This window comes from Myotis nattereri (assembly GCF_964212035.1).
Source record: "Myotis nattereri genome assembly, chromosome: 5".
Lineage (NCBI taxonomy): Eukaryota > Metazoa > Chordata > Mammalia > Chiroptera > Vespertilionidae > Myotis > Myotis nattereri.
Genome location: NC_138080.1, coordinates 34,547,049 through 34,668,944, shown reverse-complemented (window position 1 = coordinate 34,668,944; position 121,896 = coordinate 34,547,049). Strand labels below are relative to the sequence as shown.

General features: G+C 48.1%; 2 protein-coding genes across 5 annotated transcripts; one reads left to right on the top strand and one right to left on the bottom strand.

The window, feature by feature from the left end:
- Positions 1-20,589: 20,589 nt before the first annotated feature.
- On the top strand, positions 20,590-61,027 carry ZNF395 (zinc finger protein 395). Of its 2 annotated transcripts, XM_081091092.1 has the most exons (11): positions 20,590-20,787; positions 33,182-33,272; positions 47,302-47,548; positions 49,479-49,711; positions 51,872-51,981; positions 55,725-55,960; positions 56,352-56,452; positions 57,447-57,726; positions 59,254-59,346; positions 60,147-60,250; positions 60,482-61,027. In XM_081091092.1, the coding sequence occupies exons 3-11, from the start codon at positions 47,315-47,317 to the stop codon at positions 60,591-60,593; spliced, it is 1,503 nt and encodes a 500-aa protein (XP_080947218.1). In that variant the 5' UTR covers positions 20,590-20,787; positions 33,182-33,272; positions 47,302-47,314; the 3' UTR covers positions 60,594-61,027. The 2 variants fall into 2 exon arrangements, with proteins under 2 accessions (XP_080947218.1, XP_080947217.1); XM_081091091.1 differs by lacking the exon at positions 33,182-33,272 and having other exon boundaries at positions 20,630-20,787.
- A 5,083-nt stretch (positions 61,028-66,110) lies between these two features.
- PNOC (prepronociceptin) lies at positions 66,111-93,354 on the bottom strand. 3 transcript variants are annotated; one of them, XM_081093001.1, is made up of 4 exons: positions 93,284-93,354; positions 81,662-81,811; positions 69,619-70,006; positions 66,111-66,555 (listed from the first exon to the last, which is right to left on the bottom strand). In XM_081093001.1, exons 2-4 carry the CDS (start codon positions 81,785-81,787, stop codon positions 66,470-66,472), a joined length of 600 nt encoding a protein of 199 aa, XP_080949127.1. In that variant the 5' UTR covers positions 81,788-81,811; positions 93,284-93,354; the 3' UTR covers positions 66,111-66,469. The 3 variants fall into 3 exon arrangements, with proteins under 3 accessions (XP_080949127.1, XP_080949128.1, XP_080949126.1); XM_081093002.1 differs by lacking the exon at positions 93,284-93,354 and adding an exon at positions 93,007-93,276 and having other exon boundaries at positions 69,561-70,006; XM_081093000.1 differs by lacking the exon at positions 93,284-93,354 and adding an exon at positions 93,007-93,095.
- Between the last annotated feature and the right edge of the window lie 28,542 nt (positions 93,355-121,896).

Here is a 121,896-nt window from a genome sequence, read left to right as displayed (position 1 = left end):
CCACAGTTGCAGCATTAGATTGCATCACGTTGCTTTTGATGACATCCTTCCTACCTTCATGGAGTTGGCTTTTTGGTGGATGCTGTGTTAAAAAGAAATTGGTTGGGGAAAAGGAAATGAGTGAGTGTGCAATCTGATTCCAAGGGTTGAGAAGTTGTGCGGTGCCCCACACGTGCACAAATTGCATGAGAAAGTGATTGTAGTCATTTAAGAATAAAAAATATCAGCCTTTTTCAATTTAGGCGTATATTATTTTTGCAAGCAACCACTAAATTGTTAGGACATAAATACTAATTAAATTGTTTGGATGTAACTACTTGATAAATGGACTCTTTAGGTATTTCTTTTGGTCTAGGGTTTCTGTGAAACTTTGCCTTGGGCATAAAGTTAGGGCAGATCAGGTTCTTCAAGTTAATTCAGCATCTTTAGTACCATTTGTTCAACTGGAGGCTGCTGGTAGACCAGAATGACTTTTTTTGAAAATCAGTCTAGAATGATTTCTTTTTTTTAAAGAGAGCCCTTTGCATTCTTTTTTTTAAAAAAATATATTTTATTGATTTTTTACAGAGAGAAAGGGAGAGAGATAGAGAGTTAGAAACATCGATGAGAGAGAAACATCGATCAGCCGCCTCCTGCACACCCCCTACTGGGGATGTGCCCACAACCCAGGTACATGCCCTTGACCGGAATCGAACCTGGGACCTTTCAGTCCGCAGGCCGACGCTCTATCCACTGAGCCAAACTGGTTTTGGCCAGTCTAGAATGATTTTATTTTTAATTTTAAAAAATCTATAATAATAAAAGGATAATATGCTAATTAGACCAGACAGCTCAACAGCCTTCCAGACATCATTTCAGATGTCCTTCCTGATGAAGCCGCCGTAGTGGGGGCCGAAGCATGGGCAGTTAGGGGTAATCAGGCAGGCAGGTGAATGGTTAGGGGCGATGAGGCAGGCAGTCAGAGTGGTTAGGGGTGATGAGGCAGGCAGGCAGGCGAGCGGTTAGGAGCCAGCAGTACCAGATTGCGAGAGTGATGTCTGACTAATCTGGAAGTCGGACATACCCCAAGGGGTCCTGGATTGCGAGAGGGTGCAGGCCGGGCTGAGGGACCCCCCCGCCCCCCCCCCACATGAATTTCATGTACTGGGCCTCTAGTTTCAAATAAAATCATTGATGTTAGAGAGGAGGAAAGGAGAGAGAGAAAAACATCAATTTGTTGTCCCACTTATTTATTCATTCATTGGGTGATTCTTGTGTGTGCCCTGACCGGGGATAGAACCCACAACTGTACTATCGGGCTAATCTTAGAGAATGATTTTATTTAGATGAGGAAACTAGTCCAGGGGTGGGCAACCCCTGGCACACGTGCCAAACATGGCATGCCAGTAACTTTGGCTGGCACTCGAAACCCTCTCTTATAATCTTCCATTTACAATTTTTTTCTTAATATCGACTTTTTTATTTTTCAGATAAATTCAGTGTAGGTGTATCTTAGATAAATAAAAAATTTTACATAACAAGTTATCTTAAAGACCATAGACATGGATTGACGAGAGAGGGGAAGAGCAATTTCTATGCCTCTGCCTTAACTCTCCCTGCCTTCCTAGATCCGACCAGTGTTTTGGTTTCATCCACATACGCTTGTGAATCTTTGTTCTCAGTGATGAATTTTGTTAAGTCTCGTAATAGGAGTAGCCTGATGGATGAAAGTAGTAGCTCGTGCATATCTCTGAAGGTCACGAAATATAAACCTGATGTAAAATCTCTGTCATCAGTGATGCAGCAGCAAAAGTCCCACTGATAATATCAAACAGTCATAAAGTTTTCTGTCGGACTATCAGTGTACATGTATACATTAAGAAATAAATGTATTTTTTATCATCAGATACTGTGTTTTTGTCGCTCGAATGAATTTTATTATTTCTCCAAAGTTCTTCACATACGTACACCTTAAGAGATATCAAGTAGGCGTAACATGTTCTCAAAAAATTAGGGTTGGCATGCAGAATTTTGAGTCAGAGATTTTGCTGGTTTTGGCACGCACTCACAAAAAGGTTGCCCACCCCTGAACTAGTCTTAGAAAGTAACTTGATGGAGATTATCCAGTCTGGGCAGATCCAGGTTTTATGGGGGCCCGAAGCTCCTGCAATTGTTGGAGCCCTCTTTAAGAACAATAATGCACAATCAGGATTCAAAACTGGGCTGAGGGCTTGCCAGGGGCCCATGCAGGTAAGGGGTTGTGAAGCTTAAGGTTCATCCCCTTCAGGGAAATCCGCCCGCAGGGGCCACCAGCTAGTAAGAGGTGGAAATGGAATTCAGACACAGCTCTGTCTGCCTCTAAAGACACAAAATGGGAATCTCCTTTCCTAAGGACAAGAATAGAAAACCAGGGGTGTGAAAGCACTTCTAGAAATGTGAGCCTCTCTGGGTCATGGGTCCCTCCCTAAGAAGGAATCTGAGAGTGGGAACACAATGCCTGTATCTTCGCATTAGAGTTGTGACAGGTGACTGGAGGTTAGTGCTTTGGCAGCAAAGCTGAGTTTGAATTCTGGCGCCACCTCTGCCTAGCTCCCTGATCCGTGAAAGTTACTGACCATCTCTGGGTGTTACTGGAGCAACAGTGTCCACACTCCACACGGCAGTGAGATTAAAAGAGAGATCACAGGTGCAAATGCCGGGTCTACAGCAGGCACAGGCCTCCCTCTCCTTCCTCTGCTCCCACACAGATATCATGGGCACTGAGTCCAACGCAGATATAGACGAACACTGGTAGAGGTTTCCTTCCTGTGGGGGTAGTTAATGAAATGCACATCTATGGCAAGCAACTGTCTAAAAAAATGCAAATCAGGCCAAGTTGGCAGATAGTTGCCTGGGATCTTATCTTGGTTCAGTGCCTAGCTCAGTGTCTGTTTTCAGGGGTTCCCCGTTATCCACAGACTAAGTTGAAAACTCCTTACCCTGGTATTTAAATTTTTCCCCAATCTGACCTCAACTTAACCTTCTAACATCTCCCCCCACGATGATCCAGCCCTACCTCTCTTCTCACCCGACTGGTTTCCCCACTGACCTTTTAATGTTCGCCACGCCACGGCTTTAGCAGAAAGCCACGTCCCCTGCCAGGAATTCTTTCTCCATTTCCACAGTCCCTGAGTCCTACCCAACTTTCAGGACCAGTGCAAGCCCCCTCTGGGCAGAGAGCATTTTCTCAGTGACCCCAGCCCTGGGGGGTTCCCCTGCTCTCAATTCCTACCACTAGTCCCACTTGTACCATGCATCCAGGTCTTACCACACACCGCCTCATTTTGTTTTATGGCTTTTAGGGAGTTTGCTTTTCCTTTCAATTGCATTGTAAGTTCAGTGTGGTGTCATGGAAATAACATCAGACCGTAGGCAGAGACTTGGCTTCTGTTTCTAACTCGCAGTACAACCCCAGGCAAATAGTTTCCTTTAACTTAGAAGTGAGGGGCTTGGATATGGAAACTCTAAGGTTCCGTTCCTTAAAATTAGGACCTTCTTTCCAACGCCCAGCTCAGTGACATGCATATATCATTTCTTTTAAAGAACATTAAAAACATTTGCTGATCTCTTATTCCCAAAGCACTGAGCTAGATGCTAATAGGTGCGTAAAGGTAAACAAAAACGCAGGGCTTACTCTCATGGAACTTGCAAGGCAAAACTAGATAGATATACATAATCACTTGTGGGATTTATTGAATGGGGGGCAGGAGGTGAGAGGCGAGGAGCTGGTGGAGTATCTCTCTGGCACTCTGGTGGATGCCTCTGTCACCCCACTCCACTGTTTGGCCCCGTGGCCGACTTCATCCTCTGAGTCCCATACGTCCTCCTTTCCCAGCACCCCACCACCCACATCTTACAAGGGCAAAACTCAGAACCTCCCAGCCTCTGTCCTCACTACGCCATACATCCTCTTCCCCTGGGCTGAGACTTCCGCCCTACTGCTCTCAACTTGGGGGCCCTACTGCTCTCAACTTGGGGACGACCCAGTCAACATGACTGCTCTGCCCTCTGCCCTTCCTTCCACTATCTGCGGGCACCTGAACGCCGTCCTCCAGAGCCCAGCCTGGCCTGGTAGATGAATCTGGCTGAATACATAGTGGGAGGCCTCAGGGAAGAGGGACAGAACACGCAGTGGCCGGCCCAGAGCGACTGCGTGGAGGGCTTTATTAACATGTCAAGTGCTGTGCTGAACCCCACCTGTGTTCACGCATTTAATCCTCCCAGCATCTCTAAGAGATGGTGACTATCATGCCCCTCCATGTACAGATAAGGGACTGGAGGCAGGGAGCAATCGAAAGGCTTGCCCAAGATAGCCAGCCAGTGGAGATAGGCCTGGCATTCAGTCTGGCTCCACAGCCCCCGCTCCCAGCCTCTAGCTGGAACGGCCTCTTTTCCGTTTGGAAACTGGAAAGCGTTTCTGCCAGCTATGACCTTGAGGCGGACGGCAGGTACCGGGCAGGTACCCGATCCCCGGGGGAGAGGGGGATGTGCACGGCGCGCACAGGACGAGAGAGACCGGAGGTCGGGGTGGTGCCTCCGGCCCCAAAGGCAGGCGCCGGTGCACAGAGAGAAGGGCCCGGCCACAGGCGGTCCGCGCTCCGCTCCTGGCTCTGAGCGAGGAGATCTTCCCACCTTTCTGAACCCCAAGTCTCCCCACCTCTAAAGGAGCAACAAGGTTAGGGGAGCTGGGCCGCGGAGCTCCCCGGGGACCGCCAGCATTCCGGCAGCGGAGGTCAGGCAGAGGTGGGAGGGCCGGACAATATGGGTCTGTGTGCGCAGGACGCCCGGGGGCGGGGGCAGGAAGGGGTGTGTTTACGCAGCGGGGGCGGGGGGCCGTGCGGTTCCGTGCAGCGGGGCAGGAAACTTGAGGAAGGAGTCTCAGCCCAGAGGGACTTGGAGGAGTTGGGGGCGAGCCCGCGGCGCGCGGAGGCTGCGTGGGGAGGCGCAGCCACGGTGACTAAGTCATCGGGAGGCCGGGTGCAGCGCGCCCGGGCGACGGGCCAGAGCGGGGCCCCTGCCGGGCCGGAGGAGGAGGGAGGGCGGGCCGGGCGAGCTCCGGGGAGTGGGGAGGCGAGGTCGGGCCCGCCCTCCCCGCCACCGCTGCCGCCGCCGCCAGGCCCGCTGGGCCCCGCCCACAACACGAGTCACGTGTGCTCCGCGAACCCTCCCTTGGCGCGGGCTCGGGGCGCGCGGGCGGTGGGGAGCGGTGTCCGGAGGGAGAAGGCTCGGTGGGGCGGGCTGGGGAATGGGCACCGGGCCCGGGCAAGGCCGGGGCAGGCGGATGCCTCGAGGGCGACGGCGGGCAGCCGGGCGGCGCGGGGCGGGGCCTGTCGCGAGGGGCGGGGCCTGTTGCTGGGGCTGGCGCAGGAAACGGGGAGGAGAGGCGGGCCTAAGGCTGCCTGTTTGGGCTGCTTGTTTACTCCTGGCGGGGGAGCTTTAACCCGGAGGGCGGGAGGGCGAGAGGGAAAACGTGGAATGGATTCCCGGGCCGCTGCAAGGGGAGGGGCGGAGGAGGGGGGAAGGAGGGGACTGCAGCGGGGTGCCAAGGCCGCTGCGTTTCTGGAAGGAGCCAGCTAAAGACGCCCTGGATAGTTGTTTTTGTGGGATGTTTTGTGTGTGTTTTTAATTTCCTAGCCTGTTCTAGCGCTCCCTCCTACCCGCTCCCACCCTGCGGGGGCGCGCGCGCGCGCGCGCACACACACACACACACACACACACACACTCACACACTCACACACACACATGCACACACGTTAGGGTGTGCATGAACGCAAGCCTTTTGGCCTTGACTTAGCCCAAGTGGTTCTCAACCTTCTGGCCCTTTAAATACAGTTCCTCATGTTGTGACCCAACCATACAATTATTTTCGTTGCTACTTCATAACTGTCATGTTGCTACTATTATGAATCAGTAATGTAAATATCTGATATGCAGGATGGTCTTAGGCGACCCCTGTGAAAGGGTCCTTCGACCGCCAAAGGGGTCGCGACCCACAGGTTGAGAACCGCTGATAGCCCTAGAGTGGGCTCCCCAGAGGAGAGGCTGGGCATACGTGCTCACAGGGATCCCTGCCTGTGAGGTGGGTGTCTGTGTGCGTGTTATCCTTCAGTGGGGCTCTGCCACTTTTCTTAATCCAGGAAATGATTCAGTTGCAGTATCGTCATATATTTTGTGTGCCTGCGTGTGGCTGCAGTTACACAAATAAGTTAATTTTAGTCAAGAGGCATTGCAGCTTCGTGAGCTTCATTTTTCTAACTTGTATGGTAGATGGCAAAGCTCTTCCTAAAGTGGAGAGTCTCATAAATGCATTGGCATAAAAATAGAGGACGTGGGCACTGTGGCAATGCCTTCCTCAGCTGAGGCAGTTTTTCAGGATCTGAAAAATCATCTGGTATCTAAAAAGATGCAATGTGACATATAATTTAGTATCGTACTTGTAATGACCATGTAACCGTTTTATTCGGGAAGAATTGAGGCTCCAGAAGACACAGGCGACTTGTCAGAAGTCACATGGCTAGTCAAAGGGCACAGGAACACAAGTGCTTCGAACCCCAAACTGTCCTCTTCCTCTTTCCCGCTGTGCAGTAGACATATGTAATTTTCTCTGTCCATTCATTCCTTTGGGACATCAGTCCTAGTCCCTGTGATGTAATAACGATTCAGAATTATAGAATCCCATCCCTCTGGCAATCGTGGTCCAAAAGGGTGAACATTTTGATGAAAAATAACCAATTAAAGTCTTTCTCTGGAACTAATAGATGCATATGAGAGAGAAAAATGTGTTTTCTGCTGGTGTTACTAAATTGGGGTGTCATAGTTGGTAGCTGTCAGCAAACGTCTTCCCAAGTATTGAAGAAAGCTCTTTTGGGGGGATTGTGGGGAGCTCTTTTGAAGTAGAAAAGAATGGGATGCATACGAAGGGGCAAACAGAAATGGGAGTTTAGAGCACAAACTCTGATATCTTTCTTTAAACCTGAGATCCGACTGTGTCTGTGGCCAGTACAAACTCCTCGATTTCCCAGTTAAGTGAGCCAACACATCCATTTTTGTTGCTTAAGCTAGCATGAATTGAGTTCCTGTCACTTGTCTCCAAAGAGAGGTCTGACTAATAAGTTTGGCACCATGCTATTTATTTACCCTTCAGAAAATAATGGAAGTTGGGTGCTGGCCACAACTATCACTTCTTAAGTGTTCTAGTTCCCATGAGTCATACCAAGTGTGAGTTCCACGAATCTGAGTAGACAGAAGAACACATAATTTTTCCTCGATACTATTGTATGATAAACAGGACACAATTCACCAAACCCAAATTAGAAGTTGGATAGATAACATTTCACTCTGGGATACTGTGATGGTCTGAATCATGGCGAGGATGAGATTGAGGTTTTTTTTAAATATGTATATATATATATTTTTTATTGATTTCAGAGAGGGAGAGAGAGACAAACATCAATGATGAGCGAGAATCATTGATTGGCTGCCCCCTGCATGTCCCTCCTGTCCTGGGGATCAAGCCCCCAACCCCAGGCATGTGCCCTGATTGGTCATTGAACTGTGACCTCCTGGTTCATAGGTTGACACTGAGCCACACTGGCCTGGCGAGATTGAGGTTTTTGAGATGAGGTTTTTAGTGAAATGATAAAGAAAGAGGGGCTGAGAATTCTCTCAGTTGGTTAAAGCTGAAGATTGAGAAGGGGAGTGGTCAGTTTTAAAAGAAACAATTAGAAGGACAGGACGTTGAACTGCAAGGAGCAGAGGCATTAGGAGTCACAGAATTTTAGAGATAGAGGGAGTCCCTGACAGATCATTCCTCTTCCTCCTAAACACTTCTGGTGATGGACAGCTAGGTAGGTCAGTGGTCCAAGGAGAAACAGGGAGGGATGATCCTTCACATCCTCTAGCAGCTACCTAAGAATCTAGGGATGAAATGGTAGAGGCCCTGTGTGTGTTCCACGGGAACTCACCAGAAAGACTGGAACCGGTCTGGTACCGTTGTCATGAGAAGAAAAAAATTTTTAATGTATACAATGCCAATCCCTTGCCACTCCCTGACTTCCAGGAGGAGGATCTTGGCTGGCTCAGTCAGCTGCCTGCCAGGTCTTTGACAAAGTTAAGAGACATAGTCAGGAGCAGGCCATATTTTTCCACTTGAGCAAAGAGGAGAGAGGGGAAAGGGGGAGTAAGAAAGCAAGGTTAAGGACAGTGGAAGAGAGAGGAGGAGAAAGGGAAAGAAACAGCTGTTGGTGGGAATTAGGATTTGGGAGACAGAAATATGAAAAGAGGATTTGGAGGAGCTTGATTGTGTGTGGGGTGAGATGTAATTCCTCCTTGGCTTCCTTCTAAAGAGAATGGCATCAAAGACTTACATTATTTTAAAGGCTCTTTTAAAAAATTGATTTTTAGACCCAGCTGGCATGGCTCACTGGTTGAGCATGGATCTATAAACCAGGAAGTCATGATTCAATTCCCGATCAGGGCACATTCCTGGGTTGCAGGCTCCATCCCCCCGAGGGGTGTGTGTGTGTGTGTGTGTGGGGGGGGGGGTCAGGGAGGAGTGAAGCGTGCAGGAGGCAGCAGATCAATGATTCTCTCTCATTGATGTTTCCCTCTCTCTTCCTCTCTGAAATCAGTAAAAATATATTTAAAATAAATAAAAATTGATTTTTAGAAAGAGAGGAAGGGAGAGGGATAGAAAGATAGAAACATGGATGAGAGAGAAACATCATCGATTGGCTGCGTCCTGCACGCCCCATTCTGGGAATTGAGCCCACAATCTGGGCATGTGCCCTGACTGAGAATCGAACTCCCATCCCTTGGTTCCTTGGTTGACGTTCAGCCACTGAGCCATACCAGCCAGGCTTAAAGGCTTTTTGTGAATTGAGTTTGTTTTTCTCCTGGCTGTGTCACCCAGATTTCACAGGCCTGCCTTCAGCAGTTTGTAACCCCTCTAGCCAACTGACGGTGCTGTAGCATCTCACCTTCAGCACCTGTCCCCAGTACACAGAAGAAATCATAGCGACAACAATAACTTCCGCTTATCAAATGGTGGGTGGGCGTGTTGGCCATGGGCCAGTGGATGCTAAAATACACAGAGCCAGTTTGGCTGTTAGTGATCCTGGCAAAGAAACCTGGCAGGGTGTTGGCCGACGAATTGTGAAGATTTCCTTTGGGGTGATTAGTTTGACTTAGGAGGGAAGAAGAGAACTATCAGAGGAATAACAACCTAGAATGGTCTGGGAGTAGAAAGAAATCTGGTTCCTAAATACAGCATATCTCACGCCCACATTTGGGCACGAACTTGACTGAAAACCCAGGGAGTTGCCAGCCATTTCTGCCCACCCTCAGGAATCAACGAAAGCTTCTCGGGGGTGATCTGATAGGCAATCAATTATACTGTCAGATGGGAAAGTTTGGGTTTTGGCGATTCACAGTTTATAAGTGAGAAGATGGTGAGATCGGCCATGTTTAGAACAAGTATTGGAAAATCAGAGTGTTCTCAGGTGGAGAATGCAAAAGGGTAATTGAACAGGATTTGATTAATTCACGTGATTTCTACTCCAGTGTATTATAAGGATTATTGAGGCAGTATGTGGCCTAAAGATGGATGAATTGTAGGTTAAGAGAATAGTATGGTAACTGGATATGTTTTCAAGGTAAGATGATGGGTTTCATGGGCAAGTGCTTGATTGGCTCTCTTCAGAAAACCAGGAACAAGTAAGGTTCAGTCTTCTCATCTAAATTAATGTAGGCAGGTCTACGAAAAGAGGAGAAACTTTTTGTCAGTAAGTAAGTTAAACTTGGAAAGATCAAATTTGAAGGGGAACCTACATTTCAGACCTTACTGTCTATACCAGCGGTTCTCAACCTGTGGGTCGCAACCCGTTTGGCGGTCGAATGACCCTTTCACAGGGGTCGCCTAAGACCATCCTGCATATCAGATATGTACATGACGATTCATAACAGTAGCAACATTACAGTGATGAAGTAGCAACGAAAATAATTGTATGGTTGGGTCACAACATGAGGAACTGTATTTAAAGGGCCAGAAGGTTGAGAACCCCTGGAGGGAATTCCATAGTATATGTCAATGATTTTCAGCCTTTTTCATCTCATGGCACATGTAAACTAATTACTAAAGTTCAGAGGCACACCAAAAATATATCTTTGCCGATCTGACCAAAAAAAAAAAAGGTGTAATTTTGATTCATTTACACTGGACAGCTATTGTTGTGTTGGCTGTTGTCATTTTTTTAAATTTGACAATCTAAGGCAGTGATTCTCAACCTTCTGGCCCTTTAAATACAGTTCCTCATGTTGTGACCCCAACCATAAATTATTGTCGTTGCTACTTCATAACTGTAACGTTGCTACTGTTATGAATTGTAATGTAAATATCTGATATGCAGGATGGTCTTAGGCGACCCCTGTGAAAGGGTCGTTCAACCACCAAAGGGGTCGCGACCCACAGGTTGAGAACCACTGATCTAAGGGAAAAGAGGTCAATGCCCCTGACTAAACAGTCAGGTAGTGCATGTTTAAAAAATTCCAGCAGCACATTGGTTGAAAATCGCTGGTATATGTCAATCCCCTTGCACCTTTAGTGTCTCATAAACTGGTATTCAGTGTGAAGTTGGTTATCCTACTGGGTAGTGATGGAGGCCAGCCTATGATGGGTGTAAGAAAGTGGGCTGATGTCTGGCACTACGATGTCTGGCACAAGTAGGGAGCAGTACCTGCTATTCAATTCAGAAGAGCCAGGAATTGTCATAAAATGATTGGCAGCATTTAAAATGCTTTTAGAAATAGGCTTTTGTATTTGGGGTTTTGTTTGGTTTATGGGCTTATGAACTTCATTTTTTTTTTTAAATATATTTTATTGATTTTTTTACAGAGAGGAAGAGAGAGATAGAGAGTTAGAAACATCGATGAGAGAGAAACATCGATCAGCTGCCTCCTGCACATCTCCCACTGGGGATATGCCCGCAACCCAGGTACATGCCCCTGACCAGAATTGAACCCGGGACCCTTCAGTCCGCAGGCCGACGCTCTATCCACTGAGCCAAACCGGTTTCAGCTGAACTTCATTTTTAAAAAAAATTTTTTTTTATTGATTTCAGAGAGGAAGGGCAAGGAAGAGAAATAGAAGCATCAATGATGAGAGAGAATCATTGATCAGCTGCCTCCTGCACGCCCCCTACTGGGGATCGAGACCACAACCCTTGACCTGGAATCAAACCTGAAACTGTTCAGTCCGCAGGCCAACACTCTATCCACTGAGCCAGACTGGCTAGGGCTGGACTTTATTTTTTTAAAAAATTATCTTTATTGTTGAAAGCATTACAGATGTCCCCTTTGGTTTTTTCCCATTGAACCCCTCCTCCCCGCCCCCGCCCCTCCCAAGCCTTCGCCACACTATTGTTTGTGTCCATGGGCTATGCGTATATGCATGGAAGTTCCCTGGTTAGTCTCTCCCCTCCACCCCCCACCCCCACCTTCCCTTTGGAAATTCATGTCTCTTCCACCGTTCTATGTCTCTGGATCTATTTTGTTCATTGGATTCCACGTATGAATGAGATCCTGTGATACTTACCTTTCTCTAACTGGCTTATTTCACTTAGCATAATACTCTCCAGATCCATCCAAGCTGTTGCAAATGGGAAGAGTTTGTTCTTTTTTACCGCCACATAGTATTCCATTGTGGAAATGTACCACAGCTTTCTTATCCACTCATCTGCTGATGGGCACTTGGGCTTAAAGAAAAATCTTTTCATTTTGTTTGTCAAAAGCCATTCAGCTGATCAACCCCAATCCTGGGCAATGGTTAGTGGGCACATCCCTGGTGTGGCCCTATGGAAGTTGTTGGTAGTTGCCAGTGCTTTACGGCGTTGCCATTCCACGGTATGTGTAGTGGGTGCAGGTCAACCTGTGCCCTTTGTTTCATTTGTCAAGAACTGCAGTATTCTCCCATGACCGTTCCCTCTGCTAGGAGCTCCCATCTAGGGGTTAACCAGGGTCTGGGTTATTCTTAAGGATCTGGGTCGTCTGGATTGTGGCAGGCACAGCTGCCTTGGGTAGGAGGTTAGTCCTGCAGAAGAATGAGGAAGAATGGCAGAATGCTTATGTGGCCTAGCGAACTAAATGGAATGTGTCGGGGATGAAGTTGAACCGCTGGACAAAAATGAAACTGGTAAGTTCACTGCGGAAAAGGCCAGCAGCCCCTTCTCTGGGGGCCTCAGGGGTGCCACTGGGATGGGAAGGAAAGTAAGAATAGAAGCTGTAAGGGCAAAATCAAGTGACACAAAACACAGGGCAGAGAAGTAATAATTATGTGTTGATTGGAACCCAAGAAACTAAAATAGGGGGTGGTACGGGTGGGCATTCACAAGGTACACTTTTCTGCCAATTTTTGCTTCTTAATGGTTGTTTTTGCCTTTGCTTGATCACTCCCCTCTCTCTCTTTAAATTTATTTTAGAGAGGCAGGAAGAGGGAGAGAGACATAGAAACATCAGTGATGAGAGAGAATCATTGATCAGCTGCTTCCTGCATGCCCCCACACTGGAGATTGAACCATGACCTCCTGGTTCATAGGTCAATGCTCAACCACTGAGCCACGCTGGCCGGCCAGGCTCCTCTTTCTCTCTGGATAGCTCTCAATCTGTTTTCTAGTAACACTTGTATCTAGTAGGTGAAATGACTTCAGGCTCCCCACACCCATTCTGGGGAGGGAGGGAGGATGGGGCTGGGTAACCCGGTTCTCTCTTTACTTTCATTGTCTAAAGTGTCCTGTCCTGTTCCATCTTATTTAATCATGCTGTTCTCTTAAACAGTTCTGTGTCATCTCCCTTGTGGGCAGGAAAAGCTGGCTGCTTCAACCCATTTTAAGGACTTCTTAAGAGAAGACTATGTTTACAGAGACCGTAATGTGGAAACCTAACGCAGAAGGGCTCCCAGCAAGACTGGGAGCTGCTCCCATAGCATTTGTTGAGCTGAGCGGAACGGATAATTTTTCCCACGTGGTATTTTCTGTGCCTGGTCTGCTGCAGGGTGAGAGTCATGTCTAGATAGTCTTAAGTCCGTGCAGAAAAATTCCCCTTGGCCTCCATTCCTCTGGTCTCAGTTACTAGCACCTCCCCTGGGGCACCCTGGAGGGTGAAGCTGGAGTTGGTCCATCGTCAAATGGTACTGTTCTGGATTTTATCTTCCTGCCTTGCACAGTGAGATAAACATACTTTTAATCCCCATTTTTTATGCACTCACTAGAAAGCAGACAGGGTTGTTCCAGAGTGGATTTCCTGTGTCATAGAAATCACAGATGCATAAAAGGAAAAACCAGATGTGCAGAGAGCCTGTCTGGGCTTACACATTCTTTCATTCCCAGAGTCACAGGGCTTTATGGTCTATGTTCCCCAAGCCAGCTCATGTTTTCCTCCTTTGGCTATGTACTACTCTCGTTCATACTCAGAGTTTCAAGCTAGGAGGAAGTCTGTACGGATCTGGGTGTTTATGCACCGGGGCCTATCTCTGGATCTCTTCACGCATGTGGTGGCTTGTTTGCTTGAAAGTGTGGCTGTGCAGATCTAAGCAAGCTACTCCAGGGATACCCTTGAGCTTTGAACAACCTACTTGCAACCTATCACTTCTTTTTCATCCAGGAAATGCAAAGCCTACCTTCTCCAGGAAAGCCCTACAGCTTGAGTAGATCAGAAAGAGATGCCATTTGCCCCAGGCATATCTGCAAATTACTTACTCTGAGAATTGCTGAGGCTGGTGCCTTCTGGCGTGAAAATGCGTAACATTGGTGCTGGATCTATGTTTGCCCACTAGAATACATTTTTTTTTTCTCAATCAAAAGAAAAAGTCTGCTACACATGCAAAATTAGCAGCACTATCCTTTTCATTGGAAACTCGTTGCCTGTTTGGGGGTTGTGGTGTAGAAGCTGTGTTTAGAACTGTATCATGGAGGTTACACAAATCCCTCATCTAAGGGGATGAGAAGCAGAGCAGCAAACAATTAGTCAGCTGGTGTCTTGATGTCCCACTGTAGGACAGCTAAATTCTGGAGGGATTAGTTGGGACAAAAGCAGTGGATAGATAGATACCTAGTTCAGGGGTAATTTTTTGGTAGTCTAACTAGACCCTTGATTCATGATTATTTTTTGAATGCCTACTATATGCTAGAATGCCTACTTCTGTTCTAGAAGCTATAGAGACAGCAGTAAAAAATATAGACTCACCCTGGCCGGTTTGGCTCAATAGATAGAGCGTTGGCCTGCGGATTGAAGGGGCCTGGGTTCAATTCTGGTCAAGGCACATGCCTGGGTTGCGGACTCGATCCCCAGGAGGGTGTGTGCAGGAGGCAGCCGATCAATGATTCTCTCTCATCATTGATGTTTCTATCTCTCTCCCCCTCTCCCTTCCTCTCTGAAATCAATAAAAAATATATATTAAAAAAATATAGACTCTGCTATCCTTGAAAGTATAGTCAAGTGGATGGAGACAGGCATAAAAAATGTCAGTGGTAATAAGTGCTATGAAGAAAAATAAAGTAAGGCCACGGGTGGTGTGTTTTAGGTTAGCGAGGGAATTTCTTTCTTATAAGGATGCCTTTGAGCAGGGGCCTGAATCAAGCAATGGAGCCAATCATATCTGAAGGAAGATCATTCCAGTCCAAAGGAAGAGCTTGGAAAGGCTGAGTTGGAAGTTGATCTGAGAACCAGCAAGGGGGGCGGTGTGGCTAGTGCTGGGGGAGCCAGGGAAGAGTGGTGGGCAGTGGGGCCGGAGAGTTGACTGGGGGCAAGACTGTGTAGGGCCTTGTCCGGAGGGAAGTGGGAGGTGATGGAAGGCTTTGAGCAGAACAGTGATCTGATGTGACTTAGGCTTTAAAAGGATCACTCTGGCTGCCATGGTGTTCATAGGGTATAGGAAGGCACCAGACAAAGCAGGCGGACCGATTAGGAACCTATTGCGGAAGTCCAGGTCAGGGAGATGGTGGTCCAGGTGGGGAAGTAGTGCTGGAAAAGGGGGGGCGTAACTGGATTCTGGATATATTTCATAGGTAGAGCCAACAGCACTTTCTGGTGGATTGGGTGTAGAGAATGAGAAAAAGGAGTTGAGGATGACTCCATGTTTTTGTTTGTCAGTCTGTGTGTTTGCTTTCCAAGCAACTAGAAAAAATGGAATTGGCACTTATTGTGACGGGGAGCAGCAGAGTTTGGAGGGAAATCAAACCCTGGACTTGGCACATTTGAGATCTGATTAGATGCTCAAGTGGGGATGTCAAGTAGGTAATTGTTGACAAGAATCTGGAGTTCAGGAAGCCAGGTTAGGTATAAAATGAGGCTCTGATAGAAGCCGAGGGCTCTGCTCATCCCATTCTAAATAAATGCTTAAAAAGTCTTCACCAGCTCTAACCGGTTTGGCTCAGTGGATAGAGCGTCAGCCTGCGAACTGAAGGGTCCCGGGTTCGATTTCGGCCAAGGGCATGTACCTTGGTTGCGGGCACATCCCCAGTGGGAAGTGTGCAGGAGGCAGCTGATCGATGTTTCTCTCTCATCGATGTTTCTAACTCTCTATCCCTCTCCCTTCCTCTCTGTGAAAAAGCAATAAAATATATTTTTTAAAAAAGACTTTAAAAAGTCTTCACCAGCCCTAGAACCCACTGAGCATACAAGACATGCTATGAACTGGAGATTAAATTGCCTGGACCATGGATAGAATAGCTCTAGTCTATCAACTTACAATTTATTATTAACCAATGTTTACCAACTCCACGCCAGGCACTGTGCCAAATGTTGGGAATTCAATGGAGAACAAGACATGCTCCTCGTCTTCATAGACTCTTTAGTCTTGTAGGGGAATGGCGATTTCAGTTCAATGCAACGGAGGTAAGTGTAGGGTGCTATTGGACACAAAGGAGAAGCACCTAATCCAGGGGCAGAGAGAGGGCCATTTTAGCTGACGCCTGAAGAATGAGTACGGTAGCCAGGCAAAGAGGTGAGAGAGCCCAAGCCGGTTTGGTTCAGTGGATAGAGCCTCAGCCTGCAGACCAAAGGGTCCCAGGTTCGATTCTGGTCAGGGGCAACACATACCTTGGTTGCAGGCTCCTCTCCAGCCCTGGTCGGGCGCATGCAGGAGGCAACCAATAGATGTGTTTCTCTCACATTGATGTTTTTCTCTGTCTTTCCCACTCTCTTAAAAAAAAAAAAATCAATGGAAAAATATCTTCGGGTGAAGATTAACAGGAAAAAAAAAAGTGAGAGGGGGTGGAGAATGTTCTAGGGAGAGAGAGAGCATGCATCAAACAAAGGGAAAGTCTGTGCAGGCAAAGGACAAAAGTTCCGGTTGGCATGTCTGGAGTGCAGAGTGAACGGGGTAGAGACAGAGGGGCAAGTAGTGACTGGAGGAGTGATCAGGAGCCACACCATGAAGGATCTTAATGAGCAATGCTGGGACTTGGTTATAAAAGCTCCAGGAAGCCTTTGAGTTGTAAGCAAAGGAGAAGGGCTAGTCACTAGCCGCTAGTGTAAAGAGTGGATTGGAGGGAGACAAACCTGGAAGCAGTTACTGTCAGAGGATTGGAGATGGTGGCAATCTGACACTCATATGCCCCTGAAAATGTGTCCATATAATACAACATAGGGCCTGGGTTTGCTTTGCTTACCCTCAAGCGAATGGGAGCTGCTCTCCAAGAAGCTAATTACTTTGATGGAAAAGAGACACAGGATGCCTATATTTTAATAGGGGGCCAGGGTGTGGGAGGAAGCAAGGGAAAGCACAGTTCCAGATGGGACAGCTTCCAAGAAGAGTAACCTCTAGTTATCGGGAGCCAAGATCGGAAATAAACACCTTATAGTCTTTCTAAGCACCTCTTGCTTTGTGCAACGTGTGTGCGTGGTGCAGTGTGTGGTTAGGACAGGGCCTGGATTCTGTGTGAAGGTGCTAAGTGCTGGGTGTGTATTTGGGAATGGAAGTTTGTGGTGGGAAGTTTGACCTGAGTCTGTGTTAATGTGCAGAACTCTGGAATGCATCCTGTGCAAGTACATACCTGCAGCAAAAAGGGAGATGCGTGCAGTATACGCTGTGAGAGAACACAGGCCTTTTGATGGCCTGCGTCTCAGACAGAACGAGCTACGGGTTCTGTTCCAATCCAGATATTCTTTTGGTTTTTGCACACAGAAGGCACGCACATATTTGTCGAGTGAATGATTGTTTCACTTTTATTCAGATTCAGTTATTTGTTGGAAATATATAGGTTTGGTTACAAGTTTGAACTGGACGTTTTAAGAGAAATAAACTCACAGCCAGCCAGGCACCAACATCCATTTACAAAATCTAGCGGTTCAAATCCTGTAATGAAGTTTATCGGCTAGCTCGAGCCCTAGCTCGTGGGAAAAAACTGTCCCTGTTTCATTTTATCCCGCAGACATTCACTGGACACCTCAGCCACACAGGCCGTCGTGGACTGTTGCTGGTGGAACGCATTGCCCTCTCCTCTGAGCCACGTTAGCCTGGGCGCTGCAATTAAGCTTAATTACATGCTCTCTTGTATTGCTCCTTAATTGTTGCATGTGCATTCATCCATTTCCTACTAGGTTGTATGTTCCTTGGGGGCAGAGACTATATTATAAACCTCAGGATAGGCGAGGGGCTTAGCAGCGAATATGCAGAAGTGAGTAAGCACACAGTTTGAGGCCAAAGGGAAACAAGCACATTTAGCTGTTTATGAACTGTAGGGATACATGATATCTAAGACACCTTAAGGAAAAGGGAGCATACATTGTTGCTAATTATGGAAAATGTTCCTGTAATGATGGAATGTACAATTCCAGTCTGCATTTTCATGTTAAGGGAAGGACTTGTGGCCCTAGCCAGTTTGGCTCAGTGGATAGAGTGTCGGCTCACAGACTGAAGGGTCCAGGGTTCAATTCCAGTCAAGGGCATGTACCTCAGGTTGCAGGCTGGATTCCCAGACCTGGTCAGGGTGCGTGTGGGAGGCAACCAATGGGTGTCTTTCTCACATTGATGTTTCTCTCTCTCTCCCTTCCTTCTACTCTCTCTTAAAAAAAAAAAAAAAGTCAAAGGAAAAAATATCCTCAGGTGAGGATTAACAACAACAACAAAAAAGGGAAGGGTTTGTGTATTAACATAATTACCATGATCCTCAAAATGCCTTCATTTTTTTTTTTTTAATATTCTTTTCAATGCAAAACCAGAATGTTTCCTTGAGGGTGAGAGTTAAGAGGTAGAACCAGTATTTGGTTAATTATTCCATAGCAGAATTATCTTATAACTGGATTTCTCAACAATGGCACTATTGATATTTTAGGTAATCTTTTGTTGTGTGTGTGTGTGTGTGTGTGTGTGTGTGTGTGTGTGTGGCTGTCCTGTGCGTTGCAGGGTATTAAGGAGCATTGTGAGCCCCTACATATAGATGCTAGTAGCACCCCCCTTTTATAACTATCAGACAGTTTCCTCAAAAAAATTAAAAACAGAACTACCGTATGACCCAGCAATTCCACTTCTGGATACATATCCAAAGAAATCCATACAAGGAATTTGAAAAGATATATGCACCCCTATGTTCATTGCAGCATTATTTACAATAGCCAAGATATGGAAACAACCCAAGTGCCCATCAATAGGCAATTGGATAAAGAAGATGTGGTACATATATACAATGGAATGTAACTTGGCCATGAAAATAATGCCACCTTGCCATTTGTGCCTGCCTAGAGGGTATGATGCTGAGTGAAATGAGTCAGACAGAGAAAGACAAACACCAATATGATTTGACTTATATGTGGAAACTAAAGAACAAAGTAAACACACCAACAAAACAGAAACAGACTTAGATACAGAAGGTTGCCAGATGGGAGAGGGTTTGGGGGGGCTGAGTGGAAAAAAAATGAAGGGATTAAGAAGTGCAAATTTGTAGTTACAAAATAGTCAAGGGGATGTAAAGTTCAGAATAGGGAATATAGTCAATATTGTAATAACTATGCATGGTGCTAAATTAGTACTAGAATTATGGGCAGGGTCACTTCATAAATTATACAGTTGTCTAATCACTATGCTGTACACCTGAAACTAATTAAAATAATATTGAATGTCAACCGTAATTGAAAAAAAATTGGATATATACTAGTACAAGTTAAAATATTTTCAAAATAGTGAAAAAAAAAGAGTTTCTAGACATTGTCCCCAGTTAAGAACCAATGTCCTATAGGAATTTTGATTCTATTTAGATATTTTTTAACCAATGGTGGGAAATAGGGGAAAGGAGATAATACTTATTGCTTCTTTGTTCCAAGCTAGGAATTATACCCATGTTTTTAAAAAGTTTTATCTAACAGATGAAGTTGAGGTTCAGCGAGATAAAAGAACCTGCTGAAGACCATAAAGCTTGCTCAGCAGTTAAATCAGGATTGAACGCCAGGCTTGTCTGCTGGCAAAGCCTTCACTCCTTTCCAGCACCCTCCCCACTGCCTCTCTGCAAGAAAAACAGCATGCCTCACATTGAAGGCTAACTGTGCATTCAACAAGTGTGCCCCCCAAATATTTAAAAACTTTTTGAAGGGAAATTATTCCTCTTCTATTCGTTACACTTATTTAAACATGAATATACAGGCCCACACATATAGACACTGGGACCCTTCATTTCGTGGTGCCTCTGGTCTTATCTCTGAAAAACAGAGCAACACAATGGAACAGCTTAATTCTCCTTGTTACAACTTATACAAAAGCCAGAGCCTAACGGTGCCAAAAGCAACCGGTCTTGTTTACATAAGGGCTGAAAGCTAATAGTTAACTTTCTCCCCTTCCAGAAAAAGTAAATAACGCCTCATTTTACAACTACAAACGCGTAAAATCGTGTAAAATGTCATAAAATGGAGAAGGAAACATCAAATCAAAAGAAAAATGGAAAGGTTGATTCCAACGCTCCCGCTCGGGTTCCCGGCGGGTCCGGGCTGCGCAGCCTGGGTCCCTATCGCCCCCGCCCAACTCCCGTCGGTGGCGCCTGGGGCGTTCTGGCTTCCTCTCCCGCCCGGGGCAGCGCGGCTCCTCTCGGAGAAGCCCGTCCCAGAGCCAGGCCTGGAAAAACAACAGCAAGAAACTTTGGCTAGATTGGCGGTTCAGTGAAAAAAAAAAAAAAGCACCCAGTTTGGTTCAGGGCTGTAGCCGCCGGTTCCGATTTTGTGGTGGGAGTTGGGGGGGGTGGGGGGGGTCACAACTCGGTCAGGTTCAATGGCGTACGTGCGCGAGGAGCCGCGGGGCAACTTATTGAGCGCCCACGGTCTGCAAGGGGGTGTGCGCCCAGGCGCGCGGTGGGTGTGTGGGGAGGGCGCGGGCGCGCGGAGCCAGCGAGAGGCGCGCGGGCCGCGTGCGCGCGCGGAGCCTGGGGCTGGGGGCGGGGAAAAAGGGGTGGGGGGTAGGGGGTGGGGTGGGGAGGGCGGTGCGGGGGGGTGTGTCCCCTGGTCTCGCTCGTTCACTCGCTGGCGGGCGCGCTCTTCCGCTCCCTTCCCGGGCGGGAATCCGGGCCGGGTTGTGGCCGCGGCCGCGTACGTGAGCGCAGTGTCCCGGAGAGGGAGGGCAGGCCGGCCAGGTGGGCGCGAACGGAGCCTGGGCGGGCGAGAGGGCGGCCGGAGCGGAGCCGGGTCGTGGGCCGCGCCGGTGGGTGTGCAGGGGCGACGGCAGCTGCAGCCCGGAGCCGAGCCGAGCTGTCCACGCCGGAGCTGCCCGGCCCGCGCTGCTGCTGGTGGCGAGGCGAGGTGAGCTGCGCGGGGACCTCGCAGCGCTGCAGCCCGGAGACGGGGGCGGCCTGAGAACTTCCCACGCTCCGCACGCCCTCGGGGGCCAGGTCGGGGCCCGAGGGCCCGGGAGGCCGGAGCGCTGGGGCAGTGGCGGGTCGGGGCGCGGGGACGCTGCGGCAGTGCCCGCGCTGGCTGGGTGGGGGTGGCCGTCCGCTCTCCCGTGTGCCGCCTTGTTTATTTCGCTCGCGGCCGGCGCTCGCCAAGGCACCCCCTCCCCAACTTTGAACGGTTGTCCAGAGTCGCTTCTCCGACGGAGATGGACCTGCCCCCTCCCTGACCCTTTCCGGCTGGGCCGCCAGCCCAGCCCTCCGGCGCCCCGCGCGTTCCTGCCCACTCTACCGAGCGAGCGAGTGCTGGGCTCCGGGACGCGCGGCGCGACACACCCTCTACCTCGGGAGCGGGCCCCCACCCTTTCTGTCCTCTTCTGTCCACCCCCACTTCCTTCCGTGCCGTTTAACTCTGCCTCTCCTCACTGGTGGCCCCTGACCCTCCTAGGAGCTGGCACTGTGGGCATGTGGGGTGCCCGCTGGGGGCCTGGGTGGGGAGTTGGTCATGTGCAAAAGGCAGCGTTTTCTTCCCTGCCTTGGAGTTCAGGGCGCCGCTCCTTCGCTTTAGGATTGGCTCAGAAACCTAGAGAAGCCCACCTGCCGGGCGGTGAGAGGGTGCTGCTGCCGGCCCCTGTGATTTCTGGCAGCCCCGGCCAATTCCTGGTGTCTTTGGAGCACTTCCACCGGTGGGCATGGTGCCAGGCTGCCAGGCGCGAGGGCTGCCTATAGACCACCACTAAGTTCTTTACACGCCTCTCTCCAGAAAAGTGTATCCGGTCTAGTTTGCCTGCAAGCGGGTGATCAACAGATACTGAAGGCCTTTTTGACACCCTCGTAAGGTGTTGTGTAAACAGAGGTTTGGGTCCCAGGGAACTTGAAACGCAAGGAAACATAGCAATTAAGTTCAACTCTACAGGTACTTTTGAGGAACTGCTGCTCTCAGCGCCATGCCAGGCTCTCTGGGAGATGGTAAGAGGCACACACATCTAAGGCCCTCGAAAGCCTGTTGACCAGGTGAAGTGATTTCTGAGTTCGCGTTCAAGTTAATGTGTTATGGCTGCCTAAACTCTGTAAATGCTGGGGGCAGGGGGCATATCAGAGGAAAGGTTAGAGTTGGGGGGTGGATTTACAGTACTCGGCTCTGAAATGAATTATGCACTGGAGATGACTCACTGGCAAAGGCCCAGAGGCAGGAGGGGAAGAAGTAACAGGTGCAAGAGGTTGCAGAGGGACGACCAGCAGAGAAGAGGTTCAAACAGGGGTCTCAGTGAGGGAGGATACACATGACACATGAGACCATGCCTGCTAGGGTTTATAATCCCATGAAGGAGACGGGAAGGCCGGAGCAGGTAAAGTAAACCTCAAGACAGTGCACAATTACTTTAAAAATGCAACATATAGAATAGGTGCTGTTGGAGTTCAGAGACGCGAGCTATGGGTGGGAATCGCCAGGTCTCTATTCCTGGAAGATGAGACCCTTGAGATGGGCCCTGAGGTGTGAACGAACATGGCTTTTCCGAGAGGAGACAAGGAGACCGCCTTGGCCTGGCCAGAGAACATTTCCTGAACAGCAGGAGATAAAGAAGGAGAGGAACAATGGTTGAGATTGTAAAAGTGCTAGAAAGCCAGACTGGGGAATTACCCTTTACCCTGTGTACTGTGGAGATATTCAAGTTTTTGAGCCAGGGAGTGACATAATGAAAGGGTAGCTGGAAAGGTTTTAGTAATATTAGGAGCTGCATCCGTTAGGCAGTCACCGTTGTGGAGTGCCCAGGGTTTGGACTGGGATAACTGGAAATGGAAAAGAGGATGCGCTTTAGAAACAGTAACATTGAAGCAATCTGTTCGACAGGGGCGGGATGAAGGAAAGAGATGAGTGGAAATGAATACCTTGTGGAAATCCATGACATGCCAAGGTCTTGGAGTCGCGATAGTGGGTAACTCGAGAAATCGAGAAGTTGGAAATGTGTGTTTTGGAGAGAAGTCATTGACACTCAGGCTGCAGAGAAGTTTTGTGTTTGCCAAGACATCCAAATATAGGTGTCCTGCAAGTGACTGTGACTCTGAGATCGGGGGGAAACCAGGGTGTATGGTGTGGAAAAGGCTGCCAAGGCTGGGAGAAGGAAGGCACCCCAGAGATAAATGGCCTGTCTTCTTGGTCATAGGGAGGGAGTAGAGGATGCTAGTGAGGGTCCAAATTGGAAGACCCTGTTCTGTATTGCCATGCAAATGACATCTCCTGGTCCTGACCCTGCAGTTGCCAAAACAACTCTGGGACGTTGGGGGTCCAAGGAAGAAGGGGCTGCTTATTCTTCTAACCATGAGGGTGATTGAAGGGGAGTAGAATGGAATTTGCTAAAGACATAAATTGCTGGGTTTTGAAACGAGCTGAACTTGTTCTCCACTGAGAAACTCCGGCTAGTCCTGGTGTCCCTTTCATGGGTGGAGGTGGGAAGCAGCTAGATAATCTAAAGGAGCGAGGAGGAAATTTTGGGCTTAGGGATACTGCCTTTCCCAGAGCCAGGCCAATCCCAACCTGAACCATTACCAGTTCCCAGGAATCCAGCGACCTGCCTGCTGGAGGTCTTTCCCGAGCTCTGAATTCTGCTTTCTTGTTGCAAGGGTGACTCCGGGTGATTTGCTGAACAAATTCCCCAAGCCTCAACTTGCAACATCTGAGGGCTGGTGAATTTGGAGGATGATTGCAAGAAGTTGCAGAACGAGTGGAGAATGTAATTGCATTTCCTTAGCCTCTCTGTTTCTTTGCGACGTGTAGGATCGGTGATCTAGCAGGGGAAGTGACTTGCATAGGGAGAGGTGTCCATCAGCTTTTTTTTCTTTTTTTAAAAATAATATATTGATCTCAGAGAGGGAGGGAGAGGGAGAGATAGAAACATCGATGATGAGAGAGAATCATTGATTGGCCGCTTCCTGCATGCCCTACACAGGGGATCGAGCCTGCAACCCAGGCATGTGCACTTGACTGGAATCGAACCTGGGACCCTTCGGTCCACAGGCTGTTGCTCTATTCACTGAGCCAAACCGGCTAGGGCTATTTTTTGTTTTTCTTTATAGGGAATATATGATGGTAAAAAAAATTGCATGGAGCAATAGTTGTGCTAATTCACTCTTTATAGAGCAGTGTTTTCTGCTCTCTCGTGGCCTAGTCCACTCAGTCATGTATGTTAAAATCTAATTCAGGTTCATAAAGTACTACTTTCCTTGGCTTGGTACAGTCTCCTCTGCTACTTTTATTTTCTATTCCATTATTTCTCATTTAAAAATGCTTGTTGTCTCCCACTAAATTGATTTAACTGCTCTGTAATGGCTCCTGCCCCACAGTTTGAAAAACACAGTTACAGAGAATTTTCACCTCCTGTAAGTATTTGTTAAGCGGCTCATGTGCAGAGCTATCCTTATTAGTGCTGTGGGTGGAAGGAAGCAGGAGGAAGAGACAAAGTTGACAGGCTAGCTGGAGTGTTAAGATAGACCTATGATTAGGGATCAGGGCAAAATGATTAAATGCCAAAATGAAAAATAATTACCCAGAGAGTTCAGAGGAAGGGGTGAGCAGCCTGTGCTGGAGTGGCTTGGAAAAACTGTTTGGAATAGGGAAGGAAGTCTGGGGTGAACCTTTTCAGCGGGTCTCATGGGCTGCACAGGTGGGAGGTGTAGCATGGGCAAAGACTTGGAGTTGGGGGTGTACACGGTGTGTGCGAGAGTGATGAGCGGAGCGTGGGCAGAATCAGGTTGGCGAGGGGGGTTAGGATTAAAACACAGTGTAGGGATTATAAGTAGGTGGCCCGAAGAATATGTTCAGTCTTCAGACGCGTTGTAATTTGGACTACCCAAAGGTTTTTATAAACTTGGGAGCGATCCAGAAAACCTCTGGATTTGGGATTGTCTTAAAGAATCCCATCAGGCAGGCTTCCAGAGCTGAGAGGCAGCTGCCCCTGGGTGTGGGAGACCGGTCTGTGGCCTTCATTTGTCATCGTCCCACTGATACCTGTTGCCTCAGTCCATTCTCTTTACATTCCCTACTTAGTCCTGCAGGTGTTTGGGTTTGTGACCTGGGTCTTCAAGAGGATTCAGGTAGGAGTCTGACCTTACGGAACCTCAGATGTTTGTGTGCAAATGATTTATTTTAGGCAAGTCCACAGCACTTTCTGAGTTGCTATTGGCTGGGACTTGGCAACCTTTTTTTAATTGGTTGGAATGGTACTTATTGGAGGGCTTTGTGACCTATTCTCTATGGTGAGGCAAATTTCTAGTGACCCCAAGATCTCCCAAGCATCCCCCTTTTCCACTACTGGCGGCCATGGTTAGATCGAGGCTCCTGGCATGTATCCTCTAAGAAGAAGTCGAGGTAGTAACTTGGTGAGATGTGAGTCATGACTGCCAAATGCCGTATGACATTAGACTCTCAGGAGCTTTGGTTCTCTGAGTCAATAATAAAGGAACAGCAAGGAGAGGAGCTGTGCCATTTCTTTTGGTACATCCTTACTCCTAGGACAGTGCTTCTCAACCTTCCTAATGCCGTGACCCTTTAATACAGCTCCTCATGTTGTGGTGACCCCCAACCATAAAATTATTTTCATTGCTACTTCATAACTGTAATTTTGCTACTGTTATGAATCGTAATGTAAATATCTGATGTGCAGGGTGTATTTTCATTGTTACAAATTGAACATAAAGCATAGTGATTAATCACAAAACAATATGTAATTATATATGTGTTTTCCGATGGTCTTAGGCGACCCCTGTGAAAGGGTCGTTCGACCCCCAAAGGGGTTGTGACCCACAGGTTGAGAACCGCTGTCCTAGGACATCCCCAGGAGGTAGGCCTCCAGGATCCAGAGGTTCATAATGAATATGGAATAACTGGTCCAAGGCCAGGTGTTAATGCAAACGATTTCTGGAAAACTAGGCTGCTTTTAGGACCAGCTGAAGTGAGTTCAGGTCTCTGTGGTCCTGAGACAGTTTGGTTTACCCTGGGAGTCCATAGCCACTTGCTACAGGTAAGGGGAACTGAGCAAAAGCCACCTTTTGTTGTTGTTTGTTTTTTACAGGTTGCACAATCTGATTATTTTAAAATCAACCTTAAAACAGAGTTGAAACGGAAGTGCTTTTTGCTTAAAATGTGTGGCCTGAGGATGCTAGGATAATCAGGAGTCCGCCGAATCGGACGAAATGAAACCCATTGCCTGTTTTGTATGATGGTTCGGTTACTAGATCAGAGAAATGACGTAGCAGCTTTGGTACACTTTGGCTTTGTAGGAAAATATTTAACAGTTTCTTAAAATATGATGGTAGAATGTGAGCTGGATGGTGTTATTAATTTATTTTGATCATGTTATTAATAGGCAAAAACCGTTAATTAGTGGCACCGAGTCAGTCTGGAAGGGGGTCTGAAAGCAAGTGCCATAGGGTTCTATTCTTGGTCTTGAGCTGCTCCCCATTTTTCCAGTGCGTGGATGAAGACACAGAGGTGGGAGGGATTGCTTAGTAGTAAGTCCACGTTCAAAATCACCCAGAATGAGGCCCAAATTTAAAAAAGAAATTCAGTAAGAGATACATGAAAAGTCTGATTCAGTTTTTAAAATTTGAATGGTAATGTGTCGAGATGTTCATACGTTCTGGTCAGATAATCCTAGAGAGATACCTGAGACCATATCCAAAATGTAGATGCTGTTTTATGCACAGAGATTATGCAGAGTTTTTTTTTTTTTTTAATAAACTATTGTGAAAAATTGGAAATAACCTAAATAGCCAATGGTATGAGTGGGTTGGAAGCAATCTATAAGTGAATGTGTCTTTATAATAGAACTGGAGACTCGGCCGGTGCACAAGATTTGTGCACTCGGCGGTGGGGGGGGGGGGGTCCCTTCAGCCCTCAGGGGATGGGACTAAGTCGTCAGTTGGACATCCTTAGTGCTGCTGTGGAGGTGGGAGAGGCTCCTGCCACCACCGCTGCACTTGCCAGCCGTGAGCCTGGCTTCAGGGCTTCTGGCTGAGCCGCACTCCCCCTATGGGAGCATACTGACCACCAGGGGGCAGCTCCTGCGTTGAGCATCTTCCCCCTGGTGGTCAGTGCACATCATAGTGACTGGTCATTTCACTGTTCGGTCGATTTACATATTACTTTTTTATTATATGGGATATAATATATAGGATATTATGGGCATTAAAAATAATGGTTAGGAAAAATTTTAAAATAACATGGACAAGTTTCTGTTAAAACTTAAAGTGCATCTGCACTATGATTTCAAATATTAAAGAAACAAAAGTATATAGAAAATGACTGGGAGGAAATTACTAATTTTAATACTGAAAGAATACTGGTTGCTTCTTGAAGGATCAAGTTGAGTGACACTCTTTCTTGACATTTAAAATTTATTATTTGTGTTTTTATAATGTATGTGTATCACAGTGGAAGAAACAGTACCATATATATACTTTATTTAAATACACTTTGCCCTAACCGGTTTGGCTCAGTGGATAGAGCGTTGGCCTGCGGACTCAAGGGTCCCAGGTTCGATTCTGGTCAAGGGCATGTACCTTGGTTGCGGACACATACCCAGTAGGGAGTGTGCAGGAAGCAGCTGATCGATGTTTCTCTCTCATTGATGTTTCTAACTCTCTATCCCTCTCCCTTCCTCTCTGTAAAAAAATCAATAAAATATATTAAATAAATAAATAAATAAATACACTTTATTTTTTAGAGCAATTTTAGATTCACAGCAAAATTAAAAGGAAGGCTTCCATAAAACCCCCTGCCCCCGCACATGCATAGGAAGCTTCCCACAGTACCAAATCCCCCACCAGAGTGACATTTGTTACAATCGATGAACCAACATTGACACATCACTATCACTTTACCTTCATAGTTTACATTAGGGTTCACCCTTGGTGTTATATATTCTGAGTTTGGACAAATATCTATATATATAAAAGCCTAAGCGACCCTTACGACCAGAACGACCGGTCAACCAGTCACAATGACGTTCATTGACCACCAGGGGGCAGGCGCTCAATGCAGGAGCTGCCCCCTGGTGGTCAGTGTGCTCCCACAGCCAACCTCCCACGGCGCCTCCCCCGGGCCTTGATGGGGGGGAGGCTGGCCAGCCAACCTCCTGCGGTCCCACCCCCTGGCCTGCTGACCCCCTGATAGGCCTCAATTGCCGGCCAGGCCGAGGGATCCCACCCATGCACGAATTCGTGCACCAGGCCTCTAGTATGAAATAAAATGTATCCACCATTTTAGTATCCTACTAGAGGCCCCTGTGCACCGGTGGGGTCCCTTGGCCTGGCCTTCGCCCTCTCACAATCTGGGACCCCTTGGGGGATGTCAGATAGCTGTTTTTGGCCCAATCCCCGCAGGCCCGATCCCTGCAGGCCTATCCAGACAGGAGGGAGCCTGATCCCTGCAGGCTCCATCTAGACAGGAGGGAGCCTGATCCTGTGTGTTGAGCGTCTGTCCCCTGGTGGTCAGTGTGCGTCATAGCGACCAGTCAACCGGTCGTTCGGTTGCTTAGGCTTTTAGATATATAGATGGAATGCTTTCACTGCCCTAAAAACCTCTGTGCTCTGCCTGTTCATGCCAACATCACCCCAAACCCCCAGAAACCACTGACCTTTTTTACTGTCTGGACAGTTTTGCTTTTCCACAGTGTTACATAGTTGGGATTACAGAGTATGCAGCCTTTCAGTTTGGCTTCTTTCACTTAGTAATATGCATTTAAGCTTCCTTTGTTGCTTCTCGTGGCTTTTTTAGTGCTGAGTAATATTCCGTTGCCTGAATGTACCACAGTTTATCCTAAATTTACCTACTAAAGGACATCTTGGTTACTTCCAAGTTTTCACAGTTATTATGAATAAAGCTACTATGAACATCTGGGTGCAGGTTTTTGCGTGGACATAAGTTTCCAAATTTTCGAGTAAGTACCAGCACGTGCTGTTGCTGGATTATATGGTAAGAGTATGTCTAGTTTTATAAGAAACTGCCCAACTGTCTTCCGAAGAGGCTTACCATTTTGTGTTCCTACCAACAGTGAATGAGTTTCTGTTGCTTCACATCCTCACCAGCATTTGTTGGTGTCAGTGTTCTGGATTTCGGTCATCCTAACAGGTGTTTAGTGGTATCTTCTTTTAATTTGCATTTCCCTAATGACATGTGATGACATCTTTTCATGTACTTTTTTTTTTTGCCATCTGTAGGTCTTCTTTGGTGAGGTGTCTGCTAAGGTCTTTGGCCAATTTTTTAATCAAGTTGTTTGTTTTCTTATTATCGTTCTAAGAGTTCTTTGTGTATTATGGCTAATAGTCCTTCACCAGCTGTATCTTTTGCACATATTTTCTCCTAGTCTGGTTTGTCTTTTCTTTCTCTTGAACACTGCTATTTTAAAAACATTTTGTTGTTCAAGGACAGGATGGGGAAAAGTAGATGGTTCATTCAGTGACATACCTTGAGTACCTACCTGCTTTGTTTTTTTTGTTTTTAAATGATTTCAGAGAGGAAGGGAGAGGGAGAGAGAGAGAAACATCAGTGATGAGAGAGAAACACTGATCGGCTGCCTCCTGCACGCCCAACACTGGGGATCAAGGTTGCAATGCAGGCATGTGCCTTGACTGAGAATCAAACAGTGACCTCCTGGTTCATAAGTTAATTCTCAGCCACTGAGCCACAGCTGCTGGGCTGTCCCTACCTGCTTTGTGTCACACACAGGATGAGGCACTGGAGTCACAAAATAAGACAGTTCTTGATCTGAAATTGATAATCAAATTGAAAGGGGCAGACCCACAGATGAACAGACAGGCACAGTGTAACCCTGGTAGCACTCCACACATGCTGAGAAGGGGCAGATCATGTGGGAAAAAAGTGTTGAGATAGTTTTATGTTTGTGAGATTAATGTGAGCCCTAAGTGGGATGAGGTGTTTACAAGTTGAATCCAGTTCTCAACTGGATCAGGAATTCATCCATCCATCCAATCAAGGGATCTAGTTTTAATAACCTCTGCTGGTCATGTGACATTTGGACCCCCTGGGGGCCATGATTTAAAAGAAACACGAACCAGCAAGACTATCCACAGGAAGGCGACCGGGCTGGTGTAGAATCAGGAATGACTGGAGTGTACTCATGGGGTGGGCATGTGATCGAGCTTTCAAGTATTTCCATGGTCATCAAGCATAGGAAAGGGTAGACTTGCTCCTGTCTGCTCCTGCTGTTGGAATTTGACCGATGGATAGAACAATGGCTTGATCCTCTCTAGCTTCAGATTCCTCATCTGTAGAATGATGACACTGAAGTTGATGAGCTTTAAGGTTCCTTTGAACCCCAACGACTAGGAGGGCAGGTTTCAGTTCAATGTGAAACAGGGTTTTCAGCTGACAGAGCTGCCCAGCAATGGAAATGTTTGCCCATAGAAGAGTGAACTTCTCATTATTGGAGGAATCCAAGTTGGGTTGAATGCTGTTGAGTAAATATACTGTAGAAGAGAAGGACACGAATTAGGCCGACCTCCAAAATCCTTTCCAATCTTTAGGGTCAGGTCATTAGGTGATTTGTCACAGCTGAATGGGAATGTGGATGCGGGGCTCTAGCTGTAGTTGCATAGTATCTGAGTCAGTAGCATCATGTCAGTTCTTTTAAAAATGCTTATAAATGGGGCCCAGCATTCTCGAGAGACCCTTCTACAGTCACTTTCGAGAACTATTCCAAGACGGGGCAGGACTCAGTTTGTGGGCACAGGGCTGCTGAAAATGGAATTTGGTCTTTAGGAAAGCGAAAAGGTTGGGGCTTGGGTAGAAATGGAAAATAATAATAAATAAAATAGATGGATACATAAAAGACTAATATTGTGTGTATCGGCCAGTTCTGGCAGGAAAATGAATGAACCAAGGTGGGGCCCTTCAATTGAATGATGGGTGCTCTGCTTGGCTTTTGGGGGCCTGGGAGTGCCCTTGACCATCTCCTTTCAATGTCCAACACCACAGATTTATATCACCAGGCATAGCCCTGTAAATGCCATCCTGATACCTGGGAAGAGACCGAGCCTTAGGATTGCTCTGTGGGTTTAGTGACAAAGAGGAAAAGAGATGGATACATTTAAAGGAACGTTTGTGTGGGATTTCCCAGAGTGTGTGTGTGTGTGTGTGTGTGTGTGTGTGTGTGTATACTTTATATCAGACAATAAGTTTGTGGTTTAAGCTAAAAATTTTTCATTTTTATTCTTTATAGCTTACATGTAGAACATTTGATTAGTTTAATATTGCCTGAAGTTTACTGAAATTTATGGTTGATTTAGAACCCATCCTGATTATTTAACATGTTTAGATTTTCTTCCTTGTATTTTTGGATTACCTTTTTTGCTGGTGCGGGCACTGCCAGGGCAAAATCACATAGCAAATATTTCTTAGAGAGCTCTGCAGAGAGAATAGAGGCTTATCTCAGCTTCGGAGAGCATCACAAGATGATTTCTGTCTCCACGTGATCCAGGCTCACACTTTAGCATTTGAAAAAAAATCAGTATTTGGCAAGAAAGTGCTCTCTGTTCACATGGAGTAAAGTAGTTTTGGGGTGCACAGCTTAGGGAGTGACAGGTTTAGAGGCATATAAAAATACAGGCAGGACTTGATCATTTAGAACTCAAGTTGGAAACCTGTGCCTTGGTGACAAAGGGCCCAGTTTTCCTTTATCTCAGTATCTTTGGGGCCCCACGCAGTGTATGGCACATCAGCTCTGCTTGCGGAATTGCTATGAATTGGTTCCCTGGGCCACATAGAGTGGGTATGGGAAAATCGTACGCTACCCTGTGCTTTAAAAATATTTTTTAAAGCAAAATACAATGAGGAATAATAACAGTTCTCAGCCCGTTTTGTCCTTTGGGTATTGGGAAGTCGTGAAAACACGTTCAGGAAAAACAGCCACACTCGGGCGGCTGTTTTTCAAAGTGCAGGGGGGATGAGAAGCTCCCTCTCCTCTTTCTATTTTTCTCCTGCTGCTGAAAATGAATTGCTCCTGGTGCGCCGTTCTTAAGTTCATGTGTCCTCTGTCCATTTTAATCGTGTTATCTGTTTTTATGGCCACTGTCGCCATGGTGCTCTGTGCTCTTTACATAGCATAGCAGGGATTTCAGAAGTCTGATAGGGCAGCTCCAAGTTCTGCTGCAGCTGGCAGAGGAACAGCGTTTCAGGAGCTCTATATTTTTTTTTTTTTTAAATTGGGGTATAATTTGCATACAGTGGAATGCTCAGATCTTGAGTGTGCTGGTTAATCAGTTTTGACAAATGCATTTCGAGACAGAACATTTTCATCACCCCAGAAATGTTCCTTGTGACTATTTCTAGATTAACACCACCCCCCCCCCCCCCCCCACACACACACCCATCAGAAGGACCACAGCTCTGATTTCTATCACCTCAGGTTAGTTTTGCCAATTAGGTTCTTAAGATTCAAATTTTGTGTTTCTGGGGACTTGATACAGAGGGCTTTGAAGAGATGGAGGGAGTGTGTGCGCTTAAAAATCAGTATCCTATGCCCTGGCCGGTTGCTTAGTGGTTAGAGCATTGGCCTGTGGACCTAACGGCTGTGGATTCGATCCCCAGCCCTAGGCAGGGTCCATGGGAGAGGCAACCAATCGATATGTCTCTCTCATATAGATGTTTCTCTCTCCCTCTCCCTCCCCGTCTCCCCCTTCCTCCCTTCCTTCCACTCTTTCTAAAAATCAAGGGGAAAAGTATGTTCCGGTGAGGATTAACAACAAAAACAACAACAAAAAATCAGTACCCTATATGGTTCGGTAGTCCTGGTGAGTCAGGAATATTTTGGAGCCTGTCTAATGGGGTATTCAAATTTTTCTCAGTGTCCACAGGATCCAGATTAATGTGAGGCACAAGTGTGATTGGGCGAGGGCTGCCATTATTGGCGTGTGTGTGTGTGTGTGTGTGTGTGTGTGTGAGTGTGTGTGTTTGTTGTGTTGGAGAGCTGGAATTCTCAGCCAGAGAATTGGAATGATTCCTAGGACATCCCCTTGGATTACCCAGAAGCCCCCAACACACTTTCTCCCTTTTCCCTCTCTCTTCCTTGAACTAGCACATAAGTTACAGAGTTGGGCTTGTCATATTGAAACAAGATCCGTGTTGCAAAGCCTGCATGCTTTGCACTGCTGAGCTGTCAGCCTCCTGGGGAAGCATGTGCCCCCAGACATATTACTAAAATGTATTGAACAGGGTCAGTTTCTTTTTTTAAAGTTAAATGAAATTTTGTTACACAGCGAGTAAATGAACAAACACACCTTCTTCACAGGAAAACAAGGCAAACCTTCCAGAGCAAACGGAATCTTCCTTGACAACCACTCCTAATCCAGCCCTTCCCCAGAGGTCAGCCGCTGTTTCAGGTTTGCTGGTATTTTTCAAATGCTTTACATACTTGCAGTTATACCCATAGAGCTTTAAAAAAGAGACGTGCTTTGCACGGCATGTCCTGTCCCCCCTGCCCCGCCCCACAGGGGCACCTCTTGGTGATTGCTTCCAATCCTTGGGTAGGTCTTCTTGATTCTGTGTAACTCCTGGATGGCCTTTCTTGGAACCAGAAGGCGACACTGTTGTTCAGCCTTCCTCTAACTCAGCGGTTCTCCACCTTCCTAATGCCGCGACCCTTTAATACAGCTCCTCATGTTGTGGTGACCCCCAACCATAAAATTATTTTTGTTGCTACTTCATAACTGTAACTTTGCTACTGTTATGAATTGTAATGTAAATATCTGATATGCAGGATGTATTTTCATTGTTACAAATGGAACATAATTAAAGCATAGTGATGAATCACAGAAACAATATGTAATTATATATGTGTTTTCTGATGGTCTGAGGCGACCACTGTGAAAGGGTCGCTCGACCCCCCAAAGGGGTCGCGACCCACAGGTTGAGAACCGCTGCTCTAACTGGTGGACATGTAAGGTTATTTCTAAATCCTCTGCTGTTACAAATGTTACAGTCAACTTGGCTGCACTTGCCTCTTGGGAACACAGGTGAGTGTTTCTCTTGAGTAGACACCGAGAAAGGGGAGTTGCTGTGTCGTAGGGCACTTGAATTTTAAATCCTAATGAAGACAGACGCATGGCAAGGTGAGTGCCTCGCTTAGACTTCGTGTAGGCCAGGCCACACTGGAGGCATGCTCAGAATGAAGCAGTTGTTTCCTAAGGCTAGCGCAGGATTTAGCGTGTGCTAGGTGTGTGCCCTCCCCCCCAGGAGTTAGCACTGGTGGCCTAGAAGGGTTGGGCCCCATAGTTACTTCTGTCTGGTCCCTCGGAGGACTTTGGCCTGCATGTTGGTTGTGGTGTGCAGAGGGATTGCAGGGTGGACGGGCAGCCCGTTGTGGACTGCGTGGTAAATTCTAAGCCCAGTTCACTCCCTAGCCGGAGACCTTCAACACATCTGCGTTCCCTCTCTGTGCCGCTGTAGAATACGGGGTGCCTTACCCTTCAGTGCTCAAGCCCAGGGCGAGGTGTTTGGGAGCATTTTAGTGTTCTTAGAAATCAAAAAAAATCTAAAACACTGTCAAATACTTGAACAGTTTCATTTATGGGCAGGAGGATAGCGTGTGTCTCTGGATTTACACTTCTTGGCATCATCTCTAGATCTCTGAGAACTCCTGGAAAACATAAAAATGCTTCGTATCAGGCCAAACACACGCCAAGGGAGGGCTTGGCTGTGCCCCTCTTGAAGGGCACGCGCTGCTGCCCCCGGTCACCGAGCCGGCGAGAGGCAGAACCCTCGTGCAGCCTTCGTGACTTCCCGTGCATTCCTCTTCAGATCCCTCACACAGATGCGAATGACAATAGTTCTGGATCTGACCCCTGGGCAACCCAGCGTTGCATTCAAGCAATTGCCCAAACCCAGGCATGCATTTATATTGCCTGCGTCTGGGGTACGGAGACTCTGGCCTCCTCTTCTGGTCTCCCGAGGGTGTGAGCAGGCGCTCCCTCCTCTGTCGTTTCAGGATTTGGTGACGGAGTTAGCGCCCCACCTTATCTCTCCCATTTGCTAGATTCTCACAGGACTCTGCTGGCCTTGATCTCTCTGGCGGCTCTGGCATGCCCTCCCCCTCCCACCGCCCATTTCGGTGACTGTCTTCTGTTTTTACAACTTACTTTTATGGTTGGTCAGGCGTCCGGTGCTCCCAGGGTGGAGAGTGCTCTAATTTTACCTGGTGTGGGCGGCAGTGTGCTGCTTTTCGTTTTCAGTACTTTTGCAGTGGTGCTGGACACAGTGATTGTCTGCTTGTTGGTTTTGGCCCCTGTGGCCACGATAGGATGGTAGTCTGATCTACGGTGGCGTAGAGGTCCCTTTCCTGGATTCTGACCGTTGCCGCAGAGCTCTTCGTGATTTCGATTTTTTTTTTTCCCTTAAATGTATTGCACTGCCCTTGTCAGTGTTCAATTTTACTGGCTGGTTTCCCCTCCACTTACTTACACAGAGTCTCCCCTGTAATCATCACTATGCAGAATTTGGTGCCTTCTCTTGGTTGGTCTTTGGCTGACATTTATCGAGCACTGTGTGCCAGGCACAGTGCCTAGTGCCCGAGGGGCACTTTTTCATTCTTCCCCAGGGTCCTCTCTCCGAGGAGTCGAATCGCTAGGAAGAGGAGCTTGATGGCTCTTACAAACCAAGGCACGGTTACAGGGAATCGCACGGCCTGGCGACACCCTCACGTTACCCGGTGGAGGAGGGGCTGCTGTCTTTCCCATTGTAGAGGCGGGGAAACTGAGGCACAGGGAGGTGAAGTAGTTGGCCCAAGGTCACATGATTGGGAAGTTAGGGCTCCCTGGCCGCCCTGAGATATTTGGGAAAGTGTGAGATAAGAATAACTGTAGCCCTGCTCCTGGGGGAGCCTCCCGCTTGATGCTTGGCTGTTGTAATGCCTGTTTCATTTCCTTTCCGTGCCCAAACCACCACCGACTGCCACATTGACCTCCGCGTGACTCACGTTTTTACTAACAAGGAGCCTTTAAGAGGTCATCAGTCTAGCTTCTTAGTTGATGCATCCATAATTTTCCTGTAGAATATAGAAGAAAGAGCGTCATCTTTTGGAATCAGCCACATTTAAGCTCACTTCTGTCACTTTCTAGCTGTGAGGCCCTGGGAACATGACTCAGCCCCCCTGGGTCTCAGCTTCCTCACCTGCAAAATGAAGAAGATGATGATGATGCTACTGTGAGGGATGACGTAGGATAAAAGTCTGAAGTGCTTCGCCAGTGACTGGCACGTGCGTCTTTGGTAGGTGACAGGTGCTAGGACATCCCGAAAGGAACCAGGTCTCTGGGAGGCTGGGGATTGCATCGTCTCCTTGTCTGCTCGCTCTGTGGCCGTTCTGATGAGCAGTTAGATGTGGTTGTGTTGCTTGAGATCATGCCACTGCCTTTGTCCTCAGAAGATTCCAGTCTCCTGCTGGCCCTGAACTGTGTACTTGCAGCCCGCCTGCTGGCCTGATGTGGGTGAGGGTCATGCGGAGCCACCTCCTCGACCGTCCTCGCAGCGGGCAGGGACTCACCAGCGCTGGGCAGCCACGGCCTGTGCGTCTTGGCCTATGAGCGCCTGTGTCATCCCTCCCGTCTCTCAGACCGCAGGAGCGAGAGCCGTGGTCTCTGTGACAGAGCCACCATTATTCTGTCACTTTGGCTTAGAACAGCCTCACTAGTGAGCACACTGATCAGAGCTGCCACCCTGGCCACTTAAGGAGAAACATCCGAGAGTGGACACCCCGATATCTTGAGCTCAGACAGGAGCAGCGTCTCGGTCAGTCTGTGTCCCCACCCCCTGTTCCATCTTTGAACGCATCCTCGTCCCCACAAAGACTGGGGCGCGAAGGTTCTCTGAGTGGCCTCCACAGAAAGGCACCTCCTTCGTGGGCTGTGCCTTAGGCGAGGCCCCCCTCTCCCCTCCACGGGGCTCATTTTTCACTGTGTATGTAAAAGACCTTTATGGGGTCTATAGTCTCTCTACTTTGGCTGATTTTGTCTTTTCTGGGGGAAATGTGTCTGCCTCCCTGTCCCTCCCAGTCACCCAGCAGATTTTTAAAAAATTCATAACACATTTCCACTTGGTTAGCGTACGTCAGGCACTTCACACTTTCACATGCACATGGATCTAACTGGACGAGCTGAATCCTGAAAACCATCTTTCTGTGAGGCTCCGGTGTCCGATTGCTGGATGTTTGCATTTTCCTGAAAGAAGCGGATTCTGATTCATTCCTCTAAATGCGAAAGCGCAAACATCTGGATGTCGCTCTGGAGGATAGTAAGTGCTTTTATCAACAACTGCTGGAGGTAGGACCCAGGTGGGAGCTCAGTGAGGCCTGAGCCTCTTTAAGGGTCTGAGGCTTAGGCTTCTAAACTCTTCTGTTCCAGTTCATCAGCAGAGCCTGCCACGTGGGCTGAGTATCAGCAGATTTTTTTAAAACGCCGGTGTTTGTGTTCCCTGGTGCTCTTTCTGGTGAGTTGGTGCAAAATTGTTTCCGGTGTGGGTCTGTACCGGTGTGGCCCGGGGCTGGATCCGGGACACCTGGAACAGCACACCTGGAACCAGCACACCTGGAACAGCACACCTGGAACCAGGACCCGAGTCTGTAGCAGCATGAGAGGTCGGTCAGAGGCTGGCCAGGCTCCGCCTCAGAGAGGTTTGACAACCCTGGGCAGGGCACCCAGACTGAGGTTTGGGCTCAGGAGAGAAGAACAGGATTGGGACGTGTCTGCTGGGGATGAAGTGAGGAGCTAGGTCAGTGATGGCGAACCTTTTGAGCTCGGCGTGTCAGCATTTTGAAAAATCCTAACTTAATTCTGGTGCCGTGTCACATACAGGAATTTTTTGATATTTGCAACCATAGTAAAACTAAGATTTATATTTTTGATATTTATTTTCTATATTTAAATGCCATTTAACAAAGAAAAATCAACCCCAAAAATGAGTTCGCGTGTCACCTCTGACCCGCGTGTCATAGGTTCGCCATCACTGAGCTAGGTCATGTGGGAGACGGGTGGCAGGACCTGGCTCTGGGCTTGGTGTTGCACACGCTCAGCCCTGAACCCCCGGGATTGGTTCGTCGTGGCCAGCAGGCCCCTCCATGGAATGCGTTGAGTTTCTCAGTTCCCTTATCTTGCTGCAAATCAGTTTTGCTGTGATTTTAATTAATGAGTGGCTCACCCATGGTCAGCATCTTGGTTTCCTTTAGAATCAGTTGTTGTATTACTGGTTCTGGTCACATGTCCTTTTACAACCTCAATTCCCAGACGCCAGCCTGACGGTGGCTACCGAGCAGCCAGAGTGGCCCGTAGTGTGACTTAGCTCCCCAGCCTCCACCTAAGACAGGCGGGCGGGGAGGGACATAGCGTGTGCTCCTTCCAGATGCTGGGCACTCTTTTCATTTTTCACAGGTGGGGGTGGGACATGGAGGCTCTGGGAGGGTGGCTGACTGTTGGGGTCACACAGGGGGAGGTGCCTGGCTGCTCTGTTCCTTCCCTGGAGATGCTCCCTCAGGGGGTCTGGGCTTCACTTCTCCCGAACAGGCTGGGTGTCATTCTGAGGGGCCGGTTTTAGTACTTCAGTGCCTTCCAGCCTCTCTTTCCTCTTAGCCCAGGCGCTCCTGGGGGGGTGGGAGGCATTCCCTTTGGTCCTGGGGAGAATGCTCCGATTGTAGGAGACGTCTCAGACCAGGTGACGTCTTCCTTGAGTACCTGCCGCTCTGTGTCTTTGTCTTTTCATTACCTGTCGACTCCAGGAGATGGTGACGGAGTGAGGAGCTGCCTCCCACCCCGCCATGGAAACGGAAAATGTGTACAGTTAATCGGGGAGTGGGAATAAAGGGGAAAGGTGGGTTAAATGTTGATCTGCAAAAGCCTGGTGACTTCCCGTCTGGCCAGGCAGATCTCCTCCCATTGGCCCACCCACCATCCTGGTCTTGGAACAAATGCTGGTTCCCAGCTCTTCTTTCAGGTTTTCAAATGTCGTCCCAGCCACACATGCTTCTTATCTTGTGCCTGATGATTTCCAAGATTACAGCTTATTTACTATCCACTTACATGTGGGACGGAGGCTCCCGGGCAAGGCTGGGATTCCTGAGGGGCTCTGGGCACCTCTGGGCCCTTCCCTTACCTGCTTGTGTTTGCTGGCCAGCTGTCTCTCGTTGACCGATCTTTTCGGCACGAGTGTGGTTTCTCATGTTTACTTTTGGATGTCACTCTCGTGGCCTGTCTCTCAGACCAGGTGACCTCTTTCTGGAGTACCTGCCGCTCTGTGTGGCTGTCTTGTTATTACCTGTTGACTCCAGCCAGGCAAGTCACCAGGTGGTTCTCGCCCCTCCCCACCCCCATCCGCCCCTTACAAGCCCCACTGTCTGTTTATTCAGTGCCATCGGGGAATGCCATTATTCACGCAAAGGACTGTTGAGTTCCAAATACTTTCTCTATTTTAACCACTTAAATGAAAGGAGTATAGGAACCCGAGTCTGCATTTCTCTGCCTTCTCAAAGGAGTGAGAACATAGGAAGCCTTTTCCTTGTGTCTTAAGATCGGCCCCTTGGGCATCGTGGCCACAAAGTCTTCCCTTTTTGGCACATGTGACACTCAGGGCCTTAGGCTAATGGGCTCCTGGATTATTAGGCTTTTATTATTATCATCATTATTATTTTAAATATATTATTATTAGGCTTTTATTATCATTATTATTTTAAATATATTTCTATTGATTTCAGAGAGGAAGGGAGAAGGAGAGAGAGATAGAAACATCAGTGGTGAGAGAATCATGGATCGGCTGCCTGCTGCACACCCCACACTGGGATTGAGCCCGAAACCCGGGCATGTGCCCTGACTGGGAATCGAATTGTGACCTCCTGGTTCACAGGTCGACGCTCAACCACTCAGCCACGGCAGATTGTTTGGCTTTTAAAGTTCTCCTCTCCACGTTTTATATTTTCAGGAGAGTTCTTTGTTGTCAGCTTTTGCTTTGCTTTCCTATCACTACCTCGAGGAAACATTTCTTCCTTGCAGCGTTGTGAAGGTTAGATAAGGCAGTGCCAAGGTGTCAGGGCCATGTCTCCAGAGCCCTGGACCCTGCACCCCGGTCCGGAGCCCCTGCCCTGCTGCTGGGTCTCCACTTGTGGGGAAGAGGGAACAGGCCCAGGGAGCAGCCAGGAGAGTGGCCAGCACCAGTGCTTGCCAGCTTCAGCAAACAGGTGACCTCCTTGAGGAACATTGGTTTTCTGAGCTGTAACATGGAGATTATACTGTCCGTCCACATTTTCTTGAGTTGCTGAGAGGTCAGGGCAAACAGGAAAGGTCCCCAATGTGTGCATTATAATGGGTGTAAACCTCAGTGCCATTCAAGCATTTACTCATGGGAGGTTTGAGTTAATGCGAGGGTCTCTTCTAAGCTTACGCTGAAAACTGCTGGAGAAAATTGTTAATTCTTTGAGGCTTGTGTTCCCAGGGATACTCAGCTCCTGGCTCCCTCCTTGCTGCAGCCTCTGGGTAAAATGCCGAGTCAGCAATCATCCGCCCCCTTCCCCGCCCCTCTCCCTCCCTTCTGGAACGCTCACATAGTTTTAGCACAGTGTAAATCAGGTTTGACCACCATGCACGCACGTACCCACACGTACACAGGGCATATGCACTCCCCCTCCCCCGGTGCATGTACAGAGCAGTGCCGGAAACCCCTCTGCCTCCCACAACACACGCCTGTGAGCTTGGTGTTACCTGTGCCTGCTTCCTTATTTAGGATTCCTAACTTGCTTTTAAGGCACCACTCTTGTCTTAGTACTGGGTTGAAACACTAAAACTCTCCCCTTGCTTTTGATACCTGTCTTCGTTTTAGGGCAAGCAGCAAGGATGACTTCTTAGAGCTCATTCTTTTTTGAATCTGGGGCTCTCTGGAATATCAGCTCCTTAACATCATACATCTGATGAGATGAGCAAGATGTGGCCTCTGCCCTCAACGGGCTTGCAGTGAGGAAGAGACAGTCCCATTCGTCCTGTTAGAAACAGTTTCCTAAGCCCCAGCGATGCACCGGGCCCTGTGCTAAGAATAGTCATATGTAGTGCAGACGCGTGTATGCATGACAGAGCGCGGAACAGAGAGCCGCGCGTGGCCCTGGTGGTTTGGAAGCCGATGGGGAGCGAGGTGTGAAGGAAGGGGAAGTGTGCTGGTTCCTGGGCAGAGCTGTGAAACACACGCTCGTCCTGCCGGCAGTGCAAACAGAGCCGTCTCTTTCACTTGATTGAAGACTGTTGGGTGGTCGAACCAACAAAAGTATTTGTTGATCGGGGTCCTTCATTATTTGCTGGAGAAAATTCGGTGTCACCAATCGATGACCTATTTCTACAGCCCGTCTGCCGGAACAGGAAAATAGCACTGCTCTTTGGGCCCCTTATTTCTTCCTTCCATGATCCTGTTCCATCTATTCCTCACAGCAACGGGAAGGCTGGGTGCTCACTTAGAGGGGATGCTGGGGCCAGGATTCCAGCCCCTGAATGGGAGAGGGGCAACCTGTAAGATTCCCGTCCATCCTGATATAGCCTATCACTTTAATTTTATGGGTAGTCTAAACTCTTACACATTGACCAGTTTTTAAAAGCCTTCAGAAAGACAAGAATTTAAATGCTCTAAAAATCCAAATGGTCTTTCTCTGAATAGCTGATTTAGAAACGTTGGTATTGAATCAATCACTAACATGCTCAGTGCTGTGTACCTTAATCTTGTATTGTGAAAATCTAAAATGCATACCACACATTTTAGAAATGGTGTGGCTCAGTGGTTGAGCATCGACCTATGAACCAGGAGGTTACAGTTCGATTCCCGTTCGGGGCACATGCCTGGGTTGTGGGTTCAATCCCCAGTGTGAGGCATGCAGGAGGTAGCCGATCAGTGATTGTCTTTCATCATTGATGTTTCTATCTCTCCCGCCCTCTCCCGCCCTCTCCGAAACCAATAAAAATGTATTTCAAAAAATAAAAATGGTATAACAGGGACTGTTACATAACTTGAGAGATATAAAAGTTTTGGCTCATACCCTTGGCTACTCTTGGAGGGTTTTCTAGCCAAAGCCAGGCTGGGCAGAGTGTCCTCTGGGAAGAAAAGGTCAGTATATGCTCAGTGAAGTGAGTATTTTTTCACTTTTTCTGGAGAAGGCAGTCCAGGAAAAAAAAAGACTTGAGAACCACCAGGCGGCATTTGGGTGGTGATGCCGGGGTATGACACCTTGCTTCTGCCAAGTTCAGACGGTGACCTGCACTCTTAGAGGCCCTTAGACATACCTGCATATGTTGTAAATACGCTGCACATGCACCTGCATCTCTCAGAGACGGCCCCTGGCTAAGAGGTGCTGGAAAATATTTGGGAATCCTGATCTCCATTGAGTTGTGTTGTAAAAGAAGAGATGTTCATTGCTACATTTTAACCTTTGAATGAGCTTAGATTACAGGGGTGGGCAAACTTTTTGACTCGAGGGCCACAATGGGTTCTTAAACTGGACCGGAGGGCCGGAACAAAAGCATGGATGGAGTGTTTGTGTGAACTAATATAAATTCAAAGTAAACATCATTACATAAAAGGGTACGGTTTTTTTTTTTTTTTTTTTTTTTTTTTTTTTTTTTTTAGTTTTATTCATTTCAAACGGGCCGGATCCCGCCCGCGGGCTGTAGTTTGCCCACGGCTGACTTAGAACATCACACTGGAAAAAGTTTTTAGTTAAAACTTTACAGATTTTCTTTAAAAATATATATGTATTGGTTTCATAAATGGAATCAGGCAGAGGGAGATAGAAACATCAATGATGAGAGAGAATCAATGATCGGCTGCCTACTGCACGCCGCCTACTGAGGATGGAGCCCACAACCCGGGCATGTGCCTTGTCTGGGAGTTGAATCATGACCTGCTAGTTCATAGGTCGAAGCTCAACCCCTGAGCCACACCGGCTGGGCAAAACTTGACAGATTTTAAAGGAAAAACTGAGCACCTCTCTGATAAAAGTTTAAGGATCTGATGCAAAATATTAGCCAAAGAACTAAAAACTCCAACTGGCATTCTGTGCAGTAGTTACCCAGTGGAGATCATGAATTAGAAAGCGGAGGTTCAGTAGAGAACCTGAAACTTGGCAACGGGTTGCTGTCCCTCACCTTGATTCATAAATTAATTGTTCATTCGAGAGCTTGTAGCAGACACCCAGGATTTAGCAAATGAGAGTCTTACTCCAAACTTAACTCTCTGTAACTAAAAAAGAAAAAAGAAAACAAACCCAAATTATTAGTGATGTAATGAATCATTTTGACTTATTACCTGTGTCCTAGAAGTGCCACTGGGTGATGTCATGGCTTGCTGCAGTGTCCCTAGGTAGGCGAGAACAACCATTGTGCGGGAGCGGCCCGAGACATGTGGTTGTCCGGCAACAGTTACGTGTCAAATAGCAATTGGCAACTCAGAACCACAGAGAAGGCTTGTTTTCCTCTCCTGTCTGATCCAGTGATTTAACTGAGGGCAGATGTCCTCATTTAAGGGCCACTGGCACATCAGAGTATGTTTTCTGAGCCTGGAAAGGGGCTAACCCCTTTTGGACATTGACCAAAATATGTATTCTAGTTAGCTCACCCCTCCTATTTGTGACTACGGAAGGAGTGAGAAGCCCAGAGGCCCCAGGATCCTCTTAAGACTGTACACCAGCCGGACGTCCTTTTTAGCACCAGTTTGTTCCAATCAAGGAATTCCGTACCTCAGGAATGTAACATCAGAAAGTGAGATTGGGCTACATGTCGAAACATTGGTATTGTTATCCTTTAAAGCAGTGGTTTTCAACCTTCCTAATGCCGCGACCCTTTAATACAGTTCCTCATGTTGTGGTGACCCCCAACCATAAAATTATTTTCGTTGCTACTTCATAACTGTAATGTTGCTACTGTTATGAATCGTCATGTAAATATCTGATATGCAGGATGTATTTAGGCGACCCCTGTGAAAGGGTCGTTCGACCCCCAAAGGGGTTGCGACCCACAGGTTGAGAACCGCTGCTTTAAAGGATGTTTCTTGATTTCTCTTGGCTGTACCAGATCACATGGCAAATTAGGGCATGGCTGGTTTGTATGGACCTTGGATTACTCCCGAGAAAGAAACCCATAGGGGAGTGAATAGAAGCAGCGATCAGGGAAGAGAGATTTGAAGAAGTCTCCAGTTAGATTGATAGACGTGTGCTAAGAGGGAAGGTGGGACCCTTAATCCCAGGTATAAAGTAACAGGTGAGCCTGAAAAGTCACTCGAAGGTCCAGAGTTAACCTGGCTCCTCCAGTTAACCTGCTGCCCGGCTGACCTCCGTAGGTGCTCTCATCCACTTCTGAGCCCTTGAAGGGCTCTGTTATCTGTAGAGCTATGCCCATAATATAGAGAGTGCGCTGAGAAATACAGGAGAGGCAGTGAATCCCACTTGGCGATGCTGCCCAGCCTACATTTAGTCTAGATTCGTATTTTTCACGTTCGTGCTGCCAGTCACTCGTATAAACCTGGCTACAATCTTTTGAGACCGATTGCGTAATTTCTCTGCTCCCGCTCAGAGGGCAGTATGTGTATAAAGGTCTCCCCAAACCACTAAATGATTAACAGTGACTTGGACTGCTTAACAAGGTCAGACTAAAGCATTGACCTCTGTTTTGTAGGTAAGAGGCTAAGACGCCAGTGAAGAGATTTCTCAAGGAAAGAAATTGTACAAAGAAACTGAAGTAGAGGCTTGCAGGATCAGAGGGTTTTTTTTTTCTTCTTTTCTTTTTTTCTATTAAGGGTCACTGACAAAGGCGGGAAAAATACATGTAGGTAAAAAGCAACTTAATAGCCAAAACCGGTTTGGCTCAGTGGATAGAGCGTCGGCCTGCAGACTGAAAGGTCCCAGGTTCGATTCCGGTCAAGGGCATGTACCTGGGTTGCGGGCATATCCTCAGTGGGGGGTGTGCAGGAGGCTGCTGATCAATGTTTCTCTCCCATCGATGTTTCTAACTCTCTATCTCTCTCCCTTCCTCTCTGTAAAAAATCAATAAAATATATTAAAAAAAAAAGAAAAAGCAACTTAATGGAGTGTTTTATTTTGAGAGATCCCACACCTCCTGGGATAATGGCAGGATTATGACCTTTGGCCCCAGGTAGCATGGGTGCAGCACCCCTCAAACCTCCCCAACCCCCTTCTGCTGGCTCCTAGTTGTGTAGCCTCAGCACTCTAAGCTCTCTATGGCTCAGTCTCCCCATCAGAAATAAAAGGCCATTATGTTTATCTCAGATTGTTCTGAGGATTAAATTAGATACAATTTGTGAAAGCTAGTGCCTAGGAGGCACTCGACAAAGGCAGTTTCTCTTCCTTCTTTCTCTTCTGCTTTTAAAAATTAAGATGTGGGCATATGATCTACGAATAAAATAAAGCACATTTCAGTGTGGAATTTGGAGAAAGGCCAGAGAAGAGAGCAAACAGACGCGGGAACCAACCAGAAGCGGGCAGGTTCACCAGCTCGGCAAATCCCGCAGGCTGTGGAAGGTGTCAGTTCACAAACCAAATAAAAAAGTATTTTTTACATTAACAAAAAAGAAAAGAAGGCTGATAAAAACATCGTCAGTCTGTTAGCCGAATATTTCAGGCTCCATCTGGAGACTGGAAGCCCAGGAATTTTGGAAATAGGACTTTTTCTTAATTTTCAGAGGTAGAAACCTCAAACTTCCTGTTGTGGAAAGTGGGGGTAGCTACTGGTTTTTTGGTCTAGAAAAGGTTGTTTCTTTTCTCTGGATGGATGCTGCCCTCTGATGTCTCTCAGCGGTACTGTGGCCTCACCTCTAGCTGTTGGTCCACGGAATTAAATGGAGAGTCAGAGGTTCTTTTTTTCCTTTTTCTTTTTAAAATATATTTTATTGATTTTTTACAGAGAGGAAGGGAGAGGGATAGAGAGTTAGAAACATCGATCAGCTGCCTCCTGCACACCTCCTACTAAGGATATGCCTGCAACCAAGGTACATGCCCTTGACCGGAATCGAACCTGGGACCTTTCAGTCTGCAGGCTGATGCTCTATCCACTGAACCAAACCAGTTAGGACGAGTTTGAGATTCCTGTTTCTGGCTTGAGGCTTCAAGGATGAAGGGAGGTGAGTGGGTTGTAAAAACCGAGTTAGTTGGATGTACATTTTTTTGGCCAAAAATTTACTTCTCACATTCTTCTCCCTTTTCATTATAATAAAGCTTTCTGCCATAGTGCTGTTACTGGCTGTGAAGTCACCAGACAGCTGAACTGGAGCTCCTTACGGTGCTGGGACTCTGACCTTGTTTTTACCTTTTCTCTCCTTTCTGGGGAATTCCTGCCGGAGATACTATGCTCTCTGCTTCCAGCCCTAGAAGCTCTGAGTCAAAGACTTGTAAAACCCCCTTTTCTGTCACACTTGGCAGGTTGCGAAGAGCTTCTACAGCAGGGGTGGGGAACCCTTTTTCTGCCAAGGGCCATTTCGATATTTATAACATCATTCTAGGGCAGTGGTCGGCAAACTGCGGCTCGCGAGCCACATGCGGCTCTTTGGCCCCTTGAGTGTGGCTCTTCCACAAAATACTGACTTCTGCGCATGGGCCAGGAAGTTTCAATCGCACTGTACGTGCGCGCCCGCACGTGGTATTTTGTGGAAGAGCCACACTCAAGGGGCCAAAGAGCTGCATGTGGCTCGCGAGCCGCAGTTTGCCGACCACTGGGTATACCATCTAGGTTTGTGTATGTGCACGCTGATGTTTGCAGAATGTATCCTCGTCGTTAAGCGGTGCGTGACTGTATCAGATATCAGAACCTGACCTGGTGTGTGTGTGTGTGTGTGTGTGTGTGTGTGCGTGCGCGTGCGCGTGTGCTGAGGCTGAGCTCAGGATGCTGCCTGTGGGCAGAGCAGGTCAAACAACACAACACTGGCTACCGCCCCCAGGTATCATAATAAAGGGCTTGTTAAATTAACAGCGATGCGTCTGCCTAGGAAGATACTCTGTGGTTCCTAAAAGGGTTTTTATCAAATAACCTTGACCGATGCAGTTAAATCTATACAAGCTACTAAGCGAAAATGTAGTTTACCGAGCCGTGGTCCCGTTTTTGTAGAAGTAAAAGCATGGAATGCTATATAGCGAAAGCAGGTGTCTCTGGGAGGCAGCTTCTTGAGTGTGTGTGTGTGTTTGTGTGCGCGCACACACACTTATCAGTATTTTCTAAATGTCCTATGAGAAATGGGTATTACTTCTGTAAAAAGAAAAATATTGCAAAAGTTACTATCAAACGTTTCATCCATTTCAATAGGCACTGACACTGCTGCTCTGTGTAGGGAGGGCGCTGACTGAAGCTTCCCGGTTCCTCCAGGCGATGGCTAAAAGGTTCTGTGTCCCCTCTGCCTCCCCAGGAAAGAGAGCAGCATGGCCAGTGTGCTGTCCCGGCGCCTCGGGAAACGGTCCCTCCTGGGAGCCCGGGTGTTGGGGCCACCCGGGGCTGCCCCACCTTCGGAGCCGCAGGCAGAGCTGCTGGAGGGGGTGGCTCCCCAGCCCTTCTTCACCTCCAAGGACACGTCCTGTCAGGAGCAGCCCAAGGAAGTCCTCAAGGCTCCCAGCACCTCAGGCCTCCAGCAGATGGCCTTTCAACCTGGGCAAAAGGTAGGATGGTGCCTGAGTGGACAGGTGCCCGACCTTCCCAGGCTTGTGGCCAGCAGGCCAGTGGTGCCCCGAGTGACAGGTGGGAACTCCCTGGGCATCATTTTGCGTGCGTACGGACCTTTAGCTTGCCGCCCTGTGGGCCTGTGGGCAGCAGGCTTCTCGAGAGAATGAGTCGTCAGCAGCAGACCCAGGACTGCTCCCTGACTGACAGTGCTGCCTGGAGAAAAGGCTGGTGAGACCTGACATCTGATTTTCTGGGCTTAGACCTACTCAAAACCTCAGTTTCAAGCATGGCCACAGCCCAGTTTTTCTTAACCTGCCTCAGTTTGCAACTTAACAAAACAAAGGGAAGAATCTCAGGCTTATGAGAGACAGATAAGGTTGTGTCTTCGAATTACCTTTTGAAGTTTTTAAGAGAGGAAGGTGTTCGTTTAGTCAGAATACTATTTGGTCTTTCTTTTCCAGTGTTTCTCCCCTTGTGTCAGGGCCTGTACCTGGTAGTATCACTAGATCCAGGTGCGTGGGCTTCTCTTTCATTGCCTTCTCCAGGGTCCATAGGTCGACTCTACCTCTTGTCTCCCTGCCGAGGCTTCTGTTTCCCACAGCTCGCTTCCCCAACTGCTCGGCAGCCCTTGAGAGAAGACGGGCTACCTCTCCATCCCTACCATCTTGTCCCTAGGTAGACTAGGAGCCCCTGAAGGGCAAAATGCAAGGCGAGTAATTCAAGGCAATAGTTGTGAGCCAGCAGATCTATAGGACGTTGGAGGCAATGCAGGGCAAGAATTCCAGAGGGCGGACACGGGTTCCAAATTCATTTGATTGGAATTTAACTCATTGGAGAATTTAACTCATTTGCATTTGAAGTAATGATTGGTAGGTAAGGACTTGCCGTTGTTACTTTCTTATATTCTGACTGTTTTGTAGTTTCTTTGTTCTTTCTTCCTCTTTTGCTGTCTTCCTCTGTGGTGTGTTGATTTTTTTTCAGAGTCATGCTTTGATTCTTTTTAATTTTTTGTGTATCATCTAGAGCAGCAGTTGCCAACCTTTCAGACCTCACAGACCAGTGGTCCGTGTACCACCGGTTGGCGACTGCTGAACTAGAGGTGTTTTTTTTTTTTCTGGTTGCCACAGGCTTACAGAAAACTGTCTAATTTAAGATGATAACAACTTAAGCTTCAATGGATACAGATTGTAAGTTCAGAAGAAAAAAAATCTCAGAAACTGACATGTTCACTTTCTCCGTATAGAGCAGTGGTTCCCAACCTTTTTTTGGCCATGCCCCACCTAAGCACCTGTAACCCCCCCCCCCTCCCCGTGACATATAATTCTTATTATTCAAATAGTGAACTATTCACATGGAGGAAGCCTAAAAGGCCATTAACTTGGTCTAAACAAGCTTCCAAAGAACATGGCATCCATGAAAGAGAAAAATGAAAGAACAAAAGGACAGTTGTAGTACCGAGGAAGAAATCACTAAGAAATTGTTAAAAAAATAATAATAATATGAAGTGATATGATAAAATAGCAAATAAAATTTCAAAACATATAATAGAGAACTGCAATGCATAAATAGGTCACAATATATATTTATATGCTGTACATGAGGCCCCTAGAACCCTAAGACATGCAAAAAATTCACTGTTAATGACTCATTCTCGAATGGCCCCCCCCCTTAAAAATCAAGTTGCTCCCCCTGTGGGGCGTGTGCCCCACGTTGGGAACCGCTGGGGTAGAAAGTTTATAAGGATCTGCTTTGGGAAGAACCAGTCCACTGGGGGCTCAGGTGGGAAGCGGATACCTGGCAGCATCTTGCTTAAATTACAGCCGAGTCGGGGACTTTGGGTGGTGTCAGGCGGATCCCAGGACGTGGGGCCTGTGGGCTAAGAACTACTAAGTGCTGATCCTGGTTGCTGCTTTTCTCTCCCACCAGGTGTATGTGTGGTACGGGGGGCAGGAGTGCACGGCACTGGTGGAGCAGCACAGTTGGGCAGAGGACAAGGTGACGGTCTGGCTGCTGGACCAGAAGTTACAGATCTGCTGCAAAGCGGAGGAGGTGTGGCTGGCCGAGCTGCAGGGCCCCGTTCCCCAGGGGCCACTTCCGGAGCAGGGAGCCCAGGCGCAAGCCTACAGGCCTGTCTCCAGGAACATTGACGTCCCCAAAAGGTTTGTGGGGGAGAACTGTGGCTCTGAAAATCATGTGGGTGGGGAGGAATGGGGTTGTGGCATGTTTTGTGATGGGGGAGGAATGTGCAAGTCCTAGGTGTCTAGTTGTCAAGATATTGGACAAATGGGACGCAGAGAGAAGAGACGGCATCCTTTAGAAAAGCCCGGAACGGTACCTGTTCTGCTATGTTTTTGGTTTGACTAAGGCCGTGGTCGGCAAACTGCGGCTCACGAGCCACATGCGGCTCTTTGGCCCCTTGAGTGTGGCTCTTCCTAAGCCTTAGGAGTACCCTAATTAAGTTAATAACAACGTACCTACCTATATAGTTTAAGTTTAAAAAATTTGGCTCTCAAAAGAAATTTCAATTGTTGTACTGTTGATATTTGGCTCTGTTGACTAATGAGTTTGCCGACCACTGGCTAAGGGGTGTTTTTCCTCTCTTCATACTTAGATTAAAATTAGGTCTTAGTTTTTCATGCTGAGAGACAGAAAAAATGGCTTAGATCAGGAATCGGTGAACTTGTTCTGAATGGGCCAGATAGTAAGTAGGGTAGACTTTGTGGGCCATGGGGCCCCTGTCCCGGAGACTCCGCTCTGCTGTGGTCGTGTGAGGGCAGCCACAGATAAGGAAACACACAGGCACGGCTGCGAGCCAATGAAACTTCACTTGTGGACACTCAGATTTCGATTTTACATAGTTTCTATGTGTCACATGTCAAGAAATAATACTCTTCTTTTGATTTATAAAACCATTAAAAAATTATAAAACCATTCTTAGCTTGGGAGCCATACAGAAGCAGGCGACAGGCCACATTTGGTCCACAGCCCATAGATTGCTGACCCCTCGCTTAGACATTCAAAACCATTGATTTTTAAAAAATTTTATTTCTCAATTACAGTATATGTTCAGTATTATTTTGTATTAGTTTCAGGTGTTCAACATAGTTCAAAACCACTAATGCTGAATGCAGTCTGTGTGAATGTATATCTGGCTTTAGAATTTTATGATACCATTTTCCCCTGAGGGGGAATATATGTATATATATACCTTTCTCCTAGTTTCTGTTACATACTCTTTGTACATTGATCTTTTAAAATTAAAAAAGAAAGTCTGCCAATGGAGATTGTCTTATATCCAGGATGTGCACACAGTTAATCCTCATTGCACCTCTTTCTGTGCTTGTCTATGGGCAATACTGCCATTGACAGTACACCCAGAATATTGAGACCAGACCAGAGCAACAATATTTGTGATTGTGAATTCAGAGGAATGTTGGCAAAGAACTTGTTTTTCTACTGATGGAAATAAAAATACAAAGATCACGTATAACAAAGGGATGCTAATATGTTTAACATATTACTGGCCTTCGTTTAACTACTTTAAACCCAGTCACACATTTTGGTGGCTCTTCATTGTAAAGAAAGGATTATTACAGTGCTTTGAAATAGATGAGCTACCTACAAATGTATTTCAGACGAACTTTTCATGCCTTAGCATTAACTTATAGACAGCTCTAAATTTACTTCCACGTAATGTAACTTTATATGGATTTTTTTAAAAAATCGCATGTAAAATTTTATAGACCTCTGCTGTATAAAGCATTGAGATTTACTTTAGTGCTTCTGGTTTACTCGTGCATTGCTTATGTTCTAGGTTGTGTTGACATTCAGAAACTAACAGAATTCCTCATCATTTTTCTTGGGGGAGGGGAAAGGGATTGGTTAGTGTAATTGTTTCCTCTTAAATTTAAGATGGGGAAAGAAAGGTAATTTTAGTGCTTTCGAATTCTAGTGGGCATTCTTTTTGTCCATGCTCTCTTTCATTGCTTTGACTCTCCTTCCTTCCCCCGAAAATACAGTTCTCTATTTTAAGCTGCAGAGTTAGTAAGGAAGTGAATCCAGGGGAGAGAATGGAGTTGCCTCTGGGTGTCAGCAGTGGGATGGGGACCGACCCCCTTAGACTGGGGTTGACTGATACTATAAACGTAATCCAGAATGAGTATTTTTCATGAAGATGAGGGGAGACCTTCATGCTTTATTTAACGTACACGCTGGCTGATTGGAGTGGGGATGAGGAGGGGACAGCCCAGATAGGTAATATAATCACGTGACCAGCAGTGCCAGCATGTAACCTCTGGCCCTCACCTGTTTGAATCCAGGAAGTCCGAGGCGGTGGAAATGGACGAGATGATGGCGGCCATGGTGCTGACGTCCCTGTCCTGCAGCCCGGTCGTGCAGAGTCCTCCTGGGGCCGAGGCCAACTTCTCTGGTGAGGAAGGGAGTCTGCGTGGGTTCTGGGTGTGGCAGAGGCTCGTCACTCACGTCCTCTGCTCTGAGCAGCTAATTGCCAAAGGACTGGCCTGGCATCAGGATTCCGGAGTCCCTTCTTTCTTGTGTCCCAGACTGGCTGAGTGACACTGAGTCGGATGCTTCCGTTCTTTTTCCTCAGTTTCCTCCTCTGGGGAGAAGTTTCCTGGTGCATTGTGAAGATGATTGAGCACGGGGCTGAGCCACACTGGCCACTTGAGTAAGTTCTTCTATGGGAGTAAGTGAGTGAGGCACTTTGGTGGGGGCCTGAACCAGGCCCACGGAGGAATATTTGGTTCACAAAGGCAGGAACTTTCTAAAGGGTCCCCGAGTGGCCTCAGGAGATTCACGCCCCTGTTCCAAGTGCCTACGTCAGCCTTGTAAATCAGCGCGGGCCTACCGGCCAAGGACCTAGAATAAACACGCCGAAGTCTAAAGTAAATCTGATTGCTTCATGCAAAGCGATGGAAGGACTTCACAGCAAATTGACAGATTAAAGGAAATTCTTCTGGTGCGACCCCCAAAATACACTATCAGTAATATGGAGGAGGAAGAAGGGTTGCTGGATATTAGTAGTTTGGCAAGACTGGTGGTGAACCTGAATGTTTCATTTGGAAAGTCGCTATGGGGCTGGCCTGACTTACTCCCAGGGAATAACTTCTTCATTGGTGAGATCTAACTGAAAATACAGAGTCAGCAGGAAAGTGGCCTTTACCAGTATCCCTCCTAAGTCATCTTTCTAGATACAAAGTCAATTCAAAGGAGAGATGAAGCAAATCTACTTTCTTCACCCAAAGCCCGTCATCAGTGACGACTTTGCTCGTTGGTTGTTGTGTCTGATCCCACCTGTGGTGAAGCCTGGCGTGCGTTGTGCATCTGCTCTGTTAGCACCGAGAGCGACACAAACACAACGGGAGGTGGGAGTCAGTTTTAAGTTCTCAGGAAATTCTACGAGTTTAGGAGATCCAGGAGGTTGGTCAATAGGAGGAGGATCCAGAAAAGTATCAGAAAGGGAAAGAAAATCATTGACTTCAATTCCCATCAGGTTTTGTGTATATATGTGTGTGTAGAATACATATATAATATTCACACACACACACACACACACACTCACACGCACCCAACACCAACACATATACATCTAACATAATATGCCACGATCCTGACATCTGAAGTCCCTTTTGGACACAAAATGTAGTAGTTTATTAAAGATGTTTTTCCATTATATGTCTGGTCTTATGACTGAAATCAGTGGAAATATAAGGCTTCCTTGGCAGTGAATGATATTGAAGTATTCTGCCGCAAGGTGGGGTCTACACAATCGCCCACACCTTGCTCTAACCATGGATACTGTTTGCACAGAAACCACTCTTCCCTTTGGTGTCTGTGTTGTTAGGGTGGTCCTGCGCACACATGTGTGTCGAGACCAGAGGGGATTATAAATATTTTTTAGAGGTTCGCTGTATGCTCTCATTGCTGTGTTCTTGCAGAGGAGCACTTGGTTTTCATGCATAGACTAGCCAGTACCTCCCCTAGAAAATCGCACAATTGAAGGTAGGGTAATTTATGTTCATCTTACAACGTATAGATTAATTTGTGAAATTAACCTTTTGCTTTTTAAAATATTTTTTTTTCCTCCGTGTGCCAATCTGCCAGTTCCAGCGTTTGAGCCATTTGCATGGCTCCCTGTGGAAGGTTGCTGTGTTGTAGGGTTTCCCTGTGTTTGACCTGCTCTTCTCCAGAGTCCTGATTGTGTTAGAGGTAGCATTCTGCTTCTTTGCCCTTCTCTCCTTGAGTGGGGGTGTGGGGGCCCTGGACCTATTGGGCTGTTGGGGCTCCTGAGTTCTTCCCCAAAGGGCTCCCCTATTTTGGAAGCCCCATGTATCTATGTCAGAAACTCTTGGTTTCCAGGGAGTCATAGCTTTGAGACATAACAGTTGATACTTAGGGAGGGAAGAGCTCATAGCATCCCATGCTGTGTGGGTGGACTTCTGCTGGCGGGTGTGACTAACGAAGGAGAGCCTGCATGGGCAACATGCAGCAGGAATGCTGGGTGTCTACCCCAGGGGTCTGGCTCAGTTGGGAATATGGAGCAGGATGAGAGAAAAGCAGTCAGATTTGTATCCTGGCTACAAAGGACGCGTCCGTCGATCTCAGAACCCAGGTTACGGACGAGGCTCCGTGGAAAGCCTGTCCGTGGTGGGAGTTGGGGTGGTTGGGGACATGGGCACCACACTGTTTCCTTCTTCTCTTGCTATTTCCATGTCTGAGAATGTCAGATTCTCCTGTCCTATTAAGGAATCGGGACTTATGGCCTGGGCGATGGAAGAGTCTGGGCTGGGCCTGAAGTAGCCCTAAGACAGGCAGTTTAAAAACCGGAAGTGTCACGTCTCACGGTGATCTTCCTCCTTCTCGGACGCACAGCTGGGAGCAGGCGGCAGGTTCAGGGCCTGCTGGCGTCACCCAGGCATCTGTCATTGGTCTGAATTACTCTCAGGACTTATCTTCTCTAAACTCGTTACTGGTGGGTAAAAGCAGCCACCTGGGCTGCCGCCACATGTCCCTGTAGAGCTGGCTGCATGGTTTCTTCCCACAGGCAGTTTTTGATGGACTTGCCTGGGTTTAAGTGATCAGTAGGGATTTTTCAAGAAAGCCTGGTCAACAAGCTCTTAGCTTGGCCTCTCCATCCTACTCCGCTGTGGGGAAGGCACTCAGTGATCTCCGGCACATGTCTGTGCACCTTCTCACCCACTCTTTTAGGCCTAGAGGCAGTAGAATCTTTCCCCTCCCCTTCCCCCTGCCATTTATTTATTTATTTATTTATTTATTTATTATAGTTAGTTATTAATTTCAGAGAGGAAGGAAGAGAGACAGAGAGAGAAACATCAATGATGAGAGGAAATCATTGATTGGCTGCCTCCTGCAAGTCCCACACTGGGTATCGAGCTTGCAACCTGGGTATGTGCCCTAACTGGGAATCGAACCGTGACCTTCTGGTTCATAGGTTGATAATCAACCAGGGAGTCATGCCGGCTAGGCCCCCTGACTTTTTTTAAAACATATAAAGTGAGAAACACATTAAAAACACATACACACATATATTTTTCTTTTATTTCAGAGAGGAAGGGAAAGGGAGAGAGAGATAGAAACATCAGTGATGACAGAGAATGAATCATTGGTCGGCTACCTCCTACATACCCCCCACTGGGGATTGAGCCCACAACTCGGGCATGTGCCCTGACCAGGAATTGAACCATGACCTCCAGGTTCATAGGTCGATGCTCAACCACTGAGCCACACCAGGCGGGCAGTGAGAAACACATTTTAATTCGGTTCTCTTTCTGTTAATAACATACAATTTGAAGTTTCAGTGTGTGCTTGTCGGTCAGTGGTTATCAGCGTGGCCGTGGCAGGAGATGGCCACTGGAGCCGAGCAGGACTGCCCAGGGGCATTGCTGCGATGAGGTGCAATGTCTCCTCATTTTTACTGACGCTCAGAAAGGGGAGGTTTGGGTTTTTCCCCCCTGACGTGGCACAGCCAGGCAGAGCCAGAGCCAGGAATTGGACTCAGGACCCAGGCTCCAGTCGGGAACGTCGTGGCCTCTGACCTGGGCTGTCCATGTGGAATCGGTGCAGACAGGGCCGTGCCAGAAGCGCTGTCTGGGGACGGGCCCATGAGCATCCTCTCTCTCTTCCCTCCGCCAGCTTCCCGTGCGGCCTGCGACCCTTGGAAGGAGAGCGGCGACGTGTCCGACAGCGGCAGCAGCACCACCAGCGGGCACTGGAGTGCGAGCAGTGGCGTTTCCACCCCCTCGCCCCCCCACCCCCAGGCCAGCCCCAAGTATCTGGGGGACGCCTTTGGTTCTCCCCAAACCGATGCTGGATTTGAAACTGATCCAGACGCTTTCCTGTTGGATGAACCAGCTCCACGTAAAAGAAAGGTACGTGGTGATGTGAGCGTGAGCTCGGGCCGGCGAGGCTGACGGGTCCCAGGCGTTCTCAGGCTCCATCCCACTTTCGTTTTCCTCTGCTGCTGCTGTTCCCTCTTGACATTCCCAGGAGCTCTCTTCGATGCCGGTTCCTTTCTGCCTCTGCGCCGGTCCCCGCCTTTCTGCTGTTCTCCTGAGGCCTTGGTGGCACCAAGCGTTGCTGCCGGCCGCCAGGCCCGGCTCCTGGGCCGAGGCACTTTGCCCCTGCCTGTCAGCCTCTTTGGCCCCAGCGAGCCTTTTGTTAGGTTTTGTTTGCAGGAGGCTGACGTCCCCAGGAGGTGAGGATGGGAAGGGGATGAAGGAGAGAAGCGTGTCCCAATGACCCTGTCTTCCTTTCCCCTAGAACTCGGTGAAGGTGATGTACAAGTGCCTGTGGCCAAACTGCGGCAAAGTCCTGCGCTCCATCGTGGGCATCAAGCGCCACGTGAAGGCCCTCCACCTGGGGTAGGTGTGGGGCCCAGGGCCCGTTTGCCTCGGGCAGCATTCAGGTCTCCTCCACCCTGCTGATGCCTGGGCACCCACAGCCCAGAATGCGTCCAAGGAAATGGCTTGCGGAGAGCGCCACCTGGTGCCCGCCCCTGTGCCCAGCAGAGTAGCCTGTTGCAGAGAGTTCCTTGCTGGGAAGGAAGGACTCTCCTCTCCTGTCCCAGTGAATGGCGATCTATCTCAGCGGTTCTCAACCTGTGGGTCGCGACCCCTTTGGGGGTCGAACGACCCTTTCACAGGAGTACCCTAAGACCATCGGAAAACACATGTATAATTACATATTGTTTTTGTGATTAATCACTATGCTTTAATTATGTTCAATTTGTAACAATGAAATTGGGGGTCACCCCAACCTGAGAAACTGTGTTAAAGGGTCGCAGCATTAGGAAGGTTGAGAACCACTGGTCTATCTGTTCATGGGGAGGGAGCACCATCCGTCTGTGGATGTGTCATCTTGCCTCACTGTAGGATGCCAGCTGTTAGAATTCTGGGTAGAAACAGGGTGATTTGGGGAGATCCGTGGCGAGGCCTGCCCCTGCTTTCCCTTGGGGACCTGGGGCTCCGTCGATACGGCCGCCCCCGAGTCAGGGTGCTCTTGGCGGAGGGACTGGATCACAGCCCTTTCCCTGGAGGAGAGACTGTGACAGCAACGAGGTGGGCCCGACAGGACCCGTGGCGGGGCCCAGGGTCAGGCGACTCCTGCAGGAGGAGAGGTTCATACACCCTGTGAGAGAGGAGAAGCCTCAGGTGCAGGAGGAACAGTCCCAGTGATGTGCAAGCACGTCCTCCCCGTGATGTTGCGTTGGGAACAGGCTCCTGTGTGGCCTCTTGGGCTCCTTCCCTGACTCGCTGGGTGGCCCTGAGCAGACACCCCCTCTTGCGCCTCAGTTTCCCCTGTGTTTGAACTGAGGCAGCTTGCCCCTGACCACCGCCATGTCTCCCGCCCCCGCAGGGACTCTGTGGACTCCGACCAGTTCAAGCGGGAGGAGGACTTCTACTACACGGAAGTGCAGATGAAGGAGGAAGCTGCTGCTGCTGGCACCCCCTCCGCCGACTCAGCCCCCACCCCCGGTGTGACCAGCCCGCCCCTCGCCATTCTTCCACCGCCTCCTCCCAAAGGCCAGCCCTCGGGCCCAGAGCACCCTGGCCTGGAATCCTACCTGCCCTCCGGTGCTCTCAGCAAATCAGCTCCTGGCTCTTTCTGGCACATTCAGGCTGACCATGCGTACCAGGTATGGCTGGGGCACACTGGGAGCTTAGCCTTGCGACCGTGAGGATGTTCCGTGTCTGACCTGTCACCCACCAGCCTGATCACAGGCCACTGACCACCCTGATCGGAGGCTGAGTCCTATAGCTAAATGGGTCGCCTCTAACTTCTACAAAGAAGGAAAGGAAAATAAGTCACATTTGATAAATGAGGGGGGTTCCCGAGTTCTTCCTCGGTGGCTGTCACGTGTGATTACTAGAAATCTGATTGAACCTGCAAGCACCCAGGTTGATGGATTTGGACAGGGGAGATGTTACGCCGCTGGCTATAAAGGCGCATAGAGTCGTGTAATTGGGCTTCCCAGAGCAAATCCCTAGTCCCTAGAATTGTGTTACATTAACAAACAATCCAGCACCTATTTTTAAAAAAATATATATTTTATTGATTTTTTACAGAGAGGAAGGGAGAGGGATAGAGAGTTAGAAACACAGATGAGAGAGAAACATCGATCAGCTGCCTCCTGCACATCTCCTACTGGGGATGTGCCCACAACCAAGGTACATGCCCTTGACCGGATTCGAACCTGGGACCTTTCAGTCCGCAGGCTGATGCTCTATCCACGGAGCCACAGCGGCAAGGGCCCAGCACCTATTTGTCTAGCAGTGGGGTAAGCTTTCCAGACAGAATAAGACATTGTACTGACCTTGAGAAATGCACGGTTTAGCTGGAGAGAGAAATGCGTATGTAACTATGATTAATTATAATCGTCCATGTACCTTCCTGGAGGCACAAGACATTGTTGTGGGTACAGGAAGGACCAAGCTAGGATGCCCATGTGGTTGGGAAAGTTGTCACGGAGGGGGTGTCATTTAGGATGGTCTTCACTGTGCACGTAGTAGGTGTTCAGTAAATGCACAGCTTACCTTGTGCCAGTTTTTCTTCTAATGCTTTCGTGCCCACAGCTTGATTTTATCAGACTCCAGGCTGATTGGCAGGTTAGTAATTAGACAGCAGTGCTTTCAGTCAGAAAAACCTTTACAAAATGAGCCAGGTTTCCTCATTAGAATGAGTGGTCACTTAGCTATTTCATGTTTGACCAACTTTCAGGCGGCCCTTCAGGCACCTGGCTGCCGCTGGAGACTGTGGCTGGTGTTTTGATAGACAAACCTAAACCCGTTCATCCAGGAGAGTGTTGCTAATTCCACGTGGTTGCTGGGGACGCCCTACCCTTACTGCAGCAATCGCTCCCTGCTCAGGAGGCTTTGGGCCGTCTTTGGGGAACTGCCTATAGCGTGTTCTTGGTGGGTGATGATGACATCATGCGGCTAGCGTGTGCACCGGCTCTGAGAGGGGTTCCTAAAAAAGATTGGCGCCCAGGACTAAGGAGACAATGTCAGAGAGTTGGGAACTCTGCTGGTTCTCTTGGGAAGGGCATTCTGGCGGATCCCAGGGTTTCCCGCCAGAGACCTTCTGCTGTGCATCCTGATGTCACAGGAGGGTGGGTGGAGTCAGAGAGCCGGGACCTGGGCTGACTCTGTCTTGTCTCCCGCAGGCCCTGCCGTCCTTTCAGATCCCCGTCTCACCGCACATCTACACCAGTATCAGCTGGGCTGCCGCCCCCTCCACGGCCTCCTCCCTCACTCCGGTGAGTGCCGGTCTCCGAGTCCCAGGGCTCTGCCACACAGACCCAGTGCTGGGGCCATCTCCTCGCACTGCTCAGCAGCACCCACACTTCGTGAAGATCTCCCCCCGGCCTGGCACTCTCCAGCAGGTCCCAGCCCCTCTTAGCAGGTGGAAGGAGGGTGCCTGCAGAGAAGAAACCAGGTCATGCAAGTGTATTGCCAAGAAAATCACGAGGCGAGGCCAGGGTCAGTGCCCTGGTAGGCCCGAGTGTCTGTGGTGCTTGTTAAGAAGGGAGAGAATGTGGGGAACCTGGAGGGGAGGAGGGTGGAGGGCAAGCAAGGAGGTGGGAGCTGGTGGGGGCTGTGTAGGCCGGATCAGAAATCTCGCGGCCACCGGGGACCACTGCTCAGGTGGCTTGCCTCCGAACTAAAATGCACTGGAAGCCACTTGCACCGCCCACCGTGGGTTCTAGTCTTACACGTCTCCGGTGGAAGGGATCACACACTGGGAAGCCTGGGTGCCTGAACGTGGCGCTGAGACAGTGCCATCCCTTCTTTTCTGTCGCCTGTGGTGACTGCCTCTAAGTCTTGAGGGAGCAGCCCCTGAAGTGGCCAGGCCAGCTCCCCTGCCCGTGGCCCCAACTCTCTCATGAGCGTCACTGAGAGGCTTGCTCCTCACTCTCCCGCTCCCCTCACTTGGCCCCTGTTCACCTCCGTCTGAAATATCCTTCCGGAAAAGGCATGCTGGCCCTCCTGGCACAAGGAGGGGCCCTGCAGGCGTGGCTGCCTGCCCTGTGCTTACGGCCCCTCTCTCTGTGCCCAGGTCCGGAGCAGGTCGCTAAGCTTCAGCGAGCCCCAGCAGCCACCACCTGCCATGAAATCTCACCTGATTGTCACGTCTCCACCCCGGGCCCAGAGCAGCACCAGGTAAGGCCTCTGCTCCCAGCACCTCCTCCTGGCTTTCGTCCCCACTGTCTCCACTGCGAGCGTGGGCTCTGAGTCCACTGACCCTGGGCTTCAGGGTCAGTCCTGGGAACCAGGCGGGGCGGGGTGAGCCCGGCTGGAGGACACACCGCCTGTTTGCTCAGCCTCACACCTGGCCACTCTCCGGGGCTAACCACCAGCTGGTGACGTACCCTCGTTACTCTCCCTTGGCAGGAAGGCCCGCGGGGAGGCTAAGAAGTGCCGCAAAGTGTATGGCATTGAGCACCGGGACCAGTGGTGCACAGCCTGCCGCTGGAAGAAGGCCTGCCAGCGCTTCCTGGACTGAACCGGCCGGCCGGCTCCCCCTCGCTGCTCCCGGCCCCACGGCAGCCAGATGACAAAAGGCGGACCCGTGAGCCCTCAGCAGACACCTACCGATAAAGAGTGGACACTGGGAGTGTGGGCTCTCTTGGCTAAGGTTTAATACTTAAACCCCTTTTCCCTCCCTTGTGGGCACATTTTATTTTTTAAAAAGAGAAACGAACCTATTTTTTCCCCCTTCAAGGAGGTGAGAGCCAAAACTGACCAAGGGTATTCTGCAGCGAACTAGAGACCAAAGAATGAATGGGCCTCCCTTCCCCACATCCCCTCTCGCCAGGGGATTAGTGTGTAAGCATCAAAAGAAGGAACCGCTCATTCTGTTTCCTGCTGAGTTGGTGAATTCTTTGCTTTCTCAACTCACCCAGAAAGGACTGTGAGCAAGATGAATTTACTTTTCTTAAAAAAAAAAAAAAAAAAAAGTTTCTGGCTGATGACTCAGAGAGCAGGACCTGCCATTGGAGTGGGAAGAGTGGGGGGGGGTATCTGGGCAGTTTTTTGGGTTTTTTTTGCAGCAAGCCCTTCTCCACCTGAACCCTGGAGAATGGAGAGCTTGTCTCACCAAGCAGCTTCCATGGAAGTAAAAGGACAACCTTCTGGTGACAGCTCTCTGAATCTGGGTCCCCTCAGACGTTGGGTGGCATCCCAACACATACTGTGCGGCTGCTTCTCAAAGCCCAGACTCAGCGTTTTTTAAAGACTGTCCCCAAATAGCTGAGCCAAAAGGCTGATCAGAATTCACTTTTTGACATGTGGCGGTCAGACACTACCTTGATATTCTTTCCTCTTTCCTTGAGGAAAAGCGAGAGGGTTTCCGTATCAGTGAAAGCTCTCTGCTAAAACACTTTGTTTCCTTTTATGGTGTATTCAGAAGCCTTTATCTGATTAAAGTTCCCCTTTATTTGGGTGGTAGGTTCCTCTCTGCCTCTGCTTTCACCAGGGATTTCCCCATTTCCCTCCCGAGGCTACAGGCAGGGCTGGTGGGGAAGGAGAGAGAAGAGCATAGGTAGGTAGGTGAGTGGCAGCTTGCCCACCGATGGAGGAGCAGGTCTCTCATTGTTTGATGGCTCAGCTGCCCCTTTGGGAGCAATCTCATCCCTCCCTTAGGTGACAAGTGGGATAGGACACAAGGCAGGAGGCTTCTGGATTTGTTACCCTGGTTGGCCCAGCCCGGTGATGAGGAGGTAATGTTATCTTAGTGTGGTGTGACCTTCCCAGGTACCTGCTAGCACCTTCTTGCCTGAAGACAGGATGGAGAAGGTTAGAGAGAGTGCTGAGGAAATGGAGTGGAGAGGGGATGCCTTCCCAGCTCCTGGCGAGTTAGCCCGGGGTGTTTCTGGAGGCCTCAGCAACTGAGGGGAGCCTGTACTGCATTGCTCAGGAGGTTAATGAGCAAAGCTTGTCTTCGGAGAAGGAGAGAGATGTGGTGAGTTTAGTGCCATGCCCCCAGGGGTTAAGATGGGGTGAGCTGAGCCCCGAGGGAAGGCCCCTGTTGGTTTCAGAGCCTCGCCTTCCTTCCTAGAAACTGTGGCCATTCCCTGGGGCCTGCTTGACCAGCTGCCTTGGACCCATGTCCTAGATGTCAGGGGCTCAGGGAACTCCACCAAGCCACTCTGGGGACAGAGCAGCAGCATCCCCCCGCCCCCTTCCCCGTGGGCTGTCATTGAGCCCAGGAGGAAACCTGCCCCAGGGGGAAATACCTGGCTATTGGGAGCTCCTTTGGCCGCTTCCCGTGATGGGTGATGGGAATGTGCATATGCCTCGCTGTGGGAGGCAGGTGGAGTGTGAGGACACCTGCCCACCTGAGAACAGGGGTGTGGCTTGTGAAAGGTGATGGGGACCCGGGTTTGGTGACAGAGGGAAAGACAGTTATGCACAGGTGTCTTGGGTGGTGATGGGGTATATTTTTGTAACTTTGTGAAAAAAGGTATGTGGAATCTCTTCCTCGGTAAAGCTCAAAGCCAGGCCAGCAGGAGGTGGCCCAGGGCTCTCCTTCCTGTCCCTTCAGCCTCCCTGAGAATGAAAAGCTCGTCCTGATTCTACTCACCTCCCACGCTGTCCGTTTTCAGGGCTTCTCGGGGAGGGAAGGGGAGGGGAGGGCATGTGTGAGACGCGGGATGCTGCCCAGCAGTATCTTCCCTTCCCTCCCCTTCCCTTCTCAGTCCCATCTTTAGAAAAGCTGTTCTCATTTCCCCCCTCGGTTTGGATTGTGCAGATATAACTGGATATAAAGGTTTTCTCTAAGGGAGGTAGGCTTTTCATGTCTTTGGTACCCAGGGCAGAGAAGGAAGAGAGAAGGAAGAAGTTGGCAAAACCATTGAAAAACGGAGGTGGTTTTATTTTTTATTTTATCTTTTGGTGTTTTGTTTTGGTGCAGCTTTCCCTGTCTGCATTTGCTCCTGTCTTATTTCGGGTGGTGGCGGCCCCCTCTGGCCTCCCTCTTCCCGCACCTCAACCTCGTGGCTGTTGTGTTGGTTCTTGACATGTGGTCTGTCCTTGGGGTTACCCCGTTTGTTTCTTCTCGGAGGGTGGGATGGTTTGTGAACCGATCCAGTGATCGTGCCTGTTTTTTTTTTCATCTCTGTGTCTCTCTCCCTAACTTCCCGGCCCACCTGGGCAGCAGAATCTGAGAGAAGGTAAGATGCCACAGGTGCACGTTGGAAACTAACAGGACTGATCGTCAAATGCAGTTATTTTTGGGAAACTTTATTTCACTGGCATTACCCTTATTCAAAATACTTCTTGGAGTTACCTTGGGAGTCTGGTGCCTACCGTGACCAGCCTTAATGATACGAAACCTGCCCTCAGGCTTCCTCAGTGCAGAGTGAGTCCCGAATGTCGGTGGCCGAGTGGGGTCACGGGTGGAAAGCACAAGGACTGACTAGTGAGTACAGTAATTGGACTCAATTATGTGATGTTGGGGCTGGCTGGGGAAGCAGTTCTGCAGTTTTAGAGAGCATTTTGAGCTATGTCCACATGGCGATGGTACACCTATGGCTTCTGTCCTTGGAGGACATTATTAATTTGGAGGTGGATACTCTGATTTGTTTGAAGAAATCTGTCCTGTTATTTTCTGCTCCTCCCAGGTTCTGACTTTACCAGGGGCAAAAAAAAAAAAAAAAAAAAAAAAAAAAAGAGAGGGAGAGGGAGGGAGATAAATCCCATTTGTGAATTTGTCTTATTGGCGCCTTTTCCCCCAGCTGTCTTCCAAGTATTATTTTTACTGTTAAAAAAGTTTTTTGGTTTTTTTTTTAAATGTGAAATGTAATGTTTTTACAGCAACAATATGAAATATATTTTATAAGGAATAAAATGGTACATAAAATGGTACATTGTCTGATTGGATGTTGTGCCTGTCCCTCCCCTCCCCCCCACTCCCCTCCACTCCCCCCTTCCCCGCAAAGGATAGATAGCATGTCAGTCATCAGTCACCCTACGGGCAGAGCACGCACATTGATTTGCTTAGAATAACAGTAGGTACCATGATCAGGGACCAGGCCAAGAGTTGTGGGCCACCTCAGTAACCCGATGAAGGGGTTACTGTTATTATCCCCATTTTACAGATGCAGGGACTGAGGTTAAATAACCCTCCCAAGGTCGCACACTGGGAAATCATGGCACTAGGATTGCAATCCTGGCAGCATGAGTATTTTCTCGGTTGCTTATATTGGCCGTGGGAAGCATGTTCTTGGCCATGTTCCCGAGTCTGTTGGGGAGTTGGCAAGTGACTTAGGAGAAGATAAGTTACACGCTACTTACGGGACGAGTTCTGACCTAGGGAGCAACCTGGGCCACTCCCTGAATTCCTCGGTCCCATGTACTGTGATGGCCCAAATGGCCAGTTAGAGCTGGAGGGTGTTGAGAGCAGAAGCAACGTGGGACCATGCGGAGTGGGTTCCGAGGACCCCCGAGCAGGGCCTGACGGCGAGGGTGATGGCGCTGTGAGAGGGCCCGGGAGCTTGGTCACGGTTGGTCAAGCCCAGAAGAAGCCCCTGAAGCCGGTGCGGGAGGTTGTCCTTTGGCCTTTCTTCTTGCCTTGAGGTAGAACGGAGGGCTTCCTCCTCCTCCTTCCCTCTGTCCCTGTCTACCCCATCTCTCTAAGAAAGCCCAATAGAATCTGCTGCTTCGGTGCTGGTGGCCCCGCCCCCGCATCTGGTCACTGCCTCGGAGTTGGACGTCCTTCGTTTGCAGCCCTGGGCTCTCACAGGCTTACCTGATGGCTGCGTCTGCGGACCCCTCACTGTCTGGCTTCTGGTTGTCTGACCCACAGGAGGCCCCGGGCTGGAGTTGGAGGGGCTGAAGGAGAGAGGAGTTGCCTCTCCAGGCCCTGCCTGCGCTGAGCTCAGTGGGTTCGGTGACTCCCCCTCACCCAGGCCCTCCACCTCAGCAGAGCGCCCTACCCTCCCTGACGCTGTAGACGTTGGACTCCTCAGTCACTCTGCCTGGGTGCACCAGGTGTTCCTTGGCTGGACTCTGATAGTCACACACCTTAACATGTTTCGGGTTCAATTGGAGAAAAAAGGACAAACAGCAGGTTTGTCCAGGCTCTGCCCCTCGCCTCACATCCCAGTCCAGTCGTCCCAACCCAGCAGGACCTGCATCTCCTGCAGCTTGTTAAAAATGCCGGTTTCTGCCCTAACAGTTGGTTAGAGCAGTGGTCGCCAACCTTTCGGACCTCACGGACCACCAGAGCATCATCCCGATAGGCCACGGTGCTGGGTTCACTCCCCAGTCAGGGCACATACAAGAATCAACCAATGAGTGCACGAGTAAGTGGAAGGACAAATTAATTTCTCTCTCTCTCTCTCCCTACATTTAAAAGTAAAAAAGTTTTAATGCAAATTTCTACTTATCCCTGCTATGTGGAGTCCATGTGTGGTAATTTATTTATTTTTCTTTTTTTTTTTTAAATATATTTTATTGATTTTTTACAGAGAGAAAGGGAGAGAGAGAGTTAGAAACATCGATGAGAGAGAAACATCGATCAGCTGCCTCCTGCACATCTCCCACTGGGGATGTGCCCTCAACCAAGGTACATGCCCTTGACCGGAATCGAACCTGGGACCTTTCAGTCCGCAGGCCGACGCTCTATCCACTGAGCCAAACAGGTTTCGGCGGTCATTTATTTCTTGAGGCTAAATTACATCTTCACTTATGGTTCTCTTACATTTCAAGTGCTTGAGTCAGAAACGAGGTGGGGGTGGAGGGTGGGGTGGGACCCAACAACTTGCCCGTTGGTGATGTTGCCGTGCGCAGGGAGTTTCTGAGCACCTCGGCCCCTCTGTCCCGCCCGTCCATCCGCCCCGCTGCATGTGGGACACAGCACAGTCGCGTGTCTGTGCTCACGTCTCTTGCCTGTCATACTTGACATAAAGCAGAGCCTCATACTTGTGGCCTCTGCCTCCCGAGAGAGGCAGCTCTGATGGTGACCTTGGAGTCTGCGCTTCTCGGCGACGTCACTTAAAAACAGCCGGCCAATCTATCGATCATTTGCTCAGTAGAAGTTTAATGGAGAAATAATCTGTTTAAAACAATCCGTCAAAAAGAACAGCTCTTTTACAAACAAGTGATGGCAGTGACAAGTCAAAACCCCAGGCTTGATGTCCTGTTCCATCAACCCACCCCTAGAAGAGGGAGGAGGTGGGTGAGAAGGAAAGACGGGACCATTTACATGTCAGCTGGAGGAATTACAAAAATACACTCTGATGTAGCGACTGGGTTGTCATGAAACATGCTGTGGGTGGGGCGGGGGAGGGGGAAGGGAAGACAGCCAGACGGGGAGGCGCTGCGCCCTGGAGTGGGGGGGTGGGGGAGGCGCGGGGAGACCTGGAGGCGAAGCCCGGCTCAGTGCCGCGGGAAGGGAGGAATCCGGATGCCCAGCCGGCAGGTCTGGGCCTGGCGACATGCTGTTTTGGGGATCACCCGGACACCTGGGGAGACAGAAATGATTATAATGACAAACCAGACAGTTCTACTGACCCTTCAATCCTATACCCCCTAGTGACTGAGCGATGGAAAGGAGGCAGAGAAAAGCTACCAACCAACCGAACAGTCCCTAGAGCATCAACTCCTTTACACCTGCTTTCCCTGGCTCTAATATATATGATACGTACAGACCTATTATATAGCAGACCATCACACTATAGTCTATTGGCACGACTAGCAGCATAGAGGAGAGGCCTGTGGGCTGGTATTTGAAAGGCACCGGGTAGGTGCCCGGCCTGGAGACCGTTCTCTTATCCCTGGTATGTGGAGTCCATATAGAGTCATTTATTTCTTGAATTACACCCTCACATGTGGTTGTCTTACATTGCAAGTGCTCTTTCCGCCTGATTTCACTAATTCCTCATCATGAATGAATGTGCTCACTTTCCACTGCCTATGAGGGTCAAGGCTCCGACGGTATAGGGACAGGGAAGGGACGGAAGATCCCCAGACCAGGCGTGGCCTTCTCGTCATTCTTCCTAGGTCCTGCACGCAACGTCCCTCCTTCCTAACACATCGCTACACTTTCTGATTAGGGTTCCTTAGCCCATCCCAGTGTGAGACAGGCCCGCTTCCTCCAACCTTATCAGAACAGATTGGCACTGGGTGTCACAGAAGCATGGCTTAGCACTGGCAACTGGAATCCCCCAAGCTGGAGAAATCGCAAGCGAGGGAAGGGCTGGTTGGGGTGTAAGAGAGTAAAGGCAAGCTCATAAACACACATCCATCTTGGAACTCAGCAACCATGAATGTGTGGAAAAGAAATAGAGAGGTGGCTCTAGAAGGAGAGAGCGAGCAATCGACAAAACCCAAATGAGCTGGTGGATGTCTAGCGTTTCCATCAGGAAGTTTACATCGTGAGCAGAGCAGCAGACAGAAGCTAGTCACCAGTTTTGTCTCAGTGCCGCTCAGTTGGAAGCTTAATAGAAAATGAGAAAAACCAATGGCCTGAATAGAAGCTCAAATAGTGTGTGTGGTTTTTTTTTAAAAAAATACATTGATTCCTGCAAATGTGGAAAAAATAAATTGATTCCTGATTTTAAACTGTCTTTCGGTAAAGAAAATGATTGTACTTCAGAATCAGACAGAAGTTTCAGTTCCCTAAGAGCCACTTTATGGAAGAATGTCTAAGATTTGAGAGAATTCAACCCGTGCTACTTCTGAAAGATGTATTTATTGTTAAGCACTGTGCAGATATGGCTTAGGAAGAAATAGAATGCTTATTCAGGACCCGAGAGTATGGCTTCACAAACAGTGCAGGTTCATTCAGGGCCTTCGCGGATTAGTCATTCTGCTAAAACAAACACAGCGGCCTCTCACAACCGAAGGCACATGCCCATGTTTGGCCAGGGACCTCTTGCAGACAAGCTGGCCTACCTGCAAAGAGCCATGTGGGCTGCCTCCCTGCTGAGGTGTGAGTGCCAGAGATGAACATGTATTAATATGCTTTGAAGAAGGATGATGAACAATCTGGCTACCTTTGCGGTATGAGACACAAACTAAAACCGCACACGCAGGCATTTTTTGTTGTTGTTGCCTCGGAGGGAAAAGCCCCACTAGGGTCATGTTTTGGAAATGTTTTTGACCAACTGATTAGTTCTTTCTGTTAGGGCAAGTTTCTAGACTATTTAAGAAGAGGTGTGAGGCTCTGCAGATCATCTTTTAAAAAATAAATATATGTTTTTTATTTATTTCAGAGAGGAAAGGAGAGGGAGAGAGAGATAGAAACATCAGTGATGAGAAAGAATCACTAATTGGCTGCCTCCTGCATGCCCCGCCCTGGGGATTGAGCCACAACCAGGGCATATGGCCTGACCAGGAATCAAACTGTGACATCCTGGTTCATAGGTCAGTGCTCAACCACTGAGCCACGCCAGCTGGCCCCTGCAGATAATAATATGCCCATATGTGAATTTAGGCACATAGGCTTGATGGGTTTTCTTAGATTTTCAGAAAACTCCATTGTGCTAGCTCTGTGCCATTCAACATTATAGATAGTAGATGGGATGAGGAAAGTTGAATTGGTAATGAGGCAATAGATCAGGGTCTTTGATGTTTATTATCTGATATGTATTATAGGTACATGTAATGTTTATTATCTGATATGTATTATAGGTACATGTAGAAGCATGGTCATGGGGTTAAGAACAGACCAGAAGGGAGGAAGGAATAAGGGCAGGCACACAAACCAAAACAAACCAAAAATGGCCCTGGGAAGAAGGAAAAAGTGAGGAAAGATGATCCCTTAGTCCCGACTCTGAAAGCGACTGGGTCCGTTTGGCCAGCTTCTCAAAGCTCAGTGACGATGCCATCAACCACAAGGAGTGAGTCCATCTGGCCAGTCCACCAGGTGGTAGGATGGACACAAGGCAAGTGGAAGAAAGAAGAGCAGAAAGCGTAGCTCCTGGCCCTAACAACAACTCCTACACTGGAAGACTGGGAAAGTTTCATGGCTTCCATGGAATCCAGTCGTCTAGAGATATACAGGGAGACAAGGGGGATAGCTAAGCTGTTTGTGAAGGTGAAATAGCAATATCACAGCCACAGAAATAAGACTCTTTGCTAACGGCTAAGGGCAGGTCTAGCTACTGGTTCTTAGAGATAAAGTCTCTGAGAAAAGGGGAGCTGAATGGTTGCCGTGGCAACCGAATAGGAGAATTGGTCCCCTTATCTGTCCCCATAGTAACTAAGCTCCTGGAGAGTTATAGAGGAATTAGTTATCTTAACCTACTACTATTATCCCCATGGTAACTAGTCTCTCAATGGCAGTGGTCAACCTTAAGAAGCAATCCTAAAAAAAAAATAAATCTTTGCTCCTGAAAAAAAAAGGGTGGGCAGGAAGCAGGGGGGTGAACACCTTTGGGTGTGGGGGTGTGTGCTTGGGGGCTAATGCGCTAAGACGGGTATATGAGGTTTCTTCTTGCCCCCAGCTCATTCCTGCCCAACTCACTCATGGGTTGAAGTGGACGGTGCAGCTGGGAGGGGCTCCCCTTCCGGCTACACATTACCATTCCGGTTCAGGGTGCGCCGGCGCTGGCTGGACTGCAGGCTCAGGACCAGGTACTGCCTCATGAACTCACTGAACCGCTTCTGGTTGGCCAACTTCCGGGCCGACTTCCGGGCCCCGGTGAAGCCCCCAAACCTCTTCTGCAGCTGCTTCTGCTCCTCTCCAGCCTCATCCATGCCAGGCTCTGTCTCTTTCTGTGTTTCAACAAGGCTCCTGACACGGGGCATTCGCTTCAGATGCGTCTCGGAGGCTCCTGGCTGGTAAAGAGCAGCTGCCAAGTGCTCTGGGTCAGCAGGGCTGAGCTGCCAGGGGCCCCTGGCAATGATCTTGGCGCATGGGGTCCAGAGAGGGCTGGGCAAGACCTTCCCTTCACACTCGAGGATGCACACCTGCAAAGACAGAGGTGGGAGGAAGGGAGAAGGACAGAGGGACAGCTATTAATCCAAGGCAATGAGGGGATAAAGTCCCTCCATCGTCTATACCTGTACCAATGCAAGTACTTCAAAGCATTTCTTTCTTTTTTTAAAAAATATATTTTATTGATTTTTTACAGGGAGGAAGGGAGAGGGATAGAGAGCTAGAAACATCAATGAGAGAGAAACACTGATCAGCTGCCTCCTGCACACCCCCTACTGGGGATGTGGCCTCAACCAAGGTACATGCCCTTGACCGGAATCGAACCTGGGACCTTTGAGTCTGCAGGCCGACGCTCTATCCACGGAGCCAAACCGGTCAGGGCATCGTTTCTTTCTTAAGTGTTGTGCAACTGTTCTACATGTAATTGTTTAGGTTCATCGAATTTCAAAGTTGAAAAGAGACAGAAAACTCCCTGGCCCAGCTCCATCATTTCGCGGATGAAGAAACTTGGGGCTCAGAGATGTGACATTAACTTATCCCAGGTGACACAGCAAGTTAACACAGAACACATGCACTCAACTGTACCCTGTTATAGACTTAGTTGGGTGTTTGGAGTCCAACACAGCTCATGAGGGTCACCCATAAAGAAGACTTTTATTTTGTTCTTTTACCAGACTTGGAGGTCAGACTGGCTTAAGAAATTGAGGATGCCAAAGCATGTAGTTAAATCTGCATGGTTATTTTAAGGTCACCAGGAAGATCAATCCTGGTATTAATTTTTCACACACACCCCCGCCCCCACACACTCTATTCATCACTATCGGTGCTTCATTTATAGAAGATGAAGGTCAAGGCTCTTCGGGATGTAGGCAGGTTGGGCAATCCGGTTCCAGGTAGGGAAGAGGGATCATCAGATACAGCCCAGTAGACCCGCCAGGCTCCTGGAAGCTTCTGCTGTGGCCCAGCCTCTCCAGGCATCTCCTGCTTCTCATTGGAATCAGCGGCCTAACCATGACGTTTTCCTGACTGGTCCTGGCCTTCGCCCTAGTCTTCCACATTTCTGTCTCTGACTGGATCTCTGAGAAGCCTCTGTCTCCAACTTTTCTTCTAATTTTCTGTTTTGGCATCACCCTAAATTGTCCTCTCTGTGTTTCTGGCCTTAGCCAGATGAAAATCCCACTTGACCCTGACCTTGCCATCATGGTCAGCAGGAAGCTGCAGTCTTTCATCAAACCTTGGAGCTCTTGCCTGGCTTGTAGAGCACGAAGAGCTACTGCTCTGGGCAGGGGCGGGACATCAGAATACTGATGGGGAAGAGGGACCATCAGATACAATTCAGCTGGCCTGTGTGTGTCCTATAGTCCCGACCTGGGGAGCAAAAATACTCACTCAGCTGTTCAGAGGGTCACAGATGCCTCTGTGGGTGAGATTTACGAGCCAATGTGTAACCAAGGAATGAGATGTGCAGGCAGCTTAGATCCCACACCCCTCAGGCTAAATCCTAAAAGCCTCTTCAATCCTACTTCTCCTGCAAGGTTTTGCCGATCCTGACCCTCACCTCCTTTGGTCACTGCTCGGTCTAACAGTCCGTTGGTATTTCTCTGAATGGCACCTTATTCCCTAGTTCTGTGGTTGGCAAACTGCAGCTCGCGAGCCACATGCAGCTCTTTGGCCCCTTGAGTGTGGCTCTTCCACAAAATACCACAAAATACCACGTGCGGGCGCGCACGTACAGTGCGATTGAAACTTTGTGGCCCATGCGCAGAAGTTGGTATTTTGTGGAAGAGTCACACTCAAGGGGCCAAAGAGCCACATGTGGCTCGTGAGCTGCAGTTTGCTGAGCCGCGGTTTGCCGACCACTGCCCTAGTTGACTCAGGGCATATCTTCAGTGTCTCCCTTCTCACAAACCTCATTGCACCTCCAACCAGTATATAAGTTTGCCCTCCTTCCCGCGCCTTCTTCCCAAGGACCTCTTAGGGTGCAGTGGCTTCCTCATTGAGCTCTCCATGTAGGATTTTGCCTGCTCTGATCCATTTTCTATCCTTGGCAGAATAGTCTTCCTGAAGAATAGATCAAATCACATCATTACCTGCCCATAACTGTCCAGTGTTTTGTCTTTGTCCATAAACATAACTTCAAACTCCCGAGCTGAGCATTCAAGCTCCTTCACCATCTAGTCCTAGCCCACCTTCCAGTCTTGGTTTTGATTCCTCCTTGCCTCTTCTGCCCCATTCAGGCATAGGGGGCTTTCCCCAGGCCCTCGAACATACGCAAGCCTCCACCACACCTGCTCTCAATCTGTTCCCTTTGATGGGATGATCTCCTTCCACCCCTCTTTGGGGTCAGCCAGGCTCATGTCCCCTATGACACCTTCTTCTGGCTCCCTGGCCAGAATGGTCATCTCCTACCTCTGTGCTCCCACAGAACTTTGTATGGCTCTTGGGGAAATTTGACTGTTTAATATTATTGTAACACCTTACAAGGCAGAATATGGCAGGTTAGGGACCATCTCTCACTCATGTTTATGTCCTTTACAGGAATCTTTGCCCCCCCCCGCCCCCCCAGCAAATAGCAGGGCTTCACTAGCAGTGGCTCTCAACCTTCCTAATGCCGCGACCCTTTAATACAGTTCCTCATGTTGTGGTGACCCCCAACCATAAAATTATTTTCGTTGCTACTTCATCACTCTAATTTTGCTACTGTTATGAGTTGTAAATATCTGATATGCAGGATGTATTTAGGTGACCCCTGTGAAAGGGTCGTTTGACCCCCCAGAGGGTTCGTGACCCACAGGTTGAGAACCGCTGCCCTAGAGGTTTGTTGCCCTGAGCTGAATGAATCAAGAAGCCACTTCATGTTTAACTAAACATGAAAAAAACCCACACAAACAAAAACCTATTTTTTTTTTTTAAGAAAAGACAAGAAAGAGAGTCACTGAAAGGCCAGGAGTTGCAGCTGATCGCAGCCAGAACTCAAATGCCCCCGGCATTTCCTGAACGCTTCTGATACAGTATTTGTCGCTCTGTCACAGCTCTTTGTTTCCCTGATTACTTGTCTGTCCCATTAGATCAGGTTCCTAACCCTTTTTTGGGTCATGGATGCTTTTGAGATTCTGATGAAAGCCATGGACCCACCCTTTCATCATATAAAATGCACACTCATGCCCGGCCGGCGTGGCTCAGTGGTTGAGTGTCAACTTACAAACCAGGAGGTCACAGTTTGATTCCTGGTCAGGGCACATGCCTGGGTTGCAGGCTCAAATCCCAGTGGGGGAGGGGGGTGTGCAGGAGGTAGCCAATTAATGATTCTCTCTCATCATTGATGTTTCTATCTCTTCCTCTCCATTTCTCTCTGAAATCAATAAACATATCTTAAAAAGTGCACACTCATGTCAAATTTGCATGCAGTTATAGAAGGCTCTTGTAAAGCCGATCCATGGACCGTCATCCATCGACTCCAGACTAGGGACCTCTTCACCGAGCTGTCAGCTGTGCTGTAGGGAGAGTCTGTATGCATTTGGGTATCTAACACCTGGGATACAAAGTGGAGACCCTTGTGAGCATGAAAAGTGGAGAGAATCAACAGGAGAAAGGAAGGAATGTGCAGCTGAAGTCACCCAGTGGACACACTGGGAAGCGGGCCCAGCTCAGCACAGCATTGCTTAGAATGCTGTCTCAGGAGGAACCTCCGGCTGTACCTGGTCCAATGGATCCCACCCCTGGGTGTGAATTTAAATCATCGACAGAGCTTAAAAAAGCACACGGAATTTCAAAAGCCAGTTAAATCCCCGAAGAACAGAACCAGGACTTGAGTTTATTTTTACAAAGCTCAGCTAATTCTGACATTTGCCCAGGTTTGGAAACCCCCGATGAAGTCCATGTTCACATGTTACAGTAAGATTCAGTAACATGTCCAAAAATGACACTGTGAGAAAACAGTATCTCCAGAACAAGATCACCAATGTCTGGACTCCCACCTCAGGACATCTTGGAGGAAAACCGGGTAGAATCTAATTTGTAACACGTTCTTTCAGACCATAATGCTCTTGGGTAATTACTCTACAGCAGTGGGTCTCCCCTGGAGGAGATTTTGCCTCCCTTTCCCCGCCCCAGGAACATTTGGCAATGTCTGGAGATATTTTGGGCTGTCACACGGTGGGGGGGACACTATTCCTATCTGTGGGTAGAGTCCAGGGGTACTGCTAAACTCCCTACAATGCACAGGGCAGCCCCTCCCCCCCAACAAATAATTATCCAGCCTAACCTGTCCTCAGTGGCGAGTCTGAGAAACCAGACTGCAGAATCAAGAAGAAAGCAGGAAAACATGGGGGGCAGCACGTGGAAAGCCAAGAGGAGTGTAGAATTTTGGACACCTGGTCCAATCTGCTTAGAATAGTAGCCCCAAATGCTTGTTGAACTGTTCTATACCTTCAGGTTACAGGAACAGGTGGACGTTGTTAAATCTAAAGGCTATGAGAGCTTCTGCAAGTCCCTGGGGTCTCTAGGCCCAGATGGTAACGAGATTGTGTGTCAATCAGAGAAAATGAAATTCTATGATCGAACCAGATGCATAGTCCCGTGCGAAGACGCGTCATACTGTTAGACGAATTAGGTGCTCACGAGATCATCTGAACTCGTGATTTCGGAGAAGGTTTTGGGCAAATGTGAGGAATCCAAATTCACAACAGCATTTGTAGCACCAGATGGGCATCGGCGCTTAATGCCGAACCGTCTGGTCTGAGGGAGCCACCAGCCTCTTTCCAGAGATGTGTTAATAGCCTATTAAGCGAGCTGGACACATTGTCCCAGCCCACACGGAGGGCATGGCTATACTAAGCCAGAGTGCGGGTGAGCATCTGGAAAGTCTCAGATTGGTGCCAAATGGATCTGCAAAGCTGGGCTTGTGGGGAAACTGAGCACAGGGCTGTTAGGATGTCTGGGATCACAGACTAGGGAACAGGCACCGGAGCCCATTAGAAGGAAAAGAAGCAGCTCCTTCAGGGTGTCAGATTCTCGCCATTAAAGAATCAAACCACTTCTGACCAAGAGACATCTGGCAGCTGTTTGCTTTAGGACAGCGGTTCTCAACCCTGACTGCACGTTAGAATCACCTGGGAATCTTTTTAAAATCCTGATTCCTGGCCCCGTCCTCTGGAAATTCTGTTTCTTTGTTACTAATGTTGTGGCCCCGCCCCATAACAAAGAAACAGAATTTCCGGAGGAGGAGGCCCAGAAATCAGGATTTTAAAAAGGTTCCCAGGTGATTCTAATGTGCAGCCAAGGTTGAGAACCAGTGCTTTAGGAGGTTCTGCTGGAATACCTGAGGGCTGACTCCAGTAGGCCAGCAATGAACAGTGCAAAAGGGAAGCTTTTGAGAGACTCCTGGTAAGCCAGCGTAAGCGAAACAGGGAGACAGACAGGTCAACAGCAGTTTGCAGCCACCTAGTAAACGCTGTCTTCCCTAAACCAGGGGCACTTAAGAGTACATGGTTTGCACTTCTCCCCAACCAGAGGCTAAATAGGTTAAATCACCTGCTCTGGGAAGACAGATAACTGAAATCCAATGAGTGCCATTTGCCAACCACCCCCAAGGACAGATGAAGACAATAAACCTCATTTTGGTACATCAGCATAATGCTGATGAATGTTTTATTGAGGCCCTCCCCTTAAACTTCACCTTAACCCTCAGCCTTTAAAAACCCTCAAAACACAGGTCCAACTCTTCCCTCCCAGGAGCCAGCCCACGCCTCTCACGCCCTTCTTCCCCACAGGCGTGCATCTCCTAAACTCTAAGGCAGTGGTTCTCAACCTTCCTCATGCCGCGACCCTTTCATACAGTTCCTCATGTTGTGGTGACCCCCAACCATAAAATTGTTTTCGTTGCTACTTCATAACTGTAATGTTGCTACTGCTATGAATCGTAATGTACATATCTGATCTGCAGGATGTATTTTCACTGTTACAAATTGAACATAATTAAAGCATAGTGATTAATCACAAAAACAATATGTAGTTATAATGTGTTTTCCGATGGTCTTAGGCGACCCCAGTGAAAGGGTCATTCGACCCACAGGTTGGTGACCCACAGGTTGAGAACCGCTGCTCTAAGGGACCCCAGGAGGCTTGCAACCAGGGCAGCAGTGGGCAGTAGCAGCTCACCCCGGGCAAACCCCCTGAACCTGTCCCGAAGGCCCCCTTTTCTCTGACTTCTGAGTGAGACAAAGCAGACCAGCCTATGGTCATTTCCCCAGCCCGTCCTGTCTCCCTGTCCCCAGCTTTATCAAACGTCCTCTAATCGTCACCTGGACTCCTGCTGTGAAATTTTTCCTTCAGGAAGTCAAGAGCCCACACACTACTGGCCGGCCCTAGGCAGACCCGCTCAGGGCCAGGTCCCCTTTCTGGTAACCCGACGACAAATCAGCTACTAAGGGCTTTCACGTAACGAAGATGGAAAGCACGGAAAGAAGGCAGCTTCTTTTGTTGTTAGAGTTTTAGGAAGTTTTAAATAAATTTCCCCGGACCTCTCTTTAGGTTACCTTCTTCCTTGTCTCTAAAACATGCCGTTTTTTCTCCTTGAGCTGATATGGCAAAGCACCAGTCACAACCCAGGACATGGCACTGGGTTTTGTATGGGAGTCACTGACTGACCAAAATGACAGCCTGAGAAAAAGCCAGCCGTACTTGGACCATGGACTTGGAGTGAGAAGTAAAGGAATTCCTGATAAAGCCGGGGTCCAAAAGGTTCCGGGAATAGCTCAGAACGTGGCGGCGGGGCTGGGGAATGACCCTTGCTGAGAGAGCTGAGTCCCTCCGCCCCATTATTCACAGAGTGGACATACTCAAGAGCTGCCAGATTTGAAAACGAGATGTAGTTGCCTATATTCTAGACATTTCATAAAACTTAGAAGAAAAAAAATGTTAAAAATAAATACAAACTAGAAACCAAACACCCCAGCAGCCAGTTCCTCTGGGGGTCAGCAGGCCCTGCGAAGGGTTTACCCCATGTTCTAACTTGTTTGGAAGAAGTGACTCTGTGCCACAGCGCACACTGGGCCGCGTGTGGGAAGGCCGGGGACCATCAGCAGAGGAAGCTCACAGCTGACACAAGGAGCTGTCAGGGCACCGAGGAGGGAGGGGCTGGCTCTACTGGGAGCAGGTGGAGAAGCAGCAAAGCGTCCTCAGGAGAGATGAAACTTAACCAGGGCTTGGAAGTACAAGAGGAGGGAGAGGTGCATGCAAGTTGGGAGGGCAAGTTCTTGGAGTTCTGGGCCAGCCAAGAAAGGAGGCGGGATTTCCGGGATTGTGGGATGTGATTGGAGCCCAGCAGAGACCAGGTGTGGGGTGTACCTTGGGGAGTTCCCTGGGGCCTGGGGAGAGCTGGAGGCCTGGATTGGGGTGGGGGGATTGGCATCTCAGAGGGAGCGAGTACATGGAGGCGAGAAGCAGGGAATCTCTGCAGTCCCTACGCTTAGGGGGTGAGGAGAGGAACAGGAGCCCAGCCGGAGGCAGAGAAACAAGAGTCCCAAGCAGGGAAGAGCGCCAGGTAAGCTCATCAAGGGCGGGAGCCTGTCTGTCGGCCTGGGGTTGGGTGCTGAGGAGCTGCTGCTGACCCTAAGAGCAGCTGAGTGTGACACAGCGGCAAGGGGGGACAAAGTCGCAATCTTTTAGAACAATGACAGCAAAGGAAAGGAAAGAGCAGGCGGGGGAGGGTTAAAAGGAACGTTCAGTAGGGACATCATGGTGCCATGGAAGGCAGAAGGCGGAAGTGAAGGAGCACAGATGGGAGGCAGGTGGGGAGAATGAAGGCTGATCCTGAGGTGGCGGTAAGGAGACTGGAGAGAATGTGTACTTGCTGGTCACTGTCTTCTTGTACAGGTCAACCCAAGGTCATGGTGTCCAAGGGGGTGGGAAGGCACACCAGTGTTTCACAATCAGGTGTGACATTTTTTTTACAAGGAGGTCATGTAATCTGTGAATGATTTTCCTTGTAAAAAAGACATTAGATAAAAAAAAAGCTGTGGTACATTTATACGATGGAATGCTATGCAGCTGTAAAAAAGAAGGATCTCTTACCCTTTGAGACAGCATGGAGGAACCTGGAGAGTATTATGCTAAGTGAAATAAGGCAGTCAGAGAAAGTCAAGTATCACATGATCTCACTGATATGTGGGACCTGATGAACAAAATAAACCAATGAACAGAATAGATCCAGAGACATAGAAATGTGGAACAGACTGACGAATCTCAGAGGGAAGGCAGGGGTGGATAGGTGGGGGGAGATTAACCGGGGAATTTATATGCATACTAGAGGCCTGGTGCTTGACATTCATGCACTGGGTGGGGGTGGGAGGTGGTCCCTCAGCTTGACCTGTGCCCTCTCGCAGTCCAGGACCTCTAGGGGGGATGTCCAACTGCTGGCTTAGGCCCACTCCCGCCACTTCCGCTGTGCTTACCAGCCGTGAGCCCAGCTTCTGGCTGAGCAGTGCTCCCCCTATGGGAGTGCACTGACCACCAGGGGGCAGCTCCTGCATTGAGCGTCTGCCCCCTAGTGGTCAGTACATGTCATAGCAACTGGTCATTCCTCTGTTTGGCCGATTTGCATATTAGGGTTTTATTATATAGGATATGCATAGCTCATGGACACAGATAATAGTGTGGTGAAGGCCTGGGAGGGGTGGGGGCAAGATGGAGGAGGTCAATGGGGAAAAAAAAGGACATCTGTAATACTTTCAACAACAAAGGTAAATTTAAAAAATACATTAGAGCAGACTCAGGGTTATCCTTACAGTTAATTTCCAAATACTTTCTTTTATTATAAAATACACATAACACCAACTTTACCATTTGAACCATTTTTAAGTGTACTCTCAGTGGGATTAAGTACACTCTCAATGTTGTGCCATTGTCACCACCACCCATCTCTAGGACTTTTCTGTCTTCCCAACGTGAAACTCCATGTCCATCAAACCCCTACTCCCCATTCCTCCAGGCCCCAGCAACCACCTTTCTACTTTTTGTTTCCATGAATTTGACCACTGACCACTATAAGTAGAATCATACAGTATTTGTCCTTTTGTCCTGTGAAAATCATTCACAAATTACACAATCTCCTTATAGAAAATGTCACACCTGCTTGTGAAACACTGTTGTGCCTTCCCACCCCCTTGGACACCGTGGCCTTGGGTGGACCTGTCCTTTTGTGTCTGGCTCTTTTCTTAGCATGCTCTGAAAATTAGCATAAGGTCTTCAAGTTTCATCCACGTTGTTACACGTGTCAGAATGTCTTTTATAAGGCCGAGTAATATTCCATTGTCTGCATACACATTTTGTTGATCTGTTCATTGTTGATGGACACTTGGGTGGTTTCCACCTTTTGGAGATTGTGACTAATGCTGCTGTGGACATGGCTGTACAATTATCTTTTGAGTCCTAGTGCTTTTCTGAGTGGGAAATAAAGGGTTGCACGTAAAGCTAGTGATTCAGGAATTGTGCATAACCTTCAGTCTGGTCTAGGCTGCAAGCAGAGAACCCTAGCAGTGTGGAAATTATGAGATTATTGCTTCATCAACTCCTTCACTGGTTTACATGCAAACTAGTTGTCTACTCTGTTTACTCAGACCAAGGGAAAGAGATTTTGGATGAACTTTGAAACCTCTGTGGGCTGCACAGAAAAGACATGAGGGCCTTCTGTGCTCTAGACCCGTGGTCGGCAAACCGCGGCTAGTGAGCCACATGCGGCTCTTTGGCCCCTTCAGTGTGGCTCTTCCACAAAATACCACGTGTAGGCGTGCATGTACAGTGCGATTGAAACTTCGTGGCCCATGCGCAGAAGTCGGTATTTTGTGGAAGAGCCACACTGAAGGGGCCAAAGAGCCGCATGTGGCTCGCGAGCCGCGGTTTGCCGACCACTGCTCTAGACAAACTCAGCTTTTCTCAGTTCCTTAAATGCCATGCCCCTCCCTCATATAGGATTTGCAAATGCCCCCCTCCTTCACCCTCTCCACTTGCCCCCATGCCTCCCTTTACTATTTGGGGCCCACTCCCTGCCTCTTCACTCTCACTCATCTTTTTAAAAAAATATATTTTTATTGATTTCAGAGAGGAAGGGAGAGGGAGAGAAACATCAATGATGAGAGAGAATCATTGATCATGCCTCCTGCATGCCCTACACTGGGGATCGAGCCCACAACCAAGGCATGCGTCCTGCCCGGGAATCAAACCGTGACCTTTTGGTGCATAGGTCGATGCTCAGCCACTGAGCCATGCTGGCTGGGCTCTCTCCCACTCATCGTTAGGTCTCCTTAGAGATTCAGTTCCTCCAAAAGCCCTCTCTGCTGCTCTAGACTAGGTTGGGGCCCACTGCTCTGTGTTTCCCCAGCACCAGTAATTAGTGTCTCTCGGAGGGACTGTGGATTCTTCTCCCACTGGTTGCAAGGCCCATCCATCTGCTCACCTTTGGATCCCTTGTCCTAGTCAGAAAAACCATGACAGATGAATGAGAGGGGCGGATACACTTTGAAAGGAATACTTTTCGTGATGCAGTAGTTATTACTGCTCAGAAAACAGGCTTGAGACCACAGGGTGGGAAGAGCTTGGCATTTAGGCCTGTTGGGCTGTGTCTGCTCACCGCTGGGGCCTTGGCCCAGCTCGAATACCTGGTTTCTATGTTTGCACACGCGCCCTAAGGGACATAGTTACTTTTGGTTGTTTTAAAGGTTGAGGAGTCTGAAACATGGCATCTTTTGAAAGGAGTTTATTTAACTACAAAGAATAAAAGATAATGGAATTACATTGGATTTAATAGGAGAGGAATAACTATTTAGGTAAAAACAAAAGCAGTGGAGCCTTGGTCCATATGGCTCAGTAGTTAGAGCGTCGGCCATCACACTGAAGGGCTATGGGTTCTATTCCTAGTCAAGGCCACATACCTGGGTTGCAGGTTCCTCCCCAGCACTGGTTGGGGTTCGTGCGAGGGGCAATCAATCAGTGTCTCTCTCTCACATCAATGTTTCTCTCTCTCCTCCCCCCTCCACTCTCTCTAAAAATCAATGGGAAAAATATCCTCGGGTGAGGATTAACAAGACCAATAAAAAAGGCAGTGGAGAAAGCAGCTTATTTAATAAAAAGAAATTTAATGTCAGATTTGCACTTCAAATGCAAAATTTAAAATAGAGCATTTTAGGTGATTATTTGTAGAATTATCTGTTATATTAACAATGGAGGTCAGCAAGCATGTTTAACTCAGGGCGGGGGGAGGGGATGCTTAAACAAGTCCTACTGTATTCACAGAGAGAAATAATGTTTAGTAACTTGGGAAAATTATCCTGGCATAATATGTCAAGAGAAAACACTAGGATTCTTTCTCTGACTGACTGGTGGGATTAAATGTGATTTCAATTCTCTTTTTTACAACTTCTCTAATTAGCCCATCTCTCTAACAGGAGCATGCACTATTTTAATGATGGAACAAAATGGCAGTGTGGGCAGGCCTTTATTTGAATGTGGTAAAGTGAACATAAATATGTTACAGATGTATGCGTTTGGGTTTGCCCTGGGAAGATGCTCACATCTGTTTCTGTTCCCCTGCAACCACGTGACACGGGGCAAGTCACGTGACCCCGGGGCGAGGCCTCAGTTTCTCCTTCAGGGTCGGCTCTGGAGGAGCTGGGGAGGAGGAGACAGCCTACCTCGAGGTCGAAGCTGTCGAGAGCTGGGCGGAGCTTCTCTCTGCAGGTCAGACAGTCCTGCTGACAGCTGCTGGACACGCTGGAGAAGAGGCTGAGCAGCAGGAGGTCACAAAGCAGGGTTTTCATGGTGCAGGAGTGGGAGGCAAGATGCTGAAACACAGGGGAGAGTGGGCGGCAATTAGAACAGCCTCCGGTGGAGACCCTCACACAGGGGATGCGGGAAGGACGCTCTTCAGAAGGGACAGTGCCGGCTGAGGTCCACCTCCCAGGAGGCGGGGGGTCGTCCCGGGCACAGGGGTCTGCTCCTGTCGGCCAGGCCAGATGCTCATGCAGGGGCCAGCGCCAGGGCTCCCGGGAGAGTCCTGCCACCCGGCTGGCCTCAACACGCACGGGCACCTTCAGGGAGCTGAGGGCCTCACTTCGCAACTGAGTGCGTGACCTTGAGACAACCTCTCCCAGCCTTGGTGTTCATAGCTTTACAAGGGGGAGATAGTCACGTGCCACATAATGACGTTCCAGTCAACAACGGACCGCAGATAGACGGTGGTCTATAGGATGATAATGGAGCTGAAACATTCCCCTCACCTAGCGACATGGTAGCCATGGTAATGTCACAGTGCACCCTATGTTCCTCCTGCTGGTGTGAACAAACCTGAGCTGCCAGTCGTATAAAAGAGCAGCATGTCCAATTATGTACGGTACGTAATACTGATAATGATAATAAACGACTATGTTACCGATGCATGTATTTACTGTACAGTACTTTTCATCGTTATTGTGGAGTGTGTGCACTTTCTACTTGTAAAAAAAAGTTTGCTGTAGAACCGTATGCCGTGCTACCCAGGAACAGCCTCACAGATTTTGCGTTCGCCGCATCTCATGGTTGCATCATTTTCTCTTAAGTTTGATTTAATCTCATGTTTTGTACAGTGACATACTGTACAGGCTCATAGTCTAGGAGCAGTAGGCTGTCCCACAGAGCCTGGGTGTGTAGTGGGCTATGTACCATCTAGGTTTGTGTGAGTGCACTCTATGGTGTTCACACAACCATGAAATCGCTGAATGAGGCATTTCTCACACCGTATTCCTGTCATTCTGTGGTGCATGGTGGTGGCCGTACCTGCCTTGTTACAGGGCTGAAGCAAAGGTAAGATGAGAAACTGTAAGGGACGTTTTGTGAAGTGTTGTGCAAGAGTGTGATGTGTAAAATATGAGATTCACGAGTGACTCATGTACTTCATCTCATGCCCCCCAGCCTTCCTCGCCTCGGCCAGGAATGGCCTACATCCCAGAATTCGCTCTCTCAGGAGGCTGTAGGTTCCCTGTTGGTTTCTCCTGCTAGCGGTGAGTTAACACCCTGAGCACAAGGCCAACATGTTTGTTCACCTTGCTATCCCATGCAAAGCACAGGGCCAGGCACGTGGAGCTATTTATTTTGTTAAAAAAAGAATAAATAGCCTGTCTGGTGTGGCTCAGTGGTGGAGTGTCGACCGAGGAACCAAGAGGTCATTGGTTCGATTCCCTCAGGGTACAAACCTGGATTGTGGGCTCGATCCCCAGTGGGGGCAGGCAGGAGGCAGCCTATCGATGATGTTTCTCATTGATGTTTCTATCTCTCTATTCCTCTCTCTCTCTCTCTCTCTCTCTCTCTCTCTCTCTCTCTCTCTAACTCAATAAAAACCATATCAATAAAAAATGAAAAAATAAATTATTATAAGATAATAGCTTCAAGCTTTGTCAGATCAGAAGTTTATATTCTTTATGTAGGATTGCCTGAAAGATGTTCCGTTTTCCCTTTTCCTCTTTGAATTGATCCTGTGATGAAGCCTCCTGAACCAGAAAGCTATTTCCTTGAACTGAATCACACTGGTCCCTATAGAACCATCTTGGAGGATTCAATGGAAAGGGGAACAGTGGACTTTCTGGAAATGTTGCGAGCGTTCTTGATTGAGGTGTAGGCCACAGGGGTGTATACATTTGCCAAAACTCATTGAATTTAAGTTCAATTCTGTGCACTTCACTGTGTATACATTCTACCTTAATAAAGAGTTCAGTGCAGATAAACAAAAATAATTGCCTTTATTGCTTTTTCATCAGACGACACTGAGAAAATGTACAAATGCAGTCCGTCTGCAGACCAGCAGGACCAGCATCACCTGGGATCTTGTTAGAAACACAAAATTTCAGGCCCCACCCCAGAACCACTGAATCTGGACCTGTGTTCTCAGGTGACTCATACACATACTAGTGTAGGGTATGGATGTGAAATGGAGCCAGTCGACAGGAGCGGGGATCCTGGAGTTGAAGCCACATTGGGGGACCACCCCAACTCCTCTTGTGTATCACCCCCGCATCTCATACCAAGAGGATGTCAACTGAAAGATGTTCAATCGATGGCTAAGTCAAAAAGTTGACATCTGAGAGGGGTTTTGAATGATGATTTTGAAGGTTTGCCAAAGAAGAGGGCATCTGAGAGGCATAGGAAACAGTGTTTTCACAGGCAGAGAGGAGCCGTGCACACAGCATGTGAGGGGACGGTGAACAGGCTGTGCATGGGGCCACCTGCCCACTTGGGGAAGCACCTGCTGAGAGACAAGCTCCGTCTGATAGAGCAGGGTCTTCTTTGTTAGCCTAAAGGGTTTGAGCTTTACCCTGCAGAGGGGGGGCGGGGGGATGCCCTGGATTAGTGAACAAGGAACACACTCATCTGTAAAATGAATATATGTCCAATGCAGTTTTCCTTCTCTATCCTGAGGGTGCGTACCTTAGTTGGGATTCGTTGCCTTGGTTATTGTGATAGCCTCCTAAATTGTCTGCCTAATGACCTGACTTCCCACCAAACCATCTTCAAATCCAACGACTTTGCACTTAAGATAATTCTCTAACTCCCGCTGGGACTTAGCACCACTCCTGTTACTCACCCTGCATCTCCTCTGTCGTCCTGGTGAGTCACCTGTAATTCCCGACTCTATCGGGTACTTAATGGCTTTGTGTCTTGGCACTTTCTCTTCCCAGAATACATGTCTCCAACTCATACTTCATACTCAGCTTCAGAGTCATCCCCTCTGGGGAGCCACCTCCACCCCCTGGTCTCAGCTACGTGCATCTGCTGCTGCGGCATCGAGATGCAGCACATCACAGTGGGAAGCGAGGGAACCTCAGGGGCCCTACGGCGCAGAGTGGTTATGACCGGCGTGTTCCCATCAGCTCATGGCTGCAGACCGTAACAATGGAACAACATAGCATCTGTCTCACATGACAACTAACGGGTTAATGTTTGTAAGCAGTTAACATAGCACCTGGCACATACATACTATATAAAAGCCTAGAAAACAAAGGGCTCAGCACACAGCCTTCCCTCGATAACGCTCTCCTCGTCTCTCGCAGGGCACTTACCACATTCTCCTGTGAGCTTGGGCATCTGTGTGTATTTCTCCCCATGACCCGTGACTTCCTGAAGGGCAAGGGTCATATTCCAGGGTTCTCTGGAACTTAGGAGGTGCTCAAAAAAGCCTGACAAATGACAGTAGAGCAGGGGTCTTCAAACTACGGCCCGCGGGCCACATGCAAATACAAATATTGTATTTGTTCCTGTTTTGTTTTTTTACTTCAAAATAAGATATGTGCAGTGGGCATAGGAATTTGTTCATAGTTTTTTTAAAAACTATAGTCTGGCCCTCCAACGGTCTGAGGGACAGTGAACTGGCCCCCTGTTTAAAAAGTTTGAGGACCCCTGCAGTAGAGTGTCTCAGGAGCCCTCTTCCTTCTCCTTAGCAAAGGTAGAGTTGGGGTTGCCTAGAAACCTGCCTCATTGGGGGCCCAGGGTGCTGACGGCCCAGGGGCCACTTCTGCAGCTGTGTCACTGACAGTGTCTATTAGCTACTTGTTCAGATGGAGGAGTGGGAGCCAGTTTCGCTCCAGGGCGATGCAGCATGCCACCCTGAGCTGGAAGCCCATGCACGTTTTGCTGGAGGACTGGTTACTCATGGCCACGAGGCAGGGCTGGGATAGTGCTATATGCGAAGTTTGTATGGGTCACGTAGGTGTTGGTAGACAAGCAATGAAAACCCATCACCACTTACAGGTTCTTTTGAAGAGTTTTCAAAACTCAAGAGTCTCTGGAGTTCTACATAGCCACCGCCGAAGCCAATATATTAAACTAAGGGCTGCGTTCATAGGTCTTTGTTTAATTCGAGAATTGCCTTTACATTTCTTATTCTACTAAATTTCCGTCTCTGTAATCGGGAGATAGTTTTGTGGAATCTGTCCAGAATGGCATGGCTGTGCTCTCTGCGGCCACATGGTGGCAGCACCTGTATGCCACCGAAGAAAGGGAGGCTGGGAGAAAAGGGACTGACTGCTTCCTTTCGTTCTTAATACAAAACTGCAATACACGTCTGCCTGGGCTGAGCTGATGAGTTGTGACAGATGTTAATAAAATGCTCTCCAGCTGAGGTTTTCCACAAACAGCATTAACTGCGACAACTTGCCCATCCAGGAACTGTCTGATGGCTTGACTGATATGTGTTATCTCAAATGCTGGGTAAATGGGTTTTAGGGTGAGGGGCAGAAAGAAGATGAGCTCCTGGGACATGTAGCATGTGTTCCGCTTGGTAGCCTTCCTGCAAGTACAAGGTGGGCCTTCTGTAGTTTGGCGCTTGAGTCACCTTATGAAATCTACTTGGCTTTAGCCTGGCCCTCCCTGCTCGTCCCACCTCTCACTTAAAAATATTTTTTTTATTGATTTCAGAGAGGAAGGGAGAGGGAGAGAAAGAGAGATAGAAATATCAGTTGATGAGAGAGAATCGTTGATCAGCTGCCTCCTGCACGCCCCACACTGGGGGACTGAGCCCACAACCCAGGCAAGTGACTCCACTTATTATTAAAAAATCACCCATACTGAGTGCTGGTCATCCTCTTCTAAAATAAAAGCAAATCCTTAAAATGAGAATGACCACAATCCTATCTCCCAGGTGGTTTGTGATATTTAAATGAGACTGATACACGCGAAAACTCAAAATGTATGTAATTATCCTTAGAAAAGGGGCAACGTTTTGTACTTTTTGGTACTTCTCACAATACCTAGTATAAGTGTGTTCTAGGCTAAGTTAGATTTTGAACTTTATTGAAAATTCATAGAAGCTTTTCATTCTTAAGAAGGCTTGTGCTTTTTTTGTGTGTAGCTCTGTAAATAAGTTAATGACAATTGAATGAAGGCGTGTAATTAGTTAATTCATGAGTGATATTTATGTTTAATCTTTACCCTTTGTAACTGTGACTTTGGGCAAGTTTTTTCTCCGCTGAGGGTTTCAGTCTTCTGCAAAAGAGGGGTGATGACAGGTTTTTATATTTGTTCTTGTTTTATTGGACAATAGTAACCATCAGCAAAAAATGTTCCCTAATTATGTTTGAATTTTACTTGGCTAGTATTTCACTCAGTAAACCAAGCCCAGCCTACACTTCCACGTGGTGATACTATTATAGCTAGAGATCTGGACATCTCATATTGAATAAAGAAATGTTTAATCACCGTTCAGCTTGGTAATGGCACCTCATAAATTTAATTGTGCTTCACTGTTTATGAAGATAAAATACCCCTGTGTTTTAGACTTAATCTATTTGCATGTAATCTTGCTTCCAAGGACAATATAATTAGTTGCTTATCTGTTTGGAGAATTATGTATGAAGCTTTAGCTGAAGATAAAAGTGAATTAAGTCTTGTGTTATGACCTATGAGCAAGGCTGTAATTTGGGTGCTTTTAGAGGAAAAGGGAAGAGGGGCAGTTTTCCTGCTGGAAGCATAGACGTCCCCGTCCTCCTCATCAGCCTCAAGGGCAGGTAGCTTTTCTGCAGGTTACAGAAGATTTTAATATTCATATGCAGCTCTATGAGCTAGGGTGAACATTACCTCCCTTTTTGAGATGAACATAGGTTGATAGAGGTTAAGCAACTTGCCTAAGAGCATCTAGCTTATATAATAGCAGATCCAGGACTTAAACTCAGGTGTTTTGACACCAAATGGTGTGCTCTGGGAAGCCATAGTGTCCACACTCTGGTTCTGCTTTGGAAAGGTTGGCAAATTCTGGTGGAATCTTATTGGGTGGTCTCTATTTATATATTTAACTAGAGGCCTGGTGCACGAAATTTGTGCACCTGGGGCGGGGGGGGGGGGGGGGCGGGGCGCGGTCCCTCAGCCCAGCCTGCACCATCTCCAATCCAGGACCCCTTAGGGGATGTCTGACTGCCAGTTTAGGCCCGATCCCGGCAGTCGGACATCCCTCTCACAATCCTGGACCGCTGGCTCCTAATTGCTCACCTGCCTGCCTGCCTGCCTGGTCGCTCCTTACTGCCTCTGTGTGCCAGCCTCATTGCCCCCAAATGCCTCCCTCTGATGTCCTGGTCACCCCTAACTGCCCCCCCCGCCAGCCTGGTCGCCCCATGCAGCCTGCTTGTTCAGTCGTTTGGTCGTCCCTCACCTGCACGCCCCCCCACCCTCCGCTGCTGGCCTGGTTGTAGGCAGCTATCTAGTGAGGGCATGAGGGTCAATTTGCATATTACCTCTTTATACTATAGGATCGTAATCACATTCTAATTATGTTCAGAATACTGTGTGCCAGACCCTGTGCTAGTAGCTTTTAAGCATCAGTGCCATGGGGTGAGGGCCATTGTCCCCATTGTACCATTGAGAAGACTGGGGCTTGAGGAGGAGGAATAAGACCACCGGGTTCCCAAGCGCATGCTCTCACCAGACCTCTCATGATCTCCGTGGCCATCTCTCTGCCTTTGTGGAGCTGAATTCATGCTGAGCAGCTCCCTTTGCCCTGAACTCTGGGCTCCCCCTCTTTGTTGTTGCTTCTGCCCAGTTCACAGAGGAATTGTTCATGGCCCACCAGCACAGGGGTTTGTCTCCCACACGCCCCATTCCTATGACCCATTGCAGACGGGACGCCCACCCGCCGATGTTCACCAGCTATTGCCGAGGGAGGCCCTTTTGTTTCTTTTCCTCCGCTGACTAATACGCTTATGTTCAAAATGGTCCCTTTTCTGCTCTAAAATTCCCACGTGGGAAGAGGGGATGGGCAGAGAGGAGATGGAGGGCAAAGCAAGTCCCCCACCTTACGCAGACCAAGTGCGCCCTGTGCTGGTGAGCCAGGAACGGGCAGGAGCCCTGTGTGTGGAAACCAGAGTCCTGGGTCCAAGCGCTGACTCTGTCAATAACAGTGGGATCTTGAGCAAGACCCTTTCTCTGGGCCTCAGTTTCCCCTTCTCTAAAAGAGACAGTTGGATTAGATGGTTAATATTTTGATTTTCTAAGTGGGCAGATATTTGTGCTCTCTTGCTGAGGGGGAGCAAGGAGGAAGGATATAAAGGGAAGACGTTAAGGGCTTCATGAGGAAGCAGCTTCCAGGCAGCCCAGCCTGGGGCTCCGGGGAGGGTCTGGAAGGGTCACCAGGCACCGTCTCCGTCAGGGCTGCTACAACACTGAGCAGCTGTCACTCTTAACGTTGATCTTCCTGAGTCTGGCCCACAGTTCCACACATACTGTCAAAATAATTAAAATAAAAATGTAAAAGTATATTTCCTTTTTTTTTTAAAAAAAAGTATATTTTTATTAATTTCAGAGAGAGGAAGGGAGAGAGAGAGAGAGAGAAACATCAATGATGAGGGAGAATCATTGATTGGCTGCCTCCTGCCTGTCGCCCACCAGGGATCGAGCCCACAACCCGGGCATGTGCCCTTGCCTGGAATCAAAGCTGGGACCCTTCAGTCCGCAGGCCAACGCTCTATCCACTGAGCCACACCAGGTAGGGCAAAGTATATTTACTTTTATACTGAAATCACTCAATGTTATTTTCAAGTAGATCAGAAAACAGAGGTTAGCAAAAGAATCCATAATCTTCAAGCTTCTTTCACTTTATGCCACCAGCAATCAGGTTTTGAGCATGCTTTCCCGATTTATTTATTCATATGCATTATAAGTGCAAATGATGAAAGGTAACACCATAAAAAAGAAGGCCTTGGTGTCCTGACGCCCAGCGGAGTGCCGGGCACCGCTCACATCTGGCGACATTGCCTGTGGGGTCTGAGAAAGCTGGCGGGTCTGTTTTGCGGGCACCGGGAGGCTCCCGCCGGGAACACCACACACATTTCTCGGCTGGATGAGTGCAGAGCGGGGGGTGGGGGCGAGCACAGAGCCCTGTGCGAAGAGGGGAGGTGGGCTCTGAGCTCTGGGGGGCGGCGGAGCCCCGGCTGGGTGGTGACTCAGTGACATTGTCACCGAGACCCGGGACTCCTGGGAGGCCATCTCTCCCCTTCCCCTGCCAAGCCAGCCCCCCAGAGCGGGCGAGATACTGTGTTTCTGCAACGCTGCGGCCGCTGCGGCCGCTGCCAGTGTTGGAAAAAGCCCAGGATCATGGAAAGCCAAGACCGATTGTGATCGTGGCCTATCTAGGGAGATGCCCAGAACAGCGGCCTGGCCCCCAAGTTGGTGTGCCCCAGGTCTCACAGCTAGTTTGTGGCTAGCAGGAACCCTTCATGCCAGATCGTGGGGGCACCTATAGGCATTTAAATAAAAGTGTTTAGGAAACCCAGTTTGTCGAATGAGTTAGTTCCCAGTAATTCAAGCCAGTGCGGCTGTTGTCATGATGATTCAGGAGAGGGGCCCTCCCCTCCCTAGGATATCTGATGAGCAGCCCCGCCCAGGTCCCGAGCTGGTCGGTTTCAAAGGTTCCTTCTCTGGCTTTGGGAGCTGTTGGGCTCCAGTGATGTTCACTGAACCACACTGATAGAAGGGTGGGGCTCTTACCCTAAGGCTCACATCCCTATGGTGTGTGTGTGTGTGTGTGTGTGTCCATGTGTTTATGTGTGTCCATGTGTGTCTTAGCACAAAATAAGCGTGTTTATTTATTTATTTATAAAATATACTTCTATTGATTTCAGAAAGGAAGGGAGAGGGAGAGAGAAACATCAATGATGAGAGAGAATCATTGATCGGCTGCCTCCTACACACCCCAACCTGGGGATCGAGCCTGCAACCCGGGCATGTGCCCTGACTGGGAATTGAACAGTGACCCCCTCGTTCCTAGGTTGGCGCTCCACCACTGAGCCACACTGCCCGGGCACAATAAGTGTGTTTAGGTCACTGCCTGGTTCATAGTAGGTTTCAATAAATGTCGTTCCTTTGCCCTTCCTTTGTGCCTTTGTCCTGGCTGCCGCCTTTTCTCTCCAAATCCCTAGACAGACCCATTCACATCCTTCGCTGCCTCACTCGCATCCCTGCAGTTGCTGGGGCAAACACTCCTTCCCGGGAATCCCTCCAACACTTCTGTCTGGACCTCACAGTTTAGGACTTAATTACACTGGCCTGGCATTGTCTGCTAACTGTTTCCCTGTGTTGGTGCTGCCCCACCCCGTCGCCATTGGTCTGTAAGCACCCCTGGCCCGAAGCGAAGCAGGAGATGCGCTGGACCTAGGAGGGCCGAGCTCAGCCCTCTGTCTGCCGCGTCCTGCACAAATGGTTTAACCTCTCAGCTTCAGTTTTCCCCTGCACCACGGAGATAATGACAGCATCTCCCAGGGCTGTTGCCGGGGATAATGGGTGTGAACGTGTTGATGGAAATCACTGTACAAATGTACACGGCTGTTATCATCACCTCTGCTGAATCCGGCCGAGGCCCCGCGCACCTCCCCTGCCTGGTGGAGTGGAGAAGATAAATATCTGATTGATTGAATACAGAATAGCTTCGTGACAGCTCCTGTTACAGGCTCCAGCGAGCACGGGTTTGAGCCTCATCTTGCAATTACTCCCTTCATTGACAATGCAAATTCTCCTCCCTGGGGACCGGAGTACCCTCAGCCTCCAGCTGATAAAGCCCAGGCTGCTGCCCCTCGGACAGAGCTGCACCCCCCAAAATGACCCCAGGCTGCACCCCGGCGCCCTCGACGGGCAGCACGCGGCCAGTGGAAGCTGCTTTGACCAAGGTGGAGGTTAGGGACGGGCATTCCGGGGACCCTACCCTGCAGAAGACCCGGCAAGCACACAGGATCACCGGTCCCTTTTCTGTGAAAGGTATCGCAGCATCCGTGGAAGCACACGCACAGCATGTCTCCCTGCCACCCTTTCCACACGCGGGGAAGGAGTGCGCGCAGCCGCCCGCAGGCGGGGACAGAGCCACGGGCTCCTGGGGAGGCTTTGATAAGGAGCCAGGCGCCGCCTTTCCCCCTCCATGTGGAGAACTCTGGTGCCGGCTGGATGGCGAATGCCACGCACAGCTCGTCTTTTGTTAGTCTCGCGAACAACGTTATGGGTTATAATTGGGGCAATTATGGGCTGCTCGAGGAAGCGAAACACAGATGTTTAAGCCCAGGATCGGAGTATGCAAGTCCACAGCAGCTTGCTTTAAATAGCCCATTTCCCGAAGCATCCTGCCTGACTTGAAATCCCCCCAGAACTTGCCCATGTTCAGAAGGAGAGGGGGGAGGAGAGGATGGGTGACGGAGGGAGGGGAGAGACACGCAGGGAGAGAGACGCACAAAGAGAGAAGGGAAAGAAAAGGAGGCGGCGAGTGAGCAGAGAGTTTGGGTGACTTCTGCACATCCTCTCCCACAGGACCCGCCCGGCAGAGACCTGTGGTGGGAGATGGGCAGGAGGAGAAAGAGGAAAAGAAAGAGAAGAGACCCCCAGAAGGACTCAGGGTCCGGGAGACCAAGGTCACCCCGGCAGAAATCGACGTGGAATTCACACAGAGCGAGCGCGACCAGCCGTGTACTACGGGTCCCGCACAAAGCTCCGACTTCCCACGTCATTACTCACAATTCCTATTCAGTGCATATGGGAGAAGGGTTCCCTCAGGGCTGAAAACCCAAATCCAAACCCACCAGCCTGAACACACTGTGAGGGAAGGGAAGAAAGGAAGTCAGCTGCACAGAGAAATCACTCGGGATGGGGGGGCTTCCCAGGGCTGCCCTGAAAGCCAGCCGTACCCGCCCCCCCCACCCCCCGCAAGCCTGCCTCTCCTGCAGCCTCACTTCCACAGTCCCCTTTCCTCAACAGACAGGAACGACAAAGTAGGGGCCACGTCTGCTAAATCAAAACTTTTCCTCATCTCTAAGTTCGGCTCTTTCTTCAGCATCTGTGTTTAGGATAAAAACCTCAAGGCTCCCCCCCACCCTCCATCCGAGCATTGAAAATAAAGCGAATGAAGAAATCATCTCGCAGGGGGACAGCAGCATCCACCCTGGACAAAGGAGGGGGGCTGAGGGAGAGTCCCTGCTGCCCGGCTTCCCCCCAAGGCTCCCAGCGCCCTGGCTTGTGGCTCGGGCTGGGGTGCGCATGCATTGCCTACCTGAGAGCTGTCAGAAGCCCGGCTCCCTCGGATGTGAGGCTCGGTTCCGCCGTCTCAACCACACCAGCATATATATCCTCCTCTCCTCCTCCCCCCCATGCACAGCCCTCCCCTTCCCTGCCCACCTCGATGACACATACGCACGCTGACCCCCTGAAGCAAGTGAACAGCAGAACCTACACTCCCTCCTGGCTGGTCCCCGCCCCGCGGGCTCCGTGCGCAGACCTGTGACATCCCAACCTCCCCATCAGCCCATTCATCCTCCAGCCCGCTTCACCTGGACCCGGCTCAGCCAGGATCCCACAGCTGCCTCCCTGGCTTCCAGAGGCGCTGTGAGGACTGACAGTCTTTTCTGGTGAGCGAGTCAGAAAGAAAGGCTCCTGGTGACAGTGACGAGGCAGACCCCCGTCCTCCAGTCTCCTTGAGCAACCTTTTTGCCTCAGGAGTAAAGAATAAGCGGGCAGAAGGAGGGGAAGCTGCCACTGGCTCGGAGAAGCTCAGAGCTGAGCTGAGCCCCCTCCTCCTGTCACGGCCCCACAGGCAGCAGCTATGCAGCCCTAGGGAGTGGCTCCACCTGCCAGGGGCCGGGTCAAGAGGCATTTCACAGATGCCCACCGCATGGCACAGGGTAAAACACGGAGACCTTTGAGACTGAAGTGTCTGCAGTTCTGGCTCTGCTATCAGAGCACCTTACTGCTCTCTGAGCACGTCAGGCCCTCTGCCTGTAAAATGGGTATAACACCTTCCGGGATGGTTGTGAGTAGAAAAACACATAAGACCTTTATTTTATTTTATTTTTAAATATATTTGTATTGATTTCAGAGAGGAAGGGAGAAGGAAAGAGATAAAAACATCAATGATGAGAGAGACTCACTGAAAGCTGCCTCCTGCACGACCCCCCACTGGGGATCAAGTCCACAACCCAGGCATGTGCCCTTGACTAGAATTGAATCTGGGACCCTTCAGTCCATAGGCTAACGTTCTATCCACTGAGCCAAACCAGCCGGGCCATAAGACATTTAATAATTGTGAATTCTACATCCCCTCCACCCTTTTCACATTAAATAATGCCAACGGGATCTAAAAAGCCCCTGTCAACATCCAGTGTTGCAACAGAATGCTTTTTTTTTAAAAAAATGTTTTAATTGATTATAGAGAGAGGAAGGAAGAGGGAGAGAGAGGGAAACATCGATGTGAGAAACATTGATTGGCTGCCTCCCACATGCACCTCACCTGGGGATCAAGCCTGCAACCTGGGCATGTTCCCTGACCGGGAACTGAACCAGTGACCTTCCAGTGCAGGGGATGACACTCAACCAACTGAGCCACACCAACGAGGGCAACAGAATGCTTTTCAAGCTGCTGCTGTACTTCCGGGTGTCACCCCAAGTGCCTTGGGGTCGGAAGGTGTTGAAGGGGCTCCCCCGACTCCTTTTCTCACCTGCAGGGAGGTAGCTCACAGGCAGCCCAGGCAGGGAGCCTTTAGATTCTGCAGCATCCTTAGGGAGGCCCCCCCCCCCCCCGTTCCCTGCCCTAGGGTGGGCGAATCACACCAGAACCTCCTCCTTGGCTTTCCCAAGCTCTGAAAACATCCCAGAATCCCTGTGTTGGAGTCGATGTTGTCCAAGGGGCTCAGGCACCTTCTCATGTGACAAGTCAGGCTCGCCCATCATCCCGAGGCTGGATGGAGAAGGATGAAAGGAAGTATGGGCTCTGACTGCTAAGAGGTCTGAGGTTTCTTTTTGGGGTGGTGGAAATATTCTGGAATGAGTGCTGATAATTGTACCACAGTGAATCTACTGAAAACTATTCAGTTGTATGCTTAAGAATGGTGAATTTTATGTTACGTGAACTATATCTCACTAAAAAAGAGGAAGAAGGAAAGCAAGCAAGCACTTGCCCTAGGGCAGTGGTCGGCAAACTCATTAGTCAACAGAGCCAAATATCAACAGTACAACGATTGAAATTTCTTTTGAGAGCCAAATTTTTTAAACTTAAACTATATAGGTAGGTACATTGTTATTGACTTAATTAGGGTACTCCTAAGGCTTAGGAAGAGCCACACTCTGTGGCTTGTGAGCCGCAGTTTGCCGACCACGGCCCTAGGTGAGAGCAACACATTCTAACAATCAAATCTCCCTTCCGTCAATATTCATAGCAAAAGGGCCCAGGAGACGAGCGTACTGTGATTTTCCTCTTAGATCTCTGTTGCCGGAACCTTACCCTTTGTTACTGCAGGTCAAAGCCACCACTATGTGCTCTGAGAGGTCAGCGTGACCTGTGGCCAGTTTTGCATCCTGAGATGTGTGTACGGGGGTCCCCCGTCTGGAGCTTGACTGAACACATGCCATGGCAGATATTGCTGGTTGTCTACCCAGTACCCACACCCATGTTCTTCCTGACTAAACAGTACCCTTGATTTTCTGCTAGGTGGCAATCTGTTCTGCTAAAAGGCCACACTGTCCGGCCTTGCTTGCAGCTAAGGATAGCCAATGAGAATCAAACTGCTAATCATTGTATGGGGATTCCAGGAATGCTGTTTAAAGGGGGCCAGGTTAGCTTGGCCAGTGTGGTTCACTGGTTAAGCATTGACCTATGAACCAGGAGGTCACGGGTCAATTCCCAGTCAGGGCACATGCCCAGGTTGTGGGCTCGATCCCAGGGATGGGGCGTGCAGGAGGCAGCCAATCAATGATTCCCTCTCATCATTGATGTTTCTATCTCTCTCTCCCTCTCCCTTCCTCTCTGAAATTAATAAAAATATATTTAAAAAATTAAAGGGGGCCAGTTTAGCTAGAAGAATCCTCTTCTTTGCCCTCTTTCCTGCCTGCCTGGAACATAGATGTGATGGCTGGAGCTCTTGCAGCCATCTTGGATCTTGAGGCAACTTTGAGGATAAAAACCATGGATTACAGATGATGGAGCATAAAGATAGAAGGGTTCTGGGTCTCTGGTGACGATGAAGCTGCCATACCAATTATGGATTTCCAAACTGCAACTTTTTTTTTTTTAAAAAGAGAAAACACTCAAATATGTATTTCAAATATAAGTCAGGGTTCAGTTAGCTGTTGCTGCATAACAAGACACACCAAAGTCAGAGGTTTAAACAACAGCTTATTTATTTGGCTGGTGATACTGCAAATTAGCCATGTAGGAAGGGGTCAGCGAGGTGGTTCTTCTGCAATCAGCTTCAGGTTGGCTTCAAGAGGGTGGCTGGCTGTCAGCTGGGAGCACCTTGGTGTGTCTTATCCTTCATGTGCCTCTCATATCCTTTCAGCAGGCTGGTCGGGCATGAGCTCATAGAAAGGCTGAGCTGCAAGCACAAGCAAGTACAGCCAAGCGAGGCAACGAACGGAAGCATGCAGAGTCCTTGGGAGCCTAAGCTCGGAGCTGCCACTCCACTGCTTTTGCTGCATTAAGTAGCTAAAGGCAGTCAGAAGGCCAGTCTAGAGCCAGGCTGGGTGGAGACTACAAAGTCACAGGACAGGGGGAGTAGCTAGACAGGCTGTTCACTGGAGCTATTGGTTGATCACTTTAACCTACCATGCTCCCTTCCACGCAGTGGAGAATCCCCTGGCATGACATGTCTTTCTTTGAGCGCCTAGTCGTTCACTTCCAGGGTGTTCGGTGCCCAAGGGCTTTTCTCCCCTTGGAGCTGAGGGAAAGAACAAGCAAAAGTGGAAGCCACTTAACTTCTCTGACCTTTCCCCCTCATTTAGCAAATCGAAGCGTTGAACCCAATGACCTGGAAGGTCTCTTTGGGTTGCACGAGGCTGCATGTTGTGGTAGGCTGTCTCCTACGATGCAGGGAGGAGAGGGCAGGAGGGAACCCGGAGAGGGAGTTCACAGCCCTGTTGTGTGGGGTACAAATGCCTTGCCCCTGGGAAAAGCCAGAGAGGACTAGAAGAGGTACAGACTGTGTGGTGCTCACGACACTCCAAGCCTTTGTCCTCGGCGTCTTGCTGCTGAATCACGGCGTCTAAAGGCCATGGCCTCCCTCCGGTGGGGCAACGTGTCACCTAGCAGCAAGCTGCCCTGTTCTACTGACGGGCAGCGTGCACTTAGTAAAGTCACAGGAGAGGAAAGGGCATGCAGCCTTCTTTCAAGGCACTATGAGGCGGTGGAAATTCACTTCTGTCATGCCAGCTTGCCATCCTCTTTTAAAAAAAATATATATGTTTTAATTGATTTTTTTTTTAGAAGGGGGAGGAAGGGAGAGGGAAAGAGAGAGAAACATTTCCTGCACACCCCCTACTGGGGATGGAGCCCACAACCTGGACATGCGCCCTGACGGGGAATCAAACCAGGGACCTCTGGGTGCATGGGATGACGCTCAACCCACTGAACCACACTGGCTGGGGCAGTGCTATCTTCTTGCAATAGAGAGGCCCAAGCCAGAATGGCAGCAAGAATTAGACTCCATCCAGTTCTGACAGGCACTCTTAGAAGCTCTTAAAACAACCGCTGGAAAATGTCAGTAGAGAGAGTACAGGGAGAAGAAGGCAGCCATGGCTGGGCTCCCGTGTTGGACTTTGGGGACCTCCACCCACCCAGCAATTTTCCCCTCTCAAAGGGGAGAGGGTATTTGGCTGTTTGGAATTGGCTGATTAATTACAGCACCTACAGTCAATTGGTCTCCTTAGTAACCACACTAGCAGGGTCCCAGCAGCTGGAAAAGCTGCTTTTTATTTTCAAAGAGGGCAAACCCTCTTCACATTTTAAAACACCTTTAATCAGAATGCAGATGGGTTTTTAAAACAGAGAGATACCCAAGTTTCTCCACAACTTTGCTTCTAAAATCTGAATGGGCTTTTGGGATATTGAGGGAAAGTTGAATTTATTAATCAGTAAGAGCTGGTTTGTTTTTTAAAATTGATTTTAGAGAGAGGAGAGAGAGAGAGAGAGAGAGAGAGAGAGAGAGAGAGAGAGAGAGAGAGAGATCAATTTGTTGTTTCACTTATTTACGGTTGATTCTTGTGTGTGCCCTGACCGGGGATGGAACCCGCAGTTTTGGCATATCAGGACAACACTCTAACCAGATGAGCTGTCCAGCCAGGGTAAAGCTAGGTTTTAAGTCAGTGGTTCTCAACCTTGGCTGCACATTAGAATCACCTGGGAATCTTTTTTAAATCCTCCGGAATGAGGCCCAGAAATCAGGATTTAAAAAAGATTCCCAGGTGATTCTAATGTGCAGCCAAGGTTGAGAACCACTGTTTTAAGTGAAGAGTTAGGCAAGTGCAATTTAAAGGCAAAGAGCCAACGGTTGCCCTGACAAATGCAGGCTTTACTCCCCAGAGTTTCCAGCGAGTGTCCTGCTAGAATCTAGCAGGTTCTGAACCTGTGGGTTGCGACCCCTTTGGCGGTCAAACGACTCTTTCCCAGGGGTCGCCTAAGACCATCCTGCATATCAGATATTTACATGACGATTCACAACAGTAGCAACATTACAGTGATGAAGTAGCAACGGAAATAATTTTATGGTTGGGGGTCACCACATGAGGAAGATGATGTGCGAGCTGGGTTTACGTGTCCTTGCCCTCAAGGAGGAGCCTGGGGGACAAGACATACCCAGGAGTGGCAGCCAGGACAGCACAGAATAGAGTGGCGTGGGCCATTCGAGAATTATAAAACACACAATAGGGTGCTAATTGAAGGTCAGACCGGAAGTGAAAGAGATGTTTGAATCCGAGGGAGAGATGATGTTTACCTTGCTTGTTGAACAAAATGTTAAGATGCTAAGGATCAATTGCAGGCTCTGAGTGGGCAGAGAAGCGACAGCCTCGATACATAAGAATCAACCATCAGTAACTGAAACCAGAAACCGATGTTTCTCTTTCTCAGTCTCCCCCTGCCTCTCTCTAAAATTAACAACAACAACAACAAGAAAACACGGGCGGAGACTGTAAGGATTGGGGGTGTGCTCGTCTGCTAGGGACTGCTGTAGGAAAGTCCCACAGACGGGAGGGCTTCACCAACGGACATTTATTTTCTCACGACCTGGAGGCTGGACGTCTGAGACCAAGGTGTTGGCAGGACTGGGTTCTCCTGAGGCCTGTCCTTGGCCGGTAGGTGGCCACCTTCTCCCTGTGTCCTCACCTGGCCTTCCCTCTGTGTGTGTCTGGGTCCTGATCTCCTCTTCTTACAAGGACTCGGGTTGTATTGGCTTAAGGCAGTGGTTCTCAACCTTCCGGCCCTTTAAATACAGTTCCTCATGTTGTGACCCAACCATAACATTATGTTCATTGCTACTTCCTCACTGTAATGTTGCTACTGTGATGAACCGTCATGTAAATATCTGATATGCAGGATGGTCTTAGGCAACCCCTGGGAAAGGGTCGTTTGACCGCCAAAGGGGTCGCGACCCACAGGTTGAGAACCGCTAGATTAAGGCCCATCCTGGTGACTGTATGTAACCTTAATCACCCCTTTTAAGGCCCTGTCTTCAAATACAATCATAGTCTGAGGTTCTGGGGGTTAGGACTTCAACATACAAACATTTTTTGGGGGGAAGGAGGGAGGTGGCATAATTCAGCCTATAAGAAGAGGAAAGGGTTACTGTGCCCATCAGATAATGGGGGCGCAGCTGCAGAAAGGGAACTATGGCAATATGCACAGTGGGTGCACAGTGGCTTCCTTCCACCCTCTGGCTCTCGCACCAGGCAGTGGTTTCCCCAGACACCAAGCTGACAATGTATGTCCTGCTTTGCCACATCGCAGTGTCCCGGCAGCACCCATGCAGTCCTCGTGCTGTGTCTCAAGAGCCCTGTGCCTGGCTAATGTGGCTCAGTGGTTAAACCTATGAACCAGAAGGTCATGGTTCCATTCTCAGTCAGGGCACCTGTCCGAGATGCAGGCTTGATTCCCAGTAGGGGGCGTTTGGGAGGCAGCCAATCAATGATTCTCTCTCATCATTGATGTTTCTATCTCTCTCTCCCTTTCCCTTCCTCTCTGAAATCAATAAACATGTTTTTTTATCCACTCATCTCCTGATGGGCACTTAGGCTATTTCCAAATCTTAGCTATGGTAAATGGTGCTGCTATGAACATAGGGGTGCATATGTCCTTTCTGCTTGGTGTTTCTGATTTCTTGGGATATATTCCTAGAAGTGGGATGACTGGGTCAAATGGGAGCTCCATTTTTAGTTTTTTGAGGAAACTCCATACTGTTCTCCACAGTGGCTGCACCAGTCTGCATTCCCAGCAGCAGTGCATGAGGGTTCCTTTTTCTCCGCACCCTCGCCAGCACTTGTAATAAAATATATATCTATATTTTTAAAAAGAGCCCCATCACCATTGGGAGCTGTGTCTTGACACTGGTGTGGTGAAGAACAGGGACCTTGCAGAAAGGCCAGGCTGAGAAGAAGAAGGCGTCCAGCCGCTGCAGACACTTCAGGGCGTGGCACTCGGAAAAGTGTTGTGGGAGGGTGCTGCTTTTCTCGGCAGGGTCAATATCTCAATGCCAGGGGTTGGCGCCGATATCCTTATGTTCCACAACTTCTCACAGCTGAACGTATGTCCCACGTGGTAGATGCAAACCCCTGCTCAGCTTGTCCCTCTGTTAGATTAGGTACAGGTTTGTGTGTGAACTCATTTCCTCTCACAACTCTACACTTGGGGAGGGGTCCTAGGCCCCCCTCCAGCCCAAATCTCCCCCTTGGACTCTTGTGCCATATTTCCAGGGCCTTTAGGAGGTTCTCACTCAGATGTCACCTCGATGCCCCAGGACAGTGTCCTATCCCCTTTAACTAGCCCCTGTCCAAATTTCCAGTGTCATCAATAGCGTTCTCACAGCCACTCAGTTTTATAACCAGAGCCATCTTCCGTCTCGTCCGTTCCTTACCCTACGTAGTCAGGACGTACACTCGCTTCATCTTTATTGCCATTTGTCAGCGTTCCCAGACTGCTCCCTCTCTTCCCTTCAAGCTATCCTATACACTGCAGCTTGCCTAGTCATTTTTAAAAAACATGTTTTTATTTTATTGATTTTAGAGAGAGAGGAAGGGAGAGGGAGAGAGAGAAATGTCAATGTGAGAAAGAAACATCCATTGACTGCCTCCTGGGGAGGGAATCGAACCAGCGACCTCTTGGTGCAACTAACTGAGCTACACTAGCCAGGGCCCTAGTCTTTTTTAATGGCCTTTCCATTTTGCTTCAAGAATTCACTCCACAATTCGAATTTAAAGGCAAAGAATGATATAGTTGGAAGGTACCAAGGCACACCGCACAGCCCATTGGACTGGAGCTCTAAAGACCTTGAGTCCCTGATCTGCCATGTGACTTTGGCCAAATTACTGCTGCTTCCAAAACCTGTACTCTTATTCTTTCAGATGGGTGTAGCAATACCGAGCAATGGTGTTGTGAAATTTATTCAATAATGTAAATGAAGGAGCTTTGAAAACTCTAAGGTACCACGCAGATACACTATATCATGATCATCCCCTCTAGGTCATCTCAAGTACAACTACCTCTTATAACTAATTTAAAGTCGGCCTTTTCCTTTCCTGAACTTGCATAGCACTTTTCTGGACAATCGCCTGTGCAGTTTGCATTGCATGGTGTGCCCCCTGCTGGTCGCCAGTTTCACACCTCGCCTGTCCCCGCGGACTGTAAACCACCTCGGGGAAGCAACTTACATTCTCTTCCATTTCCCTCCAACGGAGCACAGTGCCAAGCACACTAATGTCAACCAATCCCATGCACCTCGATTGACCATTAAATGATTGTTGCTATGCACAAGGCACATATTAATAGGTAAGAGATTCAATGAAATATAACAATCCCTTGCACTCCAAGAGCTCACAGTCTGGCTTGGAAGATGAACTGCAGGAACTAAGATATATAAGGCAGTTGCTGTGTTAGCAAAAGATACAACGGTGTTTTAAAGGTGATGGACAGCCAGGCCAGTGTGGCTCAGTGGTTGAGGGTTGACCTATGAACCAGGAGGTCATGGTTTGATTCTGGTCAGGACACATGTCTGGGTTGTGGGCTTGATTTCCAGTGGGGGGCATGCAGGAGGCAGCCCATCACTGATTCTCTCTCATCATTGATGTCTCTCTCTCTCCCCACTTCCTCTCTGAAATCAATAAAAAAATATTTTAAAAATATTTAAAGGTGACGGATCCCCTTGGGGATGGGATGGTAGGAAAGGATTAGTGGACAGGGAAGATTTGACCTGGGTCATGAAGAATGGGTGAGATCACACCCTAGCCAGTTTGGCTCAGTGGATATAGTGTCAGCCTGCAGACTGAAGGGTCCCGGATTCGAGGTCAAGGGCATGTACCTCGGTTGCAGGCTCCCAGCCCTGGTCAGGGTGCACACGAGAGGCAATCAATTGATGTGTCTCTCTCATATCGATGTTTCTTTCTCTCTGTCTCTCCCCCTCCCTTCCACTCTCTCTAAAAAATCAATGGAAAAATATCCTTAGGTGAGGATTAAAAAAAAAAGAATGGGTGAGATCTGAATAAGTGGCGATGGGGGGAGGAGAGAGCCAGTGAACAGGCCAGGTGAGAAGGGAGCCGTAAGAAAAGGGGCTGGATGTGCAGGCTGGGTGAGACCGGAGGAAGCCTGGAATGGTGACCTCAATCATTTGTACTCTACCTTGGCAACTGGGAGACACTGAAAGTTTTGCAGAGTGAGTGAGCTGCTCACGGCTGTCTTTTGGGGGTGTTAAACGAGGGCTGACACTAAATAGTTCTTGATTGGAGAAGGCAGGGGAGGGACCGTGTAGGTGTTCATCTGGCTGGTTCTGTGTGGATTACAGCCTCAAAATCCTGCCAGAAATAGACATACCAATAGTCAAGCAACTGCACCAAAAGCTTTCTGTTTTTCTCAGCAAATAGTGTCACGTGAAAATCTCCAAATCTCTTGACATTTCCTGTTTCTGTATCAACTCACATCTCTCCTTCACCACCACCATCAGGGGCCTGACAGCCAGACACAGGCTGAGCCTGCCCAGCGGGGGAAGGGCCCCTCACCCCTCCCTCTCCCCAAACCGTTGCTGGCTCCAAGCTCATAGAATGCCATTTCACGTAATTGTGTTGTTGACGCAAGATGACTACCTTCCAAAGCGATTTCGTGGTTCTGGAAGATAGATTTTTTTTTTTTTTTTTGAGAAAGAAAACTATTTTTGTTCTTTGCAAAAAAAGAAAAAAAAAATTGATCTCTCCAAGTCCAATTTTTCTGCATCAGTTAAAAGACAATTTCTAAGACGCTTGTTGTGACCTTCTCCCTCCTCCCCACCCTCTCTCCACCCTGGGTCTCTGCTGGCCACACACGCACATGGCTGGTACTTGCAGCTCTGTCCACCATCACGATGAAAGCGCTTTTATGGAGCACCTGTATGTGAGCTGGCGTCACCGTTAGAATTACTTGCAAAATGTATCTTGTTGAATCACAGGAGCACAGTGCTTAAAAAAATAAAAAAAATCCCAACCCACATGGTCGGTTCAGATAATGGAATTGTTTCTCTGAGGGCAAGGTAGGCGATTAACCTTTTGGGTCATGATCACAAAACGGAATGCGGACGGCCAAGAGAGGATCTTTTTCTGAGACAACTGGTACTTGCCACAACTTGTCTCTGCCTTTTTCTGCCACTTTGCCCACCGATGTGGAGCGTTCCCCAGGCTTGGCCCAGGAGCTCAGGCTCCCAGCCTAATGACAGATACGCCTAAATGGGAGAGGGACTCCCTCCCGGGGCAGCACATCTGGACTCCAGGCTGCCACGCGGCCTCCACGGGGCTGCATTTTGGACCTGAATGTTTTTTTTTTTAATCGAACCATTAATAGTGAATTTTCTGCTTGGATTCCCTGCTGCTTGGAGACAAAAGGCACCAGAGGGCTCTGAGTCAGGGCTCAGGGTTGGGGTGGAAACATTCTGATTTGCATGTAATAGCTTCCTGCCTGTGCCTGGCCTGAACACAGACCATCCATCTCCTCCACATCAACACAACATATTCTTGTTCATTCATTCAACAAACAGGGACTGAGTGCATTCTGGGGGCCAGACACTGCGCTAGGGCTGGGCACACAGGCGAGGACGGGGAGAGATCCCATCGGCAGCACACCAGAGTCCTTGAAGCTGGAAAAATGCATTTAGAATGAACACGAACAGTCCATGTCCCAAATATGCATGGATTCCAGAGGGTTTAAAATTAATGAGCAATCGATTCAGAAGAGAGAAGTAAAAGGCCAGATGATTACAACTGGGTGAAATAATATGGATTAATGGGAATAAAGAAAATCATTGACATGGTGGTTTTTCCTTCTTTTCACAAAATTTTATTTCATGTTGTTATAATAATATTTATTTAGTGAAATAGAAAAATCTTAAGGTTGGATAAGAGGACCCTCAAGCTTATCTAGAGTCTTTGTAAGCAATATAAAATTCTCTCATATGGAAATATTTGCTAAATGAATAAATGTTTCATTAAACAAGCAATTATCCCAATAATTTCCAGGGATGGAAAGACCTGTTATGGAACAGGAAATGGTATTTTCCATCAAATTGAAATAGGCTTTTTTTTTTCCCTACATAAGCAGTGCGTGCTCATTATAACAAAAATTTATTTAGACTACACAAAAAAAGTAGAGACCCACAGAAACATATAGCCACTGAACTTTGACAAAGGAGCAAAGGAACACAATGGATAATCTTTTCAATAAATTGTGTTGGAACAGCTGAACATCCACATGCAAAAAAATGAATCTAGATACAGACCTTGTGCCCCTCACAAAAATTATCTCGGGATCCATCATAGACCTAAATGTAAAATACGAAACTATAAAACTCCAAGAAGATAACCTAAGAGAAAATTTAGATGTCCTTGAGTGTGGAGATGACGTTTTAGATACGACACCAAAGGAATGAGTCATGAAAGAAAGAATTGATAAGCTGGGTTTCATTAAAATTAAAAGCTTCTTTTCTGCAAAAGGCAATGTCAAGAGAATGAGAAAACAAGCCACAGACTGGAAGAAAATATGTGCAAAAGACACACCAGATAAAAGACTCTTATCTATGATATACAAAGAAATCTTTAAATGCAACCATAAGAAATCCAACAACCTGATGAAAAAATGGGCCAAAGACTTTAATAGACACCTAACCAAAGAAGATATACTGATGGCAGAAGAGTACATTAAAAGGTGCATTATTTCATATGTCATCAAGGAAATGCAAATTAGAACAGCCATGTGGTAACTACTATACACCTGACAACACCAAATGCTGGCAAGAATGTGGAACATCAGGAATTCCCATTCATTGCTGGCGGAATACAAAATGGTGCAGCCATTTTGGAAGACAGTTTGTTGGTTTCTTACAAAACTAAACATACTCTTACTGTATTATTCAGCAATCAGGCTTCTTAGTATTTACCCAAAGAAATGGAAAACTTATGTCTATGCAAAAATCTGCATACAGATATTTATAGCAGCTTTTATTCATTATTGCCCAAATCTGAAGCAACCAAGATGTCCTTCTTAGATGAATAGATAAATGGGCAGAGGTATATGCAGACAATGGGATCTTACTCAGCAATAAAACGAAATGAGCTATCAAGCCATGAAAACACACGGAGAAGACTTAAATGCCTATTCATAAGTGACAGAAGCCAATCTGAAAAGGCTGTGTACCATATGAGTCCAACTATATGACATTCTAGAAAAGGCAAAACTATGGAGACAGTAAAAAGATCAGTGATTGCCAGGGGTTGGAGAGGAGGAGGGATGAATAGGCAGAGCACAGAGATTTTAGGACAATGATATTATAAGGATGGATACATGTCACTGTACATTTGTCCAAACCCATGGAATGTACAGCACCAAGAGTGAACCCTAATGTAAACTATGGACTTTGGGTGATTATGATGTGTTCATGTGGGTTCCTCAGTTGTAACAGATGTACCACTCTGGTGGGGGATGTCGATAATGTTGGAGGCTATGCAAGTGTGTGTGTGTGTGTGTGTGTGTGTGTGTGTGTGTGTAGGAAATCTCTGTACCTTCCTCTTAATTTTGCTATGAACCTAAAACTGCTCTAAAAAATAACATTCTTATAAAAATTTATCTCTAATTCTATCTCAGAGATCAATCCTATTAGTATTTATTTGGTTGCATAGATCACCAAACTTTTCTTTATGCATATACCTTTAAAACTCTACCACCATGTACATAGTAGCATTATTCACAACAGCCAAAAGGCAGAACCAACCAAGTGTCCATCAACAATGAATAGATAAACAATGAATGTGCATGAATCCATGCACTGGGTCTCTAGTGTGTTATAAACACTTATTGTAATTATTCTTTTTTATACTCAAATTGTCCCAAATTTGGCCAGTGGGAATCCTTCAAGTTGGCTCCTGTGTCCTGAACTGACGCCATTAGTCTTTGAATGTTTTGTGTTTTCCGGCACAACATGTTCTAGAATGTTCTTGCACTTCCTTGCCTCAGAAAGGGAGATTTTGGAATCAATCAAAAGAGTGAATCTGAGTGGCTTAACATGAATCTGTTATTCCTCACCCTCCACTTCAGTAGCTATGAAAGGGGGTGGGGTAAATAAAGAAGGAGGGTCCATAGAACAAACCTTCCTCTCTCTCTCCCTCCCTCCCTCCCTCTCTGTATGCAGCAAGGGGAGTGTTTAATACTGGAAGGTTTAATAGTCTAGGACACCAAATCTGCAGAGGACCAAGTGCCTAGTCCAAGCCTTCCCTATGTTACCTTTTGGCTATCTCCATCCCATCTTTCCACTTCAGACCTTCCCCTGATGTGCCTTTGTGTCTAGTTTGAAAATGCTGGTGGGGGCACAACAGTTTTGTTATTTTATTTGAGCCCCTCATCTTCCTAGAGATCCAATATTCAGAAACTCTCATACATTCAGGTAATATTTTCGGATTTCCCACTATGTACCAGGATAGTTGATTTCACAGACATTATCTCGTTTAGGCTTCAAATCAACCATGCAACGTAGATGCCATTATTCTCATTTTACAAATGAGGAAAGGAATGTCAAGTTAAGTAACATGCTCAAGGCCACATGCTAGTAAGTGGTGGAGTCCACACGTCAGCCAGTTCTTCAGACCCCAAATGTGGCACTTTCTCATTGTTCCTGATAGTCCTTTATGTGAAAATAACCCGGTATCCTGGTATCCTGGTATCCAGGTATCCTGACATAGTCAACCAAGTATGTCCTGAGTACCTACTGTGTGTTTACCATTGTATCAGACATGTTCAAAGAGTCATCATTTATTAAGCACCGACTGTGTGCAGAGTGTTAAATTCATTAATGTAGCAAATGAATGGAAGATATGATTCCCATTGTTCAGGACTTTATCCTCTCACTTGGGAACGAGGGGAAACACATACATAAGCATATATATATGCACATGCAGACATACACACACATGCAAAGAAATACAGTAGGTGCAGGCTAGCTTGAAGAATGTAAAAAAAAAGTGTCATAAAATATCTAATAGTTTCTGTAACAACCGTAATATATTATTTCAACTGCTTTGAAGAACTTTGTGAATAAAGTATTGATCCAGGAGCCAAAAGACATTCATAATTAGATAATTTTTAAAATATATATTTTTATTGATTTCAGAGAGAAAGAGAGAGGGAGAGAGAGAGATAAACATCAATGATGAGAGAATCATTGATTGGCTGCCTCCTGCACCCCCCTCCCCCCAAGCCCAGAGTCCTGGCATGTGCCCTGATCAGGAATCCAACTATGACCTCCTGGTTCATAGGTTGATGCTCAACCACTGAGCCACACTAGCTGGGCCATAATTAAATACTTTTAAATTAAGTATCTACTGTATACCAGCTATATTAGATATGGTATATGATTTCATCCTCATAACACTCTGTTATGAACTGAGTTGTGTCCTCCCAAAATTCACACACTGAAGCCCTAACTTCCAACGTGACTGTGTTTGGAGATAGGGCCTTTAAAGAGGTAATTAAGGTTAAATGAAGTCATAAGGGTGGGATCCTAATCCAGAATGACTGGAGTCTTCATAAGAAGAGGAAAAGACACCAGGCATGTGTGCCTTCAGAGGAAAGGCCATGTGGAGGACACATGGTGGCCATCTGCAAGGCAATGAGAGGCCTCGGGGAAAATCTACCCTGCCACCACCTTGATCTTGGAGTTCCAGCTTCCAGATCTGTGAGAAAATGAATTTCTGTTGTGTAAGCCACCAAGCCTGTGGCATTTTGTTATGTCAGCTCTAGCATAGTAATACACAGCTGTTCTGGAAGGAAATAAGACCTCTACTTCTCACATAAAGAGAACAAGGTTCAGAGAGGCAAAGAAAGGTTTCCCAAGTCCCTGCAGATATGCAGTGGTGCTACCAGAATTCAAATCCAGGCCAGTCTCACACTGAAGCTATGACTACTTTTTACTGCCCTCTCATTTGACCGAGTTCTGGCATGGCCACAAGTGAAATAAGTGGCGGAAAGGCAAGGAAGACGTGTCTAACTCACTCACTGTTGTGTCCGTATGACCTGCTACAGTACCAGTCACAGCGCGCAACTGTTTGCTGACTGAATATCATTGCCCTTTAGGGCAATGTATGAGCTTTGTGATTTGGTTTAGATGAGAAATTAAGCAAATATAGAAACCACAACAAACCATTGTTATGGTGGAGGACTTTGTTTGCTTGTTTTTTGTTAATTCTCACCTGAGGATATTTTCCCATTGATTTTATTTATGTATTTATTTTAAATATATTTTTATTGATTTCAGAGTGGAATGGAGAACGAGAGAGAGAAACATCAATGATGAGAGAGAATCAGAATTATGTATGTATGTATGTATGTATGTATGTATGTATGTATTTAAATACTAGAGGCCCAGTGCATGGATTCGTGCACATTGAAAGGAAATTAATTAGAAGGTGGCCGGTGGGGTGGGACTGGGTGAGATGGGCTGGACACGCCCTGGAACTAAACTCCCGAGGTCCCTCCCTGGCTGGCCACACCTGGGGCAGTGCCAGGGCCCAAAGGGTGTCTGCAGAGTGAGTGGGGTCCCTCCGGCAGGTGGGGTCCCTCAGCCTGGCCTGCGGGGATTGGGCCAAAACCAGCACTCTGACATCCCCCAAGGGGTCCCAGATTGTGTTGAGCATTTGCCCCCTGGTGGTCAGTATGCATCATAGCTACTGGTCAGACAGCTGGGTTGTCGGATGGTTGGTTAGCCTTTTATATATAGATAGATAGATATTTTAATTGATTTTTAGAGAGAGTTGAAGGGAGGGGGCAAGACAGAGAGAGAAACATAGATGGGATGAGAGACACATCAACTGGTTGCCTCCCCCACATACACTGACAGGGGCAGGGGATCAAGCTTGCAACCAAGGTACATGCCCTTGACTGGAATCAAATCTGGGACCCTTCAGTCTGCGCGCTGAAGCTCTAGCCACTGAGCAAACCGGCTAGGGCATGGTGGAGGTTTTTGGAACAGTGATTCTGGGGAGGGGAAGGTCAGGGTGAACTGGAACAGGAGGCAAGGTCCCAGAAGGTAGACAGAACTCCAGCTGGACCTGAACTCTCAGGCACCAGGAAAAATAGTCACGATCCGCATCAAATGGCTTATTTATCTTTTTAAATTTGAAGTCATTCTATGAATACTTACTTTACAGACATGAAAATAGAGAGGTAGTGAAAAACAACTTTATTAGAAATTTTAATACAAATCCAAACATAGCAAACCTCTTTGCATCAAATAAATTTGGAGGCACGAACATCATCAAAAATGAAACAATGCTGTCACTTGTCCTCTTAGCAAAATTGGTTCACATGCTTGTCACAAAATATTGTGTGAGAAAGTATTTCCTTTGCCTGGTTAACTGGGTGGAAATACTGTATTCTCTTTTTGTCCTTAAAAATATATTGTTCACAAAATGATTCTTACGTTTGAGAAAAATCATTAGGATACTGTCACTTGAGGACTTGCAAGTCTTAGATTTCATTAAATGATAAATTTTACAATCATTATTAGCATCTAGAGTGCAGCTGTCTTATCTAACTTCACTTCATCTTCTGGTTTATCCAATAATTTGAAATATCTTCCTTGGTCCATTTTTTTCCTTTGCCTTTAAGAATAGAAAATGAAAAAATATGAATTGTCATTTGTACTCAATGAGTGCTAGAAGCAGGCTAGAAAGATGGTGTTTACCGCCTTCTTTTGTACTTTCTTGAAAGATGATATATTTCTTTGGCAATAAGAAAACGGAAGGACGATGATTTCTTCACTACTGCATCATCTTTCTAGACAATTCCATCATTCTTCCTTCTTAAAGTGATTTTTATCTTGTATTAGCATAGTTGAGAACAATTGGTGAGTAATGATGAAGAACAATGATTAACAATAATTCCCAGGTACTGGAATAGTAACATGTTTGAAGATATAGAAAAAAATCAGATCATTAAGATCCTACTTTGTATCTTAGACACATCTCATTTAGATGAAAGGGTCTACAGGGTAATTGCAATGGAGAATAAGTTTTATATAATTAAAAATATGTAAATTTTATTTCAGTTCTTTGGAAGACCTCTAAGGAAGAAGAAAGTCATAAAATAGCTAGAACTGAAAGAAGAAATGCAAAAGGGGACTTAGAAAGTGAATAAGGATGGACAGGCACTCCAGCTATGGGTAGGGTTGGCAAAGATACAGCATAGAGGGCAACATAGCCCTGTGTGTACGGGAGGCAGTAGATTAGAGTGATCACAGCTGGTGTGTTGTTGGGACGTAGGGGCACCAGGTCGGAGGTCCGATGATGGCCACACCCATTTGAGCGATGTGGATGGTATTCTGCAAGGCAAGGCACAGTCACCCTGAAAGGTTATCAATAGAGCTGGCGTAATGCATGCAAATATGTTCTGGCTGTTTTCTGCTGTGATTTCTGATTCCCAAGAAAAAAAAATTAGCTTTTAACACATAATAAAAGTCTTACATAAAATCTCAACACTCAGTTCAGGACATTATGCATTCATTTTTAAGTACTTCAATATGTATTACATTCTCTCACAGAAATTAAAAACCCACATGCTGTCTTCAAAATAAATTAAAACCAGGCACATATGAACAAATAAACTACTTAGTTAAACCCCATTTCATTGGGAATTTGCACCGACTCCACAGGCCTCGAGCGTGTCGGGCGCCACACTGGTTTGCCAGTGGGGAATGTGATGAAAAACACTCAACTTCTCAGTCTGGGAAGGTGAAGTTGAAGAGTGAGTGTGATCGTAAGTTCGAAAATGGTAAGTGCAGCAGGCAAATTGAACACGCAGTTGTTTTTCAAATTCTGGAAGAATTTCGTAGGGAAGATGCTTATGCAACCATTATCCCAAGAGGTGGTAGTGGCTGGAAAAGTAATTTCAAAGATTAAGATAGACGTGGAGATGGCAGTCGTAATTGGCTGTTAAAGGAAAGGGAGAGCTATGGTGGCCTCCCCCAGAGGCTGTTATGAGGGCCATCCATTTCCAGCTGCTCAGGCAGTCACACCTATGGCAGCCCTTCTATCATCCTCAGGAGGCAGTCTGCCCCCAGAAGAGCATTTATGTTCAGAACACATGCCCATCGACTTCTCTTATTTTTATTTTATATATGACAGTGTATTCATTTCAGGTGTACAGTGTAATGACTTGATATTCGTATACACTGTGAAATGATCGCAATAGTGATTTCTTTTTTGAAAAACAAAACAAAACAATCATTTACTGTTGACTGGACTTAGAAGGTGGTTCTCACTTGGTGGTCTCATGAGGGATATAGACAACCAGCCAGACTTTCTCTGAAGTCACATGGCCTGTACACCAGATGGCCACAGTATCACCAAATCGGGACACGTGAGAATGAAAGGCGGTACTGCTCATCATTATACTGTGACAACAGTATAAACCACAACTGTTTCGGGTCACCCTACCCACAAATAGTCAAACTTCCCTGGAACCCACGTGTTCTGTATTTTTCCACCAAAATCTTTAATTTGGAAACTTCCCATCTCTTAGAGCAGCGGTTCTCAACCTGTGGGTCGCGACCCCTTTGGTGGTTGAACGACCCTTTCACAGGGGTCGCCTAAGACCATCCTGCATATCAGATATTTACATTACGATTCATAACAGTAGCAACATTACAATTAGGAAGTAGCAACGAAAATAATTTTATGGTTGGGTCACAACATGAACTGTATTTAAAGGGCCAGAAGGTTGAGAACCACTGTCTTAGAGCAAAACCAGCAAGCGCTAGGAGAGCCATCAGTATATGAATGATCCAGCACGTCCCAGGATAAGACACAAGGGTGTCTACACACTTACATGCAACTTCTGGCTCATCCCCCATGAGCTGAGGCCTCAGTGCGGGTTTGGGTTGATGGACAGAGGCCTTGGGGAGGTGGTCCAGCTGTCCTGGGCTTCTCTTTCGCTGTGATTCATCATTGGTTGGGAAGGCAGGAAGGTCACACTCTAGAGCTGCAGCTGAGGGTAAAGGGGGAGAAAAGAAAGGCTGCCCTTAATTGGTGGCCTATTGCTCCAGCCTAGAGTTAGGATGTTGGGCAAGTCAGGGATGAACAAAATTGAAGACAAGGTGTTTGCCAATTGAGTCAAAGTGTGGCAGAGCCTGGGGTGGGACTGTGTGGCAGGTAGGGTTCTCTAGAAGCAGATGCTGAAGAGGAGTCCGGGGTGTGAGATGTTGATTGGAGATTCCCATCTGTGAAAGAAAGGGGAAGGAAACAAAACTGAGCAGAGGAAGAAGTCTCAGTGTGATGCAGGTCTGATGAAACCCTGCCTAGCCCAGTGGGGGGCTCTGGAGTGAATATGACCATTAGCATTGCCCTTTGGGGGCAGAAACGGCTGGGTCTTTGCACCCCACCTCACTTAGTCAACAGATGCGGGCTGCCCCGGAAAAGGTGTGACCTTGGGTGGCACAGACTTCCGCAGCTCAGGCAGACCCTGAGGGAGCTGAGAGCTGGTGGCTGTGTGCTAACCATGCTTCCCAGAGGGGGGCGGTGCATCTTCATGTCCACCCCGGGCTATCAGGGTTCTATTCTAAATTAGATGTTGTCTAGATTTAAGGGACCCAGACCTGGTGCAGATCCTGCTACTCATTACCTGTGTGACCCCTGCAATGCCTCTCCCCTGCCCTGGACTCGCCGCTCTCTCCTGTGAAAGTTAAAGAGAGGAATGAAGGAGTTGGAGCCAGCCTCCAAGGCACTTCCCGGCTCACAGGGTTACCTGGGCCAGGCTGACTTTTCTGTCTCTTAGGGTGGGTTGAATTCAGCATTCTTGCTCTTGGTTGGGGATATTTGTCACAGGCTGTTCAAAGTAAACTAGAATACCCCCTGCAGAATAATGCTTTAAATGGAGCTACAGAAGAATTTATTGTGACTGTTAAGTGGCTAAAGAACAGAGAATCCCTAGGGAGTGATCGGATGCCACTTGTCACACTCGGAAAGATTGAGCCTTTCCATTAACGGGGAAGGCTGTGTAGAGTTGTGGTTAATAACTGCAGTGTGCCGTACTTAGCCTTTATGGAGAACCCTTTTGTGTTTTTTTCTGGCTTTTTCTTGGATTTTACTTCTTTCCTGAAAACCCTTCACTGGACTCTTTCGTGTCTTTTAAGCATCCGCTTAAAATTGCACATTTGACGCGGAAGGTTGTCTGAAGCTAACGGATTATCTGTAGCCTTCCATTATTCTTATCTCCTGTCCCGAAGGTAATTAAAAAACGGCTGTGCCATTGAGTGACTTCACGCACTTCACCCAGTTATCTACAGAATTTATCTCCCTCTGTGCGGCTGAGTACCCTCTTTTCTCTAGTTGGAGAAATCTTGGCACCTTCACTGTTCCAGGCAGATTGATGGGAGGGAGGATGGCAGGTCATCCTGGGACCTGTGAGGCCTCCGGGCAGTCAGGGTAAAATGAGGCTGAGGTGGGAGCCCTCCCAGGCGTCTTAGAACATCCCCACCCTGACTCCTCTGAGAGCGGGTAGCAGATCAAAGGGAAACCAGGGGCTTGGGGAGGTGCGAGTCTCCGCAGCAGGCAGTGATGCTGAGGAGGAGAAGTTCAGGGAGCCATGGCTTCCGCCAGGTGGGGGAGAGTAGAAGCGGTCCCTTCGGGCGAAAGAAGGGCCACCTCTGATGCTGCCAGTCTTCAGCGGTGAGAGGGGGACAGGGAACCCAAACCGGGGGCATGTCCAGTTGGCAACGGTCGTGTGTGCTTGTCCCAAGTTTCCTAGAGGTGACCTCCAGGCTGGATTTTGAAGAAGTTGAGGGATTTAGACAGATGGAGGGAAGTAGGGCAAATGACGTAAGCAAACACCAGTGGCAGGACTCAGCCACTCACATATGCCAGAAGACAGACTCTGGCTGGCACCAGGGCCCGAGTGCGGAAAGAATGTGGGTGAAACAGAACAACTGTTAGTAATCAGAAGTCCTTCCTCTACGGTTTCTGCCAGGAATCTGTGGGGTTGAACTGGGAAAACGCCTCTGGAATGTGATTCTAGTAGCCTCTTGAAATGGACCGCAGGGTGGGAAAGGGAGTCAGGCGTAGCCCGGGGCGGAGAGAAGGGGAGGGAACGTGGCGTGGGGACTCTCAAGTGCTGTCTACAGGTGTCCTCTCTGGCTTAATGTCATCACCGCCTTCCAGAGACCTGGGCCTCTGACCCGGTGCATCCACAGCGCGCCACGTCCAGGTGCCCTGCGGCCCCTCACTGAGCCCTTTCATGCTGTGAACTTGGACAATTATAGGAGTTGCCTACCTGGGCTTCCTGCCTCCATCTCTCCCGATTACGACTTCCTCGCTGCTTCTGGAGCAGTCTGACCAAAACAGCCACGATCCTCTCCTCTGGCAGAGAAACTCTGCAAACCCCCTAACCCCTGCAAGGGTGGCCGAGTCCCTCAGGAAGCATGGAGCCCTTCAGCTGGCTTTCTTTTTTTTGTTAGTTTTGTTTGTTTGTTTTTGTTTTTTTTTACTTGTTTTATTGCTTAAAGTATTACAAAGAGTATTATATATGTCTCCTTTTTTTTTCTCCCCTTGACCCTCCCCTAGCCTCCCATACCCTCCAGTGTCTTGTGTCCATTGGTTATGCTCGTATGCATGCATACAAGTCCTTTGGTTGATCTCTTACCCCCTCTTCCCACCCTCCCAACCCTCCCCAGCCTTCCCACTGTAGTTTGTCAGCTGGCTTTCTTATTCTACCTCCCGTGTCCCCGCTCCCCTGCTCTTACAGAAAGTCACAATTTAAATGTTGAGTCTTTATAACTCATCCTCCTGATTAGAACCTCCTTCTTTCCCCATCTCCACTAACCTCATCTACAGAACCATTACCATCCACAAGGGCTTGGTCTGATGCCACTTTGTTCCAAGAGCTGACCAAGAGTTCTCTGAGCAGAATTCATCTTTGCCTCTTCTCTGCTGCTGTTGCACTATTATGGCATGTAACCCAGACGGCCTTGTTTATTGGTGCTTTTTCTGTCTCTGACGTGAGCTGCTGATCATTGAGGGCAGGGATGGTGTCTGATTGACCATGTGGTACTGTGTGTGACGATGTCTCTGTATGCCATGTCGTACCTTGGCACTCAGAGACAAATTTATCTCTCTCTCTCTCTCCTTGAGCATCTTCTCTTCCTACATACTTTTCCTCATGGGAGCCAACATCCCTTCCCCAAAGTCCTGGTTTTGATTCTCTGCAGGGCAAATGCTATTCTGCTTCCAAATGTTCCTCTGTACGATGTACTAACAGTTAATATCATCAGCACCTTTTCCTGTGGCAAAAGCTGTGATCTCACAGGAGCTTCATGTTCACCGTCCTGAAACCCGGCATGGTGACCCACCCAGGTCAGAAGGGCTGAATCATTTGGTAAGGCCATATCCCCATTCTGCAGATGTGAAAATGGAGGTCCGTAACTACTTCTCAAGGGGTAGTAAAGGTAAAAATAAAATCACAGGCAAATGAGCTCCTTATAAAAGAGAAAAGCTTAGACCTCAAGATGAAACATTTAGATGGTCCTTTGCCCATTATTTGATTTTTGGATGTTGTTGAAAATATCATCTATAACATTAGGAGTAAAGGCCCTCAGAAATGTTTGTCTCTCTCCCGGGAGAGTGTGAGGGGTGGACAGAAGTTAAGCGACTAGGCCAAGGCCACAGAGCGAGCGAGTGCGATAATGTATATGTGACATAAATGTTACCCAGATATTGGAGACGAGGAAGCTCTGCTTAAAGCCAAGGATGCTGAGAGCAAGGAGGTTTCCTTCTTGAGCAGACAGACTTCACATCTTCTCGACACGTTGTTAGGCTGATTGCCAGGGCCATGTTTATTGGATAAATGGGTCACCTGACTCAGTCACCCATACTTTCCAAAACGACACCGGGAATTATCTTAGAAGCTGCCTTTGGGGTGCCATGCTACAGCCAGCTTGCAAACTCTGCCACATGGGCCAGAGCAGTGTGAAAAGGCATGGCCAGGAGGGCACACATGCTCCTGGTGGGCCAGCTTGAAGATGTTGCGGAGGGTAAGAGATAATGACTGCAAAATGCACTCCATGGCTCCTGACACAGCAAGCATTTAATGATATCACCCACTGCTGTTGCGTGCATTCATCTTCATCCTAGAACTGTATCGTGTGCTTTTATATAACCTCAGAATATGCAGCCGGAAGAAACTTTTGAGATCTTCTAGTGTAACCTCTTCAATGAGGAATTCCTGACCGATGGTCTAGAGCCGTGGTCGGCAAACTGCGGCTCGCGAGCCACATGCGGCTCTTTGGCCCCTTGAGTGTGGCTCTTCCTAAGCCTTAGGAGTACCCTAATTAAGTTAATAACAATGTACCTACCTATATAGTTAAAGTTAAAAAAATTTGGCTCTCAAAAGAAATTTCAATTGTACTGTTGATATTTGGCTCTGTTGACTAATGAGTTTGCCGACCACTGGTCTAGAGTCTAGACTACAGTCTTGCTACCCACTGAATTAGACCTAGTGCAAGTTGATAGGATTAAAAAATAGGACATACAAAATAATATTAAATGTAAACTCTAATTGAAAACATTCTTTAGAAAAGGACTTCCTGGCCCTGGACAGGTAGCTCAATTGTTTAGAGCATCATCCCAACACTCCAAGTTGCAGGTTCAATCCCTGGTCAGGACACATACACGAAACAACCAGTGAATGCATAATAATAAGTAGAACAACAAATCGATGTTCCCCTCCCCCTCTTCTCTCTCTCACAATAAAGATTTTTTTTAAAAAAGGACATGCTGTTAAAATGATCTGGAAACCCCATGAGTACCCCTCAGGCCGGGGTACTAACTCCTTCCTGTGGATGGCTCTGTCAGTTCTTCCTTGTACAGGGTCAAGCCCTCTAGCGATGGGCTCCCTTGGTTGGGGTTTGGCTTTGGTGTAACAGAGAAAGTCACTCTTGCTTTCGCAAGGGCAGTCTTTCAGCTATTTGCAGACAACCGTCATTTCTCCTCTGAGTCATCTTTCTGCCTAAAAGGCCTGATTCCTTCTGCCATTTTATTTTGACCCATGACTTCCTGAGCTCTCACAGTTTTGCTTCCCTGACTTTGGACAATTTTTAGTTTTATAATTAATACACAGAACCCCCGTCCTAAGAGGATTAGAGGTGGCTTAGGACAACAACAGCAAAATGCAGCAAGGTTAGGCTCTATTCCTAATAGAAAAGGGAAATTGGGATCAGGAGAAATGAGGAAACAAATCGTGATGACCCTAAGGGTTAATGAAGTTGATGTAATCTAGCATAGAATTTGGCTCTGAGCATCTGAACAGCAAAAGTAAAAAGAAAAGGACAGTCCTAGCCGGTTTTGCTCAATGGGTAGAGCATCGGCCTGTGGACTGAAGGGTCCCAGGTTCGATTCCGGTCAAGGGCACGTACTTTGGTTGCAGGTTCCCAGCCCTGATCAGGGGCATGCAGGAGGCAACCAGTCCATGTGTCTCTCTCACATCGATGTTTCTCTCTGTCTCTCCTTCTCCTTCCACTCTCTCTAAGAAAATCAATGGGAAAAATATCCTCGGGCGAGGATTTAAAAAAGAAAAGGGCAATAAATCATAGACTGTTATTGTTGAAAGAGAGGCAGGGGTACATGACTCTCGAGAGATGTGTTTTTTTCTTGACTCCAAGCTTCTCATGCAAGCCTTTTTTCCCCCCTAAATAAACTTTTTACTTTGGAATAATTTAGTTTTACAGGAAAGTTACAAGGATGGTCCAGTGTTCCTGCAGACCCTCACTCAGTTTGCCCCAACGTTAATCTTTTGCGTAACCGTGGCGCACTTGCCAAAACGAAGGAATTAACCTCGGTACATAACTATCAGTCAAAGTGCAGCCCTTATTTGGATGTCATCCGTTTTCCCACTAATATCCTCTTTCTGCTCCAGGTTCAGACTGGACACAGCATCGAAGCGGTTTTCCCATCTCCTCTGCTTCGCGAGCCTCTCAGGCGTTCTTTCACCGGGGTTGTTACTGTTGCCGCCCTTGTTATCAAGGATGTTGAGTAATTTCCTTAATGACAAGATCTCTGACAGAAGTGGAACCGCATTTCATATACCGTCTCCGGTAGTGCCACTCGGTAAAAGCTGATGTTAAAGCATTTCCGAGCACCCCAGTGAAGATGGGTCTGCAGCTCAGGCTAATGGGGGCCAAGGAGGAAGACCTGAACCATAGGGAGGATTGAAGTTAGGAGTGGGTGGCTCTAGGCCAGGGGTGGGCAAACTTTTGGACTCGAGGGCCACAGTGGGTTCTTAAACTGGACCGGAGGGGCGGAACAAAAGCATGGATGGAGTGTTTGTGTGAACTAATATAAATTCAAAGTAAACATCATTACATAAAAGGGTACGGTCTTTTTTTTTTTTTAGTTTTATTCATTTCAAACGGGCCAGCTCAGGCCCGCGGGCCGTAGTTTGCCCACGGCTGCTCTAGGCCCTCCTTAAACATGGCATCTCTAAGCAAGGCTTTTCCAGAGCCAGAGTAGGTGGTTCAAGGTTATATTCTCTAACAATGGTCTGCAATGGTGTTTTTTGGTTTGGTTGGTGTGTGTGTGTGTGTGTGTGTGTGCCGGGGCTGACCAGCAGACCCTGAGCGACGGATGAACAAATCACTCCGACACAGGTTTCTGTGAGAGAGAGGGCTAAGGGACTCTTTTACTTCAGCAGTAAAAGCAGTCCTGTCCACCTGCCTCGTTGGCTCTTTATTGTAACAACAGCTTGAACTCAAATTAACCTCTAGATACAACCAGCAGGGCAAGTATCCTTGAGAAAGTATATGCTTCTACAAGGTCGGGTCTTTAAAGACTCAACACAGAGATTCTAGCTAAACACTCCGGGGGATGGGACTTGTTCGGGAAAGTCAAGGTAGGGGCTGCTGCCTTCGGAAAGGTCCCCTCAGAGGCCCCCGACCTTTCAGAGAATCCTCCTTACGGACATTTCAACCAAGTCCCGTGCTTTCCCACGTGTGTGTGTGTGTGTGAGTGTGTGTGTGTGTGTGTTTTCTGATTAAGAACAAACCCTCATCTTTTGGGAAAGTAGATGACCACACTAGGCCTTTGTCAGGCTGACAAAAATCTTTCCTCTTGGTTAAGTTTTTAAATTTACTCTGTGTAGCTTCCCCTTCCCTCCCTTCCCCTCCTATCTCCTCCTCTCCCCTCCCCTCCCCTCCTCTTCCTCCCCTCCCCTGCCCTCCTTTCTTCTCCCCTCCTCTCCCCTCCTCTTTCTCTCTCCCTTACCCTCCCTCCCACCTTCCCTTCCTCTCCTTTCTCTCAAAAAAAAATTTTTTTCCCTAGCTGTTTTCAGTTGAGCATGAGTGCGCAATGCGAACAGATACCAAGTCTAATACCCTATAGGAAATGGGTGGCGGGAATTCTATGGTGATGATGCGGCAGTTAATCAGCGGATAAAAGGGTTGCGGAAAGAACGTATGGACGGGAAAATGTGGAATATTCAGAGAGAAACCGACACTAGTCTGGCTGAAGGAATCCTTCTGGCAAAGCAGCCAAGTCTTGTGCCAGCGTGAGGATCGTTCTCCGCTGCGAGCGCAGTGGCCTACTTCACATGGCTTGTGGCAGAGCTCCGTGACCTTGATAGAGTTCTGGTCTAGACAAAAAACGTTCTTCTGGTCTGTGAACAAGAGTTTTGAGTATCAGATCAGCATCGCACAGGATGTCAAACTTCAGAGGGAAGGCAGGAGAGGGCTGGGGGTGGTAAGAGATCAACCAAAGGACTTGTATGCATGCATATAAGCATAACCAACAGACACAGACAGTAGGGGGCTGAGGGCATGTGCTGAGGGGTGGGAGGGGCCGGGGAGAGGTCAAGGGGGGAAAAAGGAGACATAAGTAATACTTTAAACAATAAAGAATTTAAATTAAAAGAAAGAGTTTTTAGTATCAGATCAGCAGTGTGGCTTTGTTTTGGCAAAGATATCCCATCTACAAGAAATCTGAGGACTATTCTAATCTCAAATGGCCCTTGAATTCCAGCGTCACATGTAAAATAATGCGAAGTTCGTTATTATCATGTTAATTGCACATTAAATACTTAAATTTAATTCATTACGTTTTTTAGTTCTTTGGGACTGCTATCACAGAACGCTGTAGGCTGAGTGGCTTATAAACAACTGACATTCATTTCTCACAGTTCTGGAGTCCAGAAGTCCAAGATCCAGGCCCCAGCGGATGCAGTGACTGGTGAGAGCTAGTTTCCTGGTTCAGAGACAATGACCTTCTCACTGTGTCCTCACAGGGGTGAAGGGGGTGAGGGAGCTCTCTGAGGTCTCTTTCATAAGGGTGCTCATCCCACTCATGAGGGCTCCACCCTCATGGCCTAATTACCGCCCAAATGCCCTACCTCCTAATCCCATCACCCTGGGGGTCAGGCTGCGGGTATGTGACTTTGGGCTGGGGACACAAACATTCGATCTACAGCAGCAATCATGAAACATTTGTAAGAAGTGTGGAGATTTCAGTCAAGAGGGAAACTGACATACGTTCAATTTTACTCAACAAATAACATCTTGTGGCCGTGCCATGTGGCTGGCACTCTACTAGGCTCAGGGGATAAGATACATAAATGACTAAAGACATTGATGATCACCTTGAGGAGCTAAACGCCGTGGGGGAGAGAGAGACATTCACAAAGTGTGATGGGAGAACTGACAAGGAGTATTCAACCCATGCTGGGGGTTTGGGCAAAGCTTAGAGGAGGTGACACCTAAGCAGATGGTGAGATAAATGGAAGGTCGGACGTGAGATGTGCCGGCATCCCCCAGGGCACACAGGTTTGCCACAACAGTGTTGGAACACAGGCGGTTCTGTCGCATTCAGGTGTGAAATGTGTATCCCTGGCGGTGGAATAAAGCTAATAATCCGTGCTTTACAGCTTGCACTTTGTCTTCGGCTAATGGGGAATCATAAAGCGTTCTCATCAGGGTATGATGCTTTTATGTTTTAGATAAACCTCCCGGACCCCATCTGAAGGATGAAGTCAACGGAAGACAGACTGGCTGCTGGGGACTCGGGAAAGATGCTGACGGGAGCGCACTTTTATGAAACCCTGGCGTCCTCTTTCTGCTGGAGTCATCCACTGGTGAGAAGAGCGGGTTTCACAGCTGGAGCCCCGAGGGGAGTCCCAACACATCTGGAGCTTTGCCTGTGCGGCAAATGTGGTTCCGGGCTGGGAGGGGTTTGGGTTTGTGCAGCCCACGGACCCGGGAGGAGGCCAGACTTTCTGGTAAAGCCTAAGCCAGAGCCCACTGGGCCGCTGGTTCCATCGATCCTGGTCTCCATCGCGGGGAACTTCCCTGCTGGGCTGAATGGCTCTGGTTCCCTGTGGTTGGGAGGGGACGGTGCCTCCCGTAGTTCCCGAGAACGCTCAGGTGCTTCGGTTGTGAGG

What these genes read in the sequence shown, in the direction of transcription:
- ZNF395 (XM_081091092.1), top strand. Translation starts at nt 47,315, where the DNA reads ATGGCCAGTGTGCTGTCCCGGCGCCTCGGGAAACGGTCCCTCCTGGGA. An exon ending in CCTTTCAACCTGGGCAAAAG is followed by an intron (nt 47,549 to 49,478) that starts GTAGGATGGTGC and finishes CTCTCCCACCAG; the next exon opens with GTGTATGTGTGGTACGGGGG. An exon ending in AACATTGACGTCCCCAAAAG is followed by an intron (nt 49,712 to 51,871) that starts GTTTGTGGGGGA and finishes GTTTGAATCCAG; the next exon opens with GAAGTCCGAGGCGGTGGAAA.
- PNOC (XM_081093001.1), bottom strand. Translation starts at nt 81,787, where the DNA reads ATGAAAACCCTGCTTTGTGACCTCCTGCTGCTCAGCCTCTTCTCCAGC. An exon ending in TCGACAGCTTCGACCTCGAG is followed by an intron (nt 70,007 to 81,661) that starts GTAGGCTGTCTC and finishes CTGTCTTTGCAG; the next exon opens with GTGTGCATCCTCGAGTGTGA. An exon ending in GCGCACCCTGAACCGGAATG is followed by an intron (nt 66,556 to 69,618) that starts GTAATGTGTAGC and finishes CTGTCTCCCCAG; the next exon opens with GTGTCCGGGTGATCCCCAAA.